The sequence below is a fragment of the Pseudophryne corroboree genome, chromosome 8, assembly GCF_028390025.1.
Source record: "Pseudophryne corroboree isolate aPseCor3 chromosome 8, aPseCor3.hap2, whole genome shotgun sequence".
NCBI classification, from domain to species: domain Eukaryota; kingdom Metazoa; phylum Chordata; class Amphibia; order Anura; family Myobatrachidae; genus Pseudophryne; species Pseudophryne corroboree.
This window is the reverse complement of record NC_086451.1, coordinates 194,496,277-194,640,455: the sequence shown is the minus strand read 5'-3', so window position 1 is coordinate 194,640,455 and position 144,179 is coordinate 194,496,277. Positions and strand designations below refer to the sequence as shown.

At 49.0% G+C, this 144,179-nt stretch overlaps 1 protein-coding gene across 2 annotated transcripts; it reads right to left on the bottom strand.

Annotated features, from left to right (window-relative positions):
• Positions 1–27,934: 27,934 nt before the first annotated feature.
• Positions 27,935–131,553, bottom strand: PIN4 (peptidylprolyl cis/trans isomerase, NIMA-interacting 4). Of its 2 annotated transcripts, none has more exons than XM_063935609.1 (4): positions 131,403–131,553; positions 113,222–113,289; positions 105,324–105,443; positions 27,935–28,108 (listed from the first exon to the last, which is right to left on the bottom strand). In XM_063935609.1, exons 1-4 carry the CDS (start codon positions 131,422–131,424, stop codon positions 27,950–27,952), a joined length of 369 nt encoding a protein of 122 aa, XP_063791679.1. In that variant the 5' UTR covers positions 131,425–131,553; the 3' UTR covers positions 27,935–27,949. The 2 variants fall into 2 exon arrangements, with proteins under 2 accessions (XP_063791679.1, XP_063791678.1); XM_063935608.1 differs by having other exon boundaries at positions 131,388–131,551.
• Positions 131,554–144,179: the final 12,626 nt, after the last annotated feature.

Here is a 144,179-nt window from a genome sequence, read left to right as displayed (position 1 = left end):
CAAATCTGCTATTGCTAAAATTTGCATGTGAAGAGCTGCACAGAAAGAATAAAAGACGCCTTTCGAAGCATTCGCAAATCTGCGTAGGTTTGATTTGCTAATGCATACGCAAAAAAAGGACACCATCGACATTTGCAGCTGACCCCAGCATACTCAAATCAATGAGAATGCAGTCTCACTGGGTTACATGTTTTTGAACGCATCATTCACAGATGACGTCAGATACACTTCCCGAAAATGGCCATGACACGCCTGCGTTTTCCCAACCACTCCCCACAAACCCCATATTACCAACCAAAAACGTTAACTGCCTGTCAATCAAAATGCATTCACGTTACAATTAGGCTGCTTACGCAAGGCAATCATATTTTGCCCTTTGCACACACGCAATGCGTTCGCATCGCATGTGCAGTCTGCCAATAATCACTCACTGCGTGCAATCTCACATTTGCAATTGGTAATGAATCAGGCCCAGTATTTCTATCTTGGATTATCCCCTATTTGAAAATTTTGCGATTTTCACCCACTGTTTACTGGCTTCTCTATACTGCCACATGCACAGTGCTGATTCTAACAGTCTATATGTTTTGTTTTTTTTCTCTAACGTCCTAGAGGATGCTGGGGACTCCGTAAGGACCATGGGGATAGACGGGCTCCGCAGGAGACATGAAAGACTTTAGGTCTGGGTGTGCACTGGCTCCTCCCTCTATGCCCCTCCTCTAGACCTCAGTTTGATACTGTGCCCAGAGGAGATGGGTGCACTACAAGGAGACTGAGCTTCCTGTCAGAAAGTATATTTGTTAGGTTTTTTATTTTCACGAAGCCTGCCGGCAACAGACTCCCTGCATCGAGGGACTGAGGAGATGGAAACAGACCTACTTCTGTGAGTTTCAAGGCTCTGTTTCTTAGGCTACTGGACACCATTAGCTCCAGAGGGATTGGTACGCAGGTCTCACCCTCGCCGTCCATCCCAGAGCCGCGCCGCCGTCCTCCTCGCAAAGCCGGAAGACAGAAGCCGGGTGAGTATGAGAAGAAAAGAAGACTTCAGAGGCGGCAGAAGACTTCATGATCTTCACTGAGGTATCGCACAGCAGTAAAGCTGTGCGCCATTGCTCCCACCTCACCTCACCTCCCACCTCACCTCCCATTGCTCACACCTCACACACCGCAGTCACTGTAAGGGTGCAGGGCGCAGGGGGGGGCGCCCTGGGCAGCAATAAAACCTCTCCATTGGCAAAATAAGTATATACATGTACAGATGGGCACTGTACATGTATATAACAGAGCCCCCGCCAGTTTTCAGGAATTGTGAGCGGGACAGAAGCCCACCGCCGAGGGGGCGGGCCTTCTCCCTCTGCACTCACCAGCGACATTTTTCTCCACAGCACAGCGCTGAGAGGAAGCTCCCCGGACTCTCCCCTGCTAATACACGGTGATAGAGGGGTTTTAAGAGGGGGGGGGGCACAAATTTGGCGGATATAAAGTATAAACAGCGCTACTGGGTCATATAGCGCTGGGCTGTGTGCTGACATACTCTCTCTCTGTCTCTCCAACGGGCCTGGTGGGGAAACTTTCTTCAGATAAGAGGTTCCCTGTGTGTGTGGTATGTCGACATGTCTGAGGTAGAAGGCTCACCTAGGGAGGAGGGGGAGCGTATGAATGTGAGGTCTCCGTCGGCGGTGCCGACACCTGACTGGATAGATACGTGGAATGTTTTAAGTGCTAGTGTGAACTTATTGCACAAAAGATTAGACAAAGCTGAAGCTAAGGAACAGTCAGGGAGTGAACCCATGTCTGTCCCTATGTCGCCGGGACCTTCAGGGTCTCAGAAGCGCCCACTATCCCAGACAGGAGACACAGATACCAACACGGATTCGGACTCCAGTGTCGACTACGATGATGCAAAGTTACAGCCAAAAGTGGCTAAATGCATTGATATATGATTATTGCAATAAAAGAAGTGTTGCATATCACAGAGGAACCACCTGTCCGACACGAGGGTACACATGTATAAGGGAAAGAAACCTGAGGTAACTTTTCCCTCCTCACATGAGTTGAACAAATTATGTGAAAAAGCGTGGGAATCTCCAGACAAAAAACTGCAGTTTCCCAAAAGGATTCTTATGGCGTATCCTTTCCCGCCAACGGACAGGATACGGTGGGAATCCTCCCCTAAGGTGGACAAAGCGTTGACACGCTTGTCAAAAGAGATAGCGCTGCCATCCCAAGATACGTCTACCCTCAAGGATCCTGCTGACCGCAAGCAGGAGGTTACATTGAAATCCATTTACACACATTCTGGTACATTACTCAGACCGGCAATTGCGTCGGCTTGGGTTTGTAGCGCTGTAGCAGCATGGACAGATTCCTTATCAGCGGAAATTGAGACCCTAGATAAGGATACCATTTTATTGACCCTAGGCCATATAAAGGATGCTGTCTTATATATGAGAGATGCTCAAAGAGACATTAGTTTACTGGGTTCCAGAATAAACGCTATGTCAATTTCTGCTAGACGAGTCCTCTGGACCCGGCAGTGGACAGGTGATGCAGACTCAAAAAGACATATGGAGGTTTTACCTTACAAGGGTGAGGAATTGTTTGGGGAAGGTTTCTCGGACCTGGTCTCCACAGCTACGGCAGGTAAATCGAATTTTTTGCCTTATGTTCCCTCACAATCTAAGAAAGCGCCACATTATCAAATGCAGTCCTTTCGTTCAAATAAAAGCAAAAGAGTACGTGGATCCTCCTTTCTTGCCAGAGGTAAGGGCAGAGGTAAAAAGCTGCACAGCACAGCTAGTTCCCAGGAACAGAAGTCCTCCCCGGCCTCTGCAAAATACGCCGCATGACGCTGGGGCTCCGCTGAGGGAGTCCGCCCCAGTGGGGGCACGTCTTCGACTTTTCAGCCACATCTGGGTTCACTCACAGGTGGATCCCTGGGCAATAGATATTGTTTCTCAGGGATACAAGCTGAAATTCGAAGAGGTGCATCCTCGCCGGTTTTTCAAATCGGCTCTACCGACTTCTCCCCTAGAAAGGGAGATAGTGTTAAATGCTATTCACAAATTGTGTCTTCAACAAGTGGTGGTCGAAGTTCCCCTGCTTCAGAGAGGGAAGGGATACTACTCAACCCTGTTTATAGTTCCGAAACCGGACGGTTCGGTCAGACCCATATTGAATTTAAAATCCCTGAACCTATACTTAAAACGGTTCAAGTTCAAGATGGAATCGCTCAGAGCGGTCATCGCCAGCCTGGAAGGGGGGGATTTTATGGTATCTCTGGACATAAAGGATGCATACCTTCATGTCCCCATATATCCACCTGACCAGGCATACCTGAGATTTGTGGTACAGGATTGTCATTACCAATTTCAGACGTTGCCGTTTGGGCTTTCCACGGCCCCGAGGATTTTCACCAAGGTAATGGCGGAAATGATGGAGCTCCTGCGCAAGCAGGGTGTCACAATTATCCCATACTTGGACGATCTCCTCATAAAAGCGAGATCACTAGAGAAGTTACTGAACAGTGTGTCACTTTCATTGAAGGTGTTACAGCAACACGGCTGGATTCTCAATATCCCGAAGTCACAGCTGGTTCCTGTGACTCGTCTGACTTTCTTGGGCATGATTCTGGACACAGACCAGAAAAGGGTTTTTCTTCCGATAGAAAAAGCTCAGGAACTCATGACTCTAGTCAAGAACCTATTGAAGCCAAAACAAGTGTCTGTGCATCATTGCACTCAAGTCCTGGGAAAAATGGTGGCAACACACAAAGCAGGTTCCATGCAAGGACTTTCCAATGGGACCTATTGGACAAGTGGTCCAGGTCACATCTACAAATTCATCAGCTGATCACCCTGTCCCCCAGGGCCAGTGTATCTCTCCTGTGGTGGTTGCAGAGTGCTCACCTTTTGGAAGGCCGCAGGTTCGGCATTCAGGATTGGATCCTGGTGACCACGGACGCGAGCCTCAGAGGGTGAGGAGCAGTCACACAGGGAAGAAACTTCCAAGGACTTTGAACAAGTCAAGGGACTTGTCTTCACATTAACATCCTGGAACTGAGGGCCATATACAACGCCCTACGTCAAGCAGAGTACTTACTTCGCGACCAACCAGTTCTGATCCAGTCAGACAACATCACCGCAGTGGCTCATGTAAACCGCCAAGGCGGCACAAGGAGCAGAGTGGCAATGGCGGAAGCCACCAGTATTCTTCGCTGGGCGGAAAATCATGTAAGCGCACTGTCAGCAGTGTTCATTCCGGGAGTGGACAACTGGGAAGTAGACTTCCTTAGCAGACACGAACTGCATCCAGGGGAGTGGGGACTATATCGGGAAGTCTTCGCACATATTGCAAGTCAGTGGGGACTGCCCCAGATAGACATGATGGCATCCCGCCTCAACAAAAAGCTACAGAGGTATTGCGTCAAATCAAAAGACCCTTAGGCGGTAGCAGTAGACGCCCTAGTGACACCGTGGGTGTTCCAGTCGGTCTATGTGTTTCCTCCTCTTCCTCTCATACCCAAGGTGTTGAGAATAATAAGAAAAAGAGGAGTGAGAACAATTCTCATTGTTCCAGATTGGCCACGAAGGACCTGGTATCCGGATCTACTGGAAATGCTCACAGAAGATCCGTGGCCTCTTCCTCTAAGACAGGACCTGTTACAACAGGGGCCATGTCTGTTCCAAGACTTACCGCGGCTGCGTTTGACGGCATGGCGGTTGAACGCCGGATCCTAGCGGAAAATAAGATTTTACTCACCGGTAAATCTATTTATCGTAGTCCGTAGTGGATGCTGGGAACTCCGTAAGGACCATGGGGAATAGACGGGCTCCGCAGGAGACTGGGCACTCTAAGAAAGATTTAGTACTACTGGTGTGCACTGGCTCCTCCCTCTATGCCCCTCCTCCAGACCTCAGTTAAGGAAACTGTGCCCGGAAGAGCTGACATTACAAGGAAAGGATTTTGGAATCCAGGGTAAGACTCATACCAGCCACACCAATCACACCGTATAACTTGTGATAACATAACCAGTCAACAGTATGAACAACAACAGAGCATCAGACAAACCTGATGCAACCATAACATAACCCTTATTTAAGCAATAACTATATACAAGTCTTGCAGAAGAAGTCCGCACTTGGGACGGGCGCCCAGCATCCACTACAGACTACGAGAAATAGATTTACCGGTGAGTAAAATCTTATTTTCTCTAACGTCCTAATGGATGCTGGGGACTCTGTAAGGACCATGGGGATTATACCAAAGCTCCCAAACGGGCGGGAGAGTGCGGATGACTCTGCAGCACCGAATGAGCAAACACAAGGTCCTCCTCAGCCAGGGTATCGAACCTGCAGAATTCTGCAAAAGTGTTTGAACCCGACCAAGTAGCTGCTCGGCAAAGCTGTAATGCCGAGACCCCTCTGGCAGCCGCCCAAGAAGAGCCCACCTTCCTTGTGGAATGAGCTTTTACTGATTTTGGAGGCGGCAAGCCAGCCGCAGAATGAGCCTGCTGAATCGTGTTACAGATCCAGCGAGCAATAGTTTGCTTTGAAGCAGGAGCACCCAGCTTGTTGGATGCATACAGGATAAACAGCGAGTCAGTTTTCCTGACTCCAGCCGTTCTGGCTACATAAATTTTCAAAGCCCTGACTACATCTAGTAACTTGGAATCCTCCAAGTCACGAGTAGCCGCAGGCACCACAATAGGTTGGTTTAAATGAAAAGATGACACCACCTTTGGCAGAAATTGCGGACGAGTCCGTAATTCTGCCCTGTCCATATGGAAAACCAGATAGGGGCTTTTACATGACAAAAGCCGCCAATTCAGACACACGCCTAGCCGAAGCTAAGGCCAATAGCATGACCACTTTCCACGTGAGATATTTTAACTCCACGGTCTTAAGTGGCTCAAACCAGTGAGATTTCAGGAAAATAAACACCACGTTAAGATCCCAAGGTGCCACTGGTGGCACAAAAGGGGGCTAAATATGCAGCACTCCCTTTACAAACGTCTGAACTTCAGGTAGAGAAGCTAGTTTTTTATGAAAGAAAATGGATAGGGCCGAAATCTGGACCTTAATGGACCCCAATTCTAGGCCCAAAGTCACTCCCGACTGTAGGAAGTGAAGGAAACGGCCCAGCTGGAATTCCTCTGTAAAGGCATTCCTGGCCTCACACCCAGCAACATATTCTCGCCGTATACGGTGATAATGTTTAGCCGTCACGTCCTTCCTAGCCTTTATCAGCGTAGGAATAACCTCATCCAGAATCCCTTTTTTTTTCTACTAGGCTCCGGCGTCCAACCACCATGCCATCAAACGCAGCTGCGGTAAGTCTTGGAACATACAAGGTCCCTGCTGCAACAGATCCTGCCCTAGAGGCAGAGGCCATGGGTCCTCTGTGAGCATTTCTTGCAGCTCTGGATACCAAGTCCTTCTTGGCCAATCCGGAACAATGAGTATTGTTCTCACTCCTCTTTTCCTTATGATTCTCAGCACCTTGGGTAAGAGAGGAAGAGGAGGAAACACATAAACCGACTGGAACATCCACGGTGTCACCAGTGCGTCTACAGCTATCGCCTGAGAGTCTCTTGACCTGGCGCAATACCTCTGTAGCTTTTTGTTGAGGTGGGATGCCATCATGTCCACCTGTGGCAGTTCCCACCGACCTACAATCTGCGCGAAGACATCTTGATGAAGTCCCCACTCTCCCGGGTGGAGGTCGTGCCTGCTGAGGAAGTCTGCTTCCCAGTTGTCCACTCCCGGAATGAACACTGCTGACAGTGCGCTTACGTGATTCTCCGCCCAGCGAAGAATTCTGGTGGCTTCTACCATCGCCACCCTGCTCCTTGTGCCGCCTTAGCGGTTTACATGAGCCACTGCGGTGATATTTTCTGACTGAATCAGAACCGGTTGGTCGCGAAGCAGGGTCTCCGCTTGACTTAGGGCGTTGTATATGGCCCTTAGTTCCAGGATATTGATGTGAAGGCAAGTATCCTGCCTTGACCACAGCCCTTGGAAATTCCTTCCCTGTGTGACTGCACCCCACCCTCGGAGGCTTGCATCCGTGGACACCAGGACCCAGTCCTGAATGGAGAAACTGCGACCTTCGAGAAGGTGAGCACTCTGCAGCCACCACAGGAGAGACACCCTGGCTCTGGGGGATAGGGTGATTAACCGATGCATCTGAAGATGTGATCCGGACCACTTGTCCAGTAAGTCCCATTGGAAGGTCCTCGTATGGAACCTGCCGAAGGGAATGGCCTCGTATGATGCCACCCTCCTTCCCAGGACTCGAGTGCAGTGATGCACTGACACCTGTTTTGGTTTTAATAGATTCCTGACCAGTGTCACGAGCTCCTGAGCTCTATCGGGAGATAAACCCTTTTCTGGTCTGTGTCTAGGATCATGCCTAGGAGAGGCAGATGAGCTGTAAGAACCCACTGCGACTTTGGAATATATAGAATCCAGCCGTGTTGCCGTTACACTTCCAGAGAAAGTGATACGCTGTTCTCTGAAATTGGTAATGACAATCCCGTACCACAATTCTGAGGTACGCCTGATGAGGTGGATAAATGGGGACATGAAGGTATGCATCCTTTATGTCCCAAGTCACCATAAAATCTCCCCCTTTCAGGCTTGCAATGACCGCTCTTAGCGATTCCATCTTGAACTTGAACCTTTTCAGGTATATGTTCAGGGATTTTAAATTCAATATGGGTCTGACCGAACCGTCTGGTTTCGGGACTACAACATGGTCGAATAATAACCCCCTCCTTGTTGAAGGAGGACCACCACCTGTTGAAGATACAATTTGTCAATTGCAGTTAACACTGTTTCCCTCTCGTGGGGGGAAGCCGGCCGGGCCGTCTGTGAGGGGGCATCTTCTCAAAGTCCAGCTTGTATCCCTGAGACACAATATCTATTGCCCAGGGATCTAACAGGGCGTGAACCCACTTGTGGCTGAACTTACGAAGTGTCCCCACCAGGCCTAGCTCCGCCTGTGGAGCCCCAGCGACATGCAGTGGATTTTTGTAGAGGCCAGGGAGGACTTCTGTTCCTGGGAACTAGCTGTGTTGTGCAGCTTCTTTCCTCTGCCCCCGCCTCTGGCAAGAAAGGATGCACCTCGGACTTTCTTGTTTCTTTATTCGAAAAGCTGCATTTGATAATGTCGTGCTTTCCTAGGCTGTGCAGGAATATAAGGCAAAATATCAGAATTACCAGCTATAGCTGTGGAGACCAGGTCCGAGAACCCTTCTCCACACAATCCTCAGCCTTCCATATGCCTCTTAAGTCGGCATCATCTGTCCATTGCATATTCTACAGGACACGTCAAGCAGAAATCGACATAGCTTTGACTCTAGGACCCAGTATACTCATGTCTCTTTGGGCATGTTTTATATATATACATATCTCTTAAGACAGCGTCTTTAATATATATATATATATGTATACTAGGGTCTCAATCACTGCTGATAAGGTACCTGTCCACGCTGCCACAGCGCTATAAACCCATGCCGACTCAATCGCCGGTCTGAGTAGTGTACCAGAATGTGCACGCTATCTGCAGGATCCCTGAGAATAGCTAGGGCTACCTTCTGGGCAAACGTGACACCCTGGGGGAAGATTCCCATCACATCCTGGCCCTAGTGGGGAAAGGATACTGCCTGAGAATTCTTTGTGGGAAGCTGCAGTCTCTTGTCTGGAGATTCCCGCTCTTTTTTTCTCATGAGAGGAGGGAAATTTACCTCAGCTTTCTTCCCCTTAACATGTGTACCCTTGTGTCAGGGACAAATGAGTCATCAGTGATATGCAAATCATCTTTTATTACAATAATCATATATTGAATACTTTTCTGCCATTTTGGCTGTAACTTTGCATTATCGTAGTCAACACTGGAGTCAAACTCCGTGTCGATATCAGTGTTTATTATTTTGGATAGTGAGCATTGTGAGACTCTGAAGGTCTCTGTGCCATAGGGACAGACATGGGTAGATTTCCTGTCTGTTCTCTAATCTTTTGTGCAATAAATTCACCTGAGCACTTACACATATCCAAACAGGTGTTGTCGTTGTCGACGGAGACACCCTCTCACACACATATTTGCTCTATCTCCTCCTTAGGGGAGCCTTTTACCTCAGACATGTCGACACACATGTACCGACACACCACACACACAGGGGATGCTCTATTTGAAGACAGTTCCCCCACAAGGCCCTTTGGAGAGACAGAGAGAGAGTATGCCAGCACACACCCCAGCGCTATATGACCCAGGAATCACACAGTAACTTAGTGTTAACCTAGTAGCTGCTGTATATATTGTTTTTACGCCAATTTTATGTGCCCCCCCTCTCTTTTTCACCCTCTCTATCGTGCTTCTGCAGGGGAGAGCCTGGGGAGCTTCCTCTCAGCGGAGCTGTGGAGAGAAAATGGCGCTGGTGAGTGCTGAGGAAGAAGGCCCCGCCCCCTCAGCGGCGGGCTTCTGTCCCGCGATTTTGTGTAAAATTAATGACTGGGGCTCATGCAGTGTCCAACTGTATATATGCGGCTTTTGCCAGTAGGTACTTAATTGCTGCCCAGGGCGCCCCCCCCTGCGCCCTACAGTGACCGGAGTGTGTGGGTTAGTGTGGGCGCAATGGCGCACAGCTGCTGTGCGCTACCTCATATGAAGACAGGAGTCGTCTGCCGCCGATTTTGACGTCTTCTTGCTTCAACCTGCCGGCTTCTGTCTTCTGGCTCTGCGAGGGGGACGGCGGCGCGGCTCCGGGAACGGACGACAAGGTTAGGTTCCTGTGTTCGATCCCTCTGGAGCTAATGGTGTCCAGTAGCCTAAGAAGCGCAACCTAGCTGCAGTTAGTAGGTTTGCTTCTCTCCCCTCAGTCCCACGTAGCAGAGTCTGTTGCCAGCAGAAGCTCTCTGAAAATAAAAAACCTAACTAAAATACTTTCTTATTAGCAAGCTCAGGAGAGCTCACTAAAATGCACCCAGCTCTGTCCGGGCACAGATTCTAACTGAGGTCTGGAGGAGGGGCATAGAGGGAGGAGCCAGTGCACACCAGTAGTACTAAATCTTTCTTAGAGTGCCCAGTCTCCTGCGGAGCCCGTCTATTCCCCATGGTCCTTACAGAGTCCCCAGCATCCACTAGGACGTTAGAGAAAAGGGAATTCCGGATGAGGTCATTCCTACTCTGATAAAGGCTAGGAAAGACGTGACAGTGAAACATTATCACCGGATATGGCGAAAATATGTTTCTTGGTGTGAGGCCAGGAATGCTCCTACGGGTGAATTCCATCTGGGCCATTTCCTTCACTTCCTACAGACTGGAGTGAATTTGGGCCTAAAATTAGGCTCCATTAAGGTTCAGATTTCGGCCTTATCCATTTTCTTTCAAAAAGAATTGGCTTCTCTCCCAGAAGTACAGACTTTTGTGAAGGGAGTGCTGCATATTCAGACTCCTTTTATACCTCCGGTGGCGCCTTGGGACCTTAACGTGGTGTTGAGTTTCCTTAAGTCGCACTGGTTTGAACCACTTCAAACGGTGGAGTTAAAATATCTCACTTGGAAGGTGGTCATGTTATTAGCCTTGGCTTCGGCTAGGCGAGTGTCGGAATTGGCGGCTTTGTCTCATAAAAGCCCCTATCTGGTTTTCCACATGGATAGGGCGGAATTGCGGACCCGTCTTCAATTCTTGCCTAAGGTGGTGTCATCTTTTCATATGAACCAACTTATTGTGGTGCCTGTGGCTACACGAGATTTGGAGGATTCCGAGTCCCTTGATGTAGTCAGGGCTTTGAAAATTTATGTGGCAGAACGGCTAGAGTCAGGAAAACAGAAGCACTGTTTGTCCTATATGCAGCCAACAAGGTTTGCCGTTACCAAAATCGGTCAAGGCCCATTCCACTAGGAAGGTGGGCTCGTCTTGGGCGGCTGCCCGAGGGGTCTCGGCACTACAACTGTGCCGAGCTGCTACTTGGTCGGGTTCAAACACCTTTACAAAGTTCTATAAGTTTGATACCCTGGCTGAGGAGGACCTAAGGTTTGCTCATTCGGTGCTGCAGAGTCATCCGCACTCTCCTGCCCGTTTGGGAGCTATGGTATAATCCCCATGGTCCTTACGGAGTCCCCAGCATCCTCTAGGACGTTAGAGAAAATAAGATTTTAAACCTACCGGTAAATCTTTTTCTCGTAGTCCGTAGAGGATGCTGGGCGCCCGTCCGAAGTGCGGACTACTTCTGCGAGACTTGTATATAGTTTTGTTTACATAAGGGTTATGTTATAGTTTCATCAGGTTGGACTGATGCAACGTTGTTTTTTCATACTGTTAACTGTTTAATAGAAACACAAGTTATACGGTGTGATTGGTGTGGCTGGTATGAATCTTGCCCTTGGATTAACAAAAATCCTTTCCTCGTACTGTCCGTCTCCTCTGGGCACAGTTTCTCTAACTGAGGTCTAGAGGAGGGGCATAGAGGGAGGAGCCAGTGCACACCCAGACCTAAAGTCTTTCATGTCACCTGCGGAGCCCGCCTATCCCCATGGTCCTTACGGAGTCCCCAGTATCCTCTACGGACTACGAGAAAAAGATTTACCGGTAGGTTTAAAATCTTATTTTTTATATGTAAACACCTTTGCAGTACTGTGACTTTATACATAGATTCAATTATGCCAATGCAAAACCCAGAGTCTATTTGAAGCATTAAGGAAGCTGCTATTTGTATATCAAAAGTGTTCATTTGTATTATGCTGTTCCCTGTTTGTATGTTTTATTGCATTTTCAGTAAAAATAGGATTTTAATGCCTACCGGTAAAACCTTTTCTCTTAGTCCGTAGAGGATGCTGGGGTCACCATTAAAACCATGGGGTATAGATGGGATCAGCAGGAGACATGGACACTTTAAGACTTTGAAAGGGTGTGAACAGCCTCCTCCCTCTATGCCCCTCCTCCAGACTCCAGTTATAGGAACTTTGCCCAGGGAGACGGACATTTCGAGGAAAGGATTTATTGTTAAACTAAGGTGAGATTCATACCAGCTCACACCTCAAGCATGCCGCACAAAGTGGCATTTAACAGAACACAAGCCAACGGCATGACCAATAACAGCAACATGCTGACAATAAACGTAACACAACATGTGTGTAACCACAACTAATAACTGCAGATACAGTACGCACTGGGACGGGCGCCCAGCATCCTCTACGGACTAAGAGAAAAGGATTTACCGGTAGGTATTAAAATCCTATATTCTCATACGTCCTAGAGGATGCTGGGGTCACCATTAGAACCATGGGGTTATACCAAAGCTCTAGAATGGGCGGGAGAGTGCGGATGACTCTGCAGCACCGAAAGACCAAATTTGAGGTCATCATCAGCCAAGGCATCAAACTTGTAAAACTTAGCAAAAGTGTTTGATCTCGACCAAGTAGCTGCTCGGCAAAGCTGTAACGCCGAGACCCCCCGGCAGCCGTCCAGGACGAGCCCACCTGTCTAGTAGAATAGGCCTTCACCGAGTTCGGTAATGGCAATCCTGCCGTGGAATGAGCTCGCTGAATCGTACCCCAGATCCAGCGCGCAATGGTCTGCTTGGAAGCAGGACACCCAATCTTGTTGGGAGCATACAGGACAAACAGAGCCTCCTGTTCTCCTAATCTGAGCCGTTCTGGTGACATAAATCTTCAAAGCTCTGACCACATCCAGAGACTTTGACTCAGCGAAGGCGTCAGTAGCCACAGGCACCCCAATAGGTTGGTTCATGTGGAAAGAGAAAACCACCTTCGGTAGAAATTGCTGACGTGTCCTCAATTCAGCTCTATCCTCATGGAAGATCAAATAAGGGCTCTTGTGAGACAAGGCCGCTAACTCAGACATCCACCTTGCAGATGCCAAGGCCAACAGGATGACCACTTTCCAAGTGAGGAATTTCAACTCCACCTTCTGTAAAGGTTCAAACCAATGTGATTGAAGGAACTGCAACACATAAAAATTGAAGGTTGGATGTGCAACACGCCTTTCACGAAAGTCTGGAAGGGAGGCCAATTGTTTTTGAAAGAAAAACGATAACTGATAATGCTGAAATCTGTACCTTAATTGAGCCCAATTTTAGGCCCGCATCAACACCTGCTTGTAGAAAATGGAGAAAACGTCCTAGCTGAAACTCTTCCATAGGAGCCTTCTTGGATTCACACCAAGAACCATATTTTCTCCAAATACGGTGGTAATGTCTAGACGTTACCCCTTTTCTGGCCTGAATAAGTGTGGGAATGACTTCACTGGGAATACCGTTACGGGCTAGGATTTGGCGCTCAACCGCCATGTCGTCAAACGTAGCCGCGGTAAGTCCTGATACACGCATGGCCCCTGTTGTAACAGGTCCTCGCGCAGAGGAAGAGGCCAGGGATCTCCTATGACTAATTCCTGAAGATCTGGGTACGAAGCCCTCCTTGGCCAGTCTGAGACAATGAGGATCGCCCAAATCTTTGTTCTTCTCATGATCTTTAGAACTTTTGGAATGACAGGAAGTGGAGGAAATACATACACTGACGGAAACACCCACGGTGTCACCAGTGCAACTACTGCTATTGCTTGAGAGTCTCTCGACCTGGAACAATATCTCTGAAGCTTCTTGTTGAGACGAGATGCTTTCATGTCTACATGAGGAACTCCCCAACGACTTGTCACCTCTGCGAAGACTTCTTGGTGGAGGCCCCACGATCCTGGATGGAGATCGTGTCTTCTAAGGAAGTCTGCTTCCCAGTTGTCCACTCCTGGAATGAAGATCGCTGACAGAGCGCTTGTATGCTTTTCCGCCCAGCGGAAAATCCTTGTGGCTTCTGCCATTGCCGCTCTGCTTTTCGTTCCGTCCTGACGGCTTATGTACGCTACTGCTGTTACATTGTCCAACTGGATCAGTACGGATAGATTCCGGAGAAGATGTTCCGCTTGCAGAAGGGCGTTGTAAATGTCCCTTAAGTCCAGAACGTTTATGTGGAGACAAGTTTCCTGACTTGACCATCTTCCTTGGAAGTTTTCTCCCAGCGTGACTGCCCCCCCAGCCTTGGAGGCTTGCATCCGTGGTTATTAGGATCCAGTCCTGGATCCCGAACCTGTGCCCCTCTAGGAGGTGAGAGCTGTGCAGCCACCACAGGAGTGAGACCCTGGTCTCGGAAGACAGGATTATCCTCCGGTGCATGTGTAGGTGGGGCCCGAACCATTTGTCCAACAGGTCCCACTGGAACACTCTGGCATGGAACCTGCCAAACTGAATGGCCTTGTAGGCCGCAACCATCTTCCCCAGCAATTGAATGCATTGATGGATTGACACTCTTGCTGGTTTCAGAACTTGTTTGACCAGACACTGGATCTCCCGAGCCTTTTCCACTGGAAGAAAAACTGTGTCCAGTATCATTCCAAAAAATGACAAATGCGTTGTTGGAAGCAACTGCGACTTTGGCAAGTTTAGGAGCCAACCATGTTGTTGAAGAAGTGTCAGGGAGAGTGCAATGTTTCACGCCAACTGGTCCCTGGATCTCGCCTTTATCAGGAGATCATCCAAGCACGGGAGAATAGTGACTCCTGTTTGTGAAGGAGAACCATCATTTCCACCATCACCTTGGTGAAAATCCTCGAAGCCGTGGATAGACCAAACGGCAACGTCTGAAATTGGTAATGACAATCCTAAATCGCAAATCTCAGGTAAGCCTGATGCGGAGGATAAATGGGAACATGTGAATAGGCATCCTTTATGTCCACCGAAACCATGAAATCTCCTTCCTCCAGACTAGAGATCACTGCCCTGAGAGATTCCATTCTGAATTTGAACTTCAGATAGAAATTTAGGGATTCCAGGATTAGGATTGGTCGGACAGCCATCCGTCTTCTGGACCACGAAAAAGCTTGAATAAAAGCCTTCTCCCTGTCGTGACGGGGAACCAGGATAATGACTTGATTCTGACACAACTTTTGTATAGCCTCGCTTACTACCTCCTTGTCCGGAGGAGAAACTGGCAAGGCCGATTTGAAAAATCGTCGAGGGGGAACGTCTTGAAACTCCAGTACGTACCCTTGGAACACTATTTGTAAAACCTCCGGGTCTAGGCCCGAACGAATCCAGAACTGACGAGTTTTAAAACGTGCCCCCACCAGTGCGGATTCCTGCAAGAAAGCCCCCGCGTCATGCGGTGGATTTGGCAGAAGCAGGGGAAGACTCCTGCTCCTGCGAACTCGACAAGGTTGTTGATCCTTTACCTCTTCCCCTCCCTCTACTAGCAAGGACGGAAGAGCCTCGCCCTCTTCTGTATTTATTAGGCCGAAAGGGCTGCATTTGATAGTGGTGTGTTTTCTTTTGTTGCTGAGGAACATAAGGCAAGAAATATGACTTACCTGCGGTAGCCGTAAATACCAAATCATCGAGGCCATCCTCAAACAAGACACCATCATTATATGGGAGAGAATCCATATATTTCTTGGAGTCTGCATCAGCATTCCATTGGCGAATCCACAATGCTCGCCTAACCGAGACCGCCATGGCATTGGTTTCTGATCCGAAAAGGCAAATATCTCTCGCAGTTTCCTTTAGGTATGCTGCAGCGTCCTTGATATAACCCAGCGCCAAGAGGATGCTATCCCTATATAGTGTATTTATGTCAGATGACAAGTTATCTGCCCACTTTTCAATAGCACTACTCACCCACGCAGATGCAATGGCAGGTCTGAGTAGCGTACCTGTGGTCGCATAAATAAGATTTTACTCACCGGTACATCTATTTCTCGTAGTCCGTAGTGGATGCTGGGGACTCCGTAAGGACCATGGGGAATTGACGGGCTCCGCAGGAGACTGGGCACTCTAAGAAAGAATTAGGACTACTGGTGTGCACTGGCTCCTCCCTCTATGCCCCTCCTCCAGACCTCAGTTAAGGAAACTGTGTCCGGACGAGCTGACATTACAAGGAAAGGATTTTGGAATCCATGGTAAGACTTATACCAGCCACACCAATCACACCGTACAACTTGTGATAACATACCCAGTTAACAGTATGAACAACAGAGCATCAGACAATGTGATGCAAACATAACATAACCCTTAGTTAAGCAATAACTATATACAAGTATTGCAGATGAAGTCCGCACTTGGGATGGGCGCCTAGCATCCACTACGGACTACGAGAAATAGATTTACCGGTAAATAAAATCTTATTTTCTCTAACGTCCTAGTGGATGCTGGGGACTCCGTAAGGACCATGGGGATTATACCAAAGCTCCCAAACGGGCGGGAGAGTGCGGATGACTCTGCAGCACCGAATGGGCAAACACAAGGTCCTCCTCAGCCAGGGTATCAAACTTGTAGAATTTTGCAAAAGTGTTTGAACCCGACCAAGTAGCTGCTCGGCAAAGCTGTAAAGCCGAGACCCCTCGGGCAGCCGCCCAAGAAGAGCCCACCTTCCTTGTGGAATGGGCTTTTACCGATTTTGGATGCAGCAATCCAGCCGCAGAATGAGCCTGCTGAATCGTGTTACAGATCCAGCGAGCAATAGTTTGCTTTGAAGCCGGAGCACCCAGCTTGTTGGATGCATACAGGATAAACAGCGAGTCAGTTTTCCTGACTCCAGCCGTTCTGGCTACATAAATCTTCAAAGCCCTGACTACATCTAGTAACTTGGAATCCTCCAAGTCACGAGTAGCCGCAGGCACCACAATAGGTTGGTTCAAATGAAAAGATGACACCACCTTCGGCAGAAATTGCGGACGAGTCCGTAATTCTGCCCTGTCCACATGGAAAATCAGATAGGGGCTTTTACATGACAAAGCCGCCAATTCAGACACACGCCTAGCCGAAGCTAAAGCCAATAGCATGACCACTTTCCACGTGAGATACTTTAGCTCCACGGTCTTAAGTGGCTCAAACCAGTGAGATTTCAGGAAACTCAACACCAAGTTAAGATCCCAAGGTGCCACTGGTGGCACAAACGGGGGCTGAATATGCAGCACTCCCTTTACAAACGTCTGAACCTCAGGAAGAGAAGCCAGTTCCTTTTGAAAGAAAATGGATAGGGCCGAAATCTGGACCTTTATGGACCCTAATTTTAAGCCCATAGTCACTCCTGACTGTAGGAAGTGCAGGAACCGGCCCAGCTGGAATTCCTCAGTAGGGGCCTTCCTCACCAAGCAACATATTTTCGCCATATACAGTGATAATGTTTTGCTGACACGTCCTTCCTAGCCTTTATCAGCGTAGGAATAACTTCATCCGGAATGCCTTTTTCAGCTAAGATCCGGCGTTCAACCGCCATGCCGCGGTAAGTCTTGGAACAGACAGGGCCCCTGTTGCAACAGATCCTGTCTGAGAGGCAGAGGCCATGGGTCCTCTGTGAGCATTTCTTGCAGTTCCGGGTACCAAGTCCTTCTTGGCCAATCCGGAACAGTGAGTATTGTTCTCACTCCTCCTTTTCTTACGATTCTCAGCACCTTGGGTATGAGAGGAAGAGGAGGAAACACATAGACCGACTGGAACACCCACGGTGTTACTAGTGCGTCCACCGCTATCGCCTGAGGGTCCCTTGACCTGGCGCAATACCTTTGTAGCTTTTTGTTGAGGTGGGATGCCATCATGTCCACCTGTGGCAGTTCCCAACGATTTGTAATCTGTGTGAAGACTTCTTGATGAAGTCCCCACTCTCCCGGGTCGAGGTCGTGCCTGCTGAGGAAGTCTGCTTCCCAGTTGTCCACTCCCGGAATGAACACTGCTGACAGTGCTTGCACGTGATTCTCCGCCCAACGAAGAATTCTGGTGGCTTCCGCCATCGCCACCCTGCTTCTTGTGCCGCCCTGGCGGTTTACATGAGCCACTGCGGTGATGTTGTCTGACTGAATCAGCACCGGTTGGGTGCGAAGCAGAGGCTCCGCTTGACTCAGGGCGTTGTATATGGCCCTTAGTTCCAGGATATTTATGTGCAGACAAGTCTCCTGACTTGACCACAGCCCTTGAAAGTTTCTTCCCTGAGTGACTGCCCCCCATCCTCGGAGGCTTGCATCCGTGGTCACCAGGACCCAGTCCTGTATGCCGAACCTGCGGCCCTCGAGAAGGTAAGCACTCTGCAGCCACCACAGAAGAGACACCCTGGCCCTGGGGGATAGGGTGAGCAGTCGATGCATCTGAAGATGCGATCCGGACCACTTGTCCAACAGATCCCATTGAAAAGTTCTCGCATGGAACCTGCCGAAGGGAATGGCCTCGTATGATGCCACCATCTTCCCTAGGACTCGTGTGCAGTGATGCACCGACACCTGTTTCGGTTTTAAGAGGTCCCTGACCAGAGTCACGAGCTCCTGAGCCTTCTCCGCCGGGAGAAACACCTTCTTCTGGTCCGTGTCCAGAATCATGCCCAGGAAGGGCAGACGCGTCGTAGGAATCAGCTGCGACTTTGGAATATTTAGAATCCAGCCGTGCTGTTGCAACACTTCCTGAGAGTGTGCGACGCTGACCAGCAACTGCTCTCTGGGCCTCGCCTTTATGAGGAGATCGTCCAAGTATGGGATAATTGTGACTCCTTGCTTTCGTAGGAGCACCATCATTTCCGCCATTACCGTGGTAAATATTCTCGGAGCCGTGGACAGACCAAACGGCAACGTCTGGAATTGGCAATGGCAGTCCTGTACCACAAATCTGAGGTACTCCTGATGAGGTGGATAAATGGGGACATGCAGGTAAGCATCCTTTATGTCCAGAGACACCATAAAATCCCCCTCTTCCAGGCTTGCAATGACCGCTCTGAGCGATTCCATCTTGAACTTGAACCTTTTCAGGTAAATGTTCAGGGACTTTAAATTCAAAATGGGTCTGACCGAACCGTCCGGTTTCGGTACCACAAACATTGTGGAATAGTAACCCCTTCCCTGTTGAAGGAGGGGAACCTTCACCACCACCTGCTGGAGCTATAATTTGTGAATTGCCGCTAACACTACTTCCCTTTCTATGGGGGAAGCTGGCAGGGCCGATTTGAGGTAACGGTGAGGGGGCATCACTTCGAATTCCAGCTTGTATCCCTGAGACACAATCTGTATAGCCCAGGGATCCACCTGTGAGCGAACCCACTGGTGGCTGAAATGTCAAAGACGCGTCCCCACCGCTCCTGGCTCCACCCGTGGAGCCCCAGCGTCATGCGGTGGATTTAGTGGAAGCCGGGGAGGACTTCTGTTCCTGGGAACTAGCTGTATTGTGCAGCTTCTTTCCTCTTCCCCTGCCTCTGGCAAGAAAGGACGCACCTCTAACTCTCTTGCTTCTTTGTGATCGAAAGGACTGCATTTAGTAATACGGTGCTTTCTTAGGTTGTGAGGGAATATATGGCAAAAAACTAAACTCCCCAGCTGTAGCTGTGGAAACTAGGTCCGAGAGACCGTCCTCAAACAATTCCTCACCCTTATAAGGTAAAACCTCTATGTGCTTTTTTGAGTCTGCATCACCTGTCCATTGCCGAGTCCACAGGACCCTTCTGGCAGAAACTTACATTGCATTTATTCTAGAGCCCAGTAGGCAAATGTCTCTCTGGGCATCCCTCATATGTAGGACAGCGTCTTTTATATGCCCCAGGGTCAGTAAAATAGTATCCTTGTCCAAGGTATCCAGTTCCTCAGACAGAGTATCTATCCATGCTGCTACAGCACTACACATCCAGGCCGACGCAATTGCCGGCCTCAGTAGCGTACCTGAATGTGTATAAACAGACTTCAGGATACCTTCCTGCTTCCTATTCGCAGGATCCTTTAGGGAGGCCGTATCCTGTGACGGCAGGGCAACCTTCTTAGATAAGCGTGTCATAGCTTTGTCTACCCTAGGGGAGGATTCCCAGCGTATCCTGTCCGTTGGCTGGAAAGGGTACGCCATAAGTAACCTTTTGGAAATCAGCACTTTCCTATCAGGAGAATCCCACGCTTTTTCACATAACTCATTTAACTCATGTGAAGGGGGAAGTGTCACCTCTTGCTTTTTCTCCCCAAACATATAAACCCTCTTGTCAGGGACAGGGTTTTCCTCTGATATGTGCAATACATCCTTCATTGCTATAATCATGTAGCGGATGGCTTTAGCCATTTTAATCTGCAATTTTGCATCATCGCCATCGACACTGGAGTCAGAATCCGTGTCGATATCTGTGTCAACAATTTGGGATAGTGGGCGCTTCTGAGACCCTGACGGCCTCTGAGCTGTAGGATCAGGCATGGGTTGAGACCCCGACTGTCCCAAGGCTTCAGCTTTATCCAACCTTTTATGCAAGGAGTTTACATTATCATTTAACACCTTCCACATATGCATCCAATCAGGTGTCGGCGCCGTCGGCGGAGACACCTCATTCATTTGCACCTGCTCTGCTTCCACATAGCCTTCCTCGTCAAACATGTTGACACAATCGTACCGACACACCACACACACAGGGGATGCTCTATTTGAGGACAGAATCCCCACAAGGCCTTTTGGAGAGACAGAGAGAGAGTACGCCAGCAGACACCCCAGCGCTATATAACCCAGGAATCACACAGTAACTTAGTGTTTACCCAGTAGCTGCTGTATTTGTGATTATTGCGCTAAATTTATGTGCCCCCCCCCCCTTTCTTTTTACCCTCTTTCTACCGCGAGTCTGCAGGGGAGAGCCTGGGGAGCTTCCTCGCAGCGGAGCTGTGGAGAGAAAATGGCGCTGGTGAGTGCTGAGGAAGAAGCCCCGCCCCCTCAGTGGCGGGCTTCTGTCCCGCGATTTTGTGTAAAAATAATGGCGGGGGCTCATGCATATATACAGTGCCCAGCTGTATATATGCCCTATTTTGCCAGGAGGTACTCAATTGCTGCCTATGCCCCCCCCCCCCCCCGCGCCTTGCACCCTACAGTGACCGGAGTGTGTGGGTGTAATGTGGGAGCAATGGCGCACAGCTGCAGTGCTGTGCGCTACCTCATGTGAATACAGGAGTCTTCTGCCACCAATTTTGACGTCTTCTTGCTTCAACCCGCCGGCTTCTGTCTTCTGGCTCTGCGAGGGGGACGGCGGCGCGGCTCCGGGAACGGACGACCAAGGTTAAGTTCCTGTGTTCGATCCCTCTGGAGCTAATGGTGTCCAGTAGCCTAAGAAGCGCAACCTAGCCGCAGTTAGTAGGTTTGCTTCTCTCCCCTCAGTCCCACGTAGCAGAGAGTCTGTTGCCAGCAGAAGCTCTCTGAAAATAAAAAACCTAACTAAAATAATTTCTTATTAGCAAGCTCAGGAGAGCTCACTAAAATGCACCCAGCTCCGTCTGGGCAGATTCTAACTGAGGTCTGGAGGAGGGGCATAGAGGGAGGAGCCAGTGCACACCAGTAGTCCTAATTCTTTCTTAGAGTGCCCTGTCTCCTGCGGAGCCCGTCTATTCCCCATGGTCCTTACGGAGTCCCCAGCATCCACTAGGACGTTAGAGAAAATGGATTTTAACATAGTTTCTTGCATACGATCTGCTGGGTCCTTAAGGCCCGCCGTGCCCGGTGCAGGGAGAGTCAACCTTTTAGACAAACGTGACAGGGCCTTGTCCAAAATGGGGGGTGACTCCCACTTTTCCCTATCCTCAAAGGGAGGAGCCAGTTCACACCCTTTCAAAGTCTTAAAGTGCCCATGTCTCCTGCGGATCCCATCTATACCCCATGGTTCTAATGGTGACCCCAGCATCCTCTAGGACGTATGAGAAAGATAAATTTTCTTTACTTAAAAGCCTTTCACAGGCATGTAGTTACATTGCAGGCATTCGGGATCCCGGCGGTCAGGATACAGACGCCGGAATCCCAATCACTGACAATGCCGCCAGCCGGAATTCCGGCTAACAGGGACCCGCAAGAGGCTTGTTGTGCTCGCCTTCCCTGCCGGCATTCTAGCAGCCAGCATCCCATATCCAACATGATCAAGGTCAGACACTGTCCATCCCTGTATGCACAGTGAATCTTTTTAGATATTTTATTCACTTGGAACACACAAATAGGTAATATTATATATAATTGACTATACTTTGCATATACGTATATACAGGAATCTTTATACCTATAACACCATTGTTTAATCACCAGAAGTTTATTTTGTGATCTTTATATCACTAATACCCCATTTATATTACAATGTCTGGTCGTACCAGGGATTTTGTATAAGGGTCCAACCTGAGTGCGATGCAGCTGAAACCCCTTTCCGAGTGGCCATAAGCCAGGTCCGTGATGTCACTGGTCACGTGTGTAATGCCGGTGCCAAGAGTTAAATAATCTACTAGTGCAGGCTCTTCCTATGCAGTTTACACTGCACGGATACCCGGCTCCTTCCCGGGACCAACCCTGCAAGCTAGCTGGGTGGGATTCCCTGGTCACCTTTTCCACTGTGCCATTCCCGGGTTATCACAGCAATAACATGGGTTTTAGCAGCAGTGGAAAAATAGTATTTTAATACCTACCGGTAAATCCTTTTCTCTTAGTCCGTAGAGGATGCTGGGGATGCTTCAAGAACCACGGGGTATAGACGGAATCCGCAGGAGACATAGGAACTTTAAGACTTTAAAATGGGTGTGAACTGGCTCCTCCCTCTATGCCCCTCCTCCAGACTCCAGTTATAGGAACTGTGCCCAGGGAGACGGACATTTAGAGGAAAAGGATTTATTTAATTTTTATTTCATTTTTAAACTAAGGTGAGATACATACCAGCTCACACCTCAAACACGCCGTACAACATGGCATTCAACAACAACACATGCAACGACATGACCAACATCAGCCATAGACTGACTGTACTTGACTCAACATGAGTGTAACCAAAACCAAACTGCAGATACAGCCCGCACTGGGACGGGCGCCCAGCATCCTCTACGGACTAAGAGAAAAGGATTTATCGGTAGGTATTAAAATCCTATTTTCTCATACATCCTAGAGGATGCTGGGGATTCTTCATGGGGTTTATACCAAAGCTCTAGAACGGGTGGGAGAGTGCGGATGACTCACCGATTGACCGAACAAGAGGTCCTCCTCAGCCAGGGTATCAAACTTGTAAAACTTTGCAAATGTGTTTGATCCCGACCAAGTAGCAGCTCAACAAAGCTGTAATGCCGAGACCCCTCGGGCAGCCGCCCAGGATGAGCCCACCTTTCTGGTAGAATGGGCTTTCACAGATTTCGGTAACGGTAAACCTGCCGTAGAATTAGCCTGCTGAATCGTATTACAGATCTAGCGCGCAATAGTCTGCTTGGAAGCAGGAGCCCCAATCTTGTTGGGAGCCTCTGTTTTCCTAACATGCGCCGTTCTGGCGACATAGATTTTCAAAGCTCTGACCACATCGAGAGACTTCGATTCCACCAACGCGTCAGTAGCCACCAGCACCACAATAGGCTGGTTCACGTGAAATGATGAAACCACTTTTGGCAGAAATTGCTGACGAGTTCTCAACTCCGCTCTATCAACATGTAAGATTAAATGGGGGCTTTTGTGAGACAAAGCCGCCAACTCAGAAACCCGCCTTGCGGATGCCAAGGCCAACAACATGACTACTTTCCAAGTAAGGAATTTTAACTCAACCTTACGTAAAGGTTCAAACCGATGAGATTGCAGGAACTGCAATACCACGTTAAGATCTCACGGTGCCACAGGAGGCACAAATGGAGGTTGGATGTGCAGTACACCTTTCACGAAGGTCTGAACTTCTGGAAGGGAGGCCAATTCTTTCTGAAAGAAAATTGATAAGACCGAAATTAGTACTTTAATAGAGCCTAACTTTAGGCCCGCATCTACACCTGCTTGCAAAAAATGGAGCAAACGCCCCAGCTGAAATTCTTCCGTAGGAGCCTTCTTGGATTCACACAAGACACATTTTCTCCAAATACGGTGGTAATGCTTTGCCGTTACTTCCTTTCTAGCCTGAAGAAGTGTGGGAATGACTTCACTGGGAATACCCTTTTTGGCTAGGATTTGGCATTCAACCGCCATGCCGTCAAACGCAGCCGCGGTAAGTCTTAATACACGCATGGACCTTGTTGTAACAGGTCCTCCAGTAGAGGAAGAGGCCAGGGATCTTCTATGAGCAACTCGTGAAGACCTGGATACCAGGCCCTCTTTGGCCAGTCTGGAACAATGAGTATTGCCTGAACCCTTGTTCTTCTTATAATCTTTATCACCTTTGGAATGAGTGGAAGTGAAGGGAACACATAGACCGACGGAAACACCCACGGTGTCACTAGGGCGTCCACTGCTATTGCCTGAGGGTCCCTCGACCTGGAACAATATCTCTGAAGTTTCTTGTTGAGGCGGTACGCCATCATGTCTATTTGAGGAATTCCCCAACGACTTGTCACTTCTGCAAAGACCTCTTGATGAAGACCCCACTCTCCTGGATGGAGATCGTGTCTGCTGAGGAAGTCTGCTTCCCAGTTGTCCACTCCTGGAATGAAGACTGCTGACAGAGCGCTTGCATGTCTTTCCGCCCAGCGAAGAACTTTACGCTCTGCTCTTTGTTCCGCCCTGGCGGTTTATGTACGCCACTGAATCAAGATGGGTAGACCGCGAAGATGTTCCGTTTGCAGAATGCTGTTGTAAATGGCCCTTAATTCCAGAATGTTTATGTGCAGACAAGCTTCCTGGCTTGACCATTTTCCCTGAAAGTTTCTCCCCTGTGTGACTGCTCCCCAGCCTCGGAGACTTGCATCTGTGGTCACCAGGATCCAATCCTGAATCCCGAACCTGCGTTTCTCCAGAAGGTGAGAACTGTGCAGCCATCACAGAAGGGAGATCCTGGTCCTGGAAGATAGGATTATTTTCCGGTGTATGTTCAGGTAAGACCCGGACCACTTGTCCAACCGGTCCCACTGAAACACCCTGGCATGGAACCTGCCATGCGGAATGGCCTCGTAGGCCGCCACCATCTTCCCCAGCAACAGAGTGCATTGAAGAACTGACACTTTTGCCGGTTTCAGAATCTGTTTTACCATGTTCTGTATTTCCAGAGCCTTTTCCACTGGAAGAAAAACTCTCTGTAATTCTGTATCCAGAATCATACCCAGAAACGAAAGCCGTGTCGTCGGAACCAACTGTGATTTTGGCAAGTTTAGGAGCCAACCATGTTGTTGCAGAATCGTTACGTAGAGCGCAACATTTTTCAGCAATTGCTCCTTGGATCTCGCCTTTCTGAGGAGAACGTCCAAGTACGGGATAATTGTAATTCCCTGCTTGCGCGGGAGAACCATCATTTCCGTCATAACCTTGGTGAAAATCCTTGGTGCTGTGGACAGACCAAACGGCAACGTCTGAAATTGGTAATGACAATCCTGAACAGCAAACCTCAGGTATGCCTGATGTGGAGGATATATGGGAACGTGTAAGTAAGCATCCTTTATGTCGACCGACACCATAAAATCCCCCTCCTCCAGACTGGAGATCACTGCTCGGAGAGATTCCATCTTGAATTTGAATTTTTTCAGAAAGAAATTGAGGGATTTTAGATTCAGAATCGGTCTGACTGAGCAATCCGGCTTCGGGACCACGAACAGACTCGAATAAAAACCTTCCCCCCGTTGTGACGTGGGTACCGTGACAATGACTTGATTTTGACACAGCTTTAGTATTGCAGAGCATACTACCTCCCTTTCTAGATGAGAAGCTGGCAAGGCCGATTTGAAAAATCGGTGAGGGGGCACGTCTTGAAACTCTAATTTGTACCCTTGGGTTACTATTTCTAATATCCAAGCATCCAGGTCCGAGTGTACATAGACCTGACTGAAGAGTTTGAGACATGCCCCCACCGGTGCGGAATCCCGCAGAGGAGCCCCAGCGCCATGCGGTGGATTTGGTAGAAGCCGGAGAGGACTTCTGCTCTTGGGAACTTGCAACAGCCTGTGACCTCTATCCCCGTCCTCTTCCTCTCGCAGCAAGGAAGGAGGACCCTCGTCCTTTTTTGAATTTATTGGGCCGAAAGGACTGCATCTGATAGTGGGGCGTTTTCTTCGGTTGTGCAGGAACATAAGGTAAAAATGATGACTTACCCGCGGTAGCTGTAGAAACCAGGTCAGTGAGGCCATCACCAAACAAGACACTACTATTAAACGGTAAAGACTCCATCGCCTTCTTAGAGTCGGCATCAGCATTCCATTGATGAATCTACAATGCTCTCCTAGCTGAGACTGCCATGGCATTGGCTCTTGATCCCAAAAGGCCAATATCCCTTACAGCTTTTTTTAAATATGCTGCAGCGTCCCTGATATAACCCAGAGTCAAAAGCACAATATCCCTGTTTAGGGTATCTATCTCAGATGACAAGTTATCTGCCCACTTTTCAATAGCGCTACTCACCCATGCCGAAGCAACGGCAGGCCTGAGTAGCGCACCCGTAGTGACATAAAAGGATTTTAGTGTATTTTCCTGCTTGCGATCTGCAGGATCCTTTATGGCTGCCGTGTCAGGAGACGGTAGCGCCACCCTTTTGGATAGACGCGATAGAGCTTTATCCACTGTGGGGGTTGACTCCCACTTTTCCCTGTCCCCAAAGGGAAACGGATATGCCACTAGAATTCTTTTGGGAACCTGTGCCTTCTTGTCAGGATTTTCCCAAGCCTTTTCAAAGAGAGCATTCAGTTCATGAGAGGGAGGAAAAGTTACCGCAGGTTTCTTTCCTTTATACATACATACCCTAGTATCAGGAACAGCAGGGTCCTCTGTTATATGCAACACTTCTTTTATTGCACAATCATGTACTGAATGCTCTTAGCCAGTTTAGGATTTAATCTGGCATCACTATAGTCGACACTGGAATCAGAGTCCGTGTCGGTATCTGTTAACTGGGTAAATGCCCGTTTCTGTGACCCCGAAGGGGTCTGAGCTTGTGACAACGCATCTTCCATGGATTTTCTCCATGTCTGGCTTTTAGACTCAGATTTATCTAATCTCTTCGTCAACCGAGCCACATTAGCATTCAAAACACTCAACATATTTACCCAATCAGCCGTCGGCGGTGCCGACACGGTCACTCCCCAGCCTTTTCTGTTCCCACTCCAGCCTCCTCCTGAGAAGAGCACTCAGCCTCAGACATGTCGACACACACGTACCGACACCTACAACCACACTGGGGCTATAGGAGACAGACCCACAACAAAGCCTGTTAGAAAAACACAGAGGGAGTTCTGCCAGTTCACAACCCAGCGCCTGTCCCTGTTCTGAAGAGAGTAAAATACTGCCCAGACCTGCTAGCGCTTTTACATTCCAATAATTAGCACCAAATCCCCCCCTGCGCCCTGCAGTGCCGTTCTGAATGTGGGAGCATGGCGCGCAGCGTGGTACCTCAACAAGCCGTCTTCTGCCGTCACTGAAGTCTTCTGATCTTCGAATACTCACCCGGCTTCTATCTTCTGGCTCTGCAAGGGGGGTGACGGAGCGGCTCCGGGAACGAGCAGCTAGGCGCACCAAGTGATCAGACCCTCTGGAGCTAATGGTGTCCAGTAGCCTAAGAAGCAGAGCCTTGAAACTCACAGAAGTAGGTCTGCTTCTCTCCCCTCAGTCCCACGATGCAGGGAGCCTGTTGCCAGCAGGTCTCCCTGAAAATAATAAACCTAACAAAGTATTTTTTCTGAGAAACTCTGGAGAGCTCCTCAGTGTGCATCCAGTCTCACTGGGCACAGAATCTAACTGGAGTCTGGAGGAGGGGCATAGAGGGAGGAGACAGTTCACACCCCTTTTAAAGTCTTAAAGTGCCCATGTCTCTTGCAGATCCTGTCTATACCCCATGGTTCTTGAAGCATCCCCAGCATCCTCTAGGACGTATGAGAAAGGGGTATAATTTCCCCTCCAGAAAAAAAAAAAACAAGTTCTAATACAGCGCACTATACTGAATAGACACACTGGAGGTTAGATATAATCTGGAGCAATAGTAAATCTAATCAATTAGTAAATTATTTAGAAATTAATAAAAGAAATGGAAGCTCTTTATTAATTTATTTATTTTCTTCCTTCCACCATGATGATGTGATATCCAAATTTGGTCTTAACAGGGGGATCAGTGTAAACTGGTTTGTCCATAGTGCTTACAGGAAGAGCAAAAGCAGCTTCTTGGAAAGGTCCAACCATAGAGCCTCTTGTCATCCAGCCCAAATCTCCCTGGAAGAGAAGCATAAACATGAATATACTTACATACATGGACTTCTAAACATACCTACTGCTGAATTCAAATTTGCAATTTGTACCACTGCATAACTTAACACATCCACAGCATTGCCATTTTTCCAGCTAGTCACACTATTCTACAGGGTGATTCAAATAGGCGCAGTACACCCTTTTGTTTCAAAAACTGTGCAGAAAATGGGAAAACTGACTTAGATTCAAGATGGCAGATTTCAAGATGGCACCCATGTTCGGTACATACCCTAAAAGATAGCCCACTTCACCCATACCTTACTTGAGTATTCAGTTTTCCCATTTCCTGCACAGTTTTTCAAACAAAAGGGTGTACTGCGACTTTTTAATCACCCTGTATTAAAAAATTATTATCCCGGGCGTCTAACTTTAGCTGCATTAAGATTGGGAATATCACCCTGTACCCTACAAAAGTGGAAATTGGAACATTAGAAAACCGTATAGAAGGCTAAAAGTGGCCATTATCAAAGTATTTGGGGATAGTGAAAGGTGTCAAATAACTACTGTTTGCATTTTTTACATATTTGTATAACATATTAAAGGATCTAGAAGAATTTGAGGTGCATGAAAATATTCGTTATGGTAAGAACTTACCATTGATAAAGGTCCACAGGATCCATAGGATAACATTGGGATATGACGACGAGACAGCGGATCTGCACCAAACGGTTAAAGCATTCGGCATCCCAGCATGCAACTGGCCCGTCCATATATCCCCGCCTCCTGGCTCAGGCAAATCAGTTGTTTTTCCAAAGCTCAAGGCAGTAGCATCATAGAGAGCCCTAATCAGGCGACAAGAACACACATGCACACCCTTCCATACAAGAAGAAAGAGGTTAGTGAGTGAAAGGATCCTCAAATCAGGTGCGTCAGGGTGGAATCCCTGTGGACTTAGGAGGAATACCGTTATCAACAGTATGTTCTTACCATAGCGAATATTTCTCCGGCAGGGTTCACAGGATTCAGCGTCCTGAGAGGCAAAGGTATCAAAGGCATAATTGTCTAATGAATGTGTTAATGGAAGACCATGTGGCTGCCTTACATATCTGCTCTGTAGAAGCACCACGTTGTGCTGCCCATGACGGACCTAGCTTACGAGTAGAGTGAGCAGACACATTAGCCGGAACAGGGATATCAGCTTGAGAGTATGCTTCTGAAATTGTAATCCTTTGCCATCTCTCCAGTGTCTGCTTGTCAGCAGGCCATCCTCTCTTGTGAAACCCATAGAGAACAAAATAGGATTTTAATTACCTACCGGTAAATCCTTTTCTCGTAGTCCGTAGAGGATGCTGGGATCCACATTAGTACCATGGGGTATAGACGGGTCCCTTGGGAGCCATGGGCACTTTAAAAGTTTAATAGCGTGGGCTGGCTCCTCCCTCTATGCCCCTCCTACCAAACTCAGTCTAGAAACTGTGCCCGAGGAGACGGACATACTACGAAAGGAAATAATAGGATTTTAATACCTACCGGTAAATCCTTTTCTCTTAGTCCGTAGAGGATGCTGGGGTCATAGAACCATGGGGTATAGACGGGATCCGCAGGAGACACTTGAAAGGGTGTGAACTGGCTCCCTCTATGCCCCTCCTCTAGACTCCAGTTATAGGAACTGTGCCCAGGGAGACGGACATTTAGAGGAAGGGATTTATTGTTAAACTAAGGTGAGATTCATACCAGCACACACCTCAAGCATGCCGCAGAACGTGGCATTCAACAGAACACAAACCAACGGCATGAACTATTGCAGCAACATGCTGACAATAACGTAACACAACATGTGTGTAACCACAACTAATGACTGCAGATACAGTACGCACTAGGACGGGCGCCCAGCATCCTCTACGGATTAAGAGAAAAGCATTTACCGGCAGGTATTAAAATCCTATTTTCTCATACGTCCTAGAGGATGCTGGGGTCACCATTAGAACCATGGGGTTATACCAAAGCTCTGGAACGGGCAGGAGAGTGCGGATGACTCTGCAGCACCGATTGACCAAACTTAAGGTCTTCATCGGCCAAGGTGTCAAACTTGTAGAACTTTGCAAATGTGTTTGACCCCGACCAAGTAGCTGCTCGGCAAAGTTGCAATGCCGAGACCCCCCGGGCAGCCGCCCAGGATGAGCCCACCTTTCTAGTAGAATGGGCCTTCACTGATTCCGGTAACGGCAATCCAGCTGTGGAATGAGCATGCTTGTTGGGAGCATACAGGACAAACAGAGCCTCTGTTTTCCTAATCTGAGCCGTTCTGGCGACATAAATCTTCAAAGCTCTGACCACATCCAGAGATTTTGACTCAGCAAAGGCGTCAGTAGCCACAGGCACCACAATAGGTTGGTTCATGTGGAAAGAGGAAACCACCTTCGGTAAAAATTGTTGACGTGTCCTCAATTCAGCTCTATCTTCATGGAAGATCAAATAAGGGCTCTTGTGAGACAAGGCCGCTAACTCAGACACCCGCCTTGCAGATGCCAAGGCCAAAAGGATAACCACTTTCCAAGTGAGGAATTTCAACTCCACCGTCCGTAAAGGTTCAAACCAATGTGATTGAAGGAACTGCAAGACCACATTAAGATCCCATGGTGCCACTGGAGGCACAAATGGAGGTTGGATGTGCAACACGCCTTTCACGAAAGTCTGAACTTCTGGAAGGGAGGCCAATTGTTTCTGAAAGAAAACCGATAAGGCTGAAATCTGTACATTAATTGAGCCCAATTTTAGGCCCGCATCCACACCTGCTTGTAGAAAATGGAGAAAACGTCCTAGCCGAATCCCCCATGGATTCACAACAAGAAACATATTTTCTCCAAATACAGTGGTAATGTTTAGACGTTACCACTTTTCTGGCCTGAATAAGTGTGAGAATTACTTCACTGGGAATACCCTTACGGCTAGGATTTTGTGCTCAACCGCCATGCCGTCAAACGTAGCCGCAGTAAGTCCTGATACACGCACGGCCCCTGTTGTAACAGGTCCTGGCGCAGAGGAAGAGGCCAGGGATGTCCTACGAGTAATTCCTGAAGATCTGGATACCAAGCCCTCCTTGGCCAGTCTGGGACAATGAGGATCGCCCGGATCTTTGTTCTTCTTATGATCTTTAGAACCTTTGGAATGAGAGGAAGTGGAGGGAATACATACACCGATTGAAACACCCACGGTGTCACCAGAGCATCCACTGCAATTGCTTAAGGGTCCCTTGACCTGGAACAATCTCTCTGAAGCTTCTTGTTGAGACGAGATGCCATCATGTCTACTTGAGGAACTCACCAACGACTTATCACCTCTGCGAAGACTTCTTGTGGAGGCCCCACTCTCCTTGATGGAGATCGTGTCTGCTGAGGAAGTCTGCTTCCCAGCTATCCACTCCTGGAATGAAGATCGCTGACAGAGTGCTTGTATGCTTTTCCGCCCAGCGGAAAATCCTTGTGGCTTCTGCCATTGCCGCTCTGCTTTTCGTTCCTCCCTGACGGTTTATGTACGCTACTGTTGTTACATTGTCCGACTGGATCAGTACAGGCAGACCTCGAAGAAGATGTTCCGCTTGCAGAAGGCCGTTGTAAATGGCCCTTAACTCCTGAACATTTATGTGGAGGCAAGTTTCCTGACTTGACCATCTTCCTTGGAAGTTTTCTCCAATTGTGACTGCCCCCCAGCCTCGGAGGCTTGCATCCGTGGTCACCAGGATCCAGTCCTGTATCCCGAACCTGCGCCCCACTAGAAGGTGAGACCTGTGCAGCCACCACAGGAGTGATACCCTGGTCTTGGAAGACAGGATTATCCTCCGGTGCATGTGTAGGTGGGAACCGGATCACTTGTCCAACAGGTCCCACTGGAACACTCTGGCATGGAACCTGCCAAACTGAATGGCCTCCTAGGCCGCAACCATCTTCCCCAGCAACCAAATGCACTGATGGATTGACACTCTTGCTGGCTTTAGAATTTGTTTGACCAGACTCTGAAGTTCTAGAGCCTTGTCCAGTGGAAGAAAGACTCTCTGTAGTTCTGTGTCCAATATCATTCCCAAAAACGACAACCGCGTCGTCGGAATCAACTGCGATTTTGGTAAGTTTAGGAGCCAACCATGTTGCTGAAGAACCGTCAGAGAGAGTGCAACATTTTGCACCAACTGGTCCCTGGATCTCGCCTTTATCAGGAGATCGTACAAGTATGGGATAATCGTGAGTCCTTGCTTGCGAAGGAGAATCATCATCTCCGCCATCACTTTGATGAAAATCCTCGAAGCCGTGGACAGACCAAACGGCAACATTCGAAATTGGTAATGACAATCCTGAATTGTAAACCTCAGGTAAGCCTGATGCGGAGGATAAATGGGAACATGTAAGTAGGAATCCTTTATGTCCACCGACACCATAAAATCCCCTTCCTCCAGACTGGAGATCACTGCTCGGAGAGACTCCATCTTGAATTTGAATTTCTTAGGTAGAAATTGAGGGATTTCAGGTTTAGGATTGGTCTGACCGAGCCGTCTGGCTTCGGGACCACAAACAGGCTTGAATAAAAACCTTCTCCCTGTTGTGACTGGGGAATCCCGACAATAACTTGATTTTGACACAACTTTTGTATTGTGTCGCAAACTACCTCCCTGTCCAGAAGAGAAGCTGGTAAGGCCGATTTGAAAAAACGGAGAGGGGGAACGTCTTGAAACTCCAGCTTGTACCCTTGGGATACTATTTGTAAAACCCATGGGTCTAGGTCTGAACGAACCCAAAACTGACTGAAGAGTTTTAGATGTGCCCCCACCGGTGCGGACTCCCGCATAGGAGCCCCAACGTCATGCGGTGGAATTGGCAGAAGCCTGGGAGTACTTCTGCTCCTGGGAGCCTGACAAGGCTGGTGATCGTTTATCTCTTCCCCTTCCTCTAGTAGCAAGGAAGGAAGAACCTCAGCCCTTTCTGTATTTATTGGCCCGAAAGGACTGCATCTGATAGTTTTCTTTTGTTGTGGAGGAACATAAGGCAAAAAGGATGACTTACCCACGGTAGCTGTAGATACCAAATCATCAAGGCCGTCACCAAATAAGGCCTTACCTTTATATGGTAGAGACGCCATACTTTTCTTGGAATCAGCATCAGCATTCCATTGGTGAATCCACAATGCTCGTCTAGCTGAGACTGCCATGGCATTGGACTTTGATCCCAAAAGACCAATATCTCTCGCAGCATCCTTAAGGTATGCTGCAGCATCCTTGATATAACCCAGCGTTAAGAGGATGCTATCCCTATCTTGGGTATCTATTTCAGAAGACAAGTTGTTTGCCCACTTTTCGATAGCACTACTTACCCACGCAGACGCAATGACAGGTCTAAGTAGCGTACCTGTGGTCGCATAAATGGACTTTAATGTAGTTTCTTGTTTATGATCCGTAGGATCCTTAAGGGCCGCCGTATCAGGTGACAGGAGAGACACCTTTTTAGACAAACGTGAGAGGGCCTTGTCCACAGTGGGGTGTGACTCCCACTTTTCCCTAACCGCCGAGGGAAACGGATAAGCTACCATAATTCTTTTGGGAATCTGAAACTTTTTGTCAGGACCTTCCCAGACTTTCAAATAAGTTTCATGAGAGGGAGGAAATGTCACCTCAGGTTTCCTTTCCTTATACATACAAACCCTTTTATCAGGGACAACCGGGTCCTCAGTGATATGTAGTACCTCTTTAACCGCCACAATCATGTTTTGAATGCTCTTTGACAATTTTGGATCTAATCTGGAATCGCTATAGTCGACACTGGAATCAGAGTCCGTGTCGGTATCACTGTCTGCCAACTGGGCCAACGTACGTTTCTGCGACCCTGAGGGGACCTGACTTTGCAATAACATATCTTCTACAGACTTCCTCAATGCCTGGGTCTGAGACTCAGACTTATCTAGTCTCTTACTAATAAGAGCCACATTAGCATTCAAGGCGTTCAACACATTTACCCAATCCGGCGTCGGCGGTGCTGCCAGGGTCACCCCCGCAGCCGTTTGTGTCCCTAATACAGCCTCCTCCTGAGAAGAGCCTTCAGCCTCAGACATGTCGACACACGTGCACCAAACACCCACAGACACACCGGGCATATAGGGGACAGACCCACAGTAAAGTCTGTCAGAGAGACACAGAGGGGATTTGCCAGCTCACAACCCAGCGCTAAATCAATGGGTCTGAAATCACCAAGAATTTGCCTCAGTCCTAAAGCGCTTTTACAATCACATATATATTGCACCAATTGACCTGCCTCCCCCCCGTTTTGTACCCCTGGTACTTGTCAGTGTGAGGAGGACCAGCGTCTCTGCAGCCTGCGGAAAGGAAATGGCGCCGTGAGCTGTGAGGAAGAAGCTCCGCCCCCTTAATGGCGCGCTTCTGTCCCGCTTTTTCTGATATTTATACTGGCGGGAGTTAGGACAGTGCCGTGGCACTAATGTCCCCTCTTGCCAGTGGAATAATGAGGATGAGTTTAGCTGCCCAGGGCACCCCCCCCCCCCAGCAACCTGCACCCTATAGTGCTGTATGTGGGAGCTCGGCGCACAGCGTCTGCCCTCTGCGCGGTACCTCCGAAAATGCAGTCAGTGAAGCTGAAGTCTTCCCAGCGATCAACAAAAAAGTCTTATTCAGAGAAATTCAGTAGAGCTCCCTGTAGTGCGTCCAGTCTCACTGGGCACAATTCTAAAATTTAAGTCTGGAGGAGGGGCATAGAGGGAAGAGCCAGTTCACACCCTTTCAAAGTCTTAAAGTGCCCATGTCTCCTGCGGATCCCGTCTATACCCCATGGTTCTATGATGACCCCAGCATCCTCTAGGACGTATGAGAAACACAGATCGTGGCGAGATTCACACCAGATCACACAACAGTAAATCAAGCAACCAGCTTGAAACGTCAGCAACGGCTAAACAACAGTACTTAACCAAGTAACAATGCAGTACTCAACCAAGTAACAAGGCAGTACTGAACCAAGTAAGAACTGCAGGAAAACGAAGCGCTGGGCGGGCGCCCAGCATACTCTACGGACTACGAGAAAAGTATTTACCAGTAGGTAATTAAAATCCTATTTTCTCTAACATCCTAGAGGATGCTGGGGTCCACATTAGTACCATGGGGATGTACCAAAGCTCCCAGTACGGGAGGGAGAGCGCGGAGGCTCCTGCAGAACGGACTGACCAAACTTTAGGTCCTCAGAGGACAAAGTATCGAACTTGTAGAACTTAGCAAACATGTGCGACCCAGACCAAGTAGCTTGAATTGTGTTTTTTTACATATCACCTCCCGGAAGCGGACTTACATATGGACTTTCCTGTATGAAAAATTATGGACTTTGACTCACACGGGTAATACATTGATATACTGTTTATTATCTGCGCCATCTAGGGCTCTGTCCAAATCTCCTTTATACACATATGTCCAGGAGACCCAGTTGAAAAGACCATGCATGAAATCTTCCGTACTGTAGAGCCTCGTAGGAGGCAACCATCTTCCCCAGAAGGTGAATGCACTGATGAACAGACACCTGGGTTGGCTTCAAGACATCCCGGACCATTGCTTGTATAACCAATGCCTTCTCTTCCGGCAGAAACACCCTCTGAACTTCCATGTCGAATATCATCCCCAGGAAGGACAGCCTCCTTTTCGGCTACAAATTCGACTTTGGAAGATTCAGGATCCATCCATGATCTTGGAGCAGTTGCGTTGAGAGAGCAATACTCTGTAACAGCTTCTTCATAGAAGATGCTTTTATTAGTAGATCGTCCAGATAAGGAATTATGTTCACACCCTCCTTGCGGAGGAGTAGCATCATGTCCGCCATTACCTTGGTGAACACTCTTGGTGCCGTGGAGAGGCCAAACGGCAGTGCCTGGAACTGATAGTGACAGTGCAGCTGCGCAGATCTGAGATAATCCTGGTGAGGTGGTCAGATCAGGATGTGAAGGTACGCATCCTTGATATCCAGGGATACCAGGAATTCCCCCTCCTCCAGACCGGAGATCACCGCTCTCAGAGACTCCATCTTGAATTTGAATTCCCAATGACTCTAGGTTTAATAATGGTCTTACCGAACTGTCTGGTTTCGGCACCACAAACAGGTTTGAGTAATAACCCTTGTGTTGTAGGTGAGGTGGAACTGGAACAATGACATTTGACCTTTACCAATTTTTGAATGGCTTCCTGTAGGATAGCACTTTGTGTCAGCGAAGCTGGTAAGCCTGATTTGAAGAATCTGTGAGGTGGGAGTTCTTGAAATTCCAGTCTGTACCCCTGGGTAACAATATCTTGTACCCAGGGATCCACTCATGAGGACACCCAGACATGACTAAAATTTCTTAGTCTTGCTCCCACCTGCCCGATCTCCAGGCTGGGAGGTCCAGCGTCATGCCGAGGATTTTGAGGAAACAGAACCAGGTTTCTGTTCCTGGGAACCTGCGGGTGCAGGTTTTCGGGATCTCCCCGACCACCTCTAAAGAAAGTGGAGGGGGATTTGGACTTTTTAACTTTCGGGGTCCGAAAGGACTGCATCGCAGACATAGGATATGATTTCCTAGTCGGTAGTGTAGCAGAGGAAAGAAAAGTTGACTTACCCGCAGTTGCCGTGGAGATCCACACATCTAATGCTTCCCCAAACAGAGCCTGACCTGTGAAGGGTAGGTTCTCCACACTCTTCTTGGATTCCGCATCCGCAGGCCATTGGTGCAGCCAGAGTCCTCTGCGTGTCGAGACAGCCATGGAAGAAGCCCTCGCATTCAAATGTCCAAGGTCTTTCATGGCTTCCACCATTAAACCTGCAGAATCCTGTAAGTGTGACGTAAAATAAGATTTTAAAACCTACCGGTAAATCTTTTTCTCCTAGTCCGTAGAGGATGCTGGGGACTCCGTAAGGACCATGGGGAAAGACGGGCTCCGCAGGAGACATGGGCACTAAAAAAGAACTTTAGCTATGGGTTTGCACTGGCTCCACCCTCTATGCCCCTCCTCCAGGACTCAGTTAGAGAAACTGTGCCCAGAGGAGACGAACAGTACGAGGAAAGGATTTTGTTAATCCAAGGGCAAGATTCATACAAGCCCACACCATCCACACCGTATAACCTGGAATATATGAACCAGTCAACAGTATGAAACAAACAGCATCAGTCAAAGACCGATCAAAACTGTAACATAACGCTTATGCAAGCAAAAACTATATACAAGTCTTGCAGAATGTTGTCCGCACTGGGACGGGCGCCCAGCATCCTCTACGGACTAGTAGAAAAAGATTTACCGGTAGGTTTAAAATCTTATTTTCTCTTACGTCCTAGAGGATGCTGGGGGACTCCGTAAGGACCATGGGGATTATACCAAAGCTCCAAACCAGGCGGGAGAGTGCGGATGACTCTGCCAGGGTATCAAACTTGTAGAATTTAGCAAGTGTTTGAACCCGACCAAGTAGCTGCTCGGCAAAGCTGTAAAGCCGAGACGCCTCGGGCAGCCGCCCAAGAAGAGCCCACCTTCCTAGTGGAATGGGCCTTTACCGAATTAGGTAACGGCAGTCCAGCCGTAGAATGAGCCTGCTGAATCGTGTTACAGATCCAGCGAGCAATAGTCTGCTTAGAAGCCGGAGCGCCAACCTTGTTGGCTGCATACAGGACAAACAGTGCCTCTGTTTTCCTAACCCGAGCCGTTCTGGCTTCATAAATTTTCAATGCCCTGACCACATATCAAGGGACTCGGAATCCTCCAAGTCCCGCGTAGCCACAGGCACCACAATAGGTTGGTTCATATGAAAAGAGGAAACCACCTTAGGCAAAAATTGAGGACGAGTCCGCAACTCCGCTCTATCCACATGGAAAATCAGATAGGGGCTTTTGTGAGACAAAGCCGCTAACTCATACTCACATTGCAGATGCCAAGGCCAACAACATGACCACCTTCTAAGTGAGATACTTTAAGTCCACCGTTTGAAGTGGCTCAAACCAGTGAGACTTAAGGAACTGCAACACCACGTTAAGGTCCCATGGTTCCACTGGAGGCACAAAAGGAGGCTGGATATGCAGCACTCCCTTCACAAAAGTCTGGACTTCAGGGAGAGAAGCCAATTCCTTCTGAAAGAAAATGGATAGGGCCGAAATCTGAACTTTAATGGAGCCTAATTTTAGGCCCAAATTCACTCCAGTCTGTAGGAAATGAAGAAAACGGCCCAGATGGAATTCTTCCGGAGGAGTATTCTTGGACTCACACCAAGACACATACTTCCTCCATATACGGTGATAATGTTTTGCTGTCACCTCCTTCCTAGCCTTTATCAGAGTAGGAATGACCTCATCCAGAATGCCCTTTTCAGCTAGGATCCGGCGTTCAAACGCCAAGCCGTCAAACGCAGCCGCGGTAAGTCTTGGAATAGACAGGGCCCCTGTTGCAACAGGTCCTCTCTGAGAGGAAGAGGCCACGGATCTTCTGTGAGCACTTCCTGAAGATCCGGATACGAGGCCCTTCAAGGCCAATCTGGAACAATGAGAATTGTCTGTACTCCTCTTCGTCTTATGATTCTCAAAATCTCTGAGATGAGAGGAAGAGGAAGGAACACCTAGACCGACTGGAACACCCACGGTGTCATCAGGGCGTCCACTGCTACCGCCTGAGGGTACCTTGACCTGGCATAATACCTCCGAAGCTTATTGTTGAGGCGTGACGCCATTATGTCTATTTGAGGCAGTCCCCACTGACTTGTAATCTCTGCAAAGACATCCTGATGAAGTCCCCACTCTCCTGGATGTAGATCTTGTCTGCTGAGGAAGTCTGCTTCCCAGATGTCCACTCCCGGAATGAAGACTGCTGTCAGAGCGCTTACATGATTTTCCGCCCAGCGAAGAATCCTGGTGGCTTCTGCCATTGCCACTCTGCTCTTTGTTCCGCCTTGGCGGTTTACATGAGTCACTGCAGTGATGTTGTCTGACTGGATCAGAACCGGTAGGTCGCGAAGCAAATTCTCCGCTTGACGAAGGCCGTTGTATATGGCCCCTAATTCCAGTACGTTGATGTGTAGACAAGCCTCCTGGCTTGACCACAGACCTTGGAAGTTTCTTCCTGTGTGACTGCTGCCCATCCTCGGAGGCTCGCGTCCGTGGTTACCAGAACCCAGTCCTGAATGCCGAACCTGCGACCCTCTAGAAGGTGAGTACTCTGCAGCCACCACAGGAGAGATACCCTGGCCCTGGGGGACAGGCTGACCATCTGATGAATATGTAGATGTGACCCGGACCACTTGTCCAGAAGGTCCCACTGAAAAGTCCTGGCATGGAACCTGCCGAATGGAATGGCCTCGTAAGACGCCACCATCCTTCCCAGAACTCGAGTGCATTGATGGACCGATACCCTTTTTGGCTTTAACAGGTCCCTGACCAAGTTCTGGAGTTCCTGGGCCTTTTCCAACGGGAGAAAAAAACTTTTTTGTTCCGTGTCCAGAATCATGCCTAAGAAAGGCAATCAGGTCGTTGGAACCAACTGAGAATCCAGCCGTGCTGATGCAACACCCTCAGGGAGAGTGATACGCTGCTCAGCAACTGTTCTCTTGATCTCGCTTTTATTAGGAGATTGTCCAAGTACGGGATAATTGTGACTCCCTGCTTGCGCAGGAGCACCATCATTTCCGCCATCACCTTGGTGAAAACCCTCGGGGCCGTGGAAAGCCCAAACGGCAACGTCTGAAATTGGTAATGACAATCCTGTACAGCAAATCTCAGGAATGCCTGATGAGGAGGATATATTGGGACATGAAGGTAAGCATCCTTTATGTCCAGGGACACCATAAAATCCCACCCCTCCAGGCTGGCGATGACCGCTCTGAGCGATTCCATCTTGATCTTGAACCTTTTTAAGTATAGGTTTAAGGATTTTAAATACAGAATGGGTCTGACCGAACCGTCCGGTTTCGGGACCACAAACAGGGTTGAGTAATAGCCCATCCCCTGCTGAAGCAGGGGAACTTTGACCACCACTTGTTGAAGACACATTTTTTGAATTGCATTTAAAACTATCTCCCTCTCTGGGGAAGACGCCGGTAGGGCAGATTTAAAAAAACGGCGAGGAGGCACCTCTTCGAATTCCAGCTAGTAACCCTGGGAAACAATGTCTATTGCCCAGGGATCCACCTGTGATTGAACCCAGACGTGGCTGAAAAGTCAAAGACGTGCCCCCACTGGGGCGGACTCCCTCAGCGGAGCCCCAGCATCATGCGGTGGATTTTGTAGAAGCCGGGAAGGACTTCTGCTCCTGGGAACTAGCTGTAGTTGGCAGCTTTTTCCCCCTGCCCTTACCTCTGGCAAGAAAGTAAGATTTATCCAACCGAAAGGACTGCATCTGATAATGAGGTGTTTTCTTAGGTTGTGAGGAAACATAAGGCAAAAAAGTTGATTTACCTGCAGTAGCTGTGGAAACCAGGTCCGTGAGACCTTCCCCAAATAAGTCCTCACCCTTGTAAGGCAAAACCTCCATATGCCTCTTCGAGTCGGCATCACCCGTCCATTGTCGGGTCCATAGGGCATGCCTAGCAGAAATTGCCATAGCGTTGGCTCTAGAACCCTGTAGGCCGTCTGCCACGGTCCGGCGGATCGGGTTCCGGGACCAGCGGTACTTACCTGTCCGGACGCTCTGGCGCGGTCCCTCCGGTGGGGGTGCGGGCTGCTGGCGAGGGGCACGACTTGCAGGCATATCTGGGAGGAGAGGTCTCAGAGGCAGCAGCAAACGTTTGTGCAGCTTCCAGCTGCAGAGGTATGGGATAGGCGTCGCCGCCTTGGAAGGATCAGCTAATCTAAAACATTCAGTCACCTGCAAGGTTTGCAAAACCAATGGGAAACAGTCTGCAGGTATACATCTGGGGATTTCTGGGTAAGAAATCGCCAGTGCAACGTCTCTCACACAGTACTCTGTGTGTGTGTCAATCTGCGCTTCACAGCCTTGAATCTACAGCATTCCAGTTTCTCTGCAAGTTCCTAGAATCCCAGGCTTCTTCACTTCACTTCACTGACTGAATCCTCAGTTCTCAGCTCCAGCATAATCCTCTCAGAAGTCCTATGAAAAAAACTTTTATCCAGCTTGCCCGGTTTATCCTGTGGACAGCTACCGACACCGAAACCCAAGCCACAACTCCGGATATTCCAAATCCAAGCCCCGTGACAACGTCTCTCTGAGCATCTCTCATATATAGGACCGCATCCTTAATATGACCCAGGGTCAATAAAATGGTTTCCTTATCCAGCGTATCCACATCAGCAGATAAGGTCCATGCTGCAACAGCGCTACAAACCCAAGCCGACGCTATCGCCGGTCTGAGTAACGTACCAGTATGTGTGTAAATTGACTTCAAGGTAGTCTCCTGCCTGCGATCAGCAGGATCCTTGAGGGTTGCGGTATCTTGAGATGGCAGCGCTACCTTTTTGGATAAGCGTGTCAACTCTTTGTACACCCTTGGAGAGGATTCCCACCGTATCCTGTCCTTAGCCGGGAAAGTATACGCCATAAGAATCCTTTTGGGAATTTGCAGTTTTTCGTCTGGGGTTTCCCATACCCTTTCAAACAACTCATTTAGCTCATGTGAAGGGGGAAAAGTAACCTCAGGCTTCTTTTCTTTAAACATGTGGACCCTTGTGTCAGGTACAGAGGGGTCATCTGTTATATGCAACATCTTTTATTGCAATAATCATATAATTAATACTTTTTGCCAACCTTGGCTGCAACTTCGCATCATCGTAGTCGACACTGGAGTCAGAATCCATGTCGGTATCAGTGTCTACTATTTGGGATAGTGGGTGCTTTTGAGACCCAGACGGTCCCTGTGACATAGTGAAAGTCAGGGCTTGACTCCCTGTACATTCCCTGGACTCCGCTTTGTCCAGCCTTTTGTGTAATAAATTTACATTTGCATTTAAAACATTCCACATATATAACCAATCAGGTGTCGACGTTGCCGACGGAGACACCACTCACTTGCTCCACCTCCTCCCTAGAAGAGCCTTCTGCTTCAGACATGCCGACACATGCGTACCGACACCTCACACACTCCGGGAAATCTCTAATCTGGAAACAGTTCCCCAACAAGGCCCTTTGGAGAGACAGAGTATGCCAGCACACACCCAGCGTCACTGGCCCTGGAAAAAATTCCCAGATATATAGAGCGTTTATTTATATATATATATATATATATATATATATATATAAATAAACAACTGCGCCAAATTATGTGCCCCCCCCCCCCTCTTTAAAACCTTCTGTCACCGTGTTCAGCAGGGGAGAGTCCGGGGAGCCAGCTTCTCAGCGGTGTGCTGTGGAGAAAATGGCGCTGGTTAGTGCTGAGGGATCAAGCTCCGCCCCCTCAGCGGCGGGCTTCGGTCCCGCTCGATTTCTTTAAAAACTGGCAGGGGTTTTCTATATACAGCCCTAAGAGCCTATATATAAGGTCTGGCTAGTCCTAGAGGTTTAAAATTGCTGCCCAGGGCGCCCCCCCCTGCACCCTGCACCCATCAGTGCCTGCCGTGTGTGTTGTGTGTGGGAGCAATGGCGCGCAGCGTTACCGCTGCGCGTTACCTCAGCGAAGATCCAAAGTCTTCTGCCGCCTCTGAAGTATTCTATCTTCTTATACTCACCCGGCTTCTATCTTCCGGCTCTGTGAAGAGGACGGCGGCGCGGCTCCGGGACGAACGGCGAGGAGAGACCTGCGTTCCAACTCCCTCTGGAGCTAATGGTGTCCAGTAGCCTAAGAAGCAGAGCATAGCATTTAAGTAGGTCTGCTTCTCTCTCCTCAGTCCCACGATGCAGGTAGCCTGTTGCCAGCAGGGCTCCCTGAAAATAAAAAACCTAACAAAATTCTCACTTTCAGAGAAACTCAGGAGAGCTCCCTGTAGTGCACCCAGTCTCCTCTGGGCACAGTATCAAACTGAGGTCTGGAGGAGGGGCATAGAGGGAGGAGCCAGTGCACACCCATAGCTAAAGTTCTTTTTTAGTGCCCATGTCTCCTGCGGAGCCCGTCTATTCCCCATGGTCCTTACGGAGTCCCCAGCATCCTCTAGGACGTAAGAGAAAAACAATTCAATGTCACTTCTATCCATAGAATCTAACTCTTCTAGTAAAGTGCATGACCACTTTACTATGGCTTTAGAAATCCATGCACAAGCAATAGTGGGTCTTAAAGCTACGCCATTTGGTGTGTGCAAAGATTTGAGTGTAGTCTCAATTTTGCGGTCTGCCAGCTCTTTTAAAGCAGTGGACCCAGGGACAGATAAAACCACTTTCTTAGCTCAGGGAAAGGAAAAGCAATGAGAACCCTTTTAGGGATCTGGAATTTTTTCTCCGGATTTTGCCAGGATTTTTCAAAAATGCGTTTAATTCCTTGGACGCAGGGAAGGTAGTGGAGGACTTCTTATTGTCAGAAAAGTAAGCCTCCTCAACCTGCTCAGGTACTGTACCTTCTCAGAAATTTGTAAAATGTCCCTAATGGTCTCAATCATGAGTTGCACCCCCTTAGTAAGGGATGGCTCACCTCTTAGTATATCCCCCTTCACAGTCTCCTGTATCAGAGTCGGTATCCATGTCGGCTTGCATCATTAGGGCAAGAGCACGCTTTTTAGGATATCAGGGGTCTTGGATAAAGTAACAGGAGCAGAATATGACAAAACCTCTACAGATATTTTCAAAACCTGCGTTTCAGTCTCATTATGAGCTATCCTAGATGAATTCTGCGATATCATTCCCTTAATAGAAGCCACCCATGGGGGTTCGGATTCAGAAGGCTGAGACAGTATATTGCATTCCCAAGTACATGGAATAGACTTCTCTGGAGAAGAGACACACTCTGCAGCACAAGATGCAGAGTCCCTAGACATGGTAATGTGAGATATATATATATATATATATATATATATATATATATATATATATATATATATACACACATACATACATACATACATACATACACACAGGAAAATGTCAGCCACAGTTTCCCCCAAAGTACACACAGCGCCCCAGTAGGCAGTTATTATGATAAATGCGCTGACTGAGTAACCTTAATAAATGAAACAGCTAATAACACTCTCCCCCCACCCACCCCCCTTTCTATAACACCCTGGTACCGCAGAGGATAACTGGAGTTAAGTGGAGGGCAGCGTTCCCTGTCAGCATCGCTGTAGTGCGATCTGCAGGGAGAAAATGGTGCTGGTGAGTGCTGGAATCGCTCTGAGAAGCCCCGCCCCCTCTAATGGCGCATCTTCCCGCATTTATTATTTTATACTGGCATGAGGTGTGCTTGCTTCCAACAGTGGGATTAGCCTGTTAGCTTAGTTGACCAGTGTTAGGGTATTGCGCTGGCCCAGGGCGCCCCTCAAAGCGCCGCACAACATGTACCTCTGAGCCCTCTGGAGCGCAGCTTCAGAGCTGCGCTCCCACCCTTGTGCCACCATTCCCGCCGGCGCCCTGCCTCCCACCGCATCTTCTGGCTCTGTTAAGGGGTGGCGGCAGTGCTGCGGGAGCGAGTGGTCGCCTCGGGGGCTTGCTATCATCACCCTCAGTGGAGATAAGAGCCATTAACCTCTAGTGTTGGATCCTACTTCCCCCCTAAGTCCCACGAAGCAGGGAGGCTGTTGCCAGCAGCCTCCCTGTACCTAACATCTCTTAAAAAAATAATAAAACTAGAAAAGCCCCTAGGAGCTCCCCTAGCTGTGACCGGCTCCACCGGGCACATTTTCTAAACTAAGTCTGGTAGTGGGGGACATAGATGAGGAGCCAGCCCACACTATTAAACGCTTAAAGTGCCCATGGCTCCCAAGATACCCGTCTATACCCCATGGTACTAATGTGGACCTCAGGTTCCTCTAGGACGTAAGAGAAAGAGAGTATATGTCTTTCTGATGGCACTGGTATGATCCACGTAGATCCTTAAGGCCTGGACTACGTCCAATGATGCATCTCCCGTGAAAAGGTCTGACCACTGGAAGGCCGGGACTACAATTTCTTCGTTAAGGTGGAACTTAGACACCACCTTAGGAATCTACACCGATTTGGTTCTGAGATCCGCTCTATCTGGATTAAAAAAAAAAAAAAAATCAGAAAAGGAGGGCGACATAACAAAATGGTCTATAAATTTGACACGCTTCTAGCTGAGGCAATAGCTAGTAAAAAGAGAGCTTTGGCTGTTAACCATTTAAGATCCACTCGTTTAAGTGGTTCAAATGGGGCTACTTGAAGAGCCTTTAGGACTAAACTTGAGTCCCGAGGCACTGCAGGTGGAACAAATGGAGGTTGAATAAGCGACATTCCCTGGAAAAAAACTACGCACATGCTGTAGGATAGCAATGTTCTTTTGGAACCATACATTAAATGCTGGCACATGCACTCTCAAGGAAGCCACTCGTAGACCTTTGTCCATTCCTACCTGAAGGAATGCCAGGACTCTAGACACTCAATGCCCTAGGGTCAAATTTCCAGTCACTGCACCACTGAATATAGGTTTGCCATATTCGGTGATAAATGTGAGCTGAGGAAGGATTGCTTGCTCTGAGCATAGTTTGAATTACCTGTTAGAATCCTCTTGCTTTCAGGATGGAAGTCTCAACAGCCACGCCGTCAAAGACAGTCGATCCAGGTGCTTGTGATAGCAAGGACCCTGATACAGTAGATCTGGACATTGAGGGAGTAGAAATGGAGCAGCCATCGACAACCTCTGTAGATCTGTGTACCAATGTCTTCTGGGCCAAGCCGGAGATATTAGTATCACGGCGCCCTTTCCTTGTTTTACCTTTTCGCATTACCCTGGGTAACAGGGCGATGGGTGGAAACACATAGGCTAGATCAGGCATGTCAAACTCATGGTCATCCAGCTGTTGTGAAACTACAAGTCCCAGCATGCTTTACCAGCTGATCAGTGGAGTCATCCGTTGTCACGGAATCAGAGACGACTTTGCCCAATTTATAAGCCAACCGTGTCTCTGCAGACAAACTATTGTCTGTTGTAGATGACAATGGAGCAATTCCTGAGACTGTGCCAGGATTAATAAATCGTCGAGGTATGGAAAAATCCTTATCCCCTGCTGACAGAGATAAGATGCCATCACCACCATAATTTTGGTGAATACTCTGGAATCTGTGACCAGTCCAAATGGTAGCACCTGAAACAGAAAATGTTGCTGGGGGATAACCCGAGATAGTGCTGATGGGAGTTGTTGGAGCGACTCTGTCTAAGGTACGTATAGGACGCTTTCTAGAAAGATCGCTCAAAAAAAAATGGTAAGACTATAATAATAAAATAAAAAAGCTTATGGCTGCTAAAAAACAAACAAAAAAAAAAAAAAAAAAAGCAGCAGCCCATTGATATTATGTTATGCCGGCGGTCGGGCTCCCGGCGACCAGCATACCGGCGCCGGAATCCCGACCGCCGGCAAACCGACAGCTGGGAGAGCGCAAATGAGCCCCTTGTGGGCTCGCTGCGCTCACCACGCTATGTATTCTCCCTCCAGAGGGGTCGTGGACCCCCAAGATGGAGAACTGTTGGTTTGCCGGCGGTCGGGAGTCTGGCGCCTGTATGCTGGTCGCCGGGAGCCCGACCTCCGGCAAAGTGAAGACCACCCCATTGACCATGGTCAGGCTGCTGCTGCACCAAACAAAATACTGCTTTGCCTGAGCCAGGGATATATGGGCAGACCTGTTGCATGCTGGGAGGTCGAAAGCTTTGGCCATTTGGTGCAAATCCGCTGTCGCGTCATCATATTCCAATGTTATCCTGTGGATAACCTGTAGACCCTGCCGGAGAAATGCATGTAAGATGATATTTATGTGCTTTAAGCCACTTTGAAAACAAATTGTTAAAAACGCACATGTAATTTCCATCTACAAGATTAACACACCTCTCCCATCAATACCACACCCCTTATTACCTGTCCCACATCATTAAACAATATTCTTTTTTCTGACAATCACCCCATAACTTGCATGTCATTTTTGGACAAATTATGCTACTTAAAGGGGTATATTCAATTAGGGTCAAAAACAGTTTATAGGTAAAAAACGAATGCCAGCTCTATAAGATGGTTCACTTCACAGATTTTTCTCCAGCCCCAGTCCTGATGCAGTTCATTGCATTTGGGCTAATATTCTCCATGAAACATACCGACAGTTAGCAGAAACCATGCCTCTTCTGTTTAGAACTGCATCAGGACCGGGGCTGGAGAAAAATCTGTGAAGTGAACCATCTTATAGAGCTGGCATTCGTTTTTTTTACCTATAAACTGTTTTGTTCGGTGGTTATTTACCACGGATGTGATTTAAAGAAACCGCTACGTGGATATACCCTGCACACTTCAAGTAAGCATACATGTAAGTGTGTTGTGTCAAGGAAGCCAAGATAACCTGTGCTTTACATGAGTTGGAAAGATACCTTTATCAGAATCAGCTTTATTGGCCAGGTATACTTGCGTATACTAGGAATTTGTCTTCGGTTTGCTATACAACAGCCAAGTAGGTAACAGGTAAGCAGGTGTGTGTGTGTGTGTGTGTGTGTGTGTGTGTGTGTGTGTGTGGGGGGGGGGCAAGTAAAGTTACACAGATTGGTATACCGTAGGGACACAAGTTAGTTACATGTACGTCTAGTCAGTCAATGTTCAGGAGTTCAGCAGGCGGACAGCTTGGGGAAAGAAACTTTTGAGGCTTCTGGTGGATCTGGCGGGGACAGCCCTGTAACGCCTGCCTGAAGGAAGCAAGTTAAACATGCTGTGGCTGGGGTGTAGCTGGTCTTTTACTATCTTCATTGCCCGCTTTTTAGCTCTGGACAAGTACAGGTCCTTGACTGAGGGAAGGTCGGCCCCGATGATCTTCTCTGCGGTTCTGACCACCTTTTGGAGCCTGCATCTGTCCCTCGCGCTGGCGGAGCTGTACCATACGAGTATCGAGGAGCACAGTACCGACTCCACAATCGCGGAGTAGAAGAGGAGCAGGAGCTTCTGTGGGATGTTGAACTTCCTTCGTTGCCTGAGGAAGAACAAACTCTGCTGCGCTTTCCCAACAGTGGTGTCAGCGTTGGACCCCCATTTAAGGTCCCTGGAGATTGTGGTCCCTAGAAACTTGAAGGAGTCCACTAGCGATACCACACTGTCAGCAATCGTTAGCGGAGGTGCACTAGATGACTTCTTCCTGAAGTCCACTATCATCTCAACAGTTTTGAGGGGGTTGAGGTCAAGGTTGTTGTGGATGCACCACTGTGCCAGCCGGTCTACTTCCCGTTTATAGGCAGATTCGTCCCGATCCTTGATGAGGCCGATGACGGTGGTATCATTGGCGAATTTGATGATCCTTACTGATTGCGCCTCTGAGGTACAGTCACTTGTGTACAGCGAGAAGAGCAGGGGTGAGAGGACACAGCCCTGAGGGGCCCCTGTACTAATGGACCGTGCTTGAGAGGTGAATTCCCCCGCTTTCACCACCTGTGTCCTATCTGTCAGGAAGTCTATTATCCAGGAACAGGTAGCTTCTGGGACCCCTAGGCGAAGTAATTTGGGGTGAAGGATGCTGGGGACGATTGTATTGAAGGCAGAGCTGAAATCGACAAACAGGACCCTCGCGTAGGTACCGGGAATGTCTAGGTGCTGTAGAATGTAGTGCAGGCCCAGGTTGACTGCATCCTCGACACACCGATTCGAGCGATAGGCGAACTGCAGGGGGTCCAGTTGGGGGCCAGTCACAGTTTTCAGGTGATTCAAAACCAGACGCTCGAACGTTTTCAAGACCACAGACGTCAGTGCTATCGGCCTGTAGTCGTTCAGGTTCGTGATAGTGGGTTTCTTGGGGACCGGGACTATAGTAGACCTTTTGAGGCAGGAAGGGACTTTCTGTAGCTCCAGCGATTTATTGAAGATCTTGGTGAATATGGGGGCGAGCTGACCCGCACATGCTCTTAGGGCAGATGGTGACACTCCATCAGGACCCGGAGCTTTCCTGGTTTTGGTCCTTTTGAACAATGCCTCCACCTCTTCTTGGGTGACTTGCAATGCCTGGGGTTGGCCGTCGGTGTTCGGGGCATCGTAGAGGTGATTGTTTGGGTTGCAGGGGACTTCTTTTGCGAACCTGCAATAAAAGTGGTTCAGTTCATCTGCAAGGTCTTGGTGCATGGCGGTGGACTTTGATGTTTTCCTATAGTTGGTTATGGATTGCATTCCTTTCCATACAGATACGGGGGATATGTGTTCACCTGCCTGTTTTGATGCAAGCATAAAAGTGAGCATCTTACAGTTGTGTTTTATCACATAGTTCGGGTGGTCCCATAACATCATATAGAAACAGAGGAAAGGTTACATTTTAACCCGCCTACCCTCTATATCTTTGCTACATGGTTCCAGAGAACAACTACATATTGGAGTCTTTTTCTTTCTTTCTCTTTCTTTCACATGTACCATTTTTTGGAGAAAAATTTGTGGAGTTGAAAATCCTATAGAGCTGGCATTTGTCAAGAATTTGAAAGATACCTAAGCATTCTGTGTTTTACAATACACCTTTTGGGTGGTCCCATAGAGCCATATAAAGACAGAGGAGAGAACATTCCGTACTTCATAGGCCCCTGACAGCACTTTTTATATGGTTCAAAAGAACTACTACACATTGGAGTTCTTTGTCTTCTTTCCACATGTACCAACTTTTGAAGAAAACTTAAGACTGGACTCTGGGACATTTGGAAACTAACCGGTTCGCGAAATTGCCTATACCCATCAAGTGTGATAGCGCATATGATATAATTGTCTATATATTTAAAAGACTCTACTGATAGGCCTTGTGTTTGTAGACTTGTGGGTTAGTTGAGGTCTACCTGGGGGGTTGTGCATTAGATACCCAAGTTGACACCTTCTTGCAATTTTTTCAAACAAATAGGGGTGTATTCAATAGCTGTTTCCGACAGCTTTCCAATCCAACAGGACCAGACAGTCTGAATCAGTGACGCGCGTCCCTGATTCCGGTCTATTCAATACATTTGCATTCAGACAGTCCCCTTGTCAGAAAGCGGCCAATCAGTCGGGTTGTGGGCGGATTCCCACCATTGGGAATCAGTTAAAAGGGCTGTGTACTGACTGCTCTTGGCGCAATTTTGGTAACCTGCAGAGTGGAGAGAGGTGAATGCAGTAGTGCTAATTTGGATGCTTTTGCTGAGATATAGTGCACCTGGTGGACTAAACGCCCAGCAAGCCTTCATCTACAGACAGCGTTGGACAGAGGACAAATCGTTTTTGGACTATTTTCTGCACATATAGGTAAGTACCCACAGTGGGATGTGTGTGTATGGCGGAGCATGTGGGTAAATGTGTAATGCATGGGTGCTTTTCTGAGGTCATTTGGAGTGGTTTGTATGATGTTTGTGTGCAGCATGTAATGTATGGTTGGGGGAGGGGTGCATGTGGTGTACTTTGGACTTGCTCTGATGTGTGCGTGTTATATGTTTTAAATGTGTGCAGAGGTGATTTTGAAATGTTTTATGCTGTTTGGGGGTATAGCATCATGTAACTTTGGGGTGTGGTGCTGAATTTGGGGTACTTTGGGTCTGTTTGTGTGGAGTTTGTTTAAAATGTGTGAAGGGCTGATTTTAAAACGTTTTATGCTGTTTGGGGGTATAGCATCATGTAATTTTTGGGGTGTTTGGTTGACTTAGGGCTACTTTTGGGCTGTCTGGTGGGGTTTGTGTTTGTTTAAAACGGAAGCAGGGCTGCTTTTAAAATGTTTTATGCTGTTTTGGGGTATTGCATCATGTAATGTTGGGGTGTTTGGTGCACTTTGAAGTTGTTTGGGGCGTGGTGTTTTCACAAAATGGAGGGTGATTTTTCTAAAATGGAAGCAAGGCTGCATTTATCTTATTTTTTGGTGATAGGGCTTGCTGGGCTCTGTAGTTCCACAACAACACAGCATGATGGGTTCTAGAATGGATGCATGGTTGCCTAATGTGAGATAGGAGGTGGAAGTGTTGTAATTTTTGATTATTATTTTTTAAAAGAAAAAAAACACAAAAAAAAAAATATATATATATATTTATTTTATGTGCATATATAGATATATTATGTAGATATAGAATATATAAACATTTGTGTCATTATCGCAGTAGGGGAACCAAAAATGTGTGATTTTGAATAAGGAATACTAATAGATAGATAGATATATATATATATCTATCTATCTATCTCTATCTATATATCTATATCTATATCTCTATACATCTATATATTATATACAATGCTCAAAAAAATAAAGGGAACACTAAAATAACACATCCTAGATCTGATTGAATGAAATATTCTTATTAAATACTTTGTTCTTTACATAGTTGAATGTGCGGACAACAAAATCACACAAAAATTATCAATGGAAATCAAATGTATTAACCCATGGAGGTCTGGATTTGGAGTCATACTCAAAATTAAAGTGGAAAAACACACTACAGGCTGATCCAACTTTGATGTAATGTCCTTAAAACAAGTCAAAATGAGGCTCAGTAGTGTGTGTGGCCTCCACGTGCCTGTATGACCTCCATACAATGCCTGGGCATGCTCCTGATGAGGTGGCGGATGGTCTCCTGAGGGATCTCCTCCCAGACCTGGACTAAAGCATCCGCCAACTCCTGGACAGTCTGTGGTGCAACTGTTGGTGGATGGAGCGAGACATGATGTCCCAGATGTGCTCAATTGGATTCAGGTCTGAGGAACGGGCGGGCCAGTCCATAGCATCAATGCCTTCGTATTGTAGGAACTGTTGACAAACTCCAGCCACATGAGGTCTAGCATTGTCTTGCATTAGGAGGAACCCAGGGCCAACCGCACCAGCATATGGTCTCACAAGGGGTCTGAGGATCTCATCTCGGTACCTAATGGCAGTCAGGCTACCTCTGGCAAGCACATGGAGGGCTGTACGGCCCCCCCAAAGAAATGCCCACCCACACCATTACTGACCAACTGCCAAACCAGTCATGCTGGAGGATGTTGCAGGCAGCAGAATGTTCTCCTTGGCGTCTCCAGACTCTGTCACATGTGCTCAGTGAGAACCTGCTTTCATCTGTGAAGAGCACAGGGCGCCAGTGGCGAATTTGCCAATCTTGGTGTTCTCTGGAAAATGCCAAACGTCCTGCACGGTGTTGGGCTGTAAGCACAACCCCCACCAATGGATGTCGGGACCTCATACCACCCTCATGGAGTCTGTTTCTGATCGTTTGAGTAGACACATGCATATTTGTGGCTTGCTGGAGGTCATTTTGCAGGGCTCTGGCAGTGCTCCTCCTGTTCTTCCTTGCACAAAGGCGGAGGTAGCGGTCCTGCTGCTGGGTTGTTGCCCTCCTACGGCCTCCTCCACATCTCCTGATGTACTGGCCTGTCTCCTGGTAGCGCCTCCATGCTCTGGACACTACGCTGACAGACACAGCAAACCTTCTTGCCACAACTCGCATTGATGTGCCATCCTGGATGTGCTGCACTACCTGAGCCACTTGTGTGGGTTGTAGACTCTCTGTCTCATGCTACCACTAGAGTGAAAGCACCGCCAGCTTTCAAAAGTGACCAAAACATCAGCCAGAAAGCATAGGAGCTGAGAATGGGTCTGTGGTCACCACTTGCAGAACAACTCCTTTATTGGGGTTCACTACGATCTGCAGGCGGCCGGCCTCCCGGCGACCAGCATACCGGCGCCGGGAGGCCGGCCGCCGGCTTACCGACAGTGTGGCGAGCGCAAATGAGCCCCTTGCGGGCTCGCCACGCTACGGGCACGGTGGCGCGCCACACTATTTTATTCTCCCTCCAGGGGGGTCGTGGACCCCCACAAGGGAGAATAAGTGTCGGTATGCCGGCTGTCGGGCTCCCGACGCCGGTATGCTGGTCGCCGGGAGCCCGACCGCCGGCATACTGAAGACCACCCCTTTATTGGGGGTGTCTTGCTAATTGCCTATAATTTCCACCTGTTGTCTATTCCATTTACACAACAGCATTTGAAATTGATTGTCAATCAGTGTTGCTTCCTAAGTGGACAGTTTGATTTCACAAAAGTGTGATTGACTTGGAGTTACATTGTGTTGTTTAAGTGTTCCCTTTATTTTTTTGAGCAGTGTATATAAATTATAAATATATATATATGTAAATATTTTATTTACTTTTTTCGATTCGTAGAATAGCAAAACTGTGGGAGGGCATGCTGGGATGTGCAGTTCAACAGCTGCCAGAGGGTCAAAGGAACCCCCGTCCCTGCTCCCAAAGCTTTGTACAACTTCACCTTCCTGCATTCACAGCCACCTGGTGGAAGGGAGTGCTGGCCTGTGTAGTTCCACATCATATTTAGGGAAATGATTTGAGAACCGTGTCATTAACATTCAAAAGTGTTTATGTGTGTTTTCCTGTTTGTTTCAGGTATTCTACAGGTAGAAAACCCTAAAGGGTCTTTCAAGGTCAAGTAACACACAAAAAGAAATTTTCAAGTTTTATTTTTGAATGCAATAAATTTAGAAAAACCATAATTTTTACTCAATAAAATTTAGTATTTTTGAAACATGGTGTCATTTATTACTGAAAATTTATTTATTTTGGTCAGGATAATAATGTTCAACGTAGTAGTGGTAGGACGCAATAGTGGGCAACACAACATAACAGAGTGGGGGGGGGGTGGAAATACAGTCAGGATAGAAGGGGGGTGTCAGCACCATATTCATCTGTAGAGGTGTTCGATGTCTTCAAGAAGATCCAAGGGGAACCTGCGGAAGAGTAGAGTGTTTAATGAAATGGTCTTACATGGTGTGTTTACTTTCCCACTTCCAAAGAGGGTCCCTGGTACGTAGCATTGGTATTATAAAACCCCCCACAAATGTCACATTTCAAGTTTGGGGTGCAGCGTCTCAGCTGAAGGGTACTCATGGTCACACCGCAGTAGGGGGGAGTCCACATAGCAAGTAGGCGGTCATGGAAGAAAAGGGTGGTGACAGCGCCACTTCTCAAGGGGTTCAGGGTGCAGTAGACCATCCAGGGGAAACCTGCGGAAAAGGAGAAGGTTTAATTTAAAGGTAAAAATAAGAATTTACTCACCGGTAATTCTATTTCTCGTAGTCCGTAGTGGATGCTGGGTACTCCGTAAGGACCATGGGGAATAGATGGGCTCCGCAGGATACTGGGCACTCTAAAGAAAGATTAGGTACTATATCTGGTGTGCACTGGCTCCTCCCTCTATGCCCCTCCTCCAGACCTCAGTTAAGGAAACTGTGCCGGAAGAGCTGACAATACTAGGAAAGGATTTGGAATCCAGGGTAAGACTCATACCAGCCACACCGTACAACTTGTGATAACTATACCCAGTTAACAGTATGAAACAACAAATGAGCCTCAGTAACAGATGGCTCATAACAAAAACCCTTTAGTTAAGCAATAACTATATACATGTATTGCAGAGTGTCCGCACTTGGGACGGGCTCCCAGCATCCACTACGGACTACGAGAAATAGAATTACCGGTGAGTAAATTCTTATTTTCTCTGACGTCCTAGTGGATGCTGGGTACTCCGTAAGGACCATGGGGATTATACCAAAGCTCCCAAACGGGCGGGAGAGTGCGGATGACTCTGCAGCACCGAATGAGCAAACTCAAGGTCCTCGTCAGCCAGGGTATCAAACTTGTAAAATTTTGCAAAAGTGTTTGAACCCGACCAAGTAGCAGCTTGGCAAAGTTGTAAAGCCGAGACCCCTCGGGCAGCCACCCAAGAAGAGCCCACCTTCCTCGTGGAATGGGCTTTTACAGATTTAGGATGCGGCAGTCCAGCCGCAGAATGTGCAAGTTGAATCGTGCTACAGATCCAGCGAGCAATAGTCTGCTTTGAAGCAGGAGCACCCAACATTGAGATCCCAAGGTGCCACTGGAGGCACAAAAGGGGGCTGAATATGCAGCACTCCTTTAACAAATGTCTGGACTTCAGGCAGTGAAGCCAGTTCTTTTTGAAAGAAAATAGACAGAGCCGAAATCTGGACCTTAATGGAACCCAATTTTAAGCCCATAGTCACCCCTGACTGTAGGAAGTGCAGAAATCGACCCAGCTGAAATTCCTCCGTTGGGGCCTTCCTGGCCTCACACCAAGCAACATATTTTCGCCATATGCGGTGATAATGTTTTGCGGTCACATCCTTCCTAGCTTTAATCAGCGTAGGAATGACTTCCTCCGGAATGCCCTTTTCCTTTAGGATCCGGTGTTCAACCGCCATGCCGTCAAACGCAGCCGCGGTAAGTCTTGGAACAGACAGGGCCCCTGCTGCAGTAGGTCCTGTCTGAGCGGCAGAGGCCATGGGTCCTCTGAGATCATTTCTTGCAGTTCTGGGTACCAAGCTCTTCTTGGCCAATCCGGAACAATGAGTACTGTTCTTACTCCTCTTTTTCTTATTATCCTCAGTACCTTGGGTATGAGAGGAAGAGGAGGGAACACATAAACCGACTGGTACACCCACGGTGTCACTAGAGCGTCCACAGCTATCGCCTGAGGGTCCCTTGACCTGGCGCAATATCTTTTTAGCTTTTTGTTGAGGCGGGACGCCATCATGTCCACCTGTGGCCGTTCCCAACGGTTTACAATCAGTTGGAAGACTTATGGATGAAGTCCCCACTCTCCCGGGTGGAGGTCGTGCCTGCTGAGGAAGTCGGCTTCCCAGTTGTCCACTCCCGAATGAACACTGCTGACAGTGCTATCACGTGATTCTCCGCCCATCGAAGAATCCTTGTGGCTTCTGCCATTGCCACCCTGCTTCTTGTGCCGCCCGGTCGGTTTACATGGGCGACCGCTGTGATATTGTCTGACTGAATCAGAACCGGTTGGTTTTGAAGCAGGGGTTCTGCTTGACTCAGGGCATTGTAAATGGCCCTTAGTTCCAGAATATTTATGTGTAGGGAAGTTTCCTGACTCGACCATTGTCCTTGGAAGTTTCTTCCCTGGGTGACTGCCCCCCAACCTCGGAGGCTTGCATCCGTGGTCACCAGGACCCATTCCTGTATGCCGAATCTGCGGCCTTCTAGAAGGTGCACACTCTGCAGCCACCACAGCAAAGACACCCTGGCCCTCGGGGACAGGGTGATCAATCGATGCATCTGAAGATGCGATCCGGACCACTTGTCTAACAGATCCCACTGAAAGATCCTCGCATGGAACCTGCCGAAGGGAATTGCTTCGTAAGAAGCTACCATCTTTCACAGGACTCGCGTGCAGTGATGCACAGACGCCTGCTTTGGTTTCAGGAGGTCCCTGACCAGAGATGATAATTCATGGGCCTTCTCCTCCGGGAGAAACACTTTCTTCTGTTCTGTGTCCAGAATCATGCCCAAGAACAGCAGACGCGTCGCAGGAATCAGCTGTGACTTTGGGATATTCAGAATCCAGCCGTGCTGAAGTTGCACGTCCTGAGATAGTGCTACGCTGACTAGTAACTGCTCCTTGGACCTCGCCTTTATAAGGAGATCGTCCAAGTACGGGATAATTGTAACTCCCTTCCGTCGAAGGAGTATCATCATTTCGGCCATTACCTTGGTAAACACCCGCGGTGCCGTGGACAGACCAAACGGCAACGTGTGGAATTGGTAATGGCAGTCCTGTACCACAAACCTGAGGTACTCCTGGTGAGGTGGGTAAATGGGGACATGCAGGTATGCATCCTTGATGTCCAGCGACACCATAAAATCCCCCTCTTCCAGGCTTGAAATAACCGCCCTGAGCGATTCCATCTTGAACTTGAACTTCCTTATATAAGTGTTCAAAGCTTTCAAATTGAGAAAGGGTCTCACCGAACCATCTGGTTTCGGTACCACAAACATTGTGGAATAGTAACCCCGTCCCTGTTGAAGAAGGGGTACTTTGATTATCACCTGCTGAAGGTACAGCTTGTGAATAGCCGCCAGTACTACCTCCCTTTCTCTGGGAGCAGCTGGCAAGGCTGATTTGAGGTAACGTCGAGGGGGAGTAGCCTCGAACTCCAGCTTGTATCCCTGAGATACCACTTGCAGAACCCAGGGATCCACCTGTGACCGAACCCACTTGTCGCTGAAGTTCCGGAGACGCGCCCCCACCGCACCTGGCTCCGTCTGTGGAGCCCCAGCGTCATGCGGTGGACTTCGTAGAAGCAGGGGAGGATTTTTTTTCCTGGGAACTGGCTGTCTGGTGCAGCTTTTTCCCTCTCCCCCCTGCCTCTGGGCAGAAAGGAAGCACCTTTGATCCGCTTGCCTTTCTGAGGCCGAAAGGACTGTACATGATAGTACAGTGCTTTCTTAGGTTGTGAGGGAGCCTGAGGTAAAAATGCCGATTTCCCAGCTGTTGCTGTGGATACGAGGTCCGAGAGACCATCCCCAAACAATTCCTCACCCTTATAAGGCAAAATCTCCATGTGCCTTTTAGAATCAGCATCACCTGTCCACTGCCGGGTCCATAATACCCTCCTGGCAGAAATGGACATTGCATTAATTCTAGATGCCAGCCGGCAAATATCCCTCTGTGCATCCCTCATATATAAGACGACGTCTTTAATATGCTCTATGGTTAGCAAAATAGTATCCCTGTCGAGGGTATCAATATCATCTGACAGGGTATCAGACCACGCTGCAGCAGCACTACACATCCATGCTGAAGCAATTGCAGGTCTCAGTATAGTACCCGAGTGTGTATATACAGACTTCAGAATAGCCTCCTGCTTTCTATCAGCAGGCTCCTTCAAGGCGGCCGTATCCTGAGACGGCAGTGCCACCTTTTTTGACAAGCGTGTGAGCGCCTTATCCACCCTAGGAGATATCTCCCAACGTGACCTATCCTCTGGCGGGAAAGGGTACGCCATCAGTAACTTTTTAGAAATTACCAGTTTCTTATCGGGGGAACCCCACGCTTCTTCACACACTTCATTCAACTCATCTGATGGGGGAAAAAACACTGGCTGCTTTTTCTCCCCAAACAGAATACCCTTTTTAGTGGTACTTGGGTTAATGTCAGAAATGTGTAACACAATTTTCATTGCCGTAATCATGCAACGGATGCCCCTAGTGGATTGTGTATATGTCTCATCCTCGTCGACACTGGAGTCAGACTCCGTGTCGACATCTGTGTCTGCCATCTGAGGTAGTGGGCGTTTGTGAGCCCCTGATAGCCTTTGAGACGCCTGGGCAGGCACGGGCTGAGAAGCCGGCTGTCCCACGGCTGTTACGTCATCCAGCCTTTTATGTAAGGAGTTGACACTGTCGGTTAATACCTTCCACATATCCACCCACTCTGGTGTCGGCCCCGCAGGGGGTGACATCAAACTTATCGGCACCAGCTCCGCCTCCACATAAGCCTCCTCATCAAACATGTCGACACAGCCGCACCGACACACCGCACACACACAGGCAATGCTCTGACTGAGGACAGGACCCCACAAAGTCCTTTGGGGAGACAGATAGAGAGTATGCCAGCACACACCACAGCGCTATTTAATCAGGGATTTACACTAACACAAAGTGATTTTTCCCTATAGCTGCTTTACATATACAGTTTGCGCCTAAATTTAGTGCCCCCCCCTCTCTTTTTTATCCTTTGAGCCTGGAAACTGCAGGGGAGAGCCTGGGGAGCTGTCTTCCAGCGGAGCTGTGAAGAGGAAATGGCGCCAGTGTGCTGAGGGAGATAGCCCCGCCCCTTTCTCTGCGGACTTCTCCCGCTCTTATATTTATATTATGGCGGGGGATTTTTGCACATATATAGTTTTTTAGACTATATTATGTGCTGTTTGCCAATGTAAGGTACTCTAATTGCAGACCCCCCCCCCCCAGCACCCTGCACCCATCAGTGACCGGAGTATGTGGTGTGCATAGGGAGCAATGGCGCACAGCTGCAGTGCTGTGCGCTACCTTAATGAAGACTGGAGTCTTCAGCCGCCGATTTTCAGGATGTTCTTCTTACTTCTGGCTCTGCAAGGGGGACGGCGGCGCGGCTCCGGGACCAGACGACCGAGGCTGGGCCTGTGTTCGATCCCTCTGGAGCTAATGGTGTCCAGTAGCCTAAGAAGCCCAAGCTAGCTGCAAGCAGGTAGGTTCGCTTCTCTCCCCTTAGTCCCTCGTAGCAGTGAGTCTGTTGCCAGCAGATCTCACTGAAAATAAAAAAACCTAACAAATACTTTATTTACTAGAAGCTCAGGAGAGCCCCTAGTGTGCAACCAGCTCGGGCCGGGCACAGATTCTAACTGAGGTCTGGAGGAGGGGCATAGAGGGAGGAGCCAGTGCACACCAGATATAGTACCTAACCTTTCTTTAGAGTGCCCAGTCTCCTGCGCAGCCCATCTATTCCCCATGGTCCTTACGGAGTACCCAGCATCCACTAGGACGTCAGAGAAACAGTACGTAGCATTGCTATTATAAAAAAACCCCCACAAGTGTCACAACATTTAAACTTTGGGGTGCAGCATCTCACCTGAATGGTACTCATGGTCACACCGCAGTAGGGAAGGGGGGGCACTTCTTCAGTAGGCAGTCATGGAAGAAGGGGGGTCAGTCAGCGCAACATTCAGCCCTAGACGTCTTCCAGGTCTTCGAGAACATTCCAGAGAAACCTGCGGAAGAGAAGATTATTTAAACAAAGTATTACAGTGTGTTTTGTATCAAACAGCAAAAGTGGGGCCCAGGTACGCAACACTGGTAAAAAAATAATAGGATTTTGGTTACCTACCAGCAAATCCTTTTCTCGTAGTCCGTAGAGGATGCTGGGGTTACATATTAGTACCATGGGGTATAGACAGGTCCACCAGGAGCCATTGGCACTTTAAGAGTTTAATAGTGTGGGCTGGCTCCTCCCTCTATGCCACTCCTACGAGACTCAGTCTAGAATCTTTGCCCGAGGAGACGTCATACTTCGAGAGAAGGAAATACTCAGATAGTGGTGAGATTCATACCAGCTCACACAAAACGCAAATCCGGTCAACATACCGGAAAAACTTGGCAACAGCTGAAACAGTAAATAACGCAGAACTTACCTAGGAACCAGGCAGTACTGAACTATAAACCAAGCCAGGAAACGCAGCGCTGGGCGGACGCCCAGCATCCTCTACGGCAGAGATTTTCAACCTTTTACAACTCGCGGCAAACTAAACAAGTATTAAATATTGACAAGGCACACTCAAATAATAAGATTTTACTTACCGGTAAATCTATTTCTCGTAGTCCGTAGTGGATGCTGGGGACTCCGTAAGGACCATGGGGAACAGACGGGCTCCGCAGGAGACAGGGCACTTTAAGAAATAATTTGGATACTGGTGTGTTCTGGCTCCTCCCTCTATGTCCCTCCTCCAGACCTCAGTTAGAGAAACTGTGCCCGGAAAAGCTGACAGTACAAGGAAAGGATTTTGGAATCCAGGGCAAGACTCATACCAGTCACACCAATCACACCGTATAACTTGTGATAAACATACCCAGTTAACAGTATGAACAACAACGGAGCATCAGATCAACCCTGATGCAACCATAACATAACCCTTATTTAAGCAATAACTATATACAAGTATTGCAGAAGAAGTCCGCACTTGGGACGGGCGCCCAGCATCCACTACGTACTACGAGAAATAGATTTACCGGTAAGTAAAATCTTATTTTCTCTAACGTCCTAGTGGATGCTGGGGACTCCGTAAGGACCATGGGGATTATACCAAAGCTCCCAAACGGGCGGGAGAGTGCGGATGACTGCAGCACCGAATGAGCAAACACAAGGTCCTCCTCAGCCAGGGTATCAAACTTGTAGAACTTTGCAAAAGTGTTCGAACCTGACCAAGTAGCTGCTCGGCAAAGCTGTTATGCCGAGACCCCTCGGGCAGCCGCCAAAGAAGAGCCCACCTTCCTTGTGGAGTGGGCTTTTACTGCTTTTGGCAGCGGCAATCCAGCCGCAGAATGAGCATGCTGAATCGTGTTACAGATCCAGCGAGCAATAGTTTGCTTTGAAGCAGGAGCACCCAGCTTGTTGGATGCATACAGGATAAACAGCGACTCCGTTTTCTTCACTCTAGCTGTTCTGGCTACATAAACCTTCAAAGCCCTCACCACATCTAGTAACTCGGAATCCTCCAAGTCACGAGTAGCCACAGGCACCACAATAGGTTGGTTCATATGAAAAGATGACACCACTTTTGGCAGAAATTGTGGACGGGTCCACAATTCTGCCCTGTCCATATGGAAAACCAGATAGGGGCTTTTATGTGACAAAGCCGCTAATTCTGACACGCCTAGCTGAAGCCAAGGCTAATAGCATGACCACCTTCCACGTGAGAAATTTTAACTCCACGGTTTTAAGTGGCTCAAACCAGTGTGACTTCAGGAAACTCAACACCACGTTAAGATCACAAGGTGCCACTGGAGGCACAAAAGAGGGCTGAATATGCAGCACTCCCTTCACAAACGTCTGAACTTCAGGCAGAGAAGCCAGTTCTTTTTGAAAGAAAATAGACAGGGCCGAAATCTGGACCTTAATGGAACCCAATTTTAGGCCCAAAGTCACTCGCGCCTGTAGGAAGTGAAGGAAACGTCCCAGCTGGAATTCCTCCGTGGGGGCATTCCTAGCCTCACACCAAGCAACATATTTTCGCCATATACGGTGATAATGTTTAGCAGTCACGTCCTTCCTCGCCTTTATCAGCGTAGGAATGACCTCATCCGGAATGCCTTTTTCTGCTACGGGACGGCGTTCAACCGCCATGCAGTCAAACGCAGCAGCGGTAAGTCTTGGAGCAGACAGGGCCCCTGTTGCAACAAGTCCTGTCTTAGAAGCAGAGGCCACGGTTCCTCTGTGAGCATTTCTTGCAGATCTGGATACCAAGTCCTTCTTGGCCAATCCGGAACAATGAGTATTGTTCTCACTCCTCTTTTTCTTATGATTCTCAGCACCTTGGGTATGAGAGGAAATACATAGACCGACGGGAACACCCACGGTGTCACCAGTGCGTCCACAGCTATCGCCTGAGGGTCTCTTGACCTGGCGCAATATTTTGTTGAGGCGGGATGCCATCATGTCCACCTGTGGCAGTTCCCACCGTCTTGCAATCTGCGTGAAGACTTCTTGATGAAGTCCCCACTCTCCCGGGTGGATGTCGTGCCTGCTGAGGAAGTCTGCTTCCCAGTTGTCCACTCCCAGAATGAACACTGCTGACAGTGCGCTTACGTGATTCTCCGCCCAGCGAAGAATTCTGGTGGCTTCTACCATAGCCACCCTGCTCCTTGTGCCGCCTTGGCGGTTTACATGGGCCACTGCGGTGCTGTTGTCTGACTGAAATCAGAACCGGTTGGTCACGAAGCAGGGACTCCGCTTGACGTAGGGCGTTTTATATGGCCCTTAGTTCCAGGATGTTGATGTGAAGGCAAGTCTCCTGACTTGACCACAGCCCTAGGAAATTTCTTCCCTGTGTGACTGCCCCCCACCCTCGGAGGCTTGCATCCGTGGTCACCAGGACCCAGTCCTGAATGCCGAATCTGCGACCTTCGAGAAGGTGAGCACTCTGCAGCCACCACAGGAGAGAAACCCTGGCCCTGGGGGATAGGGTGATTAACCGATGCATCTGAAGATGTGATCTGGACCACTTGTCCAGTAAGTCCCATTGGAAGGTCCTCACATGGAACCTGCCGAAGGGAATGGCCTTGTATGATGCCACCATCCTTCCCAGGACTCGAGTGCAGTGATGCACTGACACCTGTTTTGGTTTTAATAGATTCCTGACCAGTGTCACGAGCTCCTGAGCTCTCTCTATCGGGAGATAAACCCTTTTCTGGTCTGTGTCTAGGATCATGCCTAGGAGAGGCAGATCAGCTGCAGGAACCAACTGCGACTTTGGAATATATAGAATCCAGCCGTGTTGCCGTTACACTTCTAGAGAAAGTGATACGCTGTTCAGCAACTGCTCTCTTGATCTCGATTTCATAAGGAGATCGTCCAACTACGTGATAATAGTGACACCTTGCTTCCGCAGGAGCACCATCATTTCCGCCAATTACCTTGGTGAATATTCTCGGGGCCGTGGAGAGACCAAACGGCAACCTCTGAAATTGGTAATGACAATCCCGTACCACAATTCTGAGGTACGCCTGATGAGGTGGATAAATGGGGACATGAAGGTATGCATCCTTTATGTCCAGAGTCACCTTTAAATTCAATATGGGTCTGACCGAAACGTCTAGTTTCGGGACTACAACATGGTCAAATAATAACCCCCACCTTGTTGAAGGAGGGGAACCTTGACCACCACCTGCTGAAGATACAATTTGTGAACTGCAATTAACACTGTTTCCCTCTCGTGGGGGGAAGCCGGCAGGGCCGTCGGTGAGGGAGCATCTCCTCAAAGTCCAGCTTGTATCCCTGAGACACAATATCTATTGCCCAGGGATCTAACAGGGAGTGAACCCACTTGTGGCTGAACTTACGAAGGCGTGCCCCCACCGGGCCTAGCTTCGCCTGTGGAGCCCCAGCGACATGCAGTGGATTTTGTAGAGGCCGGGGAGGACTTCTGTTCCTGGGAACTAGCTGCGTTGTGCAGCTTCTTTCCTCTGCCCCCGCCTCTGGCAAGAAAGGACACACCTCGCACTTTCTTGTTTCTTTGTTCGAAAGGCTGCATTTGATAATGTCGTGCCTTCCTAGGCTGTGCAGGAATATAAGGCAAAATATCAGAATTACCAGCTATAGCTGTGGAGACCAGGTCCGAGAACCCTTCTCCACCCAATCCTCAGCCTTCCATATGCCTCTTAAGTCGGCATCATCTGTCCAATGCATATTCTACAGGACACGTCAAGCAGAAATCGACATAGCTTTGACTCTAGGACCCAGTAGACTCATGTCTCCTTGGGCATTATACACACACACACATACACACACATATATAATAAGAATTTACTTACCGATAATTCTATTTCTCGTAGTCCGTAGTGGATGCTGGGGACTCCGTAAGGACCATGGGGAATAGCGGCTCCGCAGGAGACTGGGCACATCTAAAGAAAGCTTTAGACCTATCTGGTGTGCACTGGCTCCTCCCCCTATGACCCTCCTCCAAGCATCAGTTAGGATACTGTGCCCGGACGAGCGTACACAATAAGGAAGGATTTTGAATCCCGGGTAAGACTCATACCAGCCACACCAATCACACTGTACAACTTGCGATCTGAACCCAGTTAACAGCATGATAACAGAGGAGCCACTAGAAAAGATGGCTCACTACAGCAATAACCCGATTTTTTGGTAACAATAACTATGTACCAGTATTGCAGACAATCCGCACTTGGGATGGGCGCCCAGCATCCACTACGGACTACGAGAAATAGAATTATCGGTAAGTAAATTCTTATTTTCTCTAACGTCCTAAGTGGATGCTGGGGACTCCGTAAGGACCATGGGGATTATACCAAAGCTCCCAAACGGGCGGGAGAGTGCGGATGACTCTGCAGCACCAAATGAGAGAACTCCAGGTCCTCCTCAGCCAGGGTATCAATTTTGTAGAAATTTACAAACGTATTTGCTCCTGACCAAGTAGCTGCTCGGCAAAGTTGTAAAGCCGAGACCCCTCGGGCAGCCGCCCAAGATGAGCCCACCTTCCTTGTGGAGTGGGCATTTACAGATTTTTGGCTGTGGCAGGCCTGCCACAGAATGTGCAAGCTGAATTGTACTACAAATCCAACGAGCAATAGTCTGCTTAGAAGCAGGAGCACCCAGCTTGTTGGGTGCATACAGGATAAACAGCGAGTCAGATTTCCTGACTCCAGCCGTCCTGGAAACATATATTTTCAGGGCCCTGACAACGTCTAGCAACTTGGAGTCCTCCAAGTCCCTAGTAGCCGCAGGCACCACAATAGGTTGGTTCAGGTGAAACGCTGAAACCACCTTAGGGAGAAACTGAGGACGAGTCCTCAATTCCGCCCTGTCCGAATGGAAAATCAGATAAGGGCTTTTACAGGATAAAGCCGCCAATTCTGACACGCGCCTGGCCCAGGCCAGGGCCAACAGCATGACCACTTTCCATGTGAGATATTTTAACTCCACAGATTTAAGTGGTTCAACCAATGTGACTTTTGGAACCCAAAAACTACATTGAGATCCCAAAGTGCCACTGGAGGCACAAAAGGAGGCTGTATATGCAGTACCCCTTTTACAAACGTCTGAACTTCAGGGACTGAAGCTAGTTCTTTTTGGAAGAAAATTGACAGGGCCGAAATTTGAACCTTAATGGACCCCAATTTCAGGCCCATAGACACTCCTGTTTGCAGGAAATGTAGGAATCGACCCAGTTGAATTTCCTCCGTCGGGCCTTACTGGCCTCGCACCACGCAACATATTTTCGCCAAATGCGGTGATAATGTTTTGCGGTTACATCCTTCCTGGCTTTGATCAGGATAGGGATGACTTCATCCGGAATGCCTTTTTTCCTTCAGGATCCGGCGTTCAACCGCCATGCCGTCAAACGCAGCCGCGGTAAGTCTTGGAACAGACAGGGTCCTTGCTGGAGCAGGTCCCTTCTTAGAGGTAGAGGCCACGGATCCTCCGTGAGCATCTCTTGAAGTTCCGGTTACCAAGTCCTTCTTGACCAATCCGGAGCCACGAATATAGTGCTTACTCCTCTCCATCTTATCAATCTCAGTACCTTGGGTATGAGAGGCAGAGGAGGGAACACATACACTGACTGGTACACCCACGGTGTTACCAGAGCGTCTACAGCTATTGCCTGAGGGTCCCTTGACCTGGCGCAATACCTGTCGAGTTTTTCCCAACGGTTTATAATCATGTGGAAGACTTCTGGGTGAAGTCCCCACTCTCCCGGGTGGAGGTCGTGCTGAGGATGTCTGCTTCCCAGTTGTCCACTCCCGGAATGAATACTGCTGACAGTGCTATCACATGATTTTCCGCCCAGCGAAGAATCCTTGCAGCTTCTGCCATTGCCCTCCTGCTTCTTGTGCCACCCTGTCGGTTTACGTGGGTGACTGCCATGATGTTGTCCGACTGGATCAACACCGGCTGACCTTGAAGCAGAGGTCTTGCTAAGCTTAGAGCATTGTAAATGGCCCTTAGCTTCAGGATATTTATGTGAAGTGATGTCTCCAGGCTTGACCATAAGCCCTGGATATTCCTTCCCTGTGTGACTGCTCCCCAGCCTCGCAGGCTGGCATCCGTGGTCACCAGGACCCAGTCCTGAATGCCGAATCTGCGGCCCTCTAGAAGATGAGCACTCTGCAACCACCACAGGAGGGACACCCTTGTCCTTGGTGACAGGGTTATCCGCTGATGCATCTGAAGATGCGACCCGGACCATTTGTCCAGCAGGTCCCACTGGAAAGTTCTTGCGTGGAATCTGCCGAATGGGATTGCTTCATAGGAAGCCACCATTTTACCCAGAACCCTTGTGCATTGATGCACTGAGACTTGGCTCGGTTTTAGGGGGTTCCTGACTAGCTCGGATAACTCCCTGGCTTTCTCCTCCGGGAGAAACACCTTTTTCTGGACTGTGTCCAGGATCATCCCTAGGAACAGAAGACAAGTCGTCGGAACCAGCTGCGATTTTGGAATATTGAGAATCCAATCGTGCTGCCGCAACACTACCTGAGATAGTGCTACACCGACCTCCAACTGTTCCCTGGATCTTACCCTTATCAGGGAATCGTCCAAGTAAGGGATAACTAAAATAAGAATTTACTTACCGATAATTCTATTTCTCATAGTCCGTAGTGGATGCTGGGGACTCCGAAAGGACCATGGGGAATAGCGGCTCCGCAGGAGACTGGGCACAAAGTAAAAGCTTTAGGACTAGCTGGTGTGCACTGGCTCCTCCCCCTATGACCCTCCTCCAAGCCTCAGTTAGGATACTGTGCCCGGACGAGCGTACACAATAAGGAAGGATTTTGAATCCCGGGTAAGACTCATTACCAGCCACACCAATCACACCGTACAACTTGTGATCTGAACCCAGTTAACAGCATGATAACAGAAGGAGCCTCTGAAAAGATGGCTCACAACAACAATAACCCGATTTTTGTAACAATAACTATGTACAAGTAATGCAGACAATCCGCACTTGGGATGGGCGCCCAGCATCCACTACGGACTATGAGAAATAGAATTATCGGTAAGTAAATTCTTATTTTCTCTAACGTCCTAGTGGATGCTGGGGACTCCGAAAGGACCATGGGGATTATACCAAAGCTCCCAAACGGGCGGGAGAGTGCGGATGACTCTGCAGCACCGAATGAGAGAACTCCAGGTCCTCCTCAGCCAGGGTATCAAATTTGTAGAATAAGCAGGAGCACCCAGCTTGTTGGGTGCATACAGGATAAACAGCGAGTCAGATTTTCTGACTCCAGCCGTCCTGGAAACATATTTTCAGGGCCCTGACTACGTCCAGCAACTTGGAATCCTCCAAGTCCCTAGTAGCCGCAGGCACCACGATAGGTTGGTTTAAATGAAATGCTGAAACCACCTTAGGGAGAAATTGAGGACGAGTCCTCAATTCTGCCCTGTCCGTATGAAAAATTAGGTAAGGGCTTTTATAGGATAAAGCCGCCAATTCTGATACACGCCTGGCTGAAGCCAGGGCTAACAGCATTACCACTTTCCAAGTGAGATACTTCAAGTCCACAGTGGTGAGTGGTTCAAACCAATGTGACTTTAGGAATCCCAACACTACATTGAGATCCCAAGGTGCCACTGGAGGCACAAAAGGAGGCTGTATATGCAGTACTCCCTTGACAAACGTCTGAACTTCAGGTACAGAAGCTAGTTCTTTTTGGAAGAATATCGACAGGGCCGAAATTTGAACCTTAATGGACCCTAATTTGAGGCCCATAGACAGTCCTGTTTGCAGGAAATGCAGGAATCGACCCAGTTGAAATTCCTCCGTAGGGGCCTTCCTGGCCTCGCACCATGCAACATATTTACGCCAAATACGGTGATAATGTTGTACGGTTACATCCTTCCTGGCTTTGATCAGGGTAGGGATGACTTCATCCGGAATGCCTTTTTCCTTCAGGATCCGGCGTTCAACCGCCATGCCGTCAAACGCAGCCGCGGTAAGTCTTGGAACAGACATGGTCCCTGCTGGAGCAGGTCCTGTCTTAGAGGTAGAGGCCACGGGTCTTCCGTGAGCATCTCTTGAATTTCCGGGTACCAAGTCCTTCTTGGCCAATCCGGAGCCACGAGTATAGTCTTTACTCCTCTCCTTCTTATGATTCTCAGTACTTTTGGTATGAGAGGAAGAGGAGGGAACACATACACTGACCGGTACACCCACGGTGTTACCAGAGCGTCCACAGCTATTGCCTGACGGTCCCTTGACCTGGAACAATATCTGTCCAGTTTTTTGTTGAGGCGAGACGCCATCATGTCCACCTTTGGTTTTTCCCAACGGTTTACAATCATGTGGAAGACTTCCGGGTGAAGTCCCCACTCCCCCGGGTGAAGATCGTGTCTGCTGAGGAAGTCTGCTTCCCAGTTGTCCACTCCCGGAATGAACACTGCTGACAGTGCTATCACATGATTTTCCGCCCAGCGAAGAATCCTTGCCACTTCCGTCATTGCCCTCCTGCTTCTTGTGCCGCCCTGTCTGTTTACGTGGGCGACTGCCGTGATGTTGTCCGACTGGATCAATACTGGCTGACCCTGAAGCAGAGGCCTTGCCTGACTTAGGGCATTGTAAATGGCCCTTAGTTCCAGGATATTTATGTGAAGTGACGTTTCCATGCTTGACCACAAACCCTGGAAATTTTATCCCTGTGTGACTGCTCCCCAGCCTCTCAGGCTGGCATCCGAGGTCACCAGGACCCAATCCTGAATGCCGAATCTGCGGCCCTCTAGGAGATGAGCACTCTGTAACCACCACAGGAGAGACACCCTTGTCCTTGGAGACAGGGTTATCCGCTGATGCATTTGAAGATGCGATCCGGACCATTTGTCTAGCAGATCCAACTGAAAAGTTCTTGCGTGGAATCTGCCGAATGGAATCGCTTCGTAAGAAGCCACCATCTTTCCCAGGACCCTTGTGCACTGATGCACTGACACCTGGCCTGGTCTTAGGAGTTTCCTGACTAGGTCGGATAACTCCCTGGCTTTCTCTTCCGGGAGAAACACCTTTTTCTGTACTGTGTCCAGAATCATCCCTAGGAACAGCAGACGTGTCGTCAGAATCAGCTGCGATTTTGGAATATTTAGAATCCATCCGTGCTGTCGTAGTACTATTTGCGATAGTGCTACTCCGACCTCTAACTGTTCTCTGGACCGTGCCCGTATCAGGAGATCGTCCAAGTAAGGGATAATTAAGACGCCTTTTCTTCGAAGAAGAATCATCATTTCGGCAATTACCTTGGTAAAGACCCGGGGTGCCGTGGACAATCCAAACGGCAGCGTCTGAAACTGATAGTGACAGTTCTGTACCACAAACCTGAGGTACCCTTGGTGAGAAGGGCAAATTGGGACATGGAGGTAAGCATCCTTGATGTCCAGAGACACCATGTAGTCCCCTTCTTCCAGGTTCGCTATCACTGCTCTGAGTGACTCCATCTTGAACTTGAACCTTTTTATGTAAGTGTTCAAGGTTTTCAGATTTAAAATGGGTCTCACCGAGCCATCCGGCTTCGGTACCACAAACAGCGTGGAGTAATACCCCTTTCCCTGTTGTAGGAGGGGTACCTTGATTATCACTTGCTGGGAATACAGCTTGTGAATGGCTTCCAATACCGCCTCCCTGTCGGGGGTAGACGTTGGTAAAGCAGACTTCAAGAACCGGCGAGGGGGAGACGTCTCGAATTCCAATTTGTACCCCTGAGATACTACCTGCAGGATCCAGGGGTCCACTTGCGAGTGAGCCCACTGCGCGCTGAAATTCTTGAGACGGACCCCCACCGTGCCTGAGTCCGCTTGTAAGGCCCCAGCGTCATGCTGAGGACTTGGCAGAAGCGGGGGAGGGCTTCTGGTCGTGGGAAGCTGTCTGTTGTAGTCTTTTTCCCCTTCCTCTGCCCCGGGGCAGATATGAGTGGCCTTTTGCCCGCTTGCCCTTATTTATACGGCAATACTTCCATATGCCGTTTGGAATCTGCATCCCCTGACCACTGTCGCGTCCATAATCCTCTTCTGGCAGAAATAGACATCGCACTTACTCTTGATGCCAGAGTGCAAATGTCTCTCTGTGCATCTCGCATATATAGGAATGCATCCTTTAAATGCTCTATAGTCAATAATATATTGTCCCTGTCCAGGGTATCAATATTTTCAGTCAGGGAATCCGACCAAGCCACCCCAGCACTGCACATCCAGGCTGAGGCGATTGATGGTCGCAGTATAACACCCGTATGTGTGTATATACTTTTAAGGATATTTTCCAGCCTCCTATCTGCTGGCTCCTTAAGGGCGGCCGTTTCTGGAGACTGTAACGCCACTTGTTTTGATAAGCGTGTGAGCGCCTTATCCACCCTAGGGGGTGTTTCCCAACGAGCCCTAACCTCTTGTGGGAAGGGATATAGTGCCAATAATTTTTTAGAAATTAGCAGTTTTCTGTCGGGGGTAACCCACGCTTCATCACACACTTCATTCAATTCATCTGATTCAGGAAAAACTACGGGTAGTTTTTTCACACCCCACATAATACCCCTTTTTGTGGTACTTGCAGTATCAGAGATGTGCAAAACCTCCTTCATTGCCGTGATCATGTAAACGTGTGGCCCTACTGGAAAATACGTTTGTTTCTTCACCGTCGACACTGGAGTCAGTGTCTGTGTCTGGGTCCGTGTCGACCCACTGAGGTAACGGGCGTTTAATAGCCCCTGACGGTGTTTGAGACGCCTGGACAGGCACTAACTGAGCTGCCGGCTGTCTCATGTCGTCAACAGTTTTCTGTAACGTGCCGACACTGTCACGTAATTCCTTAATTACGGCCATCCATTCAGGTGTCGACTCCCTAGGGGGTGACATCACCATTATAGGCAATTGCTCCGCCTCCACATCATTTTCCTCCTCATACATGTCGACACACACGTACCGACACCCAGCACACACACAGGGAATGCTCTGATAGAGGACAGGACCCACTTAGCCCTTTGGGGAGACAGAGGGAGAGTTTGCCAGCACACACCAGAGCGCTATAGATGTATAGGGACAACCTTACAATAAGTGTCTATCCCTTATAGCTGCTTATATCTGTTATTTTGCCAAATAAGTGCCCCCCTCTCTTTTTTACCCTGATTCTGTAGTTGCAGGATGCAGGGGAGATTCTGGGAGCCTTCCTACCAGCGGAGCTGTATGGGAAAAATGGCGCTGTGTGCTGAGGAGATGAGCCCGCCGTGAAGGGGGCGGGGCCTTTCTCCCGCTTTTTTCTGGAAAACTGGCAGGGGTTAAATACATCCATATAGCCCAGGAGCTATATGTGATGTCTTTTTCGCCAACTAAGGTAAATTCATTGCTTCCCAGGACGCCCCCCCCCCCCCCCCAGCGTCCTGCACCCTCAGTGACCGGAGTGTGAAGTGTGCTGAGAGCAATGGCGCACAGCTGCAGTGCTGTGCGCTACCTTATGAAGACAGGAAAGTCTTCTGCCGCCAATTTATGGACCTCTTCTTGCTTCAGCATCTGTAAGGGGGCCGGCGGCGCGGCTCCGGGACCCATCCATGGCTGGGCCTGTGATCGTCCCTCTGGAGCTAATGTCCAGTAGCCTAAGAAACCCAATCCACTCTGCACGCAGGTGAGTTCGTTTCTCTCCCCTAAGTCCCTCGATGCAGTGAGCCTGTTGCCAGCAGGTCTCACTGAAAATAAAAAACCTATTTAAACTTTTACTCTAAGCAGCTCAGGAGAGCCACCTAGATTGCACCCTTCTCGTTCGGGCACAAAATCTAACTGAGGCTTGGAGGAGGGTCATAGGGGGAGGAGCCAGTGCACACCAGCTAGTCCTAAAGCTTTTACTTTGTGCCCAGTCTCCTGCGGAGCCGCTATTCCCCATGGTCCTTTCGGAGTCCCCAGCATCCACTAGGACGTTAGAGAAAATTCCCTTCCTTCGAAGGAATATCATCATTTCGGCCATTACCTTGGTAAAGACCCGGGGTGCCGTGGACCATCCATACGGCAGCGTCTGAACTGATAGTGACAGTTCTGTACCATAAACCTGCGGTACCCTTGGTGAGAAGGGTAAATTTTGACATGAAGGTAAGCATCCTTGATGTCCCGAGACATCATGTAGTCCCCTTCTTCCAGGTTCGCAATCACTGCTCTGAGTGACTCAATCTTGAATTTGAACCTCTGTATATAAGTGTTCAAAGATTTTAGATTTAGAATCGGTCTCACCGAGCCGTCTGGCTTCGGTACCACAACAGTGTGGAATAATACCCCGTTCCCTGTTGCAGGAGGGGTACCTTGATTATCACCTGCTGGGAATACAGCTTGTGAATGGCTTCCAAAACTGTCTCCGTGTCAGAAGGAGACATCGGTAAAGCCGACTTTAGGAAACGGCGAGGGGGAGACGTCTCGAATTCTAATTTGTACCCCTGAGATATCACCTGAAGGATCCAGGGGTCTACTTGCGAGTGAGCCCACTGCGCGCTGAAATTCATTGAGACGGGCCCCCCACCGTGCCTGATTCTGCTTGTAAAGCCCCAGCGTCATACTGAGGGCTTGGCAGAGGCGGGAGAGGGTTTCTGTTCCTGGGAACTGGCCGATTTCTGCAGCCTTTTTCCTCTCCCTCTGTCACGGGGCAGAAATGAGGAACCTTTTGCCCGCTTGTCCACGAAAAGACTGCGCTAATACGGCATCTTCTCATGTTGAGAGGCGACCTGGGGTACAAACGTGGATTTCCCAGCTGTTGCCGTGGCCACCAGGTCTGAAAGACCGACCCCAAATAACTCCTCCCCTTAATAAGGCAATACTTCCAAATGCCGTTTGGAATACGCATCACCTGACCACTGACGTGTCCATAACCCTCTACTGGTAGAAATGGACAACGCACTTAGACTTGATGCCAGTCGGCAAATATTCCGCTGTGCATCACGCATATATAGAAATGCATCTTTTAAATGCTCTATAGGCAAAAATATACTGTCCCTATCTAGGGTATCAATATTTTCAGTCAGGGAATCAGACCATGCCAATTCAGCACTGCACATCCAGGCTGAGGCGATTGCTGGTCGCAGTATAACACCAGTATGTGTGTAAATACATTTTAGGATACCCTCCTGCTTTCTATCAGCAGGATCCTTAAGGGCGGCCATCTCAGGAGAGGGTAGAGCCCTTACAAGCGTGTGAGCGCTTTATCCCCTCTAGGGGGTGTTTCCCAACGCACCCTAACCTCTGGCGTGAAAGGATATAATGCCAATAACATTTTAGAAATTATCAGTTGTTATCGGGGGAAAACCACGCATCATCACACACCTCATTTAATTTCTCAGATTCAGGAAAACTACAGGTAGTTTTTCCTCACCGAACATAATACCCCTTTTTGGTGGTACTCGTATTTTTCATTGCCTCAATCATGTAACGTGTGGCCCTACTGGAAGTCACATTTGTCTCTTCACCGTCGACACTGGAGTCAGTATCCGTGTCGGCGTCTATATCTGCCATCTGAGGTAACGGGCGCTTTAGAGCCCCTGACGGCCTATGAGACGTCTGGACAGGCACAAGCTGAGTAGCCGGCTGTCTTATGTCAACCACTGTCTTTTATACAGAGCTGACACTGTCACGTAATTCCTTCCAACAGTTCATCCACTCAGGTGTCGACCCCCTAGGGGGTGACATCACTATTACAGGCAATCTGCTCTGTCTCCACATCATTTTTCTCCTCATACATGTCGACACAAACGTACCGACATACAGCACACACACAGGGAATGCTCTGATAGAGGACAGGACCCCACTAGCCCTTTGGAGAGACTGAGGGAGAGTTTGCCAGCACACACCAGAGCGCTATATATATATATATATATATATATATATATATATATATATATATATATATACATATATATACACACATATACAGGGATAACCTTATATAAGTGTTTTTCCCCTTATAGCTGCTGTATCTTTAATACTGCGCGTAATTAGTGCCCCCCCCCCCCCCCTCTCTTTTTTAACCCTTTCTGTAGTGTAGTGACTGCAGGGGAGAGACAGGGAGCTTCCCTCCAACGAGATAAGGCCGCCGAGAAGGGGGCGGAGCCTATCTCCTCAGCACACTGGCGCCATTTTCCCTCACAGCTCCGTTGGAGGGAAGCTCCCTGGCTCTCCCCTGCAGTCACTACATTACAGAAAGGGTTAAAAAAGAGAGGGGGGCACTAATTACGTGCAGTATTAAAAAATACAGCAGCTATAAGGGGAAAAACACTTATGTAAGGTTATCCCTGTATATATATAGCGCTCTGGTGTGTGCTGGCAAACTCTCCCTCTGTCTCCCCAAAGGGCTAGTGGGGTCCTGTCCTCTATCAGAGCATTCCCTGTGTGTGTGCTGTGTGTCGGTACGTTTGTGTCGACATGTATGAGGAGAAAAATGATGTGGAGACGGAGCAGATTGCCTGTAATAGTGATGTCACCCCCTAGGGGGTCGACACCTGAGTGGATGAACTGTTGGAAGGCATTACGTAACAGTGTCAGCTCTGTATAAAAGACAGTGGTTGACATGAGACAGCCGGCTACTCAGCTTGTGCCTGTCCAGACGTCTCATAGGCCGTCAGGGGCTCTAAAGCGCCCGTTACCTCAGATGGCAGATATAGACGCCGACACGGATACTGACTCCAGTGTCGACGGTGAAGAGACAAATGTGACTTCCAGTAGGGCCACACGTTACATGATTGAGGCAATGAAAAATGTTTTACACATTTCTGATAATACGAGTACCACCAAAAAGGGGTATTATGTTCGGTGAGGAAAAACTACCTGTAGTTTTCCTGAATCTGAGAAATTAAATGAGGTGTGTGATGATGCGTGGGTTTCCCCCGATAACAACTGATAATTTCTAAAATGTTATTGGCATTATATCCTTTCCCGCCAGAGGTTAGGGTGCGTTGGGAAACACCCCCTAGGGTGGATAAAGCGCTCACACGCTTGTAAGAACAAGGGCTCTACCCTCTCCTGAGATGGCCGCCCTTAAGGATCCTGCTGATAGAAAGCAGGAGGGTATCCTAAAATGTATTTACACACATACTGGTGTTATACTGCGACCAGCAATCGCCTCAGCCTGGATGTGCAGTGCTGGGTTGGCGTGGTCGGATTCCCTGACTAAAAATATTGATACCCTAGATAGGGACAGTATATTATTGCCTATAGAGCATTTAAAAGATGCATTTCTATATATGCGTGATGCACAGCGGAATATTTGCCGACTGGCATCAAGTCTAAATGCGTTGTCCATTTCTGCCAGTAGAGGGTTATGGACACGACAGTGGTCAGGTGATGCGGATTCCAAACGGCATTTGGAAGTATTGCCTTATTAAGGGGAGGAGTTATTTGGGGTCGGTCTTTCAGACCTGGTGGCCACGGCAACAGCTGGGAAATCCACGTTTGTACCCCAGGTCGCCTCTCAACATAAGACGCCGCCATATTATCAGGCGCAGTCTTTTCGTGGGCAAGCGGGCAAAAGGTTCCTCATTTCTGCCCCGTGACAGAGGGAGAGGAAAAAGGCTGCAGAAATCAGCCAGTTCCCAGGAACAGAAACCCTCTCCCGCCTCTGCCAAGCCCTCAGTATGACGCTGGGGCTTTACAAGCAGAATCAGGCACGGTGGGGGCCCGTCTCAATGAATTTCAGCGCGCAGTGGGCTCACGCGCAAGTAGACCCCTGGATCCTTCAGGTGATATCTCAGGGGTACAAATTGGAATTCGAGACGTCTCCCCCTCGCCGTTTCCTAAAGTCGGCTTTAACGATGTCTCCTTCTGACAGGGAGGCAGTTTTGGAAGCCATTCACAAGCTGTATTCCCAGCAGGTGATAATCAAGGTACCCCTCCTGCAACAGGGAACGAGGTATTATTCCACACTGTTGTGGTACCGAAGCCGGACGGTTCGGTGAGACCGATTCTAAATCTAAAATCTTGAACACTTAGATACGGAGGTTCAAATTCAAGATTGAGTCACTCAGAGCAGTGATTGCGAACCTGGAAGAAGGGGACTACATGATGTCTCGGGACATCAAGGATGCTTACCTTCATGTCCAAATTTACCCTTCTCACCAAGGGTACCTCAGGTTTATGGTACAGAACTGTCACTATCAGTTTCAGACGCTGCCGTATGGATGGTCCACGGCACCCCGGGTCTTTACCAAGGTAAATGGCCGAAATGATGATACTCCTTCGAAGGAAGGGAATTTTAGTTATCCCTTACTTGGACGATTCCCTGATAAGGGTAAGATCCAGGGAACAGTTGGAGGTCGGTGTAGCACTATCTCAGGTAGTGTTGCGGCAGCACGATTGGATTCTCAATATTCCAAAATCGCAGCTGATTCCGACGACTCGTCTTCTGTTCTTAGGGATGATCCTGGACACGGTCCAGAAAAAGGTGTTTCTCCCGGAGGAAAAAGTCAGGGAGTTATCCGAGCTAGTCGGGAACCTCCTATAACCGAGCAAGTCTCAGTACATCAATGAAATGGTTCTGGGAAAAATGGTGGCTTCCTACGAAGCAATCCCATTCGGCAGATTCCACGCAAGAATTTTCCAGTGGGACCTGCTGGACAAATGGTCCGGGTCGCATCTTCAGATGCATCAGTGGATAACCCTGTCACCAAGCACAAGGGTGTCTCTCCTGTGGTGGTTGCAGAGTGCTCATCTTCTAGAGGGCCGCACATTCAGGACTGGGTCCTGGTGACCACGGATGCCAGCCTGCGAGGCTGGGGAGCAGTCACACAGGGAAGGAATTTCCAGAGCTTATGGTCAAGCCTGGAGACATCACTTCACATAAATATCCTGAAGCTAAGGGCCATTTACAATGCTCTAAGCTCAGCAAGACCTCTGCTTCAAGGTCACCCGGAGTTGATCCATTCGGACAACATCACGGCAGTCACCCACGTAAACAGACAGGGTGACACAAGAAGCAGGAGGGCAATGGCAGAAGCTGCAAGGATTCTTCGCTGGGCGGAAAATCATGTGATAGCACTGTCAGCAGTATTCATTCCGGGAGTGGACAACTGAGAAGCAGACTTCCTCAGCAGACACGACCTCCACCCGGGAGAGTGGGGACTTCACCCAGAAGTCTTCCACATGTTTATAAAACTCGACAAGTATTGCGCCAGGTCAAGGGACCCTCAGGCAATAGCTGTAGACGCTCTGGTAACACAGTGGGTGTACCAGTCAGTGTATGTGTTCCCTCCTCTGCCTCTCATACCCAAGGTACTGAGAATTATAAGATGGAGAGGAGTAAGCACTATATTCGTGGCTCCGGAATGGCCAAGAAGGACTTGGTAACCGGAACTTCAAAAGATGCTCACGGAGGATCTGTGGCCTCTACTTCTAAGAAGGGACCTGCTCCAGCAAGGACCCTGTCTGTTCCAAGACTTACCGCGGCTGCGTTTGACGGCATGGCGGTTGAACGCCGGATCCTGAAGGAGAAAGGCATTCCGAATGAAGTCATTCCTATCCTGATCAAAGCCAGGAAAGATATAACCGCAAAACATTATCACCGCATTTGGCGAAAATATGTTGCGTGGTGCGAGGCCAGTAAGGCCCCAAGGGAGGAATTTTCAACTAGGTCGATTCCTACATTTCCTGCAAACAGGAGTGTCTATGGGCCTGAAATGGGGGTCCATTAAGGTTCAAATTTCAGCCCTGTCAATTTTCTTCCAAAAAGAACTAGCTTCAGTCCCTGAAGTTCAGACGTTTGTGAAAGGGGTACTGTATATACAGCCTCCTTTTGTGCCTCCAGTGGCACCTTGGGATCTCAATGTAGTTTTTGGGTTCCAAAAGTCACATTGTTTTGAACCACTTAAATATGTGGAGTTAAAATATCTCACATGGAAAGTGGTCATGCTGTTGGTCCTGGCCTGGGCCATGTGCGTGTCAGAATTGGCGGCTTTATCCTGTAAAAGCCCTCATCTGATTTTCCATTCGGACAGGGCAGAATTGAGGACTTGTCCTCAGTTTCTCCCTAAGGTGGTTTTCAGCGTTTCACCTGAATCAACCTATTGTGGTGCCTGCGGCTACTAGGGACTTGGAGGACTCCAAGTTGCTAGACGTTGTCAGAGCCCTGGAAATATAGGTTTCCAGGACGGCTGGAGTCAGAAAATCTGACTCGTTGTTTATTCTGTATGCACCCAACAAGCTGGGTGCTCCTGCTTCTAAGCAGACTATTGCTCGTTGGATTTGTAGTACAATTCAGCTTGCACATTCTGTGGCAGGCCTGCCACAGCCAAAATCTGTAAAAGCCCATTCCACAAGGTAGGTGGGCTCATCTTGGGCGGCTGCCCGAGGGGTCTCGGCTTTACAACTTTGCCGAGCAGCTACTTGGTCAGGAGCAAATACGTTTGTAAAATTCTACAAATTTGATACCCTGGCTGAGGAGGACCTGGAGTTCTCTCATTTGGTGCTGCAGAGTCATCCGCACTCTCCCGCCTGTTTGGGAGCTTTGGTATAATCCCCATGGTCCTTACGGAGTCCCCAGCATCCACTTAGGACGTTAGAGAAAATAAGAATTTACTTACCGATAATTCTATTTCTCGTAGTCCGTAGTGGATGCTGGGCGCCCATCCCAAGTGCGGATTGTCTGCAATACTGGTACATAGTTATTGTTACCAAAAAAAAAAAAAAAAAAATCGGGTTATTGCTGTAGTGAGCCATCTTTTCTAGAGGCTCCTCTGTTATCATGCTGTTAACTGGGTTTAGATCACAAGTTATATGGTGTGATTGGTGTGGCTGGTATGAGTCTTACCCGGGATTCAAAATCCTTCCTTATTGTGTACGCTCGTCCGGGCACAGTATCCTAACTGAGGCTTGGAGGAGGGTCATGGGGGAGGAGCCAGTGCACACCAGGTAGTTCTAAAGCTTTACTTTTGTGCCCAGTCTCCTGCGGAGCCGCTATTCCCCATGGTCCTTACGGAGTCCCCAGCATCCACTACGGACTACGAGAAATAGAATTATCGGTAAGTAAATTCTTATTTTCGATTCACATTTGGATAAGGCCCGCTGTCTATCACCTCCTCTTGATGGAACCATCCTCTGTCCAGCCTCCGATACAAAATCATTGACCATATCCCGGTTCCATCAAGAGGAGGTGATAGACAGCGGGCCTTATCCAAATGTGAATCGAAATGGATTTTTTTTCTAGATGCACTATCACCTAAGGGCCTCAATGAAAAATTCACTTGAAATATATTCCTATCATGAGGGACACACCACTAGGTCTTCCTAAAAAGCTCCATCATACAACAGCAGTCATGTTCCCCTTTTTCTAATGCTCATTGTCGTTGATCATTATTTTTTTCCCCTTCCATTTTTGTCCCTTCCTCTCCCCCCCCCCCTTTTTGCCTTCTCTCCCCGTACTTTCCTTCCTCCCAACCCCCCCCCCCCCCCCCCCATCCCTCTATTTTCCTTCTTTTCCCCCCTCCCCCTCCCTTTTTTTCCGCACTACTTGGAGACAGACGACAGCCAGGGCACAGTGCCCAAGTTAATTTAAATAATTAATTTAAATAAATAAGTATTTCTCCTATATATGAGACATGCAGTTACAATATGCTTATATGCCTATATATCATGTGTCTTATTTGTATTTGCACAATTGCACGCTTCTTGCTTAACAGCTTTTGAACAGTGTCTTTTAAACATCCTTTTAACTCATTTTAACACACAGCATCGCTTTCACTTTCACCAGCCTTTTACAGTAGCATTATTGCATGTATTTCACATGCCCTTTCACTTTGTTTGCTCTTCACCGACAGGCTTCCCCCGGCGCCTGCCTAATCACGGACACGTTGCTTGGCAACACATACGTCATCAGAGAGCCGCTCACGTGACTCACCCGGAAGTCCTGGTTACAGACGCCGGGAACACCTCGCCTCTCCTTTGCACGCTATTTAACAGGTGAGTGTTTTCTGGCTTTAGTTTGGTTCATTTTTTGCTTTTCTTCACAGCACCAGGGATACTTACCTGATGAAAAGGCTGCCATGCCTTGAAACGTTGTAAGATACCTGTATTTTTTTTTTGTCACCATGCTTTGAATACAAAATCAAGTTTCTACACAAGTCCTCGGAGTGCCGCCTGTTTCCTTCGCCACATAATACCTGAGCCACAGGTTGGGAAGGATAATTTGTCTATATATATATATATATACATACATACATATACAGGTTGAGTATCCCTTATCCAAAATGCTTGGGACCAGAGGTATTTTGGATATTGGATTTTTCCGTATTTTGGAATAATTGCATACCATAATGAGATATCATGGTGATGGGACCTAAATCTAAGCACAGAATGCATTTATGTTTCATATAGACCTTATACACACAGCCTGAATGTAATTTTAGCCAATATTTTTTATAACTTTGTGTATTAAACAAAGTGTGTTGTACATTCACACAATTCATTTATGTTTCATATACACCTTATACACACAGCCTGAAGGTCATTTAATACGATATTTTTAATAACTGGTGTATTAAACAAAGTTTGTGTACATTGAGCCATCAAAAAAACAAAGGTTTCACTATTTCACTCTCACTCAAAAAAGTCCGTATTTCGGAATATTCCGTATTTCGGAAAATTTGGATATGGGATACTCAACCTGTATATGTGTGTGTGTGTATATATATATATATATATATATATATATATATATATATATATATATATATATATATATATATATATATATATATATATATATCCATCCATCCGTATTTGCCGGCGTATAAGACGACCCCCAACATTTCCACTCAAAATATTGAGTTTGTTATATACTCGCCGTATAGACTACCCCCTTCCACACACCAAATAAAACGTAAAAGAACATCAGATTTGTGACATACTGTATATTATGACCTGATAAGAGATTTGGATAGGGAGTATTTATCAAGGTATGCATAAGAAGGGGGGAGGGGGCGAGGAGAAAGTTGTAAAATGTAGAAAAGTATACCCCTGTGTGCATTTAGTGTTACCAGTTTTCACATGAGTGCCATTAGTATTAGTGCCATTACAGTACCTGTCATTGTCACCATTGTACGGCCACAACGCGACTGCAGCGCCTCGGCCAGTCCCTGCATCTCCCTGTAATTGGCACTAGTGACCGCCGGCGGCCGCACTGGATATCGCGCGATACTGGATGGTATGTAGAATGAGGTTGGCGGGCATCGGAAGGCCACTATGGCAGCTATGTCTATCCCAACTGAAGTGCACCCGGCGTATAAGACGACCCCCCCACTTGGAGGCATGTTTTTCAGGGCAAAAAAGTAGTCTTATACGCCAGCAAATACTGTATATATACACACATTCACATTCTAGGGTCTCAATCTCTGCTGATAAGGTACTTGTCCACGTTGCCACAGCGCTATAAACACCATGCCGACACAATCGCCGGTCTGAGTAGTGTACCAGAATGTGCACGCTATCTGCAGGTTCCCTGAGAATAGCTGTTACGTCAGGGCTACCTTTTGGGCAAACGTGACACCCTAGGGGAGGATTCCCATCGTATCCTGGCCCTAGTGGGGAAAGGATACTCCCTGAGAATTCTTTGTGGGAAACTGCAGTCTCTTGTCTGGAGATTCCTGCTCTTTTTCCTCATGAGAGGAGGGAAATTTACCTCTTCTTTCTTCCCCTTAAACATGTGTACCCTTGTGTCAGGGACAGATGAGTCATCAGTGATATGCAAATCATCTTTTATTACAATAATCATATATTGAATACTTTTCTGCCATTTTGGCTGTAACTTTGCATTATCGTAGTCAACACTGGAGTCAGACTCCGTGTCGATATCAGTGTCTATTATTTTGGATAGTGATCATTGAGAGACTCTGAAGGTCTCTGCGACATAGGGACAGACATGTGTAGATTCCCTGTCTGTTCTCTAATCTTTTGTGCAATAAATTTACCGTAGCACTTAGACATATACAAACCGGTGTCGGCGTTGTCGACGGAGACACCCTCACACACATTTGCTCCATCTCCTCCTTAGGGGAGCCTTTTACCTCAGACATGTCGACACACACGTACCGACACACCACACACTCAGGGAATGCTCATCTGAAGACAATTCCCCCATAAGGCCCTTTGGAGAGACAGAGAGAGAGTATGCCAGCACACACCCCAGCGCTATTAACCCAGGAATAACACAGTAATTTAATGTTAACCCAGTAGCTGCTTTTTATATTGATTTTTGCGCCTAATTATGTGCCCCCCCCTCTTCTACCGTGTATCTGCAGGGGAGAGGCTGGGGAGCTTCCTCTCAGCGGAGCTGTGGAGAAAAAAACATGGCGCTGGTGAGTGCTGAGGAAGAAGCCCCGCCCCCTCAGTGGCGGGCTTCTGTCCCGCGTTTCTGTATAATATAATGGCGGGGGCTCATGCATATATACAGTGCCCAACTGTATATATGCCCACTTTTGCCAAGAGGTCCTAATTGCTGCCCAGGGCGCCAACCCCTGCGCCCTGCACCCTACAGTGACGGGAGTATGTGGGTGTAGTGTGGGAGCAATGGCGCACAGCTGCAGTGCTGTGCGCTACCTCAGTTTGAAGACTGGAGTCTATTGCCGCCGATTTCGAAGTTTTCTTGCTTCTTTCACCCGGCATCTGTCTTCCGGCTCTGCGAGGGGGACGGCGGCGCGGCTCCGGGATCGGACGACAAAGGGTGAGATCCTGTGTACGATCCCTCTGGAGCTAATGGTGTCCAGTAGCCTAAGAAGCAGGACTATCTTCAGAGAGTAGGGCTGCTTCTCTCCCCTCAGTCCCACGATGCAGGGAGTCTGTTGCCAGCAGATCTCCCTGAAAATGAAAAAAACTAAAAAAATACTTTCTTATAGTGAGCTCACTAAGTAGCCCCCAGCTCGTCCGGGCACAGATTCAAACTGAGGTCTGGAGGAGGGACATAAAGGGAGGAGCCAGAACACACAGAACCCAAATTCTTTCTTAAAGTGCCCTGTCTCCTGTGGAGCCCGTCTATTCCCCATGGTCCTTACGGAGTCCCCAGCATCCACTAGGACGTTAGAGAAATAATGGTGATATATGATGCAATTGCATGTCCTAGGATGTCATGTTGCAGCTTCTCCATAGGCAACGACTGAGCTACATCTGAGATAGCCTGAAGAGCCCAACACTGCCTGGGCCCAAAATTAGAACTGGCTCTGCAACCATAAACCCATCAGTATTGATTGTTCCATGGCTTCAATAGCAGCATAACACTGACGGGTCTGGCTCTACCTCTATGGCGGCACACCTAGAGACTGCTCAGGGCACACTGGTGTGCCACGGCACAGTGGTTGAAAAACACTGCTCTACGGACTACGAGAAAAGGATTTACCGGTAGGTAACCAAAATCCTATTTTCTCTTACGTCCCAGAGGATGCTGGGGTTTTAACAAAGTCCAGGAGGGAAACATTCTCCAAATGAAGAGAAGCAATAGGACACGAGGACATGCACGTAGACTGGAGGGGGGGAGGTTCAGGGGAAAATTGCGGAAAAATTATTTCACATAAAAGGATAGTGGACAAGTGGAATAGCCTCCCATCAGAGGTGGTAGAGGCTAAGACAGTAGAGCAATTTAAACATGCATGGGATAGACATAAGGATATCCTTACAAAGAAATAAGGATCAAATAAGGTTAGAGATAAAAATAATGTAAAAAAAAAAAAAAAAGGGGGCAGACTAGATGGGGAAAGAGGTTCTTATCTGCCGACAAATTCTATGTTTCTATGTTTCTAGTACCATGGGGATGTACCAAAGCTCCCAGAACGGGAGGGAGAGCGCGGAGGCTCCTGCAACACTGCTTGACCAAACTTGAGGTCATCAGAGGCCAAAGTATCGAACTTGTAAAACTTGGCAAACATGTTCGACCCAGACCAAGTAGCTGCTCGGCAGAGTTGTACCGCCGAGACACCCCGGGCAGCTGCCCAGGAAGAGCCCACTTTACGAGTAGAGTGGGCCTGTACAGAATTCGGACACGGCAAACCTGCCGTGGAATAAGCATGCTGGATAGCTTATCCAGGACTTCCTGGATTCCGTGTCCGTAGACCAGTTGCGCAGCCAGAGACCCCTGCGAGCCGAGACGGAAATGGAGGAGATCCCCGCAGCCATGGAACCCAGGTCCTTCATGGAATCCACCAGGAACCCTACAGAATCCTGAATATTACGTAACAATAAATCAACGTCACCTTTATCCAGCGTAGTCGATTCCTCCTGCAGAGTGACTGACCACCTGGCAATAGTTTTAGCAATCCAGGCACAGGCTATAGTAGGCCGCAATATAGCCCCCGAAGCCGTGTAAATGGATTTCAGCGTAGCTTCCACCTTGCGATCTGCCGAGTCCTTTAACGCGGTAGTTCCCGGGACCGGTAACACAACCTGGAGACCGAGGCGTCGACTATTGGTGGGGACTCCCATCTCTTCCTATCTTCCTCTGGGAAGGGAAAAGCAACCAAGACTCTCTTGGGAATCTGGAATTTATTTTCCAGAGTTTCCCATGCCTTTTCAAAGATAGCATTTAATTCTTTGGATGCCAGGAAGGTGAGGGGAGGCTTCTTATTATCTGTAAAGAAGGCCTCCTCCACCTGTTCCGGAGCTGTGTCCGAAATGTGTAAAACATCCGTAACAGCCTCAATCATCAACTGCACCCCTTTGGCAAGTGATGCTAACCCCCTCGACACATCCCCGTCACCGTCTGCAGTGTCAGAGTCTGTGTCCGTGTCATCCTGCATAATTGCAAGTGCACGTTTGTGAGAATGTACCGCAGGGGACCCCGAGGAGGCAGTATCAGACCATACAACCATAGAGGACTGGAGGACCTGAGTGGCATGCTCAGTCCTAGCAACCCTGTCAGAAATCTGAGAAATAGTCCCCCTCAGAGAGACTAACCATTCTGGCTCTCTAGCTGGGATCTGTGCTAAAACTGTGCAATCCTAATTACATGGAATGGAGTCTTCCTGGGAAGACAAATCCTCTGCAGCATATGAAACAGTGTCCCTAGACATGTTGTCACACACCCACCAAGCACCCCACAAACACACAGGGTATTATGTCGACAGTGTTTCCCCCCCAAGAATGGCAGAGAGACACAAAGATTGGAGCCAACCCACACACAGCGCTATAAGAGGTATAGGGAGTCCCTAACCAGCGCTGACTGTGTCCCTTAATAGGTGACAGCCTTTATACAGACTCCCTCCCCCCCCCCCCCCCCTCTTCTACAACCCCCTGGTACCGTACAGCTAGCTGAAGATTGCTCTGGAGGGACCTGGATCCACTTAGTAGTGAGTGCTGGCAGGAAAAATGGCACTGAACGCTGCTGGGTCCGCTCTGAGAAGCTCCGCCCCCTCAATGGCACTGTGCTCTTTGAAAGATTATACTGGCCACAGGATTTGTGCTGGCCTGGATCCACAGACCCCGACAGGCTTGTAGTGGTCAGTGTAGGGTCCGGGGCTGGTCCAGGGCGCCCCTTCCAGCGCCGCACCGCAGTACCACTGAGCCTTCCAGAAGCGCGGTTAAGACCGCGCTCCTACCCTCTAGCCGCCCTCTTCACACTGTCCCCCCGCTTGCAAAGGGGGACAGTGACTTACTCGCCACACTTCAGCTCCCTGAGGGGGTGGCGACTGGCTGCCGGGGTGAGCGCTCCCCTGCGGCGGGGAGCGATCGGACCCCTCTGGAGCTCAATGTCCAGTCAGCGGGGGCAGTTGCTCAAGACCCCGCAGGGCGGACACTGCTTTCCCCCCTCAGTCCCTCGCTGCAGGGAGGCTGTCGCAAGCAGCCTCCTTGTAAAATAAACTCTGAAAGAAAGAAAAAACTTTTTCTAAGAACTCTGTAGAGCTCCCCTAGCTGTGACCGGCTCTTCCGGGCACATTTTCTAAACTGAGTCTGGTAGGAGGGGCATAGATGGAGGAGCCAGCCCACACTATTAAACTCTTAAAGTGCCAATGGCTCCTGGTGGACTCGTCTATACCCCATGGTGCTAATATGGACCCCAGCATCCTCTGGGACGCAAGAGAAAAAATAACCCACAAGTGACACAGCATAGCAAGTTTGGGGTGCAGCGTCTCACTTGAAGGGTACTCCTGGTCAAACCACAGTGGGGGGTCCACAACACAAGTAGGCAGTCATGGGAGAACGGGCTTGTCAGCGTCTCTTTCCACTGTAGAGGGGTTTAGGGTTCAGAAGATCATCCAGGGGAAACCTGTGGAAGTGAAGAAGGTTGAATCAAAAGGTAAAATGGTACACAGCAATCGAAAACAAAACACAAGTGTCACAGCATAGCAAGTTTGGGGTGCAGCGTCTCATCTGAAGGGTACTCCTGGTCACACCACAGTGGGGGGGGGGAGGTCCAGAACTTCAGTAGGCCTTCAGGGTAGAAGTGGGGAGAGTCAACGCCACATTCAGCAGGAGACGTGTCACTGGACTTCTTAAACATCCCAACCTGTGGAAGAGAAGAGTTAAATAAAAAGGTAAAACAGGGTGTCTTCAATCCTACAGCAATACAGGGGACCAGGACACAGCATTGGGACAAACACGTGTCACTACATTGCTGGATTAGGGTGCAGCATCTCACCTGAAGGGTTGTCCTGGTCACACCGCAGTAGGGGATTCCACATAGCAAGTAGGCCATCATGGTAGAAACGGGAGGGGGGGGGGGGGGGGGGGGGGGGGGTCAGCGCCACTTTGCAATGGGGTTCAGGGTGCAGTAAGCCATCCAGGAGAAACCTGCGGAAAAGAAGTAGTACGCAACATTGGCAAAAAAATAAAATCCAAGTGTCACAGCGTAGCAAGTTTGGTGTGCAGCATCTCACCTGAAGGGTACTCCAGCCGATACTGCAGTGTGGGGTCCAGAAGTAGGCCGTCATGGGAGAAAAAGGTGTCAGAGCCACATGAGAGAGGTTCAGTGTTTTCAAGAACATTGGTAATAAAACAAAAAATTGACGTGGGTCTTTACAAAAAATCCGACAAACTTTGTCGGAAAGGCCCCGGTTTCTGACAGTCGGATCAAATCCGACCGCTATTGAACACACCTGATACCGTAGCTTAGGAAATTTATTAACTAAATAATCTGAGAAATGGTTAGGAGACATGAAACAGCTCAACAATGTTTATCTATATTTCATGTCCTTCTAAACAATAGCTGTGACCGATTAAAAAAAAATTAAGTTTAATAAGTCACCTGGTCCCGACGGGAACTATCAAGAACACTAATTTTGATTTTCAATGACTCACATCAGGCATGGTTCACAATGACTGGCATATAGCGGAAATTGTGCCGATATTCAAAAAGGGAAGCAAATCTGAACCAGGTAATTACAGACCAGTAAGTCTTACATCTATAGTAGGGAAAGTACTAGAAGGTATTTTAAAGGGATTGTATACAGGATTTCCTTGAAGTCAATAAGGTTAATAGGAACCAACATGGATTTGTGAAGGATAGATCATGCCAAACAAACTTATTAGGCTTTTATGAAAAAGTTAGCACAAACCGAAATCATGGATCATGGTAAGGAGGTGGATGTAATCTTTATAGACTTTGCTAAAGCTTTTGACATAGTACCACACATGAGACTTAACTATAAGCTACAAGAACTGGGGCTAGGAAGCACAATATGCACTTGGGTTAAAAATTGGTTGGATAATATGGAGCAGTGAGTTGTGGTAAATGGAACTTTTTAAAATTGGACTAAAGTACTAAATGGCGTGCCACAAGGGTCTGTACTTGGACCAATATTGTTCAACATTTTCATAAATTTCATAATCAGTTTGGTGACCAAATTGATTAAGGGGATGGAGACGCTAGAATACGAGGAAAGGCTTGATAGGCTAGGCATGTTTACTTTGGAAAAGGAGATTAAGAGGGGACATTACTAACATTTACAAATATATAAGGGGACAATACACAGAGCTTGCAGAGGATTTTTTGGGGGTAAATCAGCACAAAGGGCACGTGGACCTCCGCTTAGGTTAGATGACAGGAGATTTCACACACAGAGACTAAAAAGTATCTTCACAGTATGGATAATACGTATTTGGAATTCCCTGCCTAAGAGAGTAGTAATGGTGGAATCGGTCATTACTTTTAAGAATGGGCTAGATAAATTCCTAATGGATAAGGATATAAAAGGTTATGGTGGGTAGATCACGCACTCCAGTTAAAAAAAAAAAAAAAAAAAAAAAAAAAAAAAAAAAAAAGGAAGGAAGAGGAATAAACAGAACCGACATTCAAAACAAATAAAATTGGTCCTAAAAATAGTACAGTGTAGGAGAACACTAATAGGTTGAACTCGAAGGACAAAACGAGTTTTATGGTAAGAACTTACCTTTGTTAAAACTCTTTCTGCGAGGTACACTGGGCTCCACAAGGATTCGACAATGGGGTGTAGAGTAGGATCTTGATCCGAGGCACCAACAGGCTCAAAGCTTTGACTGTTCCCAGAATGCATAGCGTCGCCTCCTGTATCACCCCACCTCCCAGCACAGGAGCTCAGTTTTTAGTTATCCAGCCAATGCAGTAGCAGGAAAAGAGACGACAACGGTTAGTAGCCACATACACCACACTCTCGTAAAAGGAGAAGTGTCAGCGGCTAATGCCATACCAACACAAAGAAGCTAAGTGCGTCAGGGTGGGCGCCTTGTGGAGCCCAGTGTCCCTCGCAGAAAGTTTTAACAAAAGGTAAGTTCTTACCATAAAACTCGTTTTCTGCTGCGGGGTACACTGGGCTCCACAAGGATTGGACAATAGGGATGTCCTAAAGCAGTTCCCTATGGGAGGGGATGCACTGAAGCGGGCACAAGAACCCGGCGTCTAAAGGAAGTATCCTGGGAAGCGGCAGTATCGAAGGCATAGAACCTTATGAACGTGTTCCCTGAGGACCACGTAGCCACCTTGCACAATTGATCAAGGGTCACACCACGTTGGGCCGCCCAAGAAGGTCCAACAGACCGAGTAGAATGGGCCTTAATGTGATCAGGAGCAGAGAGGCCAGCCTTCACATAAGCATGTGCAATCACCATTCTAATCGTTCTGGCCAGAGTCTGCTTGTGAGCAGGCCAGCCACGTTTGTGAAATCCAAACAAAACAAAGAGAGAATCAGATTTTTGGAATAGAAGCAGTTCTCTTCACATTAGATACGGAGAGCCCGTACCACATCCAAAGAACGCTCTTTGGGAGACAAAACAGGAGAGACAAAGGCCGGAACCACAATTTCCTGATTAAGGTGGAACGCAGAAACCACCTTAGGTAAATATCCGGGACGAGTACTAAGAACCGCCCTATCACGGTGAAAAATCAGATATGGGGAACTACAAGACAAGGCACCCAGATCCGACACTCTTCTAGCAGAGGCAATAGCCAGCAAGAACACCACCTTAAGGGAAAGCCACTTAAGGTCAGCTGAACCAAGAGGTTCAAATGGAGGCTCCTGCAACGCCTCCAAAACCACCGACAAGTCCCAAGGAGCCACAGGCGGGACATAGAGAGGTTGGATACGCAACACACCCTGAGTGAAAGTATGAACATCAGGTAAAGTCGCAATTTTTCTCTGAAACCACACCGACAAGGCAGAAATATGAAACTTGAGGGAGGCCAGACGCAGGCCTAAATCTAGGCCTTGCTGCAGAAAAGCCAGAAGTTTAGCTGTACTAAACTTGGAAGCGCCATAATTGTTAGATGCGCACCAAACAAAGTAGGAATGCCAGACCTTATGATAAATCCAAGCAGAAGCCGGTTTCCGGGCCCGCAACATAGTTTTAATGACCCCTTCAGAAAACCCTTTAGCCCTCAAGACGGAAGCTTCAAGAGCCACGCCGTCAAAGATAGCCGGGCTAGGTCCTAGTAGACACAGGGGCCCTGAACGAGGAGGTCTGGGCGTTGTGAAGTAGAATTGGACGCTCTGAAGATAGGCCCTGCAAGTCTGAGAACCAGTGCAGTCTGGGCCACGCTGGAGCTATGAAAAGCAGATTTCCTTTTTCTTGCTTGAACTTCCGAATTACCCTGGGCAGGAGTGACACCGGAGGGAACACATACGGCAGCCGAAACCTCCATGGCACCGCCAGCGCATCCACAAATGCTGCTTGAGGATCCCTTGTCCTCACTCCGAAGACCGGAATCTTGTGATTGTGTCGAGACGCCATCAGATTCACGTCTGGAAGACCACACTTTTCCACGAGGAGTTGAAATACTTCTGGATGGAGGCCCCACTCGCCGGCATGCACGTCCTGATGACTGAGAAAGTCAGCTTCCCAATTCAGGACTCCCGGAATAAATATTGCAGATATGGCCGGTAGATGGCGTTCCGCCCAACGTAGAATCCGTGAGACTTCCTTCACTGCCAAACGGCTTCAAGTGCCGCCTTGATGATTTATGTAAGCCACTGTGGTGGCGTTGTCCGACTGTACTTGAACAGGACGGTTCTGAATTCAATGCTGGGCCAAGTTCAACGCATTAAAGACCGACCGCAATTCAAGAATGTTGATGGAGAAGAGAGATTCCTCCTTGGTCCACCGACCCTGAAGGGAGTGTTGCTCCAGCACCGCGCCCCAACCTCTTAGACTGGCATCTGTCGTCAACAGGACCCAGTTGGATATCCAGAAGGGACGACCCCTGCACAATTGTTGGTCCCGGAGCCACCAGTGTAGCGACAGACGGACCTCCGGAGTCCAGAAGATCATTTGAGATCTGATCCGGTGAGGCAGGCAGTCCCACTTGGCTAGAATGGAATTGAGCATACTCCACCATGTCGAATGCTGATACCATTAGGCCCAGCACCTGCATTGCCGAATGTATCGACACTTGCGGACGAGAAAGGAAGCAACGAATCCTGTCCTGAATCTTCAGGACTATCTCCTGAGACCAGAACAACCTCTGGTTGTGAGTGTCAAACAACGCTCCCAGGTGCACCATGCTCTGAGCAAGGACCAGGGAGGATTTCTTCCAGTTGATGAGCCACCCATGGGCTTGTAGAAACCGGATCGTCATATCCAGATGACGCAGGAGTACATCTGGGGAATTTGCCAGGATTAACAAGTCGTCCAGATATGGCAGTATCCTGACCCCTTGACGGCGGAGTACCACCGTCATCACCGCCATAACTTTGGTGAAGACTCGCGGAGCCGTTGTTAAAACAAAAGGTAACACCCGAAACTGGTAATGTAGGTTGCCAATAGCGAACCTCAGGTATTGTTGATGTGACACTGCTATCGGAATATGCAGGTAAGCATCCTGTATATCCAGGGAGACCATGTAGTCCCCAGGTTCCAAGGCCAGAACTAGGGCGCGAAGGGTTTCCATACGGAACTTGGAAACCTTCACAAACCTGTTCAATGCCTTGAGGTTGAGAATGGGCCGGGAGGACCCATTCGGTTTCGGGACCAGAAACAGCGGAGAATAGTACCCCCGGCCCATCTGAGCAAGAGGCACCTGTACTATGACTCCTGTATCCAGGAGGGTCTGTACCACCGAGTGTAGGGTTTTTGCCTTTGTCTGGTCCAAAGGGACGTCTGTCTGGCAAAATCGATGAGGGGGTCGGTATTTGAAGGCTATGGCGTAACCTCGAGTGACGACTTCCCGTACCCAGGCATCTGAAGTGGTCTTCAACCATTCCGGGGTAAATCCTAGAAGCCGGCCCCCCACCCTGGGATCCCCCAGGGGGAGGCCCGCCCCGTCATGCGGCAGGCTTATCGGTCTTGGCAGCTGGCTGCCGGGCAGCCCAGGCTCTTTTGGGCTTCGGCTTACCAGGTTTGGAAGTGCGGGCCTGCTTATGGTACGCCTGACCTTTTGCTTTACCTGAAGGACGAAAGGGGCGAAAGAACGTCCCTTTAGCCTTCGACACAGACGGAGCGGTATTAGGCAGACAGGCAGTTTTGGCAGTAGCCAAGTCAGCCACAATCTCATTTAAGTCCTCCCCAAACAGAATATCTCCCTTGAAAGGGAGTACCTCCAGGGTTTTTCTAGAGTCCAGATCCACAGACCAGGATCTCAGCCACAATATCCGGCGAGCCAGGACTGACGTAGTAGAGGCCTTGGCTGCTAGGATACCGGCATCAGAAGCCGCCTCTTTAATATATCGAGAAGCTGTGACAATATATTACAAGCATTGTCTAGCATGGTCAGAAGAGATTTTAGCTTCTAACTCCCAAGGCCCATGCTTCAATAGCCTCTGCAGCCCATGTAGCTGCAAGGGTGGGCCTTTGTGCAGCACCCGTGAGGGTGTAAATCACTTTCAGAGAACCCTCCACACATTTATCCGTAGGCTCTTTTAGAGACGTGACGGTAGTGACATGTAGAGCTGAGGAAACCACCATGCTAGCCACATATAAGTCTACTGGAGGAGGCGTTTCCCAATTTTTAGACAGCTCCGGCGCGAGGGGATAGCGAGCTAGCATCTTCTTTTGAGGCACAAACTTCATACCCAGGTTTTCCCAGGGTTCCTGACGTATATCCACTAGGTGGTCAGAGTGAGGTAAAACTTGCTTAACCACCTTCTGATGCTTGAACCTATCTGGTTTCTTAGGAGGGACGGATGGCTCGGGATCATCCGTAATATGCAGAATTAACTTAATAGCCTCCAAAAGATCAGGAACATCCACATGTGAACTACCCTCCCCATCAGCCGTATCCGAGTCAGAACCTGAGGGGTCAGTATATGTGCCGTCTTCATCAGACGAGGTGTCAGAGACAGCAGTGGATTGTGAGGAGATAAGCGTTCGCTTAGAGGACCTCTTGGACTTAGGAGAGCGTTGGTCAGACTTTTTAGTTGTCAAGGACTGGTTCAACTTCTTTAATTGAGCAGATAAATCGTCCGCCCACGGCGGGTTAGCTGCAGGGACCACATACGGTTGTACCAGCATTGGGGGTCCCATAGGGGGAGTTAGTTTATGAACTAGCGTATGCAGAAGCGTGGAAAAAGCGGCCCACGGTGGGTCAGTATGTGCCTCCGTTGCCACAGTCCCACTGGGGGGCAAGGAGCCCCCAGAACCAGAGCCCACAGCTGCTATATTCTCCTCATATGGCCCTGTGGCGTCAGCAACACCGGCAGTGTGTTCAGCCCCAGAACCGTTACCCTCAGAAGCAGACATGATATAACTTGCAGTATGAGGTTAACACAGTACAATTATCAGCAGCACTATACCTCTGAACCCAAACCCCTGCGCAGTGTAGTCAGCACTAGCAGAGATAAAGGAGAGATATGGTGACTAAATTACAGAGAAAAATACGTAATACAGTATATCTTTGTGAAAATCCTATATTAGATAACACCTGACGCACCAAGCCCCCTCAGGTTTTGGAATATAGGGATAGCAGGACGAGTGAAAGACACGAAATGGACACCACTCAGCTATCAAATGCACACACAGAAAGTCAGTTTGTACAACGCAGAGGTTATTACTGACAATAATACTGCACTGGACTAGCTTACACAGCTATATAACAATAGATATAACAGTACACAGTAAGAACTGGATGTATATCACAGGGTAATTGTACTATAAACCCCTGACTAAGTGCACTCTTTCTTAACTATCACTGTCTAAAAAGGCAGGTAGAATACTTAAGTGTCATGTAAAGGCACAGCGCTGACAATCAGGCGGCTTTACATAGGAGGATTTGTCCAAGCAGTCCTAGGAACAGTGAGCTGAGGGATAATGGCGCCACAGACACTGACGGAGTGAGGAAAAGACAGATATGCAGCTCCAGGACGGGAACACTTGCTATAGATGGCGCCCTGGGGCTGGGGGAGGGGCTTCAGGTCTAAGCCTTATCCCCTTTGCTGGCAAAACCATCAGGTACTGTGGGCGATATAAGAATTGGTTTAGAGAGAAAACCTGACCTGCGCCCATGCCCTGGTGTTCTAGTGGGATCGCCTGTACTGCCACAGTGACCACCGCCAGCACACACGGCCCGCCTCCCACTGACCGCGCCGGATCGAGATAAAGACCAGGTCCCGCAAGCGGGACCCACTTTCCACCTCCCGAAGCGCGGCCACGCGATCCTGGAGAGCACCAGACGTGTGTGTCTAACGTGAAGAAAACCGGAGTCTCCGCTGTAGGTACCCAGCAACCAGGGCTCGGGAGTGTACAGCGCCGCTGGGGAGAGCTGGAGCTGCAGCAGAGAATGTCACAAGACATTTACCACCGCTGCTGCCCTTGAAGTCTTCACTTTTTACCTCATAAAAAGCTTTTCTTAGGGCTGCTTGGAGCAGCCCCTCTGTTAAGTGCCTGCTTACTGCAGCACCAACTTACAAAACTGAGCTCCTGTGCTGGGAGGCGGGGTGATATAGGAGGCGGCGCTATGCATTCTGGGAACAGTCAAAGCTTTGAGCCTGTTGGTGCCTCGGATCAAGATCCTACTCTACACCCCATTGTCCAATCCTTGTGGAGCCCAGTGTACCACGCAGCAGAAAATAAGATTTTACTTACCGGTAAATCTATTTCTCGTAGTCTGTAGTGGATGCTGGGGACTCCGTAAGGACCATGGGGAATAGACGGGCTCCGCAGGAGACAGGGCACTTTAAAAAAGAATTTGGATACTGGTGTGCTCTGGCTCCTCCCTCTATGTCCCTCCTCCAGACCTCAGTTAGAGAAACTGTGCCCGGAAGAGCCGACAGTACAAGGAAAGGATTTTGGAATCCAGGGCAAGACTCATACCAATCACACCGTATAACTTGTGATAAACTTACCCAGTTAACAGTATGAACAACAACGGAGCATCAGATCAACCCTGATGCAACCATAACATAACCTTTATTTAAGCAATAACTATATACACGTATTGCAGAAGAAGTCTGCACTTGGGACGGGCGCCCAGCATCCACTACGGACTACGAGAAATAGATTTACCGGTAAGTAAAATCTTATTTTCTCTAACGTCCTAGCGGATGCTGGGGACTCTGCAAGTACCATGGGGATTATACCAACGCTCCCAAACGGGCGGGAGAGTGCGGATGACTCTGCAGCACCAAATGAGCAAACACAAGGTCCTCCTCAGCCAGGGTATCAAACTTGTAAAACTTTGCAAAAGTGTTTGAACCTGACCAAGTAGCTGCTCGGCAAAGCTGTAATGCCGAGACCCCTCGGGCAGCCGCCCAAGAAGAGCCCACCTTCCTTGTGGAGTGGGCTTTTACTAATTTTAGGAGCGGCAATCCAGCCGCAGAATGAGCCTGCTGAATCGTGTTACAGATCCAGCGAGCAATAGTTTGCTTTGAAGCAGGAGCACCCAGCTTGTTGGATGCATACAGGATAAACAGCGACTCCGTTTTCTTGACTCTAGCTGTTCTGGCTACATAAACCTTCAAAGCCCTGACCACATCTAGTAACTCGGAATCCTCCAAGTCACGAGTAGCCACAGGCACCACAATAGGTTGGTTCATATGAAAAGATGACACCACTTTGGGCAGAAATTGTGGACGGGTCCGCAATTCTGCCCTGTCCATATGGAAAACCAGATAGGGGCTTTTATGTGACAAAGCCGCTAATTCTGACACACTCCTAGCTGAAGCCAAGGCTAATAGCATGACCACCTTCCACGTGAGAAATTTTAACTCCACGGTTTTAATTGGCTCAAACCAGTGTGACTTCAAGAAACTCAACACCACGTTAAGATCCCAAGGTGCCACTGGAGGCACAAAAGGGGGCTGAATATGCAGCACTCCCTTTACAAACGTCTGAACTTCAGGTAGAGACGCCAGTTCTTTTTGAAAGAAAATGGATAGGGCCGAAATCTGGACCTTAATGGAACCCAATTTTAGGCCCAAAGTCACTCCCGACTGTAGGAAGTGAAGGAAACGTCCCAGCTGGAATTCCTCCGTAGGGGCATTCCTGGCCTCACACCAAGCCACATATTTTCGCCATATACGGTGATCATGTTTAGCAGTCACGTCCTTCCTAGCCTTTATCAGCGTAGGAATAACCTCATCCGGAATGCCTTTTTCTGCTAGGATCCAGCGTTCAACCTCCATGCCGTCAAACGCAGCCGCGGTAAGTCTTGGAACAGACAACAAGTTGCAACAAGTCCTGTCTTAGAGGCAGAGGCCATGGGTCCTCTGTGAGCATTTCTTGCAGCTCTGGATACCAAGTCCTTCTTGGCCAATCCGGAACAATGAGTATTGTTCTCACTCCTCTTTTTCTTAGGATTCTCAGCACATTGGGTATGAGAGGAAGAGGAGGAAATACATAAACCCACTGTGTCACTAGTGCGTCTACAGCTATCGCCTGAGGGTCTCTTGACCTGGCGCAATACCTCTGTAGCTTTTTGTTGAGGCGGGATGCCATCATGTCCACCTGTGGCAGTTCCCACCGACTTGCAATCTGCGCGAAGACTTCTTGATGAAGTCCCCACTCTCCCGGGTGGAGGTCGTGCCTGCTGAGGAAGTCTGCTTCCCAGTTGTCCACTCCCGGAATGAACACTGCTGACAGTGCTCTTACGTGATTCTCCGCCCAGCGAAGAATTCTGGTGGCTTCCGCCATCGCCACCCTGCTCCTTGTGCCGCCTTGGCGGTTTACATGAGCCACTGCGGTGATGTTGTCTGACTGAATCAGCACCGATTTGTCGCGAATCAGGGTCTCCGCTTGACTTAGGGCGTTGTATATGGCCCTTAGTTCAAGGATATTGATGTGAAGGCAAGTCTCCTGACTTGACCACAGACCTTGGAAATTTCTTCCCTGTGTGACTGCCCCCCACCCTCGGAGGCTTGCATCCGTGGTCACCAGGACCGTCCTGAATGCCGAATCTGCGGCCCTCCAGAAGGTGAGCACTCTGCAGCCACCACAGGAGAGACACCCTGGCCCTGGGGGATAGGGTGATCAGCCGATGCATCTGTAGATGTGATCCGGACCACTTGTCCAACAGATCCCATTGAAAGGTCCTCGCATGGAACCTGCCGAAGGGAATGACCTCGTATGATGCCACCATCTTTCCCAGGACTCGCGTGCAGTGATGCACCGACACCTGTTTTGGTTTTAAGAGGTCTCTGACCAGTGTCATGAGCTCCTGAGCCTTCTCCGTGGGGAGATAAACCCTCCTCTGGTCTGTGTCCAGAATCATGCCCAGGAAGGGCAGACGAGTCGTAGTAATCAACTGCGACTTTGGAATATTTAGAATCCAGCCGTGCTGTTGTAACACTTCCCGAGAGCGTGCTACGCTGATCAGCAACTGCTCTCTGGACCTCGCCTTTATGAGGAGATCGTCCAAGTATGGGATAATTGTGACCCCTTGCTTTCGCAGGAGCACCATCATTTCCGCCATTACCTTGGTAAATATTCTCGGTGCCGTGGAGAGACCAAACGGCAACGTCTGGAATTGGTAATGACAATCCTGTACCACAAATCTGAGGTACGCCTGATGAGGTGGATAAATGGGGACATGAAGGTATGCATCCTTTATGTCCAGAGACACCATAAAATCCCCCCCTTCCAGGCTTGCGATGACCGCTCTGAGCGATTCCATCTTGAACTTGAACCTTTTCAGGTATATGTTCAGGGATTTTAAATTCAATATGGGTCTGACCGAACCGTCCGGTTTCGGTACCACAAACATGGTCGAATAATAACCCTTTCCTTGTTGAAGGAGGGGAACCTTGACCACCACCTGCTGAAGATACAATTTGTGAATTGCAGCTAACACTATTTCCCTCTCTAAGGGGGAAGCTGGCAGGGCCGATTTGAGGTATCGGTGAGGGGGCATCTCTTCGAATTCCAGCTTGTATCCCTGAGACACAATCTCTATTGCCCAGGGATCCACCTGGGAGTGAACCCACTTGTGGCTGAAATTTCGGAGACGCACCCCCACCGGGCCTAACTCCGCCTGTGGAGCCCCAGTGTCATGCGGTGGATTTAGTAGAAGCCGGGGAGGACTTCTGTTCCTGGGAACTAGCTGTGTTGTGCAGCTTCTTTTCTCTACCCCTGCCTCTGGCAAGAAAGGACGCACCTCGGACTTTCTTGCTTTTTTGTGATCGAAAGGACTGCAATTGGTAATACGGTGCTTTCTTAGGTTGTGAGGGAACATATGGCAAAAAATTTGACTTTCCAGCAGTAGCTGTGGAGACCAGGTCTGAGAGACCCTCCCCAAACAACTCCTCACCCTTGTAAGGTAAAACCTCCATGTGCCTTTTTGAGTCGGCATCGCCTGTCCATTGCAGAGTCCACAGGACCCTTCTGGCAGAGATCGACATTGCATTTATTCTAGAGCCCAGAAGGCTAATGTCTCTTTGAGCATCTCTCATATATAGGACAGCGTCTTTTATATGCCCCAGGGTCCTTAATATAGTATCCTTGTCCAAGGTATCAAGTTCCTCAGATAAGGTATCCGTCCATGCTGCTACAGCACTACACACCCAGGCAGACGCAATTGCCGGCCTTAGTAAGGTACCTGAATGTGTGTAAATGGACTTTAGGGTACCCTCTTGCTTTCTATCCGCAGCATCTTTTAGGGTGGCCGTATCCTGTGACGGCAGGGCTACCCTCTGTTGGATAAGCGTGTTAGAGCTTTGTCCACCCTAGGGGAGGATTCCCAGCGTAACCTGTCCGTTGGTGGGAAAGGATACGCCGTAAGCATCCGTTTGGAAATCTACAGTTTTTTATCTGGAGATTCCCAAGCCTTTTCACATAACTCATTTAGCTCATGTGAAGGGGAAAAGGTCACCACCTGCCTTTTTTCCACATACATATGAACCCTCTTGTCAGGGACTGGGGTTTCTTCTGTGATGTGCAACACATCCTTTATTGTTATAATCCTATAATGGATAGCTTTAGCCAATTTAGGCTGTAACTTTGCATCATCGCAATCGACACTGGAGTCAGAATCCGTGTCGATATCTGTGTCAACAATTTGGGATAGTGGGCGCTTCTGAGACCCTGACGGCCTCTGCGACATAGGATCAGGCATGTGCTGCGACCCCGACTGTCCTAAGGTTTCAGCTTTATCCAACCTTTTATGTAAGGAATTAACATTATCATTTAAAACCTTCCACATATCCATCCAATCAGGTGTCGGCGCCGTCGGCGGCGACCCAACATTAATTTGCTCCCGCTCTGCTTCCACGTCAAACATGTCGACACAAGCGTACCGACACCACACACATACAGGGGATGCTCTTTTTGAAGACAGTTCCCCCACAAGGCCCTTTGGAGAGACAGAGAGAGAGTATGCCAGCACACCCCCCAAAGCTATATGTCCCAGGAATCACACAGTAACTTAGTGTTAACCCAGTAGCTGCTGTATATAATGTTTTTGCGCCTAATTTATGTGCCCCCCCTCTCTTCTACCGTGAATCTGCCGGGGAGAGCCTGGGGAGCTTCCTCTCAGCGGAGCTGTGGAGAGAAAATGGCGCTGGTGAGTGCTGAGGAAGAAGCCCCGCCCCCTCAGCGGCGGGCTTCTGTCCCGCGTTTGTGTAAAATTATGGCGAGGGCTCATGCATATATACAGTGCCCAACTGTATATATGCCCACTTTTTGTTAAGAGGTCCTAATTGCTGCCCAGGGCGCCCCCCCCCCCCCTGCACCCTACAGTGACCGGAGTATGTGGGTGTACTGTGGGAGCAACCTCAGTTTGAAGACTGGAGTCTTCTGCCGCCGATTTCGAAGTCTTCTTGCTTCTTTCACCCGGCTTCCGTCTTCCGGCTCTGCGAGGGGGACGGCGGCGCGGCTCCGGGATCGGACGACAAAGGGTGAGATCCTGTGTACGATCCATCTGAAGCTAATGGTGTCCAGTAGCCTAAGAAGCAGGACCTATCTTCAGTGAGTAGGGCTGCTTCTCTCCCCTCAGTCCCACGCTGCAGAGCGTCTGTTGCCAGCAGATCTCTCTGAAAATAAAAAAACCTAACAAAATACTTTCTTATAGCAAGCTCAGGAGAGCTCACTAAGTAGCACCCAGCTCGTCCGGGCACAGATTCAAACTGAGGTCTGGAGGAGGGACATGGAGGGAGAAACCAGAGCACACCAGTATCCAGATTCTTTCTTAAAGTGCCCCGTCTCCTGCGGAGCCCGTCTATTCCCCATGGTCCTTACGGAGTCCCCAGCATCCACTAGGACGTTAGAGAAATTGTCTTTTTTCAACATCAGAAACTATGTAGGCGGGGGTATGTTCAAACTGAAATCTAAAATTGTAGTGTAAAAATAAAGCAGCCAGTATTTACCCTGCACAGAAACAAAATAACCCATCCAAATCTAACTCTCTCTGCAAATGTTATATCTGCCCCCCCCCCTCTGCAGTGCACATGGTTTTGCCCAACTGCTAACAAATTTGCTGCTGCGATCAACTCTGAATTACCCCCAATGTTACTAAATACGTAAATGCTTTCTACAGTAATAGCATTTGGTGGTTATATGTGCCATGTACCCATTTGTCTTTCATAATCCAGCACTTTGCAGTGCTGTGTCTAAAGAGATCCTCGTACGATAAAATATATGAAAGAAATTACAAACCGGATTACAAGCAGGATTACCATCTACACATTCTTTTTTTTTTTTTTTTTTTTAAACATCCTTCATCCCCACTGAAAGCCCCCAGGGCTGCTCCATAAAAGCCATTTTTCTTAAGGATAACCCATTCACTTCGGTTTGCCACTTTAAAATATCAGCAGAGGAGAATCTAAGTGTAAGGCCCAATCATAAAAAGCTGCAGAAAGTAGTAAAGGAGCCTTATGGGCCCTACAGACAAGCCGATCTGCCGCCGAGCTGCCCGATGGCGGATGCGGCCGACGAGCGACCCGGCGGCAGGGGGGGGGGGGGGGGGGGCAGTGACGGGGGTAGTGAAGTTTCTTCACTCCCCCCCGTCACTCGGCTCCATTGAAGTGCAGGCAAATATGGACGAGATAGTCTATATTGGCCTGCATGCACAGCCGACGGGGGACCAGCGATGAACGAGCGTGGGGCCGCGCATCGTTCATCGCTGGAGCCTCCACACTGAAAGATATGAACGAGTTCTCGTTCATTTATGAACGAGATCGTTCATATCTTTCAAAAAAATCGGCATGTATGTAGGGCCTATTAGAAAACCAGCTGTAAGTGGCATCATTTTTGAGAGGAAGCATCACGTTGAAGGGGTTGGGTATGGGTGACAGACGGTCGGGTTACCACCGGTCACCATACCAACGCCGGCTTCCCAGAGTTTAGGTTGCCGGCAGGGATGGGGGGGCAAGTTGGCATGTCAACTGTCAGGATTTCATCCGGGCAGGATGCCGGGGTCGGTATAGTGACCGCCTGTCACATAACTGCTTTCCCATTGAAGCTGTTGTCTAACATGGCTCTTACTTCTTAACTGCATATGAATACTCAAAGCGTTCTCTCTAAGCGTTTTGAAAATGAACAGTTAAAAAAACAGATCCTGCATTGGACTGAACTTAACCATCTTCCTTTTTCTTCTCATCCTCAGGTATGTTCAAATCTCCCCATGTAATCTGCCTATTGCTATCTGCACCTATGCAAATCATCTATTTATTATTATTATTATTATCATTTATTTATATGGCGCCACAAGGGTTCCGCAGCGCCCAATTACAGAGTACATATGCACATAATCAAAACAGTGACTTACAGTTGAAATCAAAGTACAGGGTAACTAAGCATAACTACACCAGTAAATGACAGAGATAAGTTCCAGGTGGCCCAAAAACTGTGATTTGGGCAGTTGAGAATTATTAAAGAAGAAAAGGGTGAGCACATGAGGGAAGAGGGCCCTACTCGTGAGAGCTTACATTCTAGGGGTAGGGGTAGACAGACAGGGGTGACACAGATGGGGTACATAGAGAGCATGGAACAGGGGGTTAGGATGAGATTTGGCTGGGTTTGGTAAAGAAATGGGTCTTGAGAGCCCGTTTGAAGTTTTGTAGAGAGGTGGAGAGTCTGAGGGGGAGAGGTAAAGAATTCCAAAGGAAGGGAGCAGCACGTGAAAAATCTTGGAGATAGGAGTGGGAGGAAGTAATCAGGAGACAGGAGAGGCGGCGTGCATTAGCAGAGCGAAGAGGACGGGTGGGAGAGTAAAGGGAGATAAGGTCAGAGATGTAAATGGGAGAGGATTGGGTGAGAGCTTTGTAAGTGAGAGTGAGAAGTTTGAATTGGATTCTGAAGGGGAAGGGAAGCCAGTGAAGGGCTAGTAGGAGAGGGGAGGTGGAATCTATATTCCAAATGTATGTTCAAATCATTTGTTAGACAGTTTTGTGATTTATGCTTTTGTTTGTAATTTAAAATACCTGTGTTTCAAAGCTTGGTCAGTGCCGCATATTTAATTAAGGCTGACTGGGCTGGTGTTTGTTTAGTCAAACACTGTGTAATGTAACACCTTTGATTAGTGGGACATTTGCCTCAGCTGTAGTTGGGTCAATTTCCCATAGTATATCTGTAACTTCAACCATGCACAGCTGTGCATGTCAGCTGTGCGTTCCAATACTCAAAGCGTTCCTTCTCTAAGCGTTTTGAAAATCAACAGTTAAAAAAAAAAAAAAAAAAAAACAGTTGAACAAACATTGAACAGCATCAAGAAAGAAATCTGGAACATTATGTGGCCTCTCCTCACATCTGCCATGAGAACACCAGGACAAATGCCTACTACTTCTGTGTCCAAGAACATCATGACTGCCCCCGGGACTACCCCTCAAGCTGAGCAGGGAACTGAGGGACGTGCGCATCAGGACCAGACTTTGCTGGGTCAGTTCCATTGGATATTAGTGTGCACCCCACATTCTCACACCCACCCGCACTGCTCTCATGAGACCAGGACATTTATCTTTTTCACAAAATAATGTTAGTACAGTTTTTTCCTGCATATGTGTCTTTCTCTTCTTTTTCTTCTTACACTGTACTTCCACCCCACTGTGTGCTAATCCCGTAATGTGTACCTCCATTGGTTGCACACCCTGCCAGCAGTAACCTATGCAGTGCGCCCCACATGGCTGCCTCGGATGGGTCCTCCGTGGGCGAAATGTGCTTCATTTGGATCTTTTCATGCAGGGTATAGCATACTCCTACACACGTGTCAGTTCTCCCATAAATGCATTTGGCCCCTGTATGGCTCATCTCCCACTGTGTAACCGTGTAGTGCGCCCAACATGGCTGCCTTATCTGGTGCGCTTGTGGATGGGATGAAAAATGTGTGGACCTGATGTTTCTATTGGAACCCTACTCTGAACTTTAGGGGGTATATGCAATTGCGGTCGAATTCCCGAAATTGTCGAATTTTGGGACTTTTTCGCCAAAAAAATAAAAATCGACAATGCAATTCAGTACTTTCCGTCAAAAAAACGGACTTTCAAAATTCGACTTTTTGAAATTCGACTTTTCTGCAATGGTACAAATGCTGCAATTCGACAAAAGTATATTCAATTGAAGTTTGGAAATTCGACAACAGTGCTTTTAGACAGTAAATTCGTCATTTTCAATCCGCCACACTTTGGTGGGTGAAACTAATAAAAAAAAATTTAAAACATGTTTTTTTTGGTGGTTTTTTTTGTTGGTAATAGCATATCTATTTATATTAGTAGGGATTAGGTACTTGTTTTGTCTGTTTTGGAGGCACAAGTATTATTTATATATTTTTTAAAATAATATATATATCTAATTTTTTTTTTTTAGATGGAATGGTAAAAACTAGGAAAAAAATGGCGTGGGGTCCCCCCTCCAAAGCATAACCAGCCTCGGGCTCTTCGAGCTGGTCCTGGTTCTAAAAATCCGGGGGAAAATTGGACAGGGGATCCCCCGTATTTTTAAAACCAGCACCGGGCTCTGCACCTGGTGCAATAAATATGGCGGACAAAAAGAGTAGGGGTCCCCCGTATTTTTTACACCAGCATCGGGCTCCACTAGCTGGACAGATAATGCCACAGCCGGGGATCACTTTTATACAGTGCCCTGCGGCCGTGGCATTAAATATCCAACTAGTCACCCCAGGCCGGGGTACCCTGGAGGAGTGGGGACCCCTTCAATCAAGGGGTCGTCCCCCCAGCCACCCAAGGGCCAGGGGTGAAGCCTCCCCAGCAAGCTGGTACTTGGAGAACCACAAGTACTAGCATGCGGGAGAAAAACGGGCCCGCTGGTACCTGTAGTACTACTGGGGAAAAAATACCCAAATAAAAACAGGAGACACACGCCTTGATAGTAAAACTTTATTACACACCTGCCGACACACACATACTTACCTATGTTGACCTGCCGACTGCCACAGTCTCCGACGATCTGAGGGTACCTGTGAAAAAAATTAGACTCACCTGATCCAGAGTCCAGAGATAAATCCACGTACTTGGCTAAAAAAAAAAAAAAAAAACACGAACACCCGAACCAGCGTAATTTTTTTTTCCGGGTTTTTCCCGTTTTTAAAAAAACGGATCAAAATCCGTCAAATCGGCCGTTTTTCGCCGGCGGGACTGTCGAATCTGTTTTTCATTGAATATGGTCAATTTCGGCAACCACTTGCCGAAATTGGCCGGTCGAATTGTGTCGAATTAAAAAACGGCCGATAATTTGCCGCGATTCGCCGCTAATTGCATATACCCCTAGGACTCTGCAATCTCCCCATTTTGTGTTCTCTTCTAGGGGTGGACTATTCCACCCTGGGTAATCCTACGCAGTGCGCCCAAGATGGCTGCCGCACCTGGTGCCTTGTGAGGGTGGAATACACAACCCCAGGAGGTTATTACTCAAAATGCCTACACCAATCATGCATTATTCTTTCTGTGTGGTTTATCTTTTGATGTAATACTTAAATCTTCTGTATTATGTGCATTGTGAGAGTTCTAGTTGGCACCGCGGATGGCTGCCTCGGTGCTGCTCTGCCAAGCAGCCTTAGTTTTTAGTCTGAAATGTATAATATGTCTACTGTACAGTTGCATATGTGCAGTATGAACTCATATGTGTAATGTTTGTAATGTATGCTACGTTTTTCCTCCATGTTGCTGCTTGGCGATGCATTGTACCACAAAGAATTCCTAGTGTATGTGAGTACACCTGGCCAATAAAGCTGATTCTGATTCTATAGTACTGTGACTTAAAGTTATTTATTGAACTGAATAACAATAAAACATCTGCTTGTGTGAAGCGGTGTCATTCTTAAGTGCTACAGAAATGTAAACATATCACATTATATAAAATGATCTTCATATTCCAACCAAATCTATGTAAATAGTTCAGTATATTAAGAAGACATCATAATCAACTTACCCCTTGCCTGGCCTTGTCCTCGCTGTACTGAGTGGCCACTTCACTAAATCGCATTCCGGATTTTATTTTTTCCATGGCTTCCATAACCTTCCCATGTTTTTCACAAAGGATGTGTCTCACCTGACAAGCAAAGTATATGAAACCAATCATTCTACTAAGTAAAATGCTCTCCTGTATTCTAGTTTCATAGATGAAAAGCCCACAAATGGTAATGGAGTGTAAGGTGGAGAAAGAACCGAAGAGGCATAAAGAAGGAAAGATCTTAAGGCCACAGTTGAAAACTCAGGAGGCTGCAAGTGGCCCAAGGGCCGTCTGTTGTTTATCCCTGCTTTACTGACATAGGGGTATATTCAATAGGAGTCGGATCCATTCAGACATACAGTTGTCGGAATGGATTAGACAACCCCTATTCAATGGATGGCCAAATCTGACTGTCGGATTTGGCCGAACCCAGGGTCCTGTCAGGCCGCTGTTGTCAGCGGCTGCGCTGACAGCAGCGGCCAGGGGAGCAGAGATTGGCGGCCGTGAGTGGGAGGGGCTGGCTGCGGGGGACATGTGTGGAGCGGCAGGAGGAGCTGGCAGCAGGAAGAGAGGTGCTGCGGGCGGGGCAGAGATCGGCGGGAGGCGCTGGCAGCGGGAGAACATGTCTGTGGCGGCGGGGAGAGGCGCCTGGCTGGGAACGGCCAGGCACCTCTCTCCCTGCAGCGCCTCCCCCCGCCGCAGACATGTCCCGCGCTGCCAGCTCCCCCCGCCGGCCGTCGATCTCAGCTCCCCAGCCGCCCGAAGCACCACTCCTCTCCTCACCACAATCCGACTTGTTTTCAAGTCGGATTTAGTTTGTCGGAAAGGGAGCCAAAACCTGTAGGATTTGGCTCCATTTCCGACAGAAGCACGTGGATCGGCGTCTATTGCGCCGATCCAAGTGTTTTCCGACAAGTCTGGAATTCCAGACTTGTCGGGAAAAAAAAATCAGCCCCTATTGAATAAGTCGGAACCCCTTCCGGCCAATTTCTGTCGGCAGCTGCCGTCTTTCCGAAAAGACGGCAGCTTCCGACAGTTATTGAATACAGCCCACAGCATCCATTTTGTATGCTTGGACATTTTTAGAAACTAAGAGGCAGATGTGTCAAGCCTGGAAAAGTGATAAGTGGAAAGTGATAATATACTAGCCAATCAGCTCTTAATTGTCATTTTTCACACCTGTATTGATTGGTTGGTGCGTTATCACCTTACATAGTAACATAGTATCTAAGGTTGAAAAAAGACAATTTGTCCATCGAGTTCAACCTATTTGTGGTCTCCTATGCAGGATTATTTGGTACAATATTTTGACTGATGCCGATGTCTGCCGTTACGTTTTATCCCTCTTTTTTATAATAACTATAGTGCGTTACAATGCACCATAACCCTGGATATCCTTATCCATTAGGAATTTATCTAATCCATTCCATTACAATTACAGGGAATTCCAAACACGTATCGTCCTTACCGTGAAAAAGCCTTTACGCCGTATTGTGCGGAATCTCCTCTCCTCTAACCTGAGCGAGTGTCCATGAGTTCTCTGTGTTGATCTAACTAAAAACAGGTCCTGCGCAAGATCTGTGTATTGTCCCCTTATATATTTGTAGATGTTGATCATGTCCCCTCTTAGTCTCCGCTTTTCCAATGTAAACATGCCTAGCCTTGCAAGCCTTTCCTTGTATTCCAGCGTCTCCATGCCCTTAATTCATTTGGTCGCCCGCCTCTGAACCTTTTCTAGCTCCAGGATATCCTTTTTGTAATATGGTGCACAGAATTGTACACAGTATTCAAGGTGTGGCCTCACTAGCGATTTATACAACGGGAGTATAATACTCTCGTCCCTAGCATCAATTCCCCATTTTATGCATGCTAATATCTTATTAGCCTTCTTTGCTGCAATCCTACTTTGGGTACTACTGCTTAGTTTGCTATCCAAGAAGACACCTAAGTCCTTTTCCAGTACAGAATCCCCTAATTTTACCCCATTTAGTAGGTAGGTGTTATTTTTGTTCTTGTTACCACAGTGCATTACCTTACACTTGTCTGTATTGAAGCGCATTCTCCATTTTGCTGCCCATGCTTCTAATTTAACTAAGTAGTTCTGAAGCGACTCAGCATCCCCCTCCGTATTTGTAACTTTACACAATTTGGTATCATCTGCAAAAATTGACACCATGCTCTCTAGACCTTCTGTTAGGTCGCTAATGAAAATATTGAACAACTAGGTGATTCATCGCGCCCTACGGGCGCTCTTCACACCGACCCCTGCACGCCTTTGAACATACGCAGGCCGGTAGATAACAGAACCAGAAATGCAGGGCAGTATAGAGGGCATACAGAAATGTGTTCCGGATGAGAAAAGGTAGACCGGTGGGAGAAAGGGAATGTACAGAAAAACACTGTGCGATGGGTAAAGGATAGGGAGAGGCAGGGTGGTAGGGAGAGGATAAAAGAGAGGAAAGGTGTTAGACAGAAAATAGCGTTGCAAGAGGCTGCGACCTGTTAACCCCTGCACGGGCTTCAGCTGTGCTATAATTGTTATTATATGGAGTATTACCTTCACAAAAGTTTATGCTATTGGGTAAATATTGCAAGGGGGAAGGGCGTGCAATTGTCAAGGGGAGGTAGCCCTTTGTGAGGGCGTGAAGAGTGGCCACAGGGCACAATGAATAACATAGTGTAGTATATACGGCTAGTGTATGTAGCGCAGGTTATACACACAGTGGCCACAGGTATCAGAGCCGCATATACACACACAATGGACACAGGTAGCTGAGCCGCTTATACACACAATGGCCACAGGTAGCTGAGCAGCATATACACACAATGGACACAGGTAGCTGAGCCACTTATACACACAATGGCCACAGGTAACGGAGCCGCGTATCCACACAGTGGCCAGAGGTAGCAGGCCAGCTTATACACACAATACTCACAGGTAGCAGAGCCGCTTATACACACACACACACACAATACCCACAGGTAGCAGCGCAGCTTATACACACAGCGCCCACAGGTAGCAGCGCAGCTTATACACACAGTGGCCACAGGTATCAGAACCACGTATCCACACAGTGGCCAGAGGTAGCAGGGGAGCTTATACACACAATACCCAATGGCAGCAGAGCCGCTTATACACACAGCGCCCACAGGCAGCAGAGCCGCTTTTACACACAGTGCCCACAGGTAGCAGAGACGCTTATACACACAGTGCCCACAGGTAGCAGAGACGCTTATACACACAGTGCCCACAGGTAGCAGAGACGCTTATACACAACGTGGCCACAGGTAGCAAAGCAGTTTATATACACAATGACCACAGGTAGCAGTGTTGCTTATACACACAATGGCCCCCGGTAGCAGTGCCACTTCTACACACAATTCCCATAGGTAACAGAGGCGCTTATACACACAGTGGCCACAGCTAGCTGAGCCGCTTATACATACAATGGCCACAGGTAGCAGCACCACTTATACACACAATGGCCACTTTTTGCAGCACCGCTTATACACACAATGGCCATTGGTAGCAGTGTCATTTATACACACAATGGCCACTGGTAGCAGAGCCGCGTATACACACAGTGCCCACAGGTAGCAGCGCCACTTATACACAATGGCCACAGGTAGCAGTGTCGCTTAGACACAATGGCCACAGTATTACTTTTTTTAATTAATCCAATGTCCACTGGTGGCATCTATACTCACAGAAGTTCAGCGTGTGTGTGGGGTGTTTGGAAAGGGGGTGGGTTCAGTGAGGTGGAGGTGCCTATCCGTGCCGCTGATCACCCTGACTCAGGGAATCACTTGTAGCGGCTGCGGATGGTGTCCGAGGTGCTACGTGTCGTGGAGGTGTGGGAGGGGGTCCAGAGGTGTTGCGGGTGGTGGAGGGGTGGGTGCAGTGGCACGGATGGCGGAAAGGGTGCAGAGGTGCTGTGGGTGGGGGAGTGGAAGGTGTGGAGGGGGCGCGGATGGGGGAGGGGGTGCAGGTGGGGGAGGTGTGGGTGTGGAAGGGGAGTGTAGATGCTGTTGGTGGGGGAGGGGTGGGTGTGGGGGGCTGTGGATGAAGGAGGGGGTCTCGAGGTGGTGTGCGTGGGGGAGGGGCGATGTAGTGGGAGTGTGTTTGGGGAGGTGGGGTTGCAGGGGGGGTGAGGTTGGGTTCTACAAGTGCTGCAGGTGGAGGAGGGGTGGCTGCAGGGGAGCCGTGGATGGGGTCCGGAGGTGCTGTGGGAGATGGTCCAGAGGTGCTGCGGGTGGGGGAGATGTGGTAGGTCCACGAATGAGGGAAGGTGTCTATAGATGATGTGGGTGGGGGCAGAGGGGCAGGGGTTGGGGGAGTGGCGGCTGCGGGGGCGTGGTGGGTGTCCGGATGCACTGTGGGCAGGTAAAGGGGCGGAGGGTGCTGCGGGTGTGGGTGCTACGGGTGGGGGAGGGGGCGGGAGTGCAGCGGGAGGGAGGGGGATGTTGTGGATGGAAGGGGGGGGGGCGTGTGCCGCTGGTGGGGGGCAGAAGTGGTGGATGCTGTTGGTGCCGCAGGTGGGGTGGAGGGTGTGGGGGTGTAACGGGGGGGGGGAGGAGGGGGGGGGGGGGGAGAGGGGTGGCGGGTGCTGCAGGTGTGGGTGGTACGGGTGGCGGAGCGACGTGTTCCGCGGGTGGGGGGCGATGTGGTAGACGCTGTGGGTGGGGGAGGTGCGGAGGGTGAGAGGTGGGTATGGAGGTGGGTTAGGGGAGGGTGGGGTGGAGGGTGCGGGTGTGTAGCGGGGGGAGAAGTGGGTATGGGGTTGGGGGAGGTACGGGTGTGCCGCGGGTGGGGAGGGACGGGGATTTTGCGGGTTGTGGGTGATACGGGTAGGGGAGGGAGTGCCGTGGGTGGGGGAGGGGCATGTGCCGGGGGTGGGGGCCGGATGTGTTGGGTGCCGCGGGTGGGGGAGGTGCCGCGGGTGGGGGAGGGGCAGGGGGTGCTGCAGGTGTGGGTGCCGCCGGTGGGAGAGTGCGGGGTGGCGCGGGGCGGGTGGAGGGTGCAGGGGTGTAGAGGGGGGCGCGGGGGGGCCGCGGGTTGTGGGTGCTATGGGTGGGGGAGGGGGCGGGAGTGCTGCAGGGGCGTGTGCTGTGGGTGGGGGAGGGATGTTGTGGGTGCTGCGGGTGGGGTGGAGGGTGCGGGGGGGGGAGAGGTGGGTATGGGGGTGAGGGAGGTGCGGGGGGTGCTAGGGGTGGGCAGGAGTGCAGTGCACGGGAGAGGGACGTGTGCCGTGGGTGGGTTCTGATGTGGTGGATGCTGTGGGTGCCGTGGGTTGGGGAGGGGCGGGGGTGTAGCAGGGTGGTGGAGGTGCGGGTGGGGGAGGGAGTGCAGCGTGCGGGGGTGGGCGTGTGGGGGGCAGATGTGGTGGATGCTGTGGGTGTCGTGGGCGGGGGAGATGCGGGGAGGGGGGGGGGGGGAGGGGGGTATGGGGTAGGGGCGGAGGGTATGGGGGTGGGGAAGGTGCAGGGTTGCTGCGGGTGGGGGAGGGGCAGGGGTTTTGCGGGTTATGGGTTATACGGGTGGGGGAGGGGGTGGGAGTGCCTGGGGTGGGGGAGGAGCATGTGCCGGGGTGGGGGATAGATGTGGTGGGTGCGGCGGGTGGGGAAGGAGCGGGTGGTGCTGCGGGTGGGGGTGCAAGTGCAGCGGGTGGGGGAGGGGCGAGGGGTGCTGCGGGTGGGGGTGGTACGGGTGGGGATGGGAGTGTCGACGTTGGGGGCGGATGTGGTGGATACTGTGGGTGCCGCAGGTGGGGGAGCCGCGGGTGGGGGTGGGGTGGAGAGTGTAGCGGGGGGAGAGGGGCGGGGGTGCCGGGGTTTGAATGTGCTACGGGTGGGGGAGGGAGTGGTGCGGGTGGGGGAGGGGCATGTACCGTGGGTGGAGGACAGATGTGGTGGGTGGTGTGGGTGCCACGGGTGGGGGAGGGGCAGGGGGTGCTGCAGGTGTGGGTGCTACTGGTGGGGTAGGGGGCGGGAGTGCCGTGGGTGGGGGAGGGGCATGTACCGCGGGTGCTGGAGGGACGGGAGTGCCCTGGGTGGGGGAGGGGCGCTGCAGGTGTGGGTGCAATGGGTGGGGGAGGGGGCGAGAGTGCCGTGCGTGGGGGAGGGGCGTCTGCCGTGGGTGCTGGAGGGGCGGGAGTGCCGCGGGTGGGGAAGGGGCGGGGGGTGCTTCAGGTGTGGGTTATACAGGTGGGGGAGGGGCGGGAGTGCCGCTGGTGGGGGAGGGGCGGGGGGTGCTTCAGGTGTGGGTGCATTGGGTGGGGGAGGGGCGGGAGTGCCGCGGGTGGGGGGTGCTGCAGATGTGGGTGCAATGGGTGGGGGAGGGGTCGAGAGCCGCGGGTGGGGGAAGGAGTGCCGCGGGTGGGCGAGGGGCGCTGCAGGTGTGGGTGCCCCGGGGGGGGGGGGGGGGGTGGCGCAGGGCATGTGCCGCGGGTGGGGGGCGCATATTGTGGAGGTTGTGGGTGCAGCGGGTGGGAGAGGGGCGGCAGGCCGAGATAGTCCACAGCATTCTCAGCCGCACTGTGTCTGTCTGGCAAGACTCACCGGCTGCAGTGTCACACTCACAACTCACCAGGGTGCAGGGACTCTGAGTGTACGGGGAGGAGGGAAAGAGGGGACTGGGCGGAGATGGGGAGGGGACTGTTCCTGCATCCAGCCACCCAGATCTGTGCCTGTGACTCCGCCCAGCGTTAGAGGGCCAGGCACAGACAAGGCAAATATATAGGAGATAGCGGTCCTAATACTGAGCCTTGTGGCACACCACTTATCACTTCAGTCCAATTTGAAAAAGATCCATTAACCACAACGCGCTGCTCCCTATTATCTAACCAATTTTTGATCCAAGTGCATATTGTGCTTCCTAGCCCTATTTCTTGTAGCTTGTAGATAAGTCTCATGTGTGGTACAGTGTCGAAAGCTTTCGCAAAGTCTAAAAAGATTACATCCACCTCTTTACCATGATCTAAGTTTGCACTTACAGTTTCATAAAAGCCAAGTACCGGTAAGTTGGTTTGACAGGATCTGTCCTTCACAAATCCATGCTGATTCCTTTTAATGACCTTCTTGACTTCAAGGAACTTCTGAATACTATCTCTTAGAATACCTTCCAATACTTTCCCCACTACAGATGTAAGACTAACTGGCCTATAATTACCTGGTTCAGCTTTACTTCCCTTTTTGAATATAGGCACTACTTCCGCTATACGCCAGTCTTTGGGACCCATACCTGATATTACTGAATCCTTAAAGATCAAAAATAGGGGTTTTGCAAGTTCAGAGTGAAGCTCCATTAGAACCTTCCACTTATTACTTCTTTACCACTGCTTTATCACTTCTACAGGCTTATCATCTGCCCCTAAATTCCAAATGTATTTTCACCTCTTCAACAGCAGAAACCATTATTCCCTGTTCTCGGACGATGGTGCACCATGTCCTAATGACACAGACACAGCAGAAAGGATGTGGTCCGGAAGCATTAGTTACTCTCTTTACGTAAACGCACATTTTTTTTTAGAATCTTGTTCCAGGACTGTGTGTGCGCGCATGTGTGAAATGACCTTGCCCCTTTTCATGCACACGACATGACAGCGCTCTGGGGACTGCACCCAACCTCTTCCAGCACAGTGTGGATGACGCATGCATGCAATTGTCATCCACTCAACACCAATCTGCTATGCAGAGCGGTGGTGACAGAATGTGCCACCAACCTCCACCCCAACCACAAGAAAGATAGCAGGACAATGCCCGAAAAGCGGGACCGTCCCGCTGAAATTGGGATGGTTAGAAACTATGGAACTATTACACAACATTAACGAGTGGCAAGCAGTACGTTCTATGATATAAATCCAACACAACTGATTTACCTTAACAGCATTACCACCTTTTGGCGTTTGAGGTTTTTTTTCAGCAACATCACCTCCAGTGGCTCCCCCTGAAGCAAAAGAAATGGAAAAAAATAGACCAATGCATGGGACATTAGTTTCTTATTTAAATATAAGCCTTGCTTTAATCAGGGGTCTTAAGCTTACTCAATCCTCTCAAAGGTATGTGTGGTGAAACAAACCATTTCAAGAAAACAGGCCAACCTGTACAGATAATCCTTATTAATGGAAAATTAATAATTACCCCTATTGTGCCAGAGTTATTACAAATACTACAGACACTCTCTCTCATAATGTAAGGGGAAATTACAATACCAGGAACTGTTCAAATAGATTTACTTTTTCAAGTGGATCACAGATTTCACAAAGGAAGATAAGTTACAACAAAACTACCAGTGATCGCAAAAACGCGCTATGGCGCGTTTTTTACCCATTTTTTTTTTAAGACCTGGGACTCAAGTTTCTAAAGTGGGAGGGTCCCCGGGGGGCGGTCCTCATTAGGCCAATCCCTAAGGGGGATTTTTGTATGATTGCCTGAACGATGTAAAGAGGAGGTGGAGCCAGTTTCCCTTCCTCTTTGGCGCCTGGCTGGTTGCTTGCGGCGGGTGAGTGAAGGCTAGTGCGGGTGATGGATGGGTTAAAACGGGGCTGGGGGCACAGCGTCTCTGGAGGTTGCTGGTGATGTGCAGGGATCGGCGTCGTCCGTGATCTAGTGGGTAAAGCTGGGCTTTGCGACTGGGGCTTCCCGCGGTGCCGTCTGAGGCAGTGGTGGCCACGCTGCCGCTCTTGCTTTGAGGTGTTCAACCCATCGAAGCAAGTGCGGCAGCGCGGACACTGCCTCAGACAGCACAGCGGGAAGCCCCAGTCACAAAACCCAGCTTTACCCACTATATCACGGAGGACGCCGATCCCTGCACGTGTGGTGCGTTCCCAGTCTGTGTCCCTGTGTCCGCTATGGCTCGGGGGGGCGGACGGGAGGACGACGATGGTGATTGGTGCAGTGTGCCTCAGTGCTCTTACCTGGTGCAGTGTGCCTCAGTGCTCTTACCTGGCGCAAAGTGTACAACGTGCTGTACCTGGCGCAAAGTGTACAACGTGCTGTACCTGGCGCAAAGTGTACAACGTGCTGTACCTGGCGCAAAGTGTACAACGTGCTGTACCTGGCGCAAAGTGTACAACGTGCTGTACCTGGCGCAAAGTGTACAACGTGCTGTACCTGGCGCAAAGTGTACAACGTGCTGTACCTGGCGCAAAGTGTACAACGTGCTGTACCTGGCGCAAAGTGTACAACGTGCTGTACCTGGCGCAAAGTGTACAACGTGCTGTACCTGGCGCAAAGTGTACAACGTGCTGTACCTGGCGCAAAGTGTACAACGTGCTCTACCTGGCGCAATATGTATAAAGTGCTCTACCTGGCTTAGTGAGCATAGGAGGTTCTACCTGGTGCAATGTGTATAAGCGGCACTACTGTGTGGTATAATGTGAATTGGCACCATTATGTGGCCACGCCCCTTCCCCATGAAGCCACGCCCCTAAAATTTTGTGGCACGCATTGCCTATACTTTGCAGTCTGGGAGGTAGAACACCAATTCACTTTCTGCCTAAGGGCACCAAAATGTCTAGTTACACCTGTGATGCAGGGTGTCCTGCACGCTACACAGCCCAGCAGCACCGTCACCCCATCCCCCCACCTTGCAACAGTTTTGTAGTGTCCAAACAAGATTAAGTTTAAAAGAACCTTCAGTCCGATGGGACCCAGAAAAAGACCGCTAGGACCCCAATTTTCAAAAGTGGGGTTTCCCTGGGACCCACTTTTTTTTTTTTTTTTGGCTCAGCGCGATCACTGACTACTTATATGTATCCTGGCCCAATGAGGTTTTAGGCGTTAGAATAAGTGACATAATATGCATAGTACCTAATTTTATTACCAATTTGAAGTTAAACAAGGGTTACATTATGAGCCAGCATTCGACAACGGCAGACCCATATGTTTAGTCCAACAAGTTTTGCCTAACATCTATTACCATGAAACAAAATACACCCACTTATTTAAACTGGCAAAATAGGATTGTGTTCTGTTGGAGATCCTTGAAAGTCAAATGAATTTCACCAGTTTGAAGGCCATGAATATGATGATAAAATCACCAACAGGCCCCGACTCCAATGTGCAGTTTAAAAAATGCATCAAAATATTGTTGATTATGAACATAATTCAGGAAACAAAAAAGAATTGTTGCTTTTGCTTTATTACAATAGAAAATAGTTTATCACAAGATGAAGTGCAAAATGAATAGTGAATAAGAAGCACATTGCGATGTCAAGTGTATATTTAAATTTTTTTGTAACACACAGATCAGGAAAGGTTGAACTATATATTATCCATCCTGAACAGTGTTGAGACTTATTCACCAAATGCCAGCAGCCCTGTAAAATTAGAAACGCAAGCTAAACATTCATGATAATAATATAGGAGCATATGGTTATCCCCCCGCAGATTGTAAGTTCCTTGGAGCAGGGCCCTCTTCCCTCCTGTAGACACAACCCTCTTCTCTCACATTTCAATTACAGCTCTCTCCTACTCAGGGACTGTGGCCCCCTACACACTGGCCGATTTTCTGAAAGATATGAACGATCTCGTTCATAAATGAACGAGAACTCGTTCATATCTTTCAGTGTGGAGACTCCAGCGATGAACGATGCGCGGCCCCGCGCTCGTTCATCGCTGGTCTCCCGTCGGCTGTGCATGCAGGCCAATATGGACGATCTCGTCCATATTTGCCTGCACTTCAATGCAGCCCCGTGACGAGGGGAGTGAAGAAACTTCACTCCCCCCGTCACTGCCCCCCCGCCGCCGGGTCGCTCGTCGGCCGTTTCGGCCGTCGGGCACCTCGGCGGCGCATCGTCAAATGTGTAGGGCCCTTGTCTGTACCTGCATTTCCTCTCGCTCATTACTGTTTCTCTCTCCCAGTGGCTGCCTAGTAGAATGCCCACTACTCCTTTGCTTCCTTACATCTCAGCTGTATTGTACTCAGAATTGTGGTGTTATTGTTACCTGCACTCTGTTTTAGTTTTACTTTAATGTTAAGTTCTGTGTACCCTGTATTGTGCTAATGTGTGCACTATGTGGCGCCTTATAAATAAAATGTAACAATAATACTACATTGGGGGGGGGGGAGACAGGATGAGATTTCTCTTATTGACTTTATAATCTAAAACTGGGTACCCACAACATGATTTGTTGTGCATTCATGGTACCTGAGACAACTCCTGTAGTCCGTACACACAATGCATTATTTCATAAATTGGTTGGTTGCATCTTCCCATCTGATTTACTGCACAAAGCAGTTTGGTTACATTAATCATGTAATAATATTTATCGCATCATCATATGGTAGATCGTGCAGTGTGCATGATATATCATATCAACCTGTCACTGGATCAGCAGATCGTTGCAGAATGTACCCAGCGTTAGACTGGGGTTCTCAACTTCAGTCCTCAAGCCATACTTGCCTACTTTTCAAAAAGCATTTCAGGGAGATTGTAAAGCAACACCTATCAGCGTGGACGTGTACTGCTAAATCTGAGAGGCATGTCATAAAAATGACGTACATCCAAATGTAAAGGAGCCCCAAAGTTTGTAAGATCTACTTGTTGAACAAACGACACTGATATTTTTCAGGAATTGTTCGTGTATTGTGTTTTAGAAATTAATATTAATATTAATATATATATATATATATTTTTTTTTATTAACTCACAAACTTTTCTTTCACTCATGGTTAGTGGTTGGGTGCAGACATTTATTGTCAAACAACTGTGTTTACTCTTTTAAAATCATAATGACAACAGAAACTACCCAAATGACCCTGATCAAAAGTTTACATACCCTGGAGATTTTGGACTGATAACATGCACACAAGTTGACACAAACGGGTTTGAATGGCTACTAAAGGTAACCATCCTCACCTGTGATCTGTTTGCTTGTAATCAGTGTATGTATATAAAAATAAGAATTTACTTACCGATAATTCTATTTCTCATAGTCCGTAGTGGATGCTGGGGACTCCGTCAGGACCATGGGGGAATAGCGGCTCCGCAGGAGACTGGGCACAAAGTAAAAGCTTTAGGACTAGCTGGTGTGCACTGGCTCCTCCCCCTATGACCCTCCTCCAAGCCTCAGTTAGGATACTGTGCCCGGACGAGCGTACACAATAAGGAAGGATTTTGAATCCCGGGTAAGACTCATTACCAGCCACACCAATCACACCGTACAACTTGTGATCTGAACCCAGTTAACAGCATGATAACAGAAGGAGCCTCTGAAAAGATGGCTCACAACAACAATAACCCGATTTTTGTAACAATAACTATGTACAAGTAATGCAGACAATCCGCACTTGGGATGGGCGCCCAGCATCCACTACGGACTATGAGAAATAGAATTATCGGTAAGTAAATTCTTATTTTCTCTAACGTCCTAGTGGATGCTGGGGACTCCGTCAGGACCATGGGGATTATACCAAAGCTCCCAAACGGGCGGGAGAGTGCGGATGACTCTGCAGCACCGAATGAGAGAACTCCAGGTCCTCCTCAGCCAGGGTATCAAATTTGTAGAATTTAGCAAACGTGTTTGCCCCTGACCAAGTAGCTGCTCGGCAAAGTTGTAAAGCCGAGACCCCTCGGGCAGCCGCCCAAGATGAGCCCACTTTCCGTGTGGAATGGGCTTTTACAGATTTTGGCTGTGGCAGGCCTGCCACAGAATGTGCAAGCTGAATTGTACTACAAATCCAACGAGCAATCGTCTGCTTAGAAGCAGGAGCACCCAGCTTGTTGGGTGCATACAGGATAAACAGCGAGTCAGATTTTCTGACTCCAGCCGTCCTGGAAACATATTTTCAGGGCCCTGACTACGTCCAGCAACTTGGAATCCTCCAAGTCCCTAGTAGCCGCAGGCACCACAATAGGTTGGTTTAAGTGAAATGCTGAAAACACCTTAGGGAGAAATTGAGGACGAGTCCTCAATTCCGCCCTGTCCGAATGGAAAATCAGATAAGGGCTTTTACAGGATAAAGCCGCCAATTCTGACACGCGCCTGGCCCAGGCCAGGGCCAACAGCATGACCACTTTCCATGTGAGATATTTTAACTCCACAGATTTAAGTGGTTCAAACCAATGTGACTTTTGGAATCCAAAAAAAACTACATTGAGATCCCAAGTGCCACTGGAGGCACAAAAGGAGGCTGTATATGCAGTACCCCTTTTACAAACGTCTGAACTTCAGGGACTGAAGCTAGTTCTTTTTGGAAGAAAATTGACAGGGCCGAAATTTGAACCTTAATGGACCCCAATTTCAGGCCCATAGACACTCCTGTTTGCAGGAAATGTAGGAATCGACCCAGTCGAATTTCCACCGTCGGGCCTTACTGGCCTCGCACCACGCAACATTTTCGCCAATTGCGGTGATAATGTTTTTGCGGTTACATCCTTCCTGGCTTTGATCAGGATAGGGATGACTTCATCCGGAATGCCCTTTTTCCTTCAGGATCCGGCGTTCAACCGCCATGCCGTCAAACGCAGCCGCGGTAAGTCTTGGAACAGACAGGGTCCTTGCTGGAGCAGGTCCCTTCTTAGAGGTAGAGGCCACGGATCCTCCGTGAGCATCTCTTGAAGTTCCGGTTACCAAGTCCTTCTTGGCCAATCCGGAGCCACGAATATAGTGCTTACTCCTCACCATCTTATCAATCTCAGTACCTTGGGTATGAGAGGCAGAGGAGGGAACACATACCAGAGCGTCTACAGCTATTGCCTGAGGGTCCCTGGACCTGGCGCAATACCTGTCGAGTTTTTCCGAACGGTTTATAATCATGTGGAAGACTTCTGGGTGAAGTCCCCACTCTCCCCGGGTGGAGGTCGTGCTGAGGAAGTCTGCTTCCCAGTTGTCCACTCCCGGAATGAATACTGCTGACAGTGCTATCCCATGATTTTCCGCCCAGCGAAGAATCCTTGCAGCTTCTGTCATTGCCCTTCTGCTTCTTGTGCCACCCTGTCTGTTTACTTGGGTGACTGCCGTGATGTTGTCCGACTGGATCAACACCGGCTGTCCTTGAAGCAGAGGTCTTGCTAAGCTTAGAGCATTGTAAATGTCCCTTAGCTTCAGGATATTTATGTGAAGTGATGTCTCCAGGCTTGACCATAAGTCCTGGATATTCCTTCCCTGTGCGACTGCTCCCCAGCCTCGCAGGCTGGCATCCGTGGTTACCAGGACCCAGTCCTGAATGCCGAATCTGCGGCCCTCTAGAAGATGAGCACTCTGCAACCACCACAGGAGGGACACCCTTGTCCTTGGTGACAGGGTTATCCGCTGATGCATCTGAAGATGCGACCCGGACCATGTGTCCAGCAGGTCCCACTGGAAAGTTCTTGCGTGGAATCTGCCGAATGGGATTGCTTCGTAGGAAGCCCCCATTTTACCCAGAACCCTTGTGCATTGATGCACTGAGACTTGGCTCGGTTTGAGGAGGTTCCAGACTAGCTCGGATAACTCCCTGGCTTTCTCCTCCGGGAGAAACACCTTTTTCTGGACTGTGTCCAGGATCATCCCTAGGAACAGAAGACACGTCAACGGAACCAGCTGCGATTTTGGAATATTGAGAATCCAATCGTGCTGCCGCAACACTATCTGAGATAGTGCTACACCGACCTCCAACTGTTCCCTGGATCTTACCCTTATCAGGGAATCGTCCCAAGTAAGGGATAACTAAAATTCCCTTCCTTCGAAGGAATATCATCATTTCGGCCATTACCTTGGTAAAGACCCGGGGTGCCGTGGACCATCCCTACGGCAGCGTCTGAACTGATAGTGACAGTTCTGTACCATAAACCTGAGGTACCCTTGGTGAGAAGGGTAAATTTTGACATGAAGGTAAGCATCCTTGATGTCCCAAGACATCATGTAGTCCCCTTCTTCCAGGTTCGCAATCACTGCTCTGAGTGACTCAATCTTGAATTTGAACCTCTGTATGTAAGTGTTCAAAGATTTTAGAATCGGTCTCACCGAGCCGTCTGGCTTCGGTACCACAATAGTGTGGAATAATACCCCGTTCCCTGTTGCAGGAGGGGTACCTTGATTATCACCTGCTGGGAATACAGCTTGTGAATGGCTTCCAAAACTGCCTCCCTGTCAGAGGGAGACGTCGGTAAAGTCGACTTTTGGAAACGGCGAGGGGGAGACGTCTCGAATTCCAATATGTACCCCTGAGATATTACCTGAAGGATCCAGGGGTCTACTTGCGAGTGAGCCCACTGCGCACTGAAATTCATTGAGAACGGGCCCCCACCGTGCCTGAGCTCGTAAAGCCCTAGCGTCATACTGAGGGCTTGGCAGAGGCTGGAAAGGGTTTCTGTTCCTGGGAACTGGCTGATCTCTGCAGCCTTTTTCCTCTCCCTCTGTCACGAGCAGAAAAGAGGAACCTTTTGTCCGCTTGCCAACAAAGGACTGCGCCTGATAATACGGCGTCTTATTTTGAGAGGCGACCTGGGGTACAAACGTGGATTTCCCACCTGTTGCCGTGGCCACCAGGTCTAAAAGACCGACCCCAAATGTCCCCTTTCAAAGGCAATACTTCCAAATGACGTTTGGAATCCGCATCACCTGACCATTTTACTGGTAGAATTGGACAACGCACTTATACTTGATGCCAGTCGGCAATTATTCCGCTGTGCATCATGCATATATAGAAATGCATCTTTTAAATGCTCTATAGGCAATAATATACTATCCTTATCTAGGATATCAATATTTCCAGTCAGGGAATCCGACCATGCCAACCCAGCACTGCACCTCCAGGCTGAGGCGATAGCTGGTCGCAGTATAACACCAGTATGTGTGTAAATACCTTTTTTTGGATACCCTCCTGCTTTCTATCAGCAGGATCCTTAAGGGCGGCCATCTCATGAGAGGGTAGAGCCCTTGTTCTTACAAGCGTGTGAGCGCCTTATCCCCCCTAGGGGGTGTTTCCCAATGCATCCTAACCTCAGGCGGGAAAGGGTATGCAGCCAATACTTTTTAAGAAATGATTAATTGTTATCGGGGGGAAACCCACGCATCATCACACATTTTATTTCTCAGATTCAGGAAAACTACAGGTAGTTTTTCCCTCACCGAACATAATGCCCCTTTTTTGGTGGTACTCGTATTATCAGAAATGTATAAAACATTTTCCATTGTCTCAATCATGTAACGTGTGGCCCTACTGGAAATCACAGTTGTCTCTTCACCGTCGACACAGGAGTCAGTATCCGTGTCGGCGTCTGTATCTGCCATCTGCCTGACGGCCTATGAGACGTCTGGACAGGCACAAGCTGAGTAGCCGGCTGTCTCATGTCAACCACTGTTTTTTTATATAGAGCTGACACGGTCACGTAATTTTCAACAGTACATCCACTCAGGTGTCGACCCCCTAGGGGGTGACATCACTGTTACAGACACTCTGCTCCGCCTCCACATCATTTTCCTCCTCATACATGTCGACACACACGTACAGACACCCAGCACACACACAGGGAATGCTCTGATAGAGGACAGGACCCACTTAGCCCCTTGGGGAGACAGAGGGAGAGTTGGCCAGCACACACCAGAGCGCTATATATGTATAGGGACAACCTTACAATAAGTGTCTATCCCTTATAGCTGCTTATATCTGTTATTTTGCCAAATAAGTGCCCCCCTCTCTTTTTTACCCTGTTTCTGTAGTTGCAGGATGCAGGGGAGATTCTGGGAGCCTTCCTACCAGCGGAGCTGTGTGGGAAAAATGGCGCTGTGTGCTGAGGAGATAGGCCCCGCCCCCTTCACGGCGGGCTCTTCTCCCGCTTTTTTCTGGAAAACTGGCAGGGGTTAAATACATCCATATAGCCCAGGAGCTATATGTGATGTATTTTTTGCCAACTAAGGTAAATTCATTGCTTCCCAGGACGCCCCCCCCCAGCGTCCTGCACCCTCAGTGACCGGAGTGTGAAGTGTGCTGAGAGCAATGGCGCACAGCTGCAGTGCTGTGCGCTACCTTATGAAGACAGGAAAGTCTTCTGCCGCCGATTTATGGACCTCTTCTTGCTTCAGCATCTGTAAGGGGGCCGGCGGCGCGGCTTCGGGACCCATCTATGGCTGGGCCTGTGATCGTCCCTCTGGAGCTAATGTCCAGTAGCCTAAGAAACCCTATCCACTCTGCACGCAGGTGAGTTCGTTTCTCTCCCCTTAGTCCCTCGATGCAGTGAGCCTGTTGCCAGCAGGTCTCACTGAAAATAAAAAACCTATTTAAACTTTTACTCTAAGCAGCTCAGGAGAGCCACCTAGATTGCACCCTTCTCGTTCGGGCACAAAATCTTAACTGAGGCTTGGAGGAGGGTCATAGGGGGAGGAGCCAGTGCACACCAGCTAGTCCTAAAGCTTTTACTTTGTGCCCAGTCTCCTGCGGAGCCGCTATTCCCCCATGGTCCTGACGGAGTCCCCAGCATCCACTAGGACGTTAGAGAAAGGTCAGTGAGTTTCTGGACTCCTGAAAGACCCTTGCATCTTTCATCCAGTGCTGCACTGACGTGTCTGGATTCTGAGTCATGGGGAAAGCAAAAGAATTGTCAAAGGATCTGCGGGAAAAGGTAATTGAACTGTATAAAACAGGAAAGGGATATAAAAAGATATCCAAGCAATTGAGAATGCCAATCACCAGTGTTCAAACTCTAAGAAGTGGAAAATGAGGGATTCTGTGGAAACCAAATCACGGTCAGGTAGACCAACAAAAATTTCAGCCACAACTGCCAGGAAAATTGTTTGGGATGCAAAGAAAAATCCACAAATAACTTCAGCTGAAATACAGGACTCTCTGAAAAAAAGTGGTGTGGTTGTTTCAAGATGCACAATAAGGAGGCATTTGAAGAAAAATGGGCTGCATGGTCGAGTTGCCAGAAGAAAGGCATTACTACGCAAATGCCACAAAGCATCCCGCTTACAATACTCCAAAACAGCACAGAGACAAGCCTCAAAACTTCTGGAACAAAGTCATTTGGAGTGATGAGACCAAAATTTAACTTTTTGGCCACAACCATAAACGTTACATTTGGAGAGGAGTCAACAAGGCCTATGATGAAAGGTACACGATTCCTACTGGGAAACACGGAGGTGGATCACTGATGTTTTAGGGATGTGTGAGCTTCAAAGGCACTGGAAACTTGGTCAAAATTAATGGCAAGATGAATGCAGCATGTTATCAGAAAATACTGAAGGAAAATTTGCACTCATCAGCCCGGAATCTGCGCATGGGATGTACTTGGACGTTCCAACATGACAATGATCCAAAACACAAGGCCAAGTCGACCTGTCATTGGCTACAGCAGAATAAAGTGAAGGTTCTGGAGTGGCCATCTCAGTCTCCTGACCTCAATATCATTAAGCCACTCTGGGGAGATCTCAAATGTGCAGTTCATGCAAGACAATCCAAGAATTTACAGGAACTGGAGGCTTTTTGCCAAGAAGAATGGGCAGCTATACCATCTGAGAAAATAAAGAGCCTCATCCACAACTACCACAAAAGACTTCAAGCTGTCATTGATGTTAAAGGGGGCAATACAGGGTAAAAAGAACTGGGGCATGTAAACTTTTGATCAGGGTCATTTGGGTAGTTTCTGTTGTCTCCTAGTCCGTAGAGGATGCTGGGGTCTCCCAAAGGACCGGGGGGGGGGGGGGGGGGGGGTATAGACGGGATCCGCAGGAGCCTGGGCACACTGACAAGACTTAAACTGGGTGTGAACTGGCTCCTCCCTCTATGCCCCTCCTCCAGACCCCAGTTTTAGGAACTGTGCCCAGGAGAGACTGACATTTCGAGGAAAGGATTTTTGTTTAAACTAAGGGCTACAAACATACCAGCCCACACTACTAACATACCGTACAACCGGAGTAACAGTAAACCAGATAACAGTATGAAGTAACCACAGCAACAAGCTGAAAACAAGAAATACACAACCCATGTATAAACTAATTTTACCAGCAAGAAAACACTGCAAGTAACAGTCCGCACTGGGATGGGCGCCCAGCATCCTCTACGGACTAGGAGAAAAGGATTTACCGGTAGGTACCAAAATCCTATTTTCTCTTACGTCCTAGAGGATGCTGGGGACTCCAAAAGGACCATGGGGTTTATACCAAAGCTCCAGAACGGGCAGGAGAGTGCGGACGACTCTGCAGCACCGACTGAGCAAACGCAAGGTCCTCATCAGCCAGGGTATCAAACTTATAGAACTTAGCAAAAGTGTTTGAACCCGACCAAGTAGCTGCTCGGCAAAGCTGTAACGCCGAGACTCCTCGGGCAGCCGCCCAAGATGAGCCCACTTTCCTGATAGAATGGGCTTTTACAGACTTCGGCACTGGTAGCCCGGCCGAAGAAGGAGCCTGCTGAATCGTACTACAAATCCAGCGTGCAATAGTCTGTTTTGAAGCAGGATGACCAATCTTGTTGGAAGCATACAGGACAAACAGCGCCTCAGTTTTTCTGGCAACAGCTGTCCTAGTGACGTAGATCTTCAAAGCTCTCACAACATCAGAGATTTTGGAATCGCCACAGCCTCCGTAGCCACCGGGACCACAATAGGTTGGTTAATGTGAAATGAAGAAACCACCTTCGGCAGAAATTGTTGATGGGTCCTCAATTCCGCCCTATCCGAATGAAAAATCAAGTACGGGCTCTTATGAGATAAGGCCGCCAACTCTGACACTCGCCTGCCAGACGCCAGCGCCAACAGCATAACTACCTTCCAAGTGAGACATTTCAACTCAAACTTATGCAAAGGTTCAAACCAGGAAGACATGAGAAACCGTAAGACCACATCAAGATCCCATGGAGCTACAGGAGGCACAAACGGAGGATTGATATGCGTTACTCCTTTCACAAAAGTCTGAACCTCTGGGAGGACAGCTAATTCTTTTTGAAAGAAAATAGACAAAGCCGATATCTGCACTTTGATGGAGCCTAATTTCAGGCTTGCATCTACTCCCGCCTGTAAAAAGTGGAGAAAGCGACCCAAGTGAAAATCTTCCGCAAGAGCCATTTTAGACTCACACCAGGAAACATACTTCCTCCAAATACGGTGATAAATGTTTCGCCGTAACCTCCTTCCTAGTCTTAATGAGAGTGGGAATGAAATCCCCGGGAATACCCTTACGAGCTAAGATCTGGCGCTCAACCTCCATGCCGTCAAACGCAGCCGCGGTAAGTCTGGAAACACGCATGGACCCTGAAACAACAGGTCCTCTCTTAGAGGAAGCGGCCAAGGATTTTCCACCAGTAATTCCTGAAGATCCGGGTACCAGGCCCTTCTTGGCCAATCTGGAACGACGAGAATCGCCTGAACCCTTGCTCGTCGAATGATCCCCAGTACCTTTGGAATGAGAGGAAGTGGAGGGAACACATACACCGACTGGAACACCCACGGAGACACCAGGGCGTCCACTGCACTGGCTTGGGGGTCCCTTGACCTGGAACAATATCTCGGGAGCTTCTTGTTGAGACGAGACGCCATCATGTCGATCAATGGAATTCCCCAACATATTGTCACCTCTGCAAATACCTCTTGGTGAAGAGCCCACTCTCCCGGATGGAGGAGATCGTGTCTGCTGAGGAAATCTGCTTCCCATTTGTCCACTCCCGGTAGGAACACTGCTGACGGGGTGCTCACGTGTTGTTCCGCCCAGCGAAGGATTCTTGTGGCCTCCGCCATTGCCGCTCTGCTCCTTGTTCCGCCTTCACGATTTATATGTGCCACCGCTGTGATGTTGTCTGACTGTACCAGGACAGGTCAACCCTGAAGAAGGCTTCTTGCTTGTAGCAGGCCGTTGTAAATGGCTCTTAACTCGAGAACATTTATGTGGAGACAAGCTTCCTGGAGTGACCATTTCCCCTGGAAGTTTCTTCCTTGGGTGACTGCGCCCCAGCCCCGGAGACTTGCATCGGTTGTCAGAAGTACCCAATCCTGGATACCGAACCGGCGTCCCCCTAGGAGGTGAGAACTTTGTAGCCACCACAGGAGAGAAATTCTGGCTCTGGGAGATGGACTTATCTTCCGGTGCATGTGCAGGTGAGACCCGGACCATTTGCTCAGCAAGTCCCACTGAAACACCCGGGCATGAAACCTGCCAAATGGAATGGCTTCGTACGCCGCAACCATATTCCCCAGAACCCGAGTACAGTGATGGATGTCGTCGGCCTCAGAAGTTCCCTGACCATCGTCAGCAGTTCCAGAGCTTTTTCTTCTGGAAGAAATACTCTGTAAATCCGTGCCCAGAATCATGCCCAGAAAAGGCAGCCGAGTGGTCGGAATCAACTGAGATTTTGGCAAATTGAGTACCCAACCGTGCTGTCGCAGAACAGTGACAAATTTACACTTCTCAGCAACCGTTCCTTGGACCTCGCCTTTATCAGGAGATCGACCAAGTACGGGATAATCGTAACCCCTTGTTTGGGAAGGAGAACCATCATTTCTGCCATGACTTTGGTGAAAATCCTCGGAGCCGTGGAAAGCCCAAACGGCAACGTCTGAAATTGGTAATGAGAATCCTGTATCGCAAACCTGAGGAAGGACTGATACGAAGGATATATCGGGACGTGTAAGTAGGCATCCTTTATGTCGACTGACGCCATAAAATCCCCCCCTTCCAGGCTGGCAATTACAGCTCGAAGAGATTCCATCTTGAACTTGAAAACTTTCAGGTATGGATTGAGGGATTTTAGATTCAGAATTGGTCTGACCGAACCGTCCGGTTTCGGCACAACAAAGAGGCTCGAGTAGAACCCCTCCCCCCGTTGGGACGAGGGAACGGGAACAATAACCCTTTGTAGACACAATTTTTGTTATCGCTGCCAGCACCACCTCCCTGTCCGGAAGAGCCACTGGTAAGGCCGAAATTAAGAACCGGTGAGGGGGCATCTCCCGAAACTCCAGCTTGTATCCCCGAGACACAATCTCTAGGACACAAGGATCCAGGTCTGATTGAATCCAGACCTGACTGAATATTCGCAGACGGCCCCCCACCGGTCCAGACTCCCCCAGGGAAGCCCCAGCGTCATGCGGTGGACTTGGTAGAGGCAGGGAAGGACTTTTGGTCCTGGGCGCCTGACACTGCAGGCGGCTTCCTTCCTCTTCCTCTACCTTTTGAAGCAAGTAAGGACGAACCTTTTCCACACCTGTATTTATTGTGACGAAAGGGCTGCATCTGCTGATGTGGTGCCTTTTTCTGTTGTGTGGGAACATAAGGAAGAAAAGAGGACTTACCCGCAGTCGCGGTAGAGATCAGGTCAGCCAAGCCATCCCCAAACAAGACAGTACCTTTGAAGGGTAAAGCTTCCATAGCTCTCTTGGAGTCGGCATCAGCATTCCATTGATGGATCCACAACGCCCTCCTGGCCGATATCGACATGGCATTGGCTCTTGATCCCAAGAGACAAACATCCCTCGCCGCATCCTTCAGGTAATCTGCAGCGCCCCATACCGACGCCGCAGCAGGTCTGAGCAATGCACCCGAATTAGCGAAAATGGACTTCAGAGACGTCTCCAGCTTGCGATCCACCGAATCTTTGAGAGCTGCCGTGTCAGGAGACGGAAGAGACACTTTCTTAGATAAATGAGATAGAGCTGTGTCAACATTTGGAGACGCCTCCCATTTTTCCCTGTCATCAGAGGGGAAAGGATACGCCATGTAAATCCTCTTGGGAATCTGCCACCTCTTGTCCGGCGACTCCCAAGCCTTTTCACAAAGAGTATTCATTTCATGAGAGGGGGGAAACTTCACCTCTGTTTTTTTCCCTTGAACAAGCAAATCCTTGTTTCCTGTACCGCAGGTTCATCAGAAATGTGTAAAACATCTTTTATAGCCACAATCATGTACTGAATACTCTTAACTAATCGTGGATGTAAAGCAGCCTCAGTGAAATAGACCTCGGAATCAGAGTCCGTGTCGGTATCAGTATCTACCACTTGAGTAAATGGCCGCTTTTGCGACCCGGATGGGGTCTGTACCTGAGACAAAGCCTCTTCCATGGACTTTTTCCACACCTGTGTCTGTGACTAAAACTTATCTAACCTCTTTGATAAAGAAGCTACATTCGTATTTCTCGTACTTAACAATGCGAGCAAATCAGGTGTCGGCTGCGCCGACAGGCCCAAATCTAGCCCCGCATCCGCTCCCCCAATTACCTCCTCTGGTGAATAAAATTCAGCCTCAGACATGCCGACACGTAGTACCGACACACAGAACGTCTCAGCTAGGTGACAGGCCCACAATGACGCCCAGATAGAAGACACAGAGGGAGAATGCCAGCTCACACCCCAGTGCCCATATATCCCGTCAAAACGTACCCAGTGCTGCTTAAATAATAATAAAAATGGACCACACTGTGCCCCCCCCCCCCTCCCGATTAGCTTCCCGTTACTTGTGAGAGGAGATGTGGAGGTCCCGGGCAGCGTCTCCTTCAGCCGCGTGTTGAAGGAGAAGATGGCGCTGTGAGCCGCGGGACAAACCTCCGCCCCTTCCCGGCGCACTTCGGCCCGCCAAATTTGAAAATGAAAAGATGCCGGCGGGGGTTTAAGAAACGGTGCCGAGGCACCGAAAAGCCTTCTGCCGGTCCCCGAACCTCAGTAACATGCTGCCTAGGGCGCCCCCCCTCCCAACGCCCTGCACCCTGAGAGTGCCGTTGGTGAAAGTGTGTGGGAGCATGGAGCGCAGCGTTACCGCTGCGCTGTACCTGGTTACTGAAGTCTTCTGCCGTCCTGAAGTCTTCTGTTCTTCTCATACTCACCCGACTTCTTTCTTCTGGCTTCTGTGAGGGGATTGACAGCGCGGCTCCGGGAACAAGCAGCTAGACGCACCAAGTGATCGAACCCTCTGGAGCTAATGGTGTCCAGTAGCCGAGCCCTTAACTAAGTAGAAGTAGGTCTGCTTCTCTCCCCTCAGTCCCACGATGCAGGGAGCCTGTAGCCAGCAGGTCTGCCTGAAAATAAAAAAAAACTAACAAAAGTCTTTTCTAGAGAAACTCAGGAGAGCTCCCCTAGTGAGTGTCCAGTCAGTCCTGGGCATAAAGTTTAACTGGGGTCTAGGGGAGGGGCATAGAGGGAGGAGCCAGTTCACACCTAGTTTAAGTCTTTTCAGTGTGCCCAGGCTCCTGCGGATCCCGTATATACCCCCACCCCCCCTGGTTCTTTTGGAGTCCTCAGCATCCTCTAGGACGTAAGAGAAAAAGAGTAAACACAGTTGTTTGACAATAAATGGCTTCACCCAACCACTAACCATGAGTAAAAGAAAAGTTTGTGAGTTATTCATATTCTCTGACAAATAGCCAGAAAATCACAAATTCTGCTAGGGTATGTAAACTTATGAGCACAACTGCATATATCTCGTTCTCTCTCAAGATGTTCGGCGGCACTCACGGCAATAAACGACAGTACTCAGCTCTGTGGCCACGCTAGGGAGGAGTGCCGCTGGACTGTGTATATAATATGTTATACACACACACACACACTATATACTGTGAGTGGCCAAGAGAAACCTTATTTAAAATGCATGTAGCCATAGGGATCATTGTGCATTATGACAATGCAGGGAAATGGCACAGATTAACTCATTTGAATGTATGTGTCTCCGATTTAGTTTTTTACCCCAAGAATGTGAAGTAAAGTAAAATCAGGGAGACTGCTGGTCTATTCAGGGAGTGAGGGTGATTGCTACTATTTCAGGGAGTCTCCTGCAGAATGAGGAAGTGTAGGCAACTCTGCCTCAAGTGCCACATACAGGTCATGTTCTGTGGATGTCTTTAATCATGCATAGACAAGTTAATCTATTTTGCCGAGTCAGAAATGTTCCCAACTATTTCCAAACAAAACTCCTCAAAACACGACCTGCTGGGTATACTTGAGTTGAGGTTGTAAAACCACTGATCTAAGATAAATGCAGGATATTATATGCAATACACAAGTGCAAGCTCTGTGCACAATTTACTTTATTCTATCAGACATATGAGGTCAGCCACAGGGATACACCAAGGCAGGCATGTCCACTGAATAGTGGGGGCATGCCACTATTTAAATATGCAGACAATCAATGGTTATTTAATACATATACTTAGTCTAAGCTGGTCATTGGCATATTTACACTGGATGAAACAGTAGATGGGCTGAAGGACATTTGACATCAGGGGGAGGAGCTAGGCCAGCGGGATAGTTCTGTCACTATCTACGGCACCAACTACTCCCTTTAGTAACCCAGTGGCGAGCAAGCCACTGTGCCCGAAGCGCGGCGAGCGAACATTTCGGCTAACTTGTTCGGGCATGGCTCCTCCCCCTGATGACGTGACTACTCTCCCCCTGGTGATGTCAGAGGTCCTTTCTTTAACTTGATTCTAGACATAACCTGGATGAAACATCACAAAGAAGCACAGAAGCATACGATGGTTAGCAACCATCGCATTCCTTGCATTGGAGGAAAAAAAACATTTACATCAAGATGAGAACATCAATTTTTGTCAAGTACCATTATCTGACATCCATTCCTATACCAAGGATAATAAAACGGTGGTGTACTAACATGGGTTGCTATATAGCACAGGTTCTCAAACTCGGTCCTCAGAACGCCACATGGTTCATGTTTTGCAGGTCACCTGTACATTTTTTAAATGTGACAGTTGGTGACACACAGTGCAGCTGCTGGGTGACATGGAAAACGTGAACTGTGTGGGGTCCTGAGAACCGAGTTTGAGAACCACTGCTATATAGAATATGGCCGTAGATGCTAGGATGTTGTTGGCCAATCAGGCCATTCTAGATTTCACGTTTACGTCTGATGAAAGATACTTGCTGATTAATTGCAGCATATTTGCAGCGTGATAGTCCGATACAAATACAGACATCCAATGAAGGCCCTAATCTGCTTCTATATATGAACACTCATTGGGGGAGATTCAAATGTTTGAAAAGTCAGTTGGTTGTCTGCTGTCTCTTGTCTATTAGATAGGAAAAAACAGACTCCAAACATTTGAATCTCCCCCATTATGTACAAAAATGACAACTGAATATAAGTAATACTACACAGACTTGTACGGGATACTCAGCAGCTTGCCTTTTGCTCCTTTACCACTTTTTCCTTTCGGCGGCATGTGTTCACTCCAATCTCTCTTTTCTTCTCCGTACAAGGCGCAGAAATACCGCTTCCCTATAGTCGCAGGTGTGACGTCATCTTAAAGCGTCTGCCTCCGTTGTAGATCTGTTCCGCTATGAGTAATACTGCTCAGCACATCCGGGTTGGTATATGCTAAATATCCGGGTCTCTCTCAGTGCTCCATGAGTCTCATGTATTGTATCAGTTTCAAAGGGAAATCCCCTTTGTATATTTTAGCCTATGAAAATAATTGTTTTTCGTGACAGGGTGCATTTGTAGTATGTTGGAGCAATTATATTGTTATTTTATAAATACAAATAGTAAATTAAAAGAAAAAAAATCACCTTTCCGTGTTTATGCATAACACTGCTTTTACACAATTAGTGCAAACCCGGTAGCTGGCATAAATGTGTAAGTGTCCAGTTCTCCAGAGTATAGGAATACTAACTATAGTGTATGTTTGTACAAGTTCAGACACGGGCTGTAGATATAGACAAGGGAATACAGTAGTCAATATATTGGTGTTGGTATCGAAATACCGGCGCCCGTCAACTCGGTGGTCAGGATCCTGACCGCGGAATGCCGGCAGCAGGTTGAGCGCAAAAGAGCCCCTTGCGGGCACGGTGCTATTTATTCTCCCTCCAGGGGTGTCGTAGACACCCTAAGTGGGAGACTTGGAGTCGGTATCCCGGCGGTTGGGATACAGAATGCCTCCCAATATATAGATATAGACACGGGTATAATTAAGTTTGGTATGTTGTGGCAGCACATGGTTGCACAATGACACCTTTTCTCCTTCGTCCTAGAGGATGCTGGGGACTCCAAAAGGACCATGGGGTATAGACGGGATCCGCAGGAGACATGGGCACTTTAAGACTTTAAATGGGTGTGAACTGGCTCCTCCCTCTATGCCCCTCCTCCAGACCTCAGTTAGAGTCTGTGCCCAGAGGAGACTGGTCACACACTAGGGGAGCTCTACAGAGTTTCTCTAAAAAGACTTTTGTTAGGTTTTTTATTTTCAGGGAGCACTGCTGGCAACAGGCTCCCTGCTTCGCTGGACTGAGGGGAGAGAAGCAGACCTACTTCTGTGAGCTGAAAGGCTCTGCTTCTTAGGCTACTGGACACTATTAGCTCCAGAGGGTCTGATCACTTGGGTCACCTAGCTGCTCGTTCCTGGAGCCACGCCGCCATCCCCCTCACAGAGCCAGAAGTAAGAAGACAGGTGAGTAACCGAAGCAAAGAAGACTTCAGTGAAGGCGGCAGAAGACTTCAGTCTTCCTGAGGTACCGCGCAGTGGTCGCACTGTGCGCCATTGCTCCCACACACACAGGCACACATGGGCGCAGGGAGGGGGAGGGGGGGGGGGGGGGGCGCCCTGGGCAGCAATAAAAACCTGATAATTTGTGACTGGCATGTATATGGAGTGCAGAGGCACTATCAGGGGACCCCCGCCAGTGTAAAAAATTGTGGGACGGAAGCGCGCCATGTAGGGGGTGGGGCTTCGTCCGCCAGCTCTAACCAGCGTCATTTTCTCTCCACAGCTTGCTGCAGAGACGCTGCTCCTGGCCCTTCACTGTGTTAGGCGCCGCGTTGCCCGTCGCCTAGCAACTAGGGACGCCGTGCGCGGGGTCCCTAGCAACGCCAGGACGCCGTGCGCGCTGAGCCGCCGGGTCCCTAGCAACGCTAGGACGCCGGGCGCGCCGAGCCGCCGGGACCTTAGCAACGGGGACGCCACAGGCGGACCGCGTTCCCCGTTGCTGGGTTAATTAATTAGTGTGCACACATGTTTCTCTGGTAGTGCAGCAAGGCAGCTGCACGACATTTATTGTAATCAGGTTCTGTACTCTGATTGGAGGATTCCCTGCTAAATGCCTTCTCAGGATCTCACACAGACGCCGGTGATAGTTTCCTGCATGCTGCTCATGTTTGGTGAACGTCTGTTCCTGGTCTGCTGTGCCCGGTCGTTCCAGTCCTCTGAGTTCCTGAGTCTTGGTGTTTGTCATCTCATCCCAAGGAGTTCTCCTGGTCCTCAGTTACCTGTGACAGTCTATAGAGAAACTCGTTTGGTTTTGTGAGTGGCGGCTCTGCCGCGTGCTGCGGCCTAGGCCGCTTCATATTGTTTTCTGGTTTTGGAGCATTTGCGGAGGTATCCGCTTCCACAGTCCTCTCCGGTACTCGGCGGTGCCATGTAGGAGAGTGGACAAGTGGAGTATTTTGGTTGTCCTTTTCCCTGGCGGTAATCCGCACATACTTTAGTTTTAGGTTTGTTAGTAGCTCCTGGCCTTGTTGTTTAGTTAGAGGGCCCCTTGTTATCTCCCTGTCTCGGTTCACTCTTTGTCTCTCATTAAGACCTGAGGGGGCATCGGAGTTGGGCAGACGTAATCCGCCCTTCAAACGCGGCTGCCATGGGCCCAAGAAACCATAGTCTCGCAAGAGTGTACTGACAGCACAGGCGAGACAACGGAGATAGGGTGCCAGGGGCTATTCCCATTCCTTTCCCCATTCCCAGCATTACGTTCTGGTATTCAGGTCCCTTCATATAAGATCACCCCAGACCTGAGTATTAGAATCATAACACACTGCTGGCACAAGTAACAGGGTGCTAAAAACGAGGGGGGGCACTAAAATTGTTGTTGGTTATTATTATTAATATATAACAGCGCTTATAGGTCTGGGCATTGTTTAATTCTTCAGACCAGTGGGGCGCTGGGTGTGGGCTGGCAATCACCCTCTCTGTCTCTCAGAAAGGCCTTACTATGGGTCTGTCCCCTTTAGCCCAGTGTGTTTGGGGGTGTCGGTATGCGTGTGTCGGCATGTCTGAGGCTGAATGCTCTTCCCAGGAGGAGGCTCGTTTGGGGGCTGAACAGAATGAGGGAGTGACTTCGTCGGCACCGCCGACTGCTGATTGGGTTGAGATGTGGAGTGTTTTAAATAAAAGTGTGGCTTTGTTGCATAAGAGGTTGGACAAATCCGACTCTCAGAACCAAGCATGGAGGCAATCCATGGGAGAGTTAGTGCCACACACTCAGACCCCTTCTGGGTCCCAAAAATGTTAATTTACCCAGATATCAGACACTGATACCGACACGGATTCCGACTCCAGTGTCGACTATAATGATGCAAAGTTGCATCCTAAGGTGGCTTAATACATGATTGTGGCAATAAAAGACGTGTTACATGAAAGACCCCGCTGTCCCTGAGACAAGGGTCTGTATGTTTATGGGGAAGAAGCCGGAGGTAACGTTTCCTCCCTCGCATGAACTGAATGCCCTCTTTGAAAGGGCCTAGGAAACTCCGGACAAAAGGTGGCAGATTCCTAGGAGAATTGCTAGGGCATACCAGTTTCCTTCTCAGGATAGGGTTAGGTGGGAGTCAACACCCACGGTGGACAAAGCTCTAGCACGCATGTCCAAGAAGGTGGCGCTACCGTCCCCTGAGATGGCGGCCCTTAAGGATCCTGCTGATCATAGGCAGGAAGCTACCCTGAAAGCTATTTATGTCACAACAGGTACGCTGCTCAGGCCGTCCGTGGCAGCGGCATGGGTTAGTATCGCTATTGAAAAGTGGGCAGATACCTTGTCAGCTGAAATGGACACCCTGGATAGAGATAGAGTGCTGTTGACACTGGGTCATATCAGGGACGCTGCAGTCTATCTAAAGGAGACTGCAAGAGATATTGGCCTCTTGGGATCAAGGGCCAATGCCATGGCGATCTCGGCTAGGAGTGCGTTGTGGACTCATCAATGAAATGGTGATGCTGATTTTAGCAAGGCTATGGAGGCTCTGCCCTATAAGGGTTGAGTTTTGTTTGGTGAAGGCCTTACTGACCTGGTTTCTACAGCTACCGCGGGTAAGTCCTCTTTTCTGCCTTTTGTCCCTCCACAGCAAAAGAAAATGCCTCAATACCAGATGCAGTCCTTTCGGTCGCAAAAATTCCGGAAAGGACGTGGGTCATCCTTCCTTGCGGCAAGAGGTAAGGGAAAAGGAAAAAGATCGCTGGCTGTGGCAGGCTCCCAGGAGCAGAAGTCCTCCCCGGCTTCTGCCAAATCCACTGCATGATGCTGGGGCTCCCCTATGGGAGTCCGCAGCGGTGGAGGCACGTCTTCAGCTCTTCAGTCAGGTCTGGGTTCTCTCGGGCCTGTATCCTTGGGTGCTGGAAATTGTGTCCCAAGGATACAAACTGGAGTTTTAAAACGTGCCTCCACACCGATTTTTCAAATCGGCCTTGCCAGCTTCTCTTCCGGAAAGAGAGGTAGTGTGTGCGGCAATACAAAAGCTGTGTCAGCGGCGAGTCATTGTCGCGGTACCCCCGTCACAATGGGGAGAAGGGTTTTATTCAAGCCTGTTTGTGGTCCCGAAGCCGGATAGCTCGGTCAGACCGATTCTGAACTTAAAATCCCTCAATCTGTATTTGAAAAGTTTTAAATTCAAGATGGAGTCTCTCCGAGCAGTGATCTCCAGTCTGGAGGGGGGGGGGGATTTTATGGTGCCAGTCTACATAAAGGATGCATACCTACATGTCCCCATATATCTTCCTCATCAGACGTTCCTGAGTTTCGCTGTTCAGGATTGTCACTACCAATTTCAGACGTTGCCGTTTGGTCTTTCCACGGCCCCGCGGATTTTCACCAAAGTAATGGCGGAAATGATGGTGCTCCTGCGCAAGCAAGTGGTCACAATTATCCCATAATTGGACGATCTCCTGGTAAAGGCACGATCAAGGGAGCAGTTACTAAAAAAGCGTTGCGCTCTCCCTGAAGGTGCTGCAACAACATGGCTGGCTCCTAAATTTACCAAAGTCGCAGTTGATTCCGACAACTCGGCTGTCGTTTTTGGGCATGATTCTGGACACGGAACCGCAGAGGATCTTTCTCCCGTTGGAAAAGGCTCAGGAACTCCAGAACATGGTCAAGGAACTTCTGAAACCGCCAAGAGTGTCGATTCATCACTGCACTCGAGTGCTGGGGAAAATGGTGGCGGCCTACGAGGCCATTCAGTTTGGCAGATTCCATGCAAGAACTTTTCAGTGGGACCTGCTAGAGAAGTGGTTCGGGTCCCATCTGCACATGCACCGGAAGATAAGCCTGTCCCCCAGGGCCAGGGTTTCTCTCCTGTGGTGGCTCCAAAGTTCTCACCTTCTAGAGGGTCGCAGGTTCGGGATCCAGGATTGGGTTCTGGTGACCACGGACGCGAGTCTCCGAGGTTGGGGAGCAGTCACACAGGGACAAAATTTCCAGGGAAAATGGTCAAGTCAGGAAGCTTGTCTGCACATAAATGTGCTGGAGTTAAGGGCCATCTACAACGGCCTTCGGCAAGCGGAACATCTTCGCGACCTGCCCGTCCTGATTCAGTCGGACAACATTACAGCCGTGGCACACATAAACCGCCAGGGCGGAACAAAGAGCAGAGCAGCAATGGCGGAGGCCACCAAGATTCTTCGCTGGGCGGAAAAACATGCAAGCTCTCTGTCAGCGGTCTTCATTCCAGGAGTGGACAACTGGGAAGCAGACTTCCTCAGCAGACACAATCTCCATCCAGAAGAGTGGGGTCTTCATCAAGAGGTCTTTGCAGAAGTGACAAGTCATTGGGGACTTCCTCAAATAGACATGATGGCGTCTCGCCTCAACAAGAAGCTTCAGACATATTGTTCCAGGTCGAGGGACCCTCAAGCAATAGCAGTGGACGCACTGGTGACTCCGTGGTTGTTTCAGTCGGTCTATGTGTTCCCTCCACTTCCACTCATCCCAAATATGATAAGGATCATAAGAAGAACAAGGGTTCAGGTGATACTCGTTGTTCCAGATTGGCCATGGAGGGCCTGGTATCCGGATATTCAGGAATTACTCACAGGAGATCCCTGGCCTCTTCCTCTAAGAGAGGACCTGTAACAGCAGGGGCCATGCGTGTTCCAGGACTTACCGCGGTTGTGTTTGACGGCATGGCGGTTGAACGCCAAAGCCTAGCTAGAAAGGGTATTCCCGGGGGAAGTCATCCCCACTTTACTTAAAGCTAGAAAGGAGGTAACGGCAAAGCATTATCACCGTATTTGGAGAAAATATGTGTCTTGGTGTAAATCCAAGAAGGTTCCAACAGGAGAATTTCAGCTGGGTCGTTTTCTCCACTTTCTCTAACGTCCTAGTGGATGCTGGGGACTCCGTAAGGACCATGGGGAATAGACGGGCTCCGCAGGAGACTGGGCACTCTAAAAGAAAGATTAGGTACTATCTGGTGTGCACTGGCTCCTCCCTCTATGCCCCTCCTCCAGACCTCAGAATCTGTGCCCGGCCAGAGCTGGGTGCTCCTAGTGGGCTCTCCTGAGCTTACTAGTTAAAGAAAGTTTTTGTTAGGTTTTTTATTTTCAGAGAGCTTCTGCTGGCAACAGACTCTCTGCTACGTGGGACTGAGGGGAGAGAAGCAAACCTACTAACTGTGGCTAGGTTGCGCTTCTTAGGCTACTGGACACCATTAGCTCCAGAGGGATCGAACACAGGACCCTAACCTTGATCGTCCGGAGCCGCGCCGCCGTCCCCCTCGCAGAGCCAGAAGTACAGAAGCAAGAAGACGTTGAAATCGGCGGCAGAAGACTCCTGTCTTCACTACAGGTAGCGCACAGCACTGCAGCTGTGCGCCATTTCTCTCACAGCACACCCGCACACTCCGGTCACTGTAGGGTGCAGGGGGGGGGGGGGGGGGCGCCCTGGGCTGCAATTTAGATACCTGATGGCAAAAGGACACATATATACAGTCAGGCACTGTATATATGTGCGAGCCCCCGCCATTTTTACACAAGAAACGCGGGACAGAAGCCCGCCGCTGAGGGGGCGGGGCCTTCTTCCTCAGCACACCAGCGCCATTTCCTCTTCACAGCTCCGCTGGAAGGACGCTCCCCAGGCTCTCCCCTGCTGTATACAGGTGCAATAGTGGATAAAAAAGAGAGGTGGGGCACATAAATTTAGGCGCAGATATATAAATATAAAAACAGAAGCTACCGGGTAAACACTAAAGTACTGTGTAATTCCTGGGTTATTTAGCGCTGGGGTGTGTGCTGGCATACTCTCTCTCTGTCTCCCCAAAAGCCCTTGTGGGGTCCTGTCCTCAACTGAGCATTCCCTATGTGTGTGCGGTGTGTCGGTACGCCTGTGTTGACATGTTTGAGGAGGAAGGATACGTGGAGGCAGAGCAAGTGCAAGCAAATGTGGTGTCGCCCCCGACGGTGCCGACACAGGATTGGATGGATATGTGGAAGGTGTTGAATGATAATGTAAACTCCTTACATAACAGACTAGATACAGCTGTTGCCTTGGGACAGTCAGGGTCTCCACCCATGCCTGCTCCCACAGCGCAAAGGCCGTCAGGGTCTCAAAAGCGCCCAATATCCCAGTTAGTTGACACAGATGTCGACACGGACTCTGATTCCAGTGTCGACGACGATGAGGAAAAATTGCAGCCTAAAATGACTAAGGCTATCCGCTACATGATTGTGGCAATGAAGGAAATATTACACATTTCTGAGGAAAATCCTGTCCCTGACAAAAGGATTTATATGTATGGGGAGAAAAAGAGAGAAGTGACTTTTCCCCCGTCACATGAGTTGAATGAATTGTGTGAAAAGGCGTGGGATGCCCCGGATAGGAAGCAAGTGATTTCCAAATGATTATTGATGGCGTATCCCTTCCCTCCAACGGACAGGTTACGCTGGGAATCCTCGCCTAGGGTTGACAAGGCGTTGATGCGCTTGTCTAAAAGGGTGGCCCTACCGTCTCAGGATACGGCCTCCCTTAAGGATCCTGCAGATAGAAAGCAGGAAGCTATCCTGAAGTCGGTTTACTCGCATTCTGGTACACTGCTGAGGCCAGCCATTGCTTCGGCATGGATGTGTAGTGCCGATGCGGCATGGACGGATACTCTGGCTGAGGAGTTAGATACCCTGGACAGGGACTCTGTTTTGCTGACGCTGGCACATATCAAGGACACGGTCCTATATATGCGGGATGCCCAGAGGGACATTTGCATGCTGGGCTCCAGAGTAAATGCAATGTCCATCTCTGCCAGAAGGGTCTTATGGACTCGGCAATGGACAGGGGATGCCGACTCTAAAAAACACATGGAGGTTTTACCTTTTAAGGGTGAGGAATTGTTTGGGGACGGCCTCTCGGACCTAGGCCCTCATTCCGAGTTGTTCGCTCGGTAAAAATCATCGCATCGCAGCGATTTTCCGCTTAATGCGCATGCGCAATGTCCGCACTGCGACTGCGCCAAGTAAATTTGCTATGTAGTTAGGAATTTTACTCACGGCTTTTTCATCGTTCTGGCGATCGTAATGTGATTGACAGGAAATGGGTGTTACTGGGCGGAAACAGGCCGTTTTATGGGCGTGTGGGAAAAAACGCTACCGTTTCCGGAAAAAACGCAGGAGTGGACGGAGGAACGGAGGAGTGTCTGGCCGAACGCTGGGTGTGTTTGTGACGTCAAACCAGGAACGACAAGCACTGAACTGATCGCAGATGCAGAGTAAGTCTGGAGCTACTCAGAAACTGCTACGAGGTATGTAATCGCAATATTGCGAATACATCGTTCGCAATTTTAAGATGCTAAGATTCACTCCCAGTAGGCGGCGGCTTAGCATGAGCAAATCTGCTAAAATCCGCTTGCGAGCGAACAACTCGGAATGAGGGCCCTAGTTTCCACAGCTACGGCTGGGAAGTCAAATTTCTTGCCTTATGTACCTCCACAGCCTAAGAAAGCACCGTATTACCAAATGCAGTCCTTTCGTTCACAAAAGAACAAGAAGGTCAGAGGTGCATCCTTTCTTTCCAGAGGCAAGGGTAGAGGGAAAAGGCTGCACCGCGCAGCCATTCCCAGGAACAAAAGTCCTCCCCGGCTTCCACTAAATCCACAGCATGACGCTGGGGCTCCACAGGCGGAGCCAGGAGCGGTGGGGGCGCGTCTCCGACATTTCATCAACCAGTGGGTTCGCTCACGGGTGGATCCTTGGGTTATACAAATTGTATCTCAGGGATACAAGCTGGAATTCGAGGTGGCGCCCCCTCAACGTTACCTAAAATCGGCCTTGCCAGCTTCCCCCATGGAAAGAGAGGTAGTACTGGCGTCAATTCACAAACTATACCTCCTGCAGGTGATAGTAAAGGTTCCCCTCCTTCAACAGGGAAGGGGTTACTATTCCACTTTGTTTGTCGTACCGAAACCGGAGACCCATTCTGAATTTAAAATCCCTGAACATCTATCTCAAGAGATTCAAGTTCAAAATGGAATCGCTCAGAGCGGTCATTGCAAGCCTGGAAGAGGGGGATTTTATGGTATCTCTGGACATCAAGGATGCTTACTTGCATGTCCCCATTTATCCCCCTCATCAGGAGTACCTCAGGTTCGTGGTACAAGACTGTCATTACCAGTTCCAGACGTTGCCGTTTGGCCTGTCTATGGCACCGAGAATATTTACCAAGGTGATGGCGGAGATGATGGTACTCCTTCGGAAGCGAGGAGTTACAATTTTCCCATACTTGGACGATCTCCTCATAAAGGCGAGGTCCAGGGAGAGTTGTTGATCAGCGTAGCCCACTCTCAGGAAGTGTTGCAACAACACGGCTGGATTCTGAATTTTCCAAAGTCGCAGCTCATTCCTGCGACGCGTCTGCCCTTCCTGGGCATGATTCTAGACACAGAACAGAAGAAGGTGTTTCTCCCGGAGGAGAAGGCTCAGGAGCTCCTAACTATGGTCAGAGATCTCCTGAAACCAAAGCGGGTATCGGTGCATCACTGCACGCGAGTCCTGGGAAAGATGGTAGTCATACGAGGCCATTGCCTTCGGCAGGTTCCATGCAAGGATCTTCCAGTGGGATCTATACAACGCCCTGAGTCAGGCGGAGCCTCTGCTTCGAGATCAACCAGTACTGATTCAGTCAGACAACATGACAGTGGTCGCCCATGTAAACCGCCAGGGCGGCACAAGAAGCAGACTGGCAATGGCGGAAGCCACCAGGATTCTGCGTTGGGCGGAAAATCACGTGCAGGCACTGTTGGCAGTGTTCATTCCGGGAGTGGACAACTGGGAAGCAGACTTCCTCAGCAGACACGACCTCCACCCGGGAGAGTGGGGACTCCATCAAGAAGTCTTCGACCAGATTGTGAATCGGTGGGAACTGCCACAGGTGGACATGATGGCGTCCCGCCTAAACCAAAAGCTAAAAATATATTGCGCCAGGTCAAGGGACCCTCAGGCGATAGCTGTGGACGCACTAGTGACACCGTGGGTTTTCCAGTCGGTCTATGTGTTTCCTCCTCTTCCTCTCATACCCAAGGTGCTGAGGATAGTAAGAATAAGAGGAGTGAGAACAATACTCATTCTTCCGGATTGGCCAAGAAGGACTTGGTACCCAGAACTACAAGAAATGATCACAGAGGACCCATGGCCTCTGCCTCTCAGACAGGACCTGTTGCAACAGGGACCCTGTCTGTTCCAAGACTTACCACGGCTGCGTTTGACGGCATGGCGGTTGAACGCCGGATCATAGCAGAAAAGGGCATTCTGGATGAAGTTATTCCTACGCTGATAAAGGCTAGGAAGGACGTGACAGCAAAACATTATCACCGTATATGGCGTAAATATGTTGCTTGGTGTGAGGCCAGGAAGGCCCCTACAGAGGAATTCCAGCTGGGTCGATTCCTGCACTTCCTATAGTCAGGTGGGACCTTAACGTGGTGTTGGATTTCCTAAAATCCCACTGGTTTGAGCCACTTAAGACTGTGGAGCTAAAGTTTCTTACGTGGAAAGTGGTCATGCTGCTGGCCTTAGCTTCGGCTAGGCGGGTGTCAGAATTGGTGGCTTTGTCATGTAAAAGCCCCTATCTGGTTTTCCATATGGACAGGGCAGAATTGCGGACTCGTCCTCAATTTCTGCCAAAGGTGGTGTCATCCTTTCATTTGAACCAACCTATTGTGGTGCCTGCGGCTACGCGGGACTTGGAGGACTCCAAGTTGCTGGACGTAGTCCGGGCTTTGAAGATTTATGTAAACAGAACGGCTGGAGTCAGGAAGACTGACTCGCTGTTTATCCTGTATGCACCCAATAAGTTGGGTGCTCCTGCGTCAAAGCAAACTATTGCTCGCTGGATCTGTAGCACGATTCAGCAGGCTCATTCTGTGGCTGGGTTGCCACATCCAAAATCAGTAAAAGCCCATTCCACAAGGAAGGTGGGCTCTTCTTGGGCGGCTGCCCGAGGGGTCTCGGCTTTACAGCTTTGCCGAGCTGCTACTTGGTCGGGTTCAAACACCTTTGCTAAGTTCTACAAGTTTGATACCCTGGCTGAGGAGGACCTTGTGTTTGCCCATTCGGTGCTGCAGAGTCATCCGCACTCTCCCGCCCGTTTGGGAGCTTTGGTATAATCCCCATGGTCTTTACGGAGTCCCCAGCATCCACTAGGACGTTAGAGAAAATAAGAATTTACTCACCAGTAATTCTATTTCTCGTAGTCCGTAGTGGATGCTGGGCGCCCGTCCCAAGTGCGGACTTTCTGCAATATGTGTATATAGTTATTGCTTAATAAAGGGTTATTGTTATGAGCCATCTGTTGAGTGAGGCTCAGTTGTTTTTTCATACTGTTAACTGGGTAAATTTATCACAAGTTATACGGTGTGATTGGTGTGGCTGGTATGAGTCTTACCCTGGATTCCAAAATCCTTTCCTTGTACTGTCAGCTCTTCCGGGCACAGTTTCCCTAACTGAGGTCTGGAGGAGGGGCATAGAGGGAGGAGCCAGTGCACACCAGATAGTACCTAATCTTTCTTTTAGAGTGCCCAGTCTCCTGCGGAGCCCGTCAATTCCCCATGGTCCTTACGGAGTCCCCAGCATCCACTACGGACTACGAGAAATAGAATTACCGGTGAGTAAATTCTTATTTTTTGCAAGCAGGTGTGGATGCGGGCCTGAAGTTAGGCTCCATTAAAGTGCAGGTTTCAGCCTTATCAATTTTCTTTCAAAGGGAATTGGCCTCACTTCCAGAAGTACAGACTTTTGTGAAGGGGGTGCTGCACATCCAACCCAGTGGCACCGTGGGACCTTAACGTGGTGTTACAGTTCCTTACGTCACATTGGTTTGAACCTTTACAAAAGGTTGAGTTGAAATTTCTCACTTGGAAAGTAGTCATGCTATTGGCCTTGGCGTCCGCAAGGCAGGTGTCCGAATTGGCGGCTTTGTCTCACAAAAGCCCCTATCTGATTTTCCATGTGGATAGGGCGGAATTGAGAACTTGTCAACAATTTCTGCCTAAGGTGGTTTCGTCGTTTCACATGACCCAACCTATTGTGGTGCCTGTGGCTACTGAAGCCTTGGCAGGTTCCAAGTCTCTTGATGTGGTCAGAGCTTTGAAAATTTATGTAGCCAGAATGGCTCGTGTTAGGAAAACAGAGGCGCTGTTTGTCCTGTATGCGGCCAACAAGGTTGGCGCTCCTGCTTCTAAGCAGACTATTGCACGCTGGATCTGTAATACGATTCAGCAGGCTCATTCTACGGCTGGATTGCCGTAACTTATATCAGTGAAAGCCCATTCCACTAGGAAGGATGGGCTCATCTTGGGCCGCCGCCCGAGGCGTCTCGGCATTACAGCTTTGCCGAGCAGCTACTTGGTCGGGTTCAAACACTTTTGCAAAATTCTAAAAGTTTGATACCCTGGCTGATGAGGACCTCATGTTTGCTCAATCGGTGCTGCAGTCATCCGCATTTTCCCGCACGGTCT

Excerpts from the sequence above, each read along its gene's own strand:
- PIN4 (XM_063935608.1), bottom strand. The coding sequence starts at position 131,424 with ATGCCGCCGAAAGGAAAAAGTGGTAAAGGAGCAAAAG. Across the intron at positions 113,290-131,387 it reads AAGTGGTAAAGGAGCAAAAG|GGGGAGCCACTGGAGGTGAT; the intron begins GCAAGCTGCTGA and ends CTTTTGCTTCAG. Across the intron at positions 105,444-113,221 it reads AAGGTGGTAATGCTGTTAAG|GTGAGACACATCCTTTGTGA; the intron begins GTAAATCAGTTG and ends TTTGCTTGTCAG.